The sequence below is a fragment of the Heptranchias perlo genome, unplaced genomic scaffold (genome assembly GCF_035084215.1).
Source record: "Heptranchias perlo isolate sHepPer1 unplaced genomic scaffold, sHepPer1.hap1 HAP1_SCAFFOLD_490, whole genome shotgun sequence".
In the NCBI taxonomy this organism is placed as follows: Eukaryota; Metazoa; Chordata; class Chondrichthyes; order Hexanchiformes; family Hexanchidae; genus Heptranchias; species Heptranchias perlo.
Genome location: NW_027139506.1, coordinates 30,172 through 172,275, shown reverse-complemented (window position 1 = coordinate 172,275; position 142,104 = coordinate 30,172). Strand labels below are relative to the sequence as shown.

General features: G+C 49.9%; 3 protein-coding genes and 1 long non-coding RNA gene across 6 annotated transcripts; 2 read left to right on the top strand and 2 right to left on the bottom strand.

The window, feature by feature from the left end:
* The first annotated feature begins 22,191 nt into the window (after positions 1 to 22,191).
* Positions 22,192 to 41,867, top strand: LOC137313925 (netrin-G1-like). 2 transcript variants are annotated; one of them, XM_067979647.1, is made up of 6 exons: positions 22,192 to 22,829; positions 25,832 to 26,004; positions 27,893 to 27,919; positions 38,042 to 38,209; positions 39,970 to 40,104; positions 41,447 to 41,867. In XM_067979647.1, the coding sequence occupies exons 1-6, from the start codon at positions 22,198 to 22,200 to the stop codon at positions 41,674 to 41,676; spliced, it is 1,365 nt and encodes a 454-aa protein (XP_067835748.1). In that variant the 5' UTR covers positions 22,192 to 22,197; the 3' UTR covers positions 41,677 to 41,867. The 2 variants fall into 2 exon arrangements, with proteins under 2 accessions (XP_067835748.1, XP_067835747.1); XM_067979646.1 differs by lacking the exon at positions 38,042 to 38,209 and having other exon boundaries at positions 22,198 to 22,829.
* A 5,514-nt stretch (positions 41,868 to 47,381) lies between these two features.
* Positions 47,382 to 77,379, top strand: LOC137313922 (E3 ubiquitin/ISG15 ligase TRIM25-like). Its single transcript, XM_067979643.1, has 6 exons — positions 47,382 to 48,012; positions 53,370 to 53,465; positions 54,158 to 54,388; positions 62,039 to 62,061; positions 63,017 to 63,225; positions 72,790 to 77,379. Exons 1-6 carry the CDS (start codon positions 47,452 to 47,454, stop codon positions 73,317 to 73,319), a joined length of 1,650 nt encoding a protein of 549 aa, XP_067835744.1. The 5' UTR covers positions 47,382 to 47,451; the 3' UTR covers positions 73,320 to 77,379.
* Positions 73,263 to 79,744, bottom strand: LOC137313923 (uncharacterized). Its single transcript, XR_010961132.1, has 2 exons — positions 79,334 to 79,744; positions 73,263 to 73,525 (listed from the first exon to the last, which is right to left on the bottom strand). It is a non-coding gene; the product is annotated as an uncharacterized lncRNA (long non-coding RNA).
* Positions 79,745 to 109,764: 30,020 nt separating this feature from the next.
* Positions 109,765 to 137,679, bottom strand: LOC137313924 (E3 ubiquitin/ISG15 ligase TRIM25-like). 2 transcript variants are annotated; one of them, XM_067979644.1, is made up of 6 exons: positions 137,048 to 137,679; positions 133,828 to 133,923; positions 132,908 to 133,138; positions 124,387 to 124,409; positions 123,223 to 123,431; positions 109,765 to 113,027 (listed from the first exon to the last, which is right to left on the bottom strand). In XM_067979644.1, the coding sequence occupies exons 1-6, from the start codon at positions 137,603 to 137,605 to the stop codon at positions 112,495 to 112,497; spliced, it is 1,650 nt and encodes a 549-aa protein (XP_067835745.1). In that variant the 5' UTR covers positions 137,606 to 137,679; the 3' UTR covers positions 109,765 to 112,494. The 2 variants fall into 2 exon arrangements, with proteins under 2 accessions (XP_067835745.1, XP_067835746.1); XM_067979645.1 differs by having other exon boundaries at positions 123,298 to 123,431.
* Positions 137,680 to 142,104: the final 4,425 nt, after the last annotated feature.

Genomic DNA, 142,104 nt, shown 5'->3' with positions numbered 1-142,104 from the left:
TTTCTTTCTTCACAGCCAATGAAGGACTTTTTTTGAAGTGTAGTCACTGTTGTAATGTAGGAAACGCAGCAGCCAATTTGCGCACAGCAAGATCCCACAAACAGCAATGTGATAAATGACCCGATAATCTGTTTTAATGATGTTGGTTGAGGATAAATATTAACTTCCTGCCGCCATATTGGGACCTTAGTTGGCCGGTTTACGCCTGAGAAACGGAGCCTTGTTGTTCGGCCGGTATCTCGTAGTTTGTATATTTTTTATTCTGTAACTGTGTTTTTTACTCGTGTCCTCGCTCCTTCTCTCCCAATCTGTTCCCTCTCCTGAACTTCTGTTCTCTGATTCTGTTCTCTGATTCAGTATTCAATGTGAGTGGGTGAGTGAGACGGAAAGACTGCAGGGTGAGAATGGATTCAGACTCTGGCTGTAGTGTTGGTGCAAAGACAGCAATTCCTGCACAGATGCTGCAGATTTTAAAATTCTCATCCTCGTGTTCAAATCCCTCCATGGCCTCTCCCCTCCCTATCTCTGTAACCTCGTCAACCCTACAACCCTCCGAGATCTCTGTAACCTCGTCAACCCTACAACCCTCCGAGATCTCTGTAACCTCGTCAACCCTACAACCCTCCGAGATCTCTGTAACCTCGTCAACCCTACAACCCTCCGAGATCCCTGTAACCTCCCCCAACCCTACAACCCTCCGAGATCTCTGTAACCTCCCCAACCCTACAACCCTCCGAGATCTCTGTAACCTCCCCCAACCCAACAACCCTCCGAGATCCCTGTAACCTCCCCCAACCCTACACCCCTCCCTATCTCTGTAACCTCCCCCAACCCTACAACCCTCCGAGATCTCTGCGCTCCTCCAATTCTGGCCTTTTGTCCATCCCCGATTTTCTTCACTCCCCCATTGGCGGCCGTGCCGTCAGCTGCCTGGGCCCTGAGCTCTGGAATTCCCTCCCTCGACCTCTCCGTCTCTCCACCTCTCTCTCCTCCTTTAAGATGCTCCTTAAAACTTACCTCTTTGACCAAGCTTTTGGTCGCCTGTCCTAATATCTCCTTCTATGACTCGGTGTCAATTTTTGTTTGATAATCGCTCCTGTGAAGGGCTTTGGGAAGTTTTACTCCATTAAAGGCGCTATATAAATGCAGGTTGTTGTTGTGGTGATATAATGTTTGGATCCAGTGGTGTCGAGGTTCTGTTACAGGACGAGGAATCAGAGAATGTAACTTCAAATCCCACCCGGACAGTTTGAGAATTTGAGTTCAGTTTTAAAAATCTGGAAATAAAAATCTGGTCTCAGTAAAAGTGACCATGAAACTGTCGGATTGTCGTAAAAACCCAACTGGTTCATTAATGTCCTTGAGGGAAGGAAACCTGCCGTCCTTACCCGGTCTGGGCCTATATGTGACTCCAGTCTGGGGGCCGAGAGGCCCTTTAATATCGGGGCCCAGGTTTTTAAATCTCTGCGTTTTTAAAAAATCTTTTCCTGTGAGCTGTAAAATCAGACTGAACAAAGAGCCAATGATGGACGTGTTTCTCTAAAGTGTGGGAGCTCAGGTTCGAGTTCAGATAATGGGCTATATTTATATAAAAGGCCGCGGTTTCACCCAGTCTGACTCACATTCTGGGCTCCACTTCCCGCAATATCACTAATTTTACCAAAGTCTCTCGACAGCAGAATGAAGGGGTTACGATCAATATTTCAGCATCTCCAGGACATGATGTTCAATGTCAGCTGACCAACTGAATCCATGGCCTTGTTACTGATTATATCGCTCACCTTCTCTCCCCGGAAAGTCTGTTAATAATTGATGTAAAGTTGCTTCTCCAGAGAACAAAACATGGTTGAGGTTTGATTGAAATACTGAGGGGACAGTGTGAGGAGAGGGGAGGGGAGTATTGGTGAGTGAAGCAAACACTGTCGGGGACATAGGAACAGCAGGAGGCCATTCAGCCCCTCGAGCCTGTTCCGCCATTCAGTTGGATCATGGCTGATCTGTATCTTAACCCCATTTACCCTCCTTTGCTCCGTATCCCTCGATACCCAACAAAAATCTATCGATCTCAGTCTTGAAAGCTCCAGTTGACCCCCAGCATCGACAGCCTTTTGGGGGAGAGAGTTCCAGATTTCCACTCCCCTTTGTGTGAAGAAATGCTTCCTGACATCACCCCTGAACGGCCGAGCTCTAATTTTAAGATTATTCCCCCTTGTTCTGGACTCTCCCACCAGAGGAAATAGTTTCTCTCTATCTACCCTATCGATTCCCTTTATCATTTTAAACACCTCGATCAGATCTCCCTCAATCTTCTAAACTCGAGGGAATACAAGCCTGGTTTATGCAACCTGTCCTCATAATTTGACCCATTAAACCCCGAGTGTGCACTGTCCAGTGTGCCCGTGTTTCAGTCCGAGCAGTCCGTGCCCGCATGCAGCAAGACCTGGACAACATACAGGCTTGGGCTGATAAGTGGCAAGTAACATTCGCGCCAGACAAGTGCCAGGCAATGACCATCTCCAACAAGAGAGAGACTAACCACCTCCCCTTGACATTCAACGGCATTACCATCACCGAATCCCCCACCATCTACATCCTGGGGGTCACCATTGACAACAGATAATCTTTCCAACTGCCAGGCGGCCTTCGAGACACACGACAACGCAAAATCGTCGAGCAGAAATTGATAGCCAAGTTCCGCACCCATGAGGACGGCCTCAACCGGGATCTTGGGTTCATGTCACGCTACACGTAACCCCACCAGCAGGAAAAAAAGTTATGTGTTTTTCTTACAACGGGTCATTCTCTGTCTTTCTCTTCCTTTTGGATGTTTCTCTCTCTCTGTCTGTCTTTTGTTCTGGCCGTTTGTATATTTGGTGGTCCTGTAGGTAACATCTCTCTGTCTGAACGCTTTGATTGCCTTGACAACGGGCAGTTGGAAAGATTATCTGTAATCACCAGGTATTGTTCTCTGACTATAAATGCGGTAACCTTCCATGGAATCCCACACTCACCTGACGAAGGAGAAAGCCTCCAACAGTTGGACTATAACCTGGTGTTGTAAGATTCCTTTCATCTTTAAACTGGGCCAGGTTTCCACTTTAAAGGAGTGATGATCCTTTGTTGCTGGGTTTATTACCCTGTGGGTCAGCATTGAGGAGTGGGGCTGTGGACAGAAGCAGGACTGACTGCCGTTTGCTTGTTAATACACGGCCCGTTCTCTGCCCGTTCACCCTTCGACCTCCCGCTGACCTCGTGCCCAGAGTCCACCTTCAGGTCGATTTGGTTCGCGGGTCGATAAACGTGTGTGAAAAGGAGACGGGATACTGTCTGGGCTCACCCTTTCCCTCCTGCATTTTCAGGGTTTCTTTCCACTCACAACAACAACAACCTGCATTTATATAGCGCCTTTAACGTAGTAAAACGTCCCAAGGTGCTTCACAGGACCGTAAATCAGACAAAAATTGACACCGAGCCAAAGAAGGAGATATTAGGAGAGGAGACCAAAATCTTGGTCAAAGAGGTAGGTTTTAAGGAGGGTCTTAAAGGAGGAGAGAGAGGCGGAGAGGTTTCGGGAGGGAATTCCAGAGCTCAGGGTCTAGACAGCTGAAGGCACGGCCGCCAATGGTGGGGTGAAGGAATTGGGAGATGGACAAGAGGCCAGAATTGGAGGAGTGCAGAGATCTCGGAGGGTTGTCGGGCTGGAGGAGGTTACAGAGATAGGGAGGGGTGTAGGGCTGGAGGTGGTTACAGAGATAGGGAGGGGTGTAGGGCTGGAGGGGGTTACAGAGATAGGGAGGGGCGTAGGGCTGGAGGAGGTTACAGAGATAGGGAGGGGCGTAGGGCTGGAGGGGGTGACAGAGATAGGGAGGGGTGTAGGGCTGGAGGGGGTTACAGAGATAGGGAGGGGCGTAGGGCTGGAGGGGGTTACAGAGATAGGGAGGGGCGTAGGGCTGGAGGAGGTTACAGAGATAGGGAGGGGCGTAGGGCTGGAGGAGGTTACAGAGATAGGGAGGGGTTTGGGGCTGGAGGGGGTTACAGAGATCGGGAGGGGGCGAGGCCATGGAGGGATTTAAACAAGAGGATGAGAATTTTAAAATCGAGACGTTCCTGGACCGGGAGTCGATGGAGGTCAGCGAGCCCTGGGGTGATGGGTGAACGGGACTTGGTGCGAGTTAGGATTCGTGCAGCAGAGTTTTGGATGAGCTGAAGTTCACGAGATGGGCAATGTTACGGAGGTGGAAGTCGGCGGTCTCGGTGATGGAGCCGATAAGATTGTTTATTTAGTTCTTCCCGACCAAAAGGCATCAGTTAATTCCCACCGATCTTGGTGTTGAAAATAGAATATTCCCCAGGCTCTGTAATCCCCAATTTGATTAATCTCTGGCACCAGATCAATGTCATCGTCTCCAATTCCACTTTAGAGCCAATTTGCTAATTGATTTGAGTGTTTCTTGTGCTACAAAGCAAAAGGTCACAGAGGAAGGAAATCGGGGATGGACAAGAGGCCAGAATTGGAGGAGCGCAGAGATCTCGGAGGGTCAAAGGGCTGGAGGAGGTTGCAGAGATAGGGAGGGGTGTAGGGCTGGAGGGGGTTACAGAGATAGGGAGGGGTGTAGGGCTGGAGAGGGTTACAGAGATAGGGAGGGGTATAGGGCTGGAGGGGGTTACAGAGATAGGGAGGGGGATAGGGCTGGAGGAGGTTACAGAGATAGGGAGGGGTGTAGGGCTGGAGGGGGTTACAGAGAAAGGGAGGGGTGTAGGGCTGGAGGAGGTGACAGAGATAGGGAGGGGTGTAGGGCTGGAGGAGGTTACAGAGATAGGGAGGGGTGTAGGGCTGGAGGGGGTTACAGAGATAGGGAGGGGTGTAGGGCTGGAGGGGGTTACAGAGATAGGGAGGGGTGTAGGGCTGGAGGGGGTTATAGAGATAGGGAGGGGTGTAGGGCTGGAGGAGGTTACAGAGATAGGGAGGGGTGTAGGGCTGGAGGAGGTTACAGAGATAGGGAGGGGTGTAGGGCTGGAGGAGGTTACAGAGATAGGGAGGGGTGTAGGGCTGGAGGAGGTTACAGAGATAGGGAGGGGTGTCGGGCTGGAGGGGGTTACAGAGATAGGGAGGGGTGTAGGGCTGGAGGGGGTTACAGAGATAGGGAGGGGTTTGGGGCTGGAGGAGGTTACAGAGATGGGGAGGGAAGAGGCCATGGGAGGGATTTGAACAAGAGGAAGAGAATTTTTAAATCAGAAATAAAATCACTGATGATTGAAATCCGAATGATTGAAGCTTTGCCACAAGTGCTGATCGATACTGAATCATTTATAGTATTGAAAAGGTCACTGGGTAAATACTGAGAGAGGAATTAAAAAGTGTCCGAGAGCAGGAAAACAGGACCATCGAAAACCAGCCCCAATTGGGGCCAAAATTCAGCCCCGGCAAAACGGGCCAAACACTCGCCTCCTGAGTTAAAATCTCCGTCTCCAATAGAATGGGACCGGGGATGAGGGACTTCAGGTGTGGAGAGACTGGAGAAGCTGGGATTGTTCTCCTCAGAGCAGAGAAGGATAAGGGGAGATTTAACAGAGGTGTTCAATATAATGAGGGATTTTCACAGAGTAGAGAGGGAGAAACTGTTTCCAGTGGTGGGAGGGTCGGTAACCAGAGGACACAGATTTAAGGGAATTGGCAAAAAAGCCAGGAGGGAGATGAGAATTTTTTTACACAGCAAGTTGTTCTGATCTGGAATGCGCTGCCTGAAAGGGCGGTGGAAGCAGATTCAATAATAACTTTCTAAGGAGAATTGGATAAATACTTGAAAAGGAAAAATTTGCAGGGCTGTGAAAGAAAGGAAGACAGAGAGACTTGTGTTTCTATCACACCTTTCAGGACCTCAGGATGTCCCAAAGCTTCACAGCAAATTAAATACTTTTTTGAAGTGTAGTCACTGTTGTAATGTAGGAAATGCGGCAGCCAATTTGCGCACAGCAAGATCCCACAAACAGCAATGAGATAAATGACCAGATAATCTGTTTTAGGTCTTGGTTGAGGATAAATATTGACCGGGGAGAACGTCTCTGCTTTTCTTCGAATAGTGAAATGGGATCTTTTACGTCCACCTGAGAGGGCAGGCAGGGCCTCGGTTTAATGTCTCATCCAAAAGACGGCACCTCCGACAGTGCAGCACTCCCTCAGTACTGCCCTGGGAATGTCGGCCTAGATTATGGAGCTCAAGTCTCTGGAGTAGGTCTTGAACCCACGACCTTCTGTCTCAGAGGTGAGAGTGCTGCCCACTGCGCCAGTATAACCCCGTGCTGTGACCCCCAATATTCTGATTGTTTGTTTAACAGCCTGGGAACATTGTGCTGATGGTTTCAGTGACCTGTCCACTCAGACCCCGAGATCTCTCTCCTGCTCCAACACCTCAAGTACATTCCCATTTAGCACACAATCCACATCAACCTTCCCTCTGCCCAATCTCATGACCTTACATTTCTCTGTATTAAACTGGATTTGCCATTTCTCCGCCCATTGATCGAACTTGTCAAGATCCTTTTGAATTTGTTCCCATTGATATTCATCATTTTCCACTGCTCCCAAGTTGGTATCGTCTGAAAATTTGGACACAATTCCTTCCTCTAAATCATTTATAAAAATTATAAACAGCGGCCCCGACACTGAACCTTGTGACACTCCCCTGGTAACTGTCGGCCAATCAGAGACCTGCCCATCCCCCACTACTCATTATCTTCCAATCATATCCCAATCCAGTTTAATCCATTCCCATCTGTCCCGTGGGCTTGGACCTTATGTTGTCGCCTATTATTTGGGACATTGTCAAATGTCTTCCTGAAATCTGGGGAGACAACATCCACCGTCTCCCCCGATCTACTCGGTCTGTCATCTCCTCAAAGAAATCCAATCAATAAGCCAAGCACCACCTCCCATTGTCTCGAATTAGCTCATGTCTCACAAGATGACCCTTATATTATCCCTCCCAATACTTTCAAACACTTTCCCAACACTGGAAGTAAAGCTTGTGGGTCTGTGATTTGATGGTTCATCCCTCGTCCCTTTCTGGGACTCACATTTGGGATTTTCTTTTTTTTAATTTATTCGTTCATGGGATGTGGGCGTCACTGGTGAGGCCAGCATTTATTGCCCATCCCTAATTGCCCTTGAGAAGGGGATGGTGAGCCGCCTTCTTGAACCGCTGCAGTCCGTGTGGTGAAGGTTCTCCCACAGTGCTGTTAAGAAGGGAGTTCCAGGATTTTGACCCAGCGACGATGAAGGAACGGCGATATATTTCCAAGTCGGGATGGTATGTGACTTGGAGGGGAACATGCAGGTGGTGTTGTTCCCATGTGCCTGCTGCTCTTGTCCTTCAAGGTGGTAGAGGTCGCGGATTTGGGAGGTGCTGTCGAAGAAGCCTTGGCGAGTTGCTGCAGTGCATCCTGTGGATGGTACACACTGCAGCCACAGTGCGCCGGTGGTGAAGGGAGTGAATGTTGAGGGTGGTGGATGGGGTGCCAATCAAGCGGGCTGCTTTGTCCTGGATGGTGTCGAGCTTCTTGAGTGTTGTTGGAGCTGCACTCATTCAGGCAAGTGGAGAGTATTCCATCACACTCCTGACTTGTGCCTTGTAGATGGTGGAAAGGCTTTGGGGAGGTCAGGAGGTGAGTCACTCGCTGCAGAATACCAAGCCTCTGACCTGCTCTTGTAGCCACAGTATTTACATGGCTGGTCCAGATAAGTTTCTGGTCAATGGTGACCCCCAGGATGTTGATGGTGGGGAATACTGCGATTGTAATGCCGTTGAATGTCAAGTGGAGGGTGGTTAGACTCTCTCTTGTTGGAGATGGTCATTGCCTGGCACTTGTCTGGCGCGAATGTTACTTGCCACTTATCAGCCCAAGCCTGGATGTTGTCCAGGTCTTGCTGCATGCGGGCTCGGACTGCTTCATTATCTGAGGGGTTGCGAATGGAACTGAACACTGTGCAATCAACAGCGAACATACCCATTTCTGACCTTATGATGGAGGGAAGGTCATTGATGAAGCAGCTGAAGATGGTTGGGCCTCGGACACTGCCCTGAGGAACTCCTGCAGCAATGCCCTGGGGCTGAGATGATTGGCCTCCAACAACCACTACCATCTTCCTTTGTGCTCGGGATGACTCCAGACACTGGAGAGTTTTCCCCCTGATTCCCATTGACTTCAATTTTACTCGGGCTCCTTGGTGCCACACTCGGTCAAATGCTGCCTTGATGTCAAGGGCAGTCACTCTCATCTCACCTCTGGAATTCAGCTCTTTTGTCCATATCTGATCCTCTGGGATTTGGTCCGAGTCTCGTCAACTCTGAAAAATATCCACAAGACTCTCAATCGTTTGTGTCGATTCCTTCAGACCCCTGGGATGAAACGTATCAGATCCAGGAGCCTCATCTCCCTTGAGCTTCAACAACCTCCCCAACATGTCCTCTCCACATTTCCCCATCTACATTCACCTTTAAACTGGACCCCAATTCTGACCTTTCTCCCCCCATTTCTTTTGTAAACATTGTTAAAAAACGAACGGTTAGAAGCTTCAGCAATTTCTCTATTTCCGGACGTGACCTCCCCATCGTCACAGTTTGTGACTGTGTGTAAATTTCAGGCTCCCGGTCAATGACTGACTTTATTGTGATTGGATTGTTTTGTGTCTGTAACCGTGCGGAGTCTGCTGTGTGACGGAGTCACGCCAGATGGGAGAAGAATGTGGTATTTCTGTTTGTCTGGGATTGGTTTGATGGCCGTCCATAGGAATTACTGGAGGGGAAAAGCCCGAGGTCGATCTCGTTCACCTTCTACCATCCTGGTAATCACATGATCCAATGGGAATGGAGTTATTGACCAATCACAGCAATTAATCTCTGTCAATGAGTCTCCAACAGACCCAGACATGAGGTGAGGAAAACCCCCAGTGGGGGAGAGCTTTGGGAACCATAGGTCCAAAGTCCCCTGTTCCTCCCGAGCCTGTTACACTCAGCACACGTCATGTCTCAAATTACTCAGATACTGGATCACAAAATATTATTTCTGAATGAAATCGATGTAATTTGTATTTGAGTGAATCAATACTAACTGTTCCCACCGTCTCCCTGGGGAACCTGTTCCATAGATTGACCACTCGCTCACTGAAATATTGTTCCCACAGATGAGTTTTGAATTGACCCCCTTCGAGCGCAGGCCATGTCCTCGGGTTCTACTGTTCTGGACAAGGTGAAACAGCTGGTCATGGTCGACATTATCCAGTCCCTTTAGAATCCGAAACACAGCAATCAGATCACCTCTCAACCTTCTCTTTCCCAGTGAGAATATTCCCAATTGACATAATCGCTCCTCATAATCCAATCCCTCCATCCCCTCAATCATTCTGGATCCTTTCAATAGCTGCAATATCCTTTTTGTACTGTGGTGACCAGAACTGCCACGGTGTTCTAACATCTGTACACAGTGTTCTAGCATCTGTACACGGTGTTCTAACATCTGTACATGGTTATTCGAAGATCTGTACACGGTATTCTGTGATCTGTACACTGTATTCTATGAACTGTGCACTGTATTCTATGAACTGTACACTTTATTCTATGAATTGTACACTTTATTCTACGTGCGGTCGCACCAATGATTTATAAAGTGACGGGATTACTTCACTATTTTGCTCCCTTTAAATTCACTCACTGTCCATGAGTTTGAAGGAGGATGTGGTTAACCAGGAATCCTTGTCTCAGCGAATTCTCTACCTGTGTTGTGAGGTTTGCTCGAACTGTCGACTTAAAGGGAGGAACATCACTACTTCTGGAGAAACACAATCTCTGTGATTTGCTCGGCTAAAAGTCTGACAGCCAATTATTTCTAAATCCGAGCACCAATTATGAAAATCCCAGCGAGTCTCGACAGCTGGAGAATGTTAACGGGAAGTGTCGGCTTCTCTTCTTTGAGCCGAGTCAAGTGATTCGGTTCCGTGTTCTCCAGAAATTTCTCCCAGAAAAGGGGTCCGGTGATGTGGTGATTTTGTTACAAACATGGAAATGACGGGCAGGAAAGGACCAGCTGGTCCATCAAGCCTGTTATTGGCCGAATAATCCAGAGATCGTGAGTTCAAATCCCACCATGGGCAGTTTGAGAATTTCAATTCATAGAATCGTAGAATCTTACAGCACAGAAGGAGGCCATTCGGCCCATCGTGCCTGTACCGGCTCTTTGAAAGACCTATCCAATTAGTCCCACTCCCCTGCTCTTTCCCCATAGTCCTGTAAATTTTTCCTCTCAAGTATTAATCCAATTCCCTTTTGAAAGTTATTATTGAATCTGCTTCCACCGCCCTTTCAGGCAGCACATTCCAGATCAGAACAACTCACTGCATAAAAAATTTCTCCACATCTCCCCTCTGGTTCTTTTGCCGATCACCTTAAATCTGTGTCCTCTGGTTACCGACCCTCCTGCCACTGGAAACAGTTTCTCCTTATTTACTCGATCAAAACCCTTCATGATTTTGAACACCTCTATTAAATCTCCCCTTAACCTTCTCTGCTCTGAGGAGAACAATCCCAGCTTCTCCAGTCTCTCCACATAACGGAAGTCCCTCATCCCTGGTCCCATTCTGGTAAATCTCCTCTGCACCCTCTCCAAGGCCTTGACATCCTTCTTAAAGTGTGGTGCCCAGAATTGGACACAATACTCCAGCTGAGGCCTGACCAGTGATTGATAGAAGTTTACCATAACTTCCTTGTTTTTGTCCTCACTGCCTCTGTTTATAAAGCCCAGAATCCCGTATATTTTTATTCAGTTTAAATAAATCTGGAAATAAAAATCTGGTCTCAGTAAAAGTGACCATGAAACTGTCAGATTGTCGTAAAAACCCAACCGGTTCACTAATGTCCTTTGGGGAAGGAAACCTGCCGTCCTTACCCGGTCTGGGCCTATATGTGACTCCAGTCCCACACCAACGTGGTTGTCCCTTAACCTCCCTCTGAAGTGGCCGAGCAAGACACTCAGTTTGTATCAAACCCGCTCCCAGTGGTTCAAGAAGAAGGCCCAGCACCACCTTCTCAGGGCGACTAGGGATGGGCAATAAATGCCGGCCTTGCCAGCGACGCCCACATCCCCAGAATGAATTTAATAAACGAACGATGTTTTAAGTCCACATCTTCCCAGGGAGCTCGATGGGATTCTAAGCGTCGAAATTTAATTACAGAGAATCTGAGCCGGTGGAAATGAATGTTTGTTCAAGTTAATAAAACCCAGAACTCTGCACCTGGTGTTTGTGTTTGAACATTTCAGTAATGAGCCGAGCACAGGGAGGTTTCAAGAGAACGGAAACCTGACTGGAGAAAGAATGAGAATCTCCAGCAAATATTAAACAAGCAGGAGGCCATTCAGCCCCTCAAATTACATAGGAACAGGACCAGGCCATTCAGCCCCTCGAGCTTGTTACATAGGAACAGGAGGAGGCCATTCAGCCCCTTGAGCCTGTTCCGCCATTCAATTAGATCACGTCTGATCTATATCCAACCCCATTTACCCGCCTTTGCTCCGTATCCCTCGATACCCTCACCCAACAAAAATCTATCGATCTCAGTCTTGAAAGCTCCAATTGACCCCCAGCATCCACAGCCTTTTGGGGGAGAGAGTTCCAGATTTCCACTCCCCTTTGTGTGAAGAAATGCTACCTGACATCACCCCTGAACGGCCGAGCTCGAATTTTAAGATTATTCCCCCTTGTTCTGGACTCTCCCACCAGAGGAAATAGGTTCTCTCTATCGACCCTATCAAACCCTTTTTTATCATTTTAATCACCTCGATTAGATCATCCCTCAACCTTCCAAACTCGAGGGAAACAAAACAAGTTTTGCAACCTGTCCTCATAATTTAACCCTTTTAGCCCCGGTATCATTAACAGCAATGTGATAATGAGCAGATAATCTGTTTCAGTGATGTTGGTTGAGGGATTAATATTCACCACAACACCGGGGTGAACTCCCCTGCTCTACTTCAAATAGTGGCCGTGGGATCTTTTACACCCAATTGAGAGGGCAGACGGGGCCTCGGTTTAATGTCTCATCTGAAGGACGGCACCTCCGACAGTGCAGCACTCCCTCAGTACTGACCCTCCGACAGTGCAGCACTCCCTCAGTACTGACCCTCCAACTGTGCAGCACTCCCTCAGTACTGACCCTCCGACAGTGCAGCACTCCCTCAGTACTGACCCTCCGACAGTGCAGCACTCCCTCAGTACTGACCCTCCGACAGTGCAGCACTCCCTCAGTACTGACCCTCCGACAGTGCAGCACTCCCTCAGTACTGACCCTCCGACAGTGTACCCATGACCTTGCCTGTCTGTCTCTATCTGTGTTTATAATTAAATATGAATGTGGGCAATACAGAGAACGGGAAACAGAGAATAACAGGAGATGGCCCCGAGACTCCTCATCATTCAAACTGGTCGATAGAAAAATCTATCCCCTGATGACAGGGTCACAAGGTCAGTCAGTCATTACCTCAACATCTGGAAACAGCCTCTGAAAACACCGTCCGGTGAGAATCAGGTCTGTGTGCAGCTGCTGACGGACTCACTCCATAAATATCTTGTAATGTTTTCATGTACACAGAGTGTTTTTATAATTCATTCTGGGGATGTGGGCGTCGCTGGCAAGGCCGGCATTTATTGCCCATCCCTAGTTGCCCCTTGAGAAGGTGGTGATGGGCCTTCTTCTTGAACCACTGCAGTCCGTGTGGTGAAGGTTCTCCCACAGTGCTGTTCGGTCGGGAGTTCCAGGATTTGGACCCAGTGACGATGAAGGAACGGCCGATATATGTCCAAGTCGGGATGGTGTGTGACTCGGAGGGGAACTTGGAGGTGACGGTGTTCCCATGCACCTGCTGCCCTTGTCCTTCTCGGTGGTGGAGGTGGTGGGTTTGGGAGGTGCTGTCGAAGAAGCCTTGGTGAGTTACTGCAGTGCATCCTGTGGATGGGACACACTGCAGGCACGGTGCGCACAGGGGGAGGGAGTGGGTGTTTAAGGTGGGGGAGAGAGTGGGTGTTTAAGGTGGGGGAGGGAGTGGGTGTTTAAGGTGGGGGAGGGAGTGGGTGTTTAAGGTGGGGGAGGGAGTGGGTGTTTAAGGTGGAGGAGGGAGCGGGTGTTTAAGGTGGGGGAGGGAGCGGGTGTTTAAGGCGGGGGAGGGAGTGGGTGTTTAAGGTGGGGGAGGGAGCGGGTGTTTAAGGTGGGGGAGGGAGCGGGTGTTTAAGGCGGGGGAAGGAGTGGGTGTTTAAGGTGGGGGAGGGAGTGGGTGTTTAAGGTGGGGGAGGGAGCGGGTGTTTAAGGTGGGGGAGGGAGCGGGTGTTTAAGGTGGGGGAGGGAGCGGGTGTTTAAGGCGGTGGAGGGAGCCGGTGTTTAAGGCGGGGGAGGGAGCGGGTGTTTAAGGCGGGGGAGGGAGCGGGTGTTTAAGGCGGGGGAGGGAGCGGGTGTTTAAGGCGGGGGAGGGAGCGGGTGTTTAAGGTGGGGGAGGGAGCGGGTGTTTAAGGTGGGGGAGGGAGCGGGTGTTTAAGGTGGGGGAGGGAGCGGGTGTTTAAGGTGGGGGAGGGAGTGGGTGTTTAAGGTGGGGGAGGGAGTGGGTGTTTAAGGTGGGGGAGGGAGTGGGTGTTTAAGGTGGGGGAGGGAGTGGGTGTTTAAGGTGGGGGAGGGAGCCGGTGTTTAAGGCGGGGGAGGGAGAGGGTGTTTAAGGTGGGGGAGGGAGTGGGTGTTTAAGGCGGGGGAGGGAGCGGGTGTTTAAGGCGGGGGAGGGAGCGGGTGTTTAAGGTGGAGGAGGGAGCGGGTGTTTAAGGCGGGGGAGGGAGCGGGTGTTTAAGGTGGGGGAGGGAGCGGGTGTTTAAGGCGGGGGAGGGAGTGGGTGTTTAAGGCGGGGGAGGGAGTGGGTGTTTAAGGCGGGGGAGGGAGTGGGTGTTTAAGGTGGGGGAGGGAGTGGGTGTTTAAGGTGGGGGAGGGAGTGGGTGTTTAAGGTGGGGGATGGGCTGCCGATCGAACGGACTGCTTTATCCTGGATGGTGTTCAGGTTCTTGATTGTTGCAGCTTCACATCCACTTCCTGTCGTGTACAGATGCATCGAGCCACATAAGGAGATATTAGGACAGGTGAAGAGGTGGGTTTTATGGAGCATCTTAAAGGAGGAGAGAGAGGTGGAGAGGTTTAGGGAGGGAATTGCAGAGTTTAGGGCCTCGGCATCTGAAGGCACGGCCGCCAATGGTGGGGTGATGAATATCGGGGATGAATAAGAGGCCAGAATTGGAGGAATGTGGTGGACCAGTGATCCCGAGGCCTGGACCGGTGATCCCGAGGCCTGGACCGGTGATCCCGAGGCCTGGACCGGTGATCCCGAGGCCTGGACCGGTGATCCCGAGGCCTGGACCGGTGATCCCGAGGGTCACTGGAGGAGGGGAGAGAGAGGGTACCCATTGGAGGAGGGGAGAGGGAGGGAGGGTACCCATTGGAGGACGGGAGAGAGAGGGAGGGTACCCATTGGAGGAGGGGAGAGAGAGGGAGGGTACCCATTGAGGGGGAGGGGAGAGAGAGAGAGGGTACCCATTGGAGGACGGGAGAGAGAGGGAGGGTACCCATTGGAGGATGGGAGAGAGAGGGAGGGTACCCATTGAGGGGGAGGGGAGAGAGAGAGAGGGTACCCATTGGAGGAGGGGAAAGAGAGGGTACCCATTGGAGGAGGGGGAGAGAGGGAGGGTACCCATTGGTGGAGGGGAGAGAGAGAGAGGGTACCCGTTGGAGGAGGGGAGAGAGGGAAGGTACCCATTGGAGGAGGGGGAGAGAGGGAGGGTACCCATTGGTGGAGGGGAGAGAGAGAGAGGGTACCCATTGGTGGAGGGGAGAGAGAGAGAGGGTACCCATTGGTGGAGGGGAGAGAGAGAGAGGGTACCCATTGGAGGAGGGGAAAGAGAGAGAGGGTACCCATTGGAGGAGGGGAGTGGGAGGGTACCCATTGGAGGAGGGGAGAGGGAGGGTACCCATTGGAGGAGGGGAGAGAGGGAGGGTACCCATTGGAGGAGGGGAGAGAGGGAGAGGGTACCCATTGGAGGAGGGGAGAGAGAGAGAGGGTACCCATTGGAGGAGGGGAGAGAGGGAGGGTACTCATTGGAGGAGGGGGAGAGAGGGAGGGTACCCATTGGAGGAGGGGAGAGAGGGAGGGTACTCATTGGAGGAGGGGGAGAGAGGGAGGGTACCCATTGGAGGAGGGGAGAGAGAGGGAGGGTACCCATTGGTGGAGGGGAGAGAGGGAGGGTACCCATTGGAGGAGGGGAGAGAGGGAGGGTACCCATTGGAGGAGGGGAGAGAGGGAGGGTACCCATTGGAGGAGGGGGAGAGAGGGAGGGTACCCATTGGAGGAGGGGAGAGAGGGAGGGTACCCATTGGAGGAGGGGAGAGAGAGAGGGTACCCATTGGAGGAGGGGAGAGAGAGGGAAGGTACCCATTGGAGGAGGGGAGAAAGAGGGAGGGTACCCATTGGAGGAGGGGAGAGAGGGAGGGTACCCATTGGAGGAGGGGAGAGAGAGAGGGTACCCATTGGAGGAGGGGGAGAGAGGGAGGGTACCCATTGGAGGAGGGAGAGGGAGGGTACCCATTGGAGGAGGGGAGAGAGGGAGGGTACCCATTGGAGGAGGGGAGAGAGAGGGAGGGTACCCATTGGAGGAGGGGAGAGAGAGGGAGGGTACCCATTGAGGGGGAGGGGACAGAGAGTATTCCTGATATTGGGATCTGAAGGAACGATTTATCGCTGATAGTTTGACAGAAGCATGAGATTGAGATCAGGCAAAGAAGATAAAAAAAACCCTCGAAATTATCCTTTAATTCACTTCCTGAACTGTATTTATCAGAAACAATCGATCCCCTAAAATAGTCAAATTGATGAAAAAGTGAGACATCCCCATAATTAATAGCAGGATTTCCATTTGCTGTTGGGGGTTTTGTAAATGAGTCGGTGTAAAAGTCTCCAGGTTTGGAGTCTGATTTATTGTCTCTTTAACCCTCAGACAGTATAAAAGGATGGGGGTGAATTTCTGACCCGTTTTATCCTCTCGCTGCCTCTGTCCTGTCGAGATTACTGGAGAATATTTCAGCTCCTCTCTGGGACACTAAACGCTGCTCATTTTATTCTCTGTCCGATCATTAACCTCCAAACTGAGCAACTCTGCTCTAAAATTAACTGTAACAAAGGAGCTGATTACTTGGCGATGGGGAGTGACCGCAATCTGTGGGATTGTACTTTATGGAGCCACTAACTCCTGTACTTAATAATACCCTAATTAACATAATTAACCAGGGGACTGAACCGTGCAGATAGCGAGAGGTTTAGTTAGTGAGAATGACAGGCTGTTACTCACACAACACATTGTAAATCCAAGATAGAAACACTTAAAGCCCTGAAATAAATGTCAAGTGGTGAGTGGATTTGGAGAAGTAACAATGATTCATAAGATGCTCCGTTTACACTCCAGTGTGGCAGGAACAGTTCCTGTAATATATGATCCGTGTATTGAAATATCTTCCCTTCCCACGTTGATGCAGCTGCACAGAGCAGGAGCCTGTTGTTTCTCTCCCTCCCTGGGCTGTGTGGTGATCTTTAATTACTGTTTCAACAACAACTACTTGCATTTATATAGCGCCTTTAACGTAGTAAAACGTCCCAAGGTGCTTCACAGGAGCGTAATCGGACAAAACTTAACACCGAGTCACACAAGGAGATATTAGGACAGGTGACCAAAAGCTTGGTCAAAGAGGCAGGTTTTAAGGAGCGTCTTAAAGGAGGAGAGAGAGGGTGAGAGGCGGAGAGGTTTAGGGAGGGAATTCCAGAGCTTCGGGCTCAGGCAGCTGAAGGCACGGCCGCCAATGGTGGGGTGATGAAAATCGGGGATGCACAAGAGGCCAGAATTGGAGGAGTGCAGAGATCTCGGAGGGTTGTAGGACTGGAGGAGGTTACAGAGATAGGGAGGGGCGAGGCCATGGAGGGATTTGAACACAAGGATGATAATTTTAAAATCGAGGCATTGCTGGACTGGGAGCCAATGTAGGTCAGCGAGCACAGGGGTGATGGGTGAACGGGCGAGTTAGGATACGGGAGGCAGAGTTTTGGATGAGCTGAAGTTTACGGAGGGTGGACGGTGGGAGGCCGGGCAGGAGAGTATTGGAATAGTCGAGCCTGGAGGTGAGAAAGGCATGGATGGTGCAGTGGAACAGTAAACAAGAAACCTGGTCCAGAAATGTGAGAATCAGAGAGAGCTCGAGCGAGTGGTGGAGAGAGACAGTCGCTCAGTCTCTCTCTTCACTCCCGCTGTGGTTTCACACTGAACTCCCACCACTGATTGCCCCTCGAGTTTCCTCACCGTTTACACACTGTCATTCCATAGAATGGTGAGTTGTAGCACTGGGACAAGGGGCTGTTAATTATGTACCGAGGACACGGCAATTCAGGAGCACTTAACATCTGGACAGTGTGATTATTCATTCATACTTTTGACAGCTTTAGGATTCTGTTACTAATGGACGCTCGTTTCATTCTAAATAGAGACATTAAAATAATCTCTTCCAATATCCAGCTTTAGTCAGTGCCTTTAGAAAGATGCTGTGAGAATTGTACATTCATTAATAAGAACATAAGAACATAAGAAATAGGAGCAGGAGTAGGCCATTCGGCCCCTCGAGCCTGCCCCGCCATTCAACAAGATCATGGCTGATCTTCTACCTCAATGCCATTTTCCTGCACCATCCCCATATCCCTTGATGCCTTTAATATCTAGAAATCTATCGATCTCTGTTTTGAATGTACTCAATGATTGAAGCCTCTTTGCATCCTCCTCACAACTCACATTCCCACCTAGTTTTGTGTCATCAGCAAACTTGGAAATGTTGCATTTGGTCCCCCGCGTCCGAATCATTGGTAGAGATTGTGAATAGCTGGGGCCCAAGCACCGATCCCTGTGGTACCCCACTAGTCACAGTCTGCCAACCTGAAAAAGACCCGTTTATTCCTACTCTCTGTTTTCTGTCTGTTAACCAATTCTCAATCAATGCCAATAAATTACCCTCAATTCCATGTGCTCTAACTTTGTTCACGAACCTCCTGTGTGGGACCTTATCGAAAGCCTTCTGAAAATCCAAATACACCACATCCACTGGTTCCCCCTTATCTATTCTACTAGTTACATCCTCAAAGAACTCCAATAGGTTTGTCAAACATTATTTCCCTTTTGGCCTTTCATAAATCCATGTTGACTCTGCCAAATCCTATTATTATTTTCTCAGTGTCCTGTTATCACATCCTTTATAATAGATTCTAGTATTTTCCCTACGACTGTTGTCAGGCTAACAGGTCTGTAATTCCCTGTTTTCTCTCTCCCTCCTTTCTCAAATAGTGGGGTTACATTTGCCACCCTCCAATCTGCAGGAACCATTCCAGAATCTATCGAATTTTGGAAGATGACAACCAATGCATCCACTATCTCTGTCGCCACCTCTTTCAAAACCCTGGGATGTAGATCATCAGGTCCTTGGGATTTATCGACTTTCAGTCCCATTAATTTCTCTAATACTATTTTTTTACTAATACTAATTTCTTTCAGTTCCTCATTCTCACCAGACCCTTGGATCTCTAGTATTTCTGGGAGGTTTTTTGTGTCTTCTTCCATGAAGAGACACAAAGTATTTGTTTAATTTCTCTGCCATTTCCTTTTTCCCCGTTATAAATTCTCCCCTCTCTGTGTGTAGGGGACCCACATTTGCCTTCACCAGTCTTTTCCTTTCCACATACCTATAGAAGCTTTTACAGTCCGTTTGTATGTTTCTCGCTAGTTTACTCTCATATTCTATTTTCCCTCTTTATGAATTTCTTGGTCCTCCTTTGCTGAATTCTGAAATGCTCATAATCCTCAGGCTTACTGCTTTTTCTGGTGTCTTTCTCTGCCTCTTCCTTTGATTTAATACTATCTTTCATTTCTCTTGTTAATCTCTATTATCCAGCTTTAGTCAGTGCCTTTAGAAAGATGCTGTGAGAATTGTAGATTCATTAATCTCGATTCTCTCTGTATACGGCCCCCTCTCCATCTTTCTCACACATTAGTTTTATTGATTGCTGCAACAGCCACTTTCTGAAGATTGCGGTCTAACAGGCGAGCTGTGTGATCATTTGGAAAAGGATGTTGGTCTGATTCTGTGTTGCCGATGTTGGGGAGAGTATCAGTGTGTCCCATCCACAGGATGCACTGCAGCAACTCGCCAAGGCTTCTTCGACAGCACCTCCCAAACCCACCACCTCCACCACCGAGAAGGACAAGGGCAGCAGGTGCATGGGAACACCGTCACCTCCAAGTTCCCCTCCGAGTCACACACCATCCCGACTTACAATCAGAGAATCGTAGAACCTTACAGCACAGAAGGAGGCCATTCGGCCCATCATGCCTGTGCCTGCTCTTTGAAAGAGCTATCCAATTAGTCCCACTCCCCCGCTCTTTCCCCATAGTTCTGCAGATTTTTCCTTTTCAAGTATTTATCCAATTCCCTTTTGAAAGTTATTATTGAATCTGCTTCCACCGCCCTTTCAGGCAGCGCATTCCAGATCAGAACAACTCGCTGCGAAAAAAATTCTCCACATCTCTCCTCTGGTTTTTTGGCCAATTACCTTAAATCTGTGTCCTCTGGTTACCGACCCTCCTGCCACTGGAAACAGTTTCTCCTTATTTACTCCATCAAAACTCTTCATAATTTTGAACACCTCTATTAAATCTCCCCTCAACCTTCTCTACTCTGAGGAGAACAACCCCAGCTTCTCCAGTCTCTCCACATAACTGAAGTCCCTCATCCCTGGTCCCATTCTGGTAAATCTCCTCTGCACCCTCTCCGAGGCCTCGTCTGTCCTTCACCCGACTGTCGGAATCATCAGAGAATCTGGGAACATTGTGATGGGAGAATACGACCCACATAAAAGCTGATGTGTGACCTCTGATTGTCTGCGGGCCGTCGACTCATTCCCGAAACGCACCTTGTGTGAAATATGTGGAGCTGCCGCTGTCTCTGTCGCTGCTTCACTGCGGAAGGACCCTGACCTGAAGTGAGCCCGAGGGAGCCCTGCCATCTCCTACTGCTTCCTCGCAAACCAGCCGCAGATAAAGCATCATTAGGACCACAGGCTGGGCTGTGGTCTGAGACCCAGAGCCCAGGATTATGGCCTGATCGGAAATAAGGGATTGTTTTAACAACGGACTGTAAAAAGACAACTGCCCCTCGATCATTCCGCCCGGAAAACTCTCCTCCTTTCTCTCTCTCTCTCCTTTTGGGCAATAAATACCGGCCTCGCCAGCGACACCCACATCCCGAGAATTAATAAACACAAATGATTCTTTCAGAACAACATTCCTGAGAAATTGGCCGATGATAAATTCTGTGATTCAGATATTCCTAATTCTGATACAACAAACTACACAGTGACGGGGAATCACTCCCAGTGACGGGGAATCACTCCCGGTGACGGGGAATCACCCCCGGTGACGGGGATTCACTCCCGGTGACGGGGAATCACTCCCGGTGACGGGGAATCACTCCCGGTGACGGGGAATCACCCCCAGTGACGGGGAATCACTCCCCGTGACAGGGAATCACTCCCCGTGACAGGGAATCACCCCCAGAGACGGGGAATCACCCCCAGTGACGGGGAATCACTCCCAGTGACGGGGAATCACCCCCAGAGACGGGGAATCACCCCCAGTGACGGGGAATCACTCCCAGTGACGGGGAATCACCCCCAGTGACGGGGAATCACTCCCAGTGACGGGGAATCACCCCCAGTGACGGGGAATCACCCCCAGTGACGGGGAATCACCCCCAGAGACGGGGAATCACCCCCAGTGACGGGGAATCACTCCCAGTGACGGGGAATCACCCCCAGTGACGGGGAATCACTCCCAGTGACGGGGAATCACCCCCAGTGACGGGGAATCACTCCCAGTGACGGGGAATCACTCCCAGTGACGGGGAATCACCCCCAGTGACGGGGAATCACTCCCAGTGACGGGGAATCACTCCCAGTGACGGGGAATCACCCCCAGTGACAGGAAATCAATCCCAGTGACGGGGAATCACTCCCAGTGACGGGGAATCACTCCCAGTGACGGGGAATCACCCCCGGTGACAGGAAATCAATCCCAGTGACGGGGAATCACCCCCGGTGACGGGGAATCACTCCCGGTGACAGGAAATCACTCCCAGTGACGGGGAATCACTCCCAGTGACGGGGAATCACTCCCAGTGACGGGGAATCTCCCCCGGTGACAGGGAATCACCCCCGGTGACGGGGAATCACCCCCGGTGACGGGGAATCTCCCCCGGTGACGGGGAGTCTCCCCCAGTGACGGGGAATCTCCCCCAGTGACGGGGAATCTCCCCCAGTGAGGATAAGGTGGGATCTTACAGTTGTGTTTCCAATTCCTGTGTAGTTTTACAATTCAGGTCTCTAAATATTTTAGTGGTGTGAAGCTATTTTTAGTTAGACAGAGCGAGAATCATTCCTCGACACTACAGCGATATAATTAACCAGCTGTCTAACCGTCCAGCACAGAGTGCAGTGAGATGGAGCGCGTACAGTTTAATCAAAACTTATCCCTGAGAAAATTAGAGTGGATCGATATTCCTGGATTTCAAGACAGTGTCGAGGGAGCTTTACTCTGTATCTAATCCGTGCTGCACCTGCCCAGGGAGTGTTTGATGTGGGACAGTGTAGAGGGAGCTTTACTCTGTATCTAACCCGTGCTGTACCTGCCCTGGGAGTGTTTGATGGGACAGTGTAGAGGGAGCTTTACTCTGTATCTAACCCGTGCTTTACCTGCCCTGGGAGTGTTTGATGGGACAGTGTAGAGGGAGCTTTACTCTGTATCTAACCCGTGCTGTACCTGCCCTGGGAGTGTTTGATGGGACAGTGTAGAGGGAGCTTTACTCTGTATCTAACCCGTGCTGTACCTGCCCTGGGAGTGTTTGATGTGGGACAGTGTAGAGGGAGCTTTACTCTGTCTCTAACCCGTGCTGTACCTGCCCTGGGAGTGTTTGATGGGACAGTGTAGATGGGGCCTAACTCTGTATCAAACCCGTGTTGCTCTGTGCCCATTTCCAGGAGAACCCCTACATGTGCAACAACGAGTGTGACGCTCGCACGCCCGAGCTCGCACACCCCCCCGAGCTGATGCTGGATCACGAGGGCCGGATCCCAAACACCTTTTGGCAAAGCGTCTCCTGGAGGAGTTTCCCCGAGCCCCTCCTGGTCAATATCACCCTGTCCTGGGGCAAGACCATCGAGCTGACCGAGGATATCGTCATCACCTTCGAGTCGGGCCGGCCGGAGCAGATGGTCCTGGAGAAATCTCTGGACCACGGCCGGACGTGGCAGCCCTACCAGTTCTACGCTGCCGACTGCCTCAACTCCTTCGGGATGGAGCGGAGAACGGTCCGGGATCTGAGCCCAGCCTCGGTGCTGGACATCATCTGCACGGAGGAGGACTCCAGGGGCTACGTGTGGAAGGTGGACAAGACGGTCCGCTTCGAGATCAGCGAGCGGTTCGCCCTGTTCGGGGGGCCCCTTCTCCGCAACATGGCCTCGCTCTACGGCCAGCTGGACACCACCAAGGACCTGAGGGACTTCTTCACCCTGACCGACCTGCGGGTCAGGCTGCTCCGGCCGGCCACCGGGGCCACCAGCGTCGACCAGCTCAACCTCTCCAAATACTTCTACGCCATCTCCAACGTGGAGATTCACGGACGGTGAGAGCTCCTCGTCACCTCTGCTCAGGGTCACTGATCCCACACTTCACATCCAGGGGGCGCTGTATCAGGGCAAACATCTGGGGGACGGCCTATCAGGGCAAACATCTGGGGGACGGTCTATCAGGGCCAACATCTGGAGGGAACTCTATCAACAACAACAACTTGCAATTATATAGCCCCTTTAACAGAGTAAAACGTCCCAAGGTGCTTCACAGGAGCGATTATCAAACAAAAATTTGATACCGAGCCACAAAAGGAGATATTGGGACAGGAGACTAAAAGCTTGTTCGAAGAGGTAGGTTTTAAGGAGCGTCTCAAAGGAGGAGAGAGAGGGGGAGAGGGGGAGAGGTTTAGGGAGGGAATTCCAGAGCTTAGCTCCCAGGCAGCTGAAGGCACGGCCGCCAATCGTGGAGCGATTAAATTTGGGGATGTGCAAGAGGCCAGAATTGGAGAGATCTCGGAGGGTTGTAGGGCTGGAGGAGGTTACAGAGATAGGGAGGGGCGAGGCCATGGAGGGATTTGAAAACAAGGATGAGAATTTTAAAATCGAGGCGTTGCCAATGTAGGTCAGTGAGCACGGGGGTGATGGGAGAACGGGACTTGGTGTGAGTTAGGATACGGGCAGCAGAGTTAGCCTCAGACTGTGGCCGGGGAGAGGGATGGAGTCGGTGTCTGGGGAACGGAGTTTGAGGTGGGGACTGAAGACAATGGCTTCGGTCTTCCCAATATTTGATTGGAGGAAATTTGTGCTCCTCCAGTACTGGCTGTTGGAAAAGCAGCGTGACAAATCAGAGAGAGTGGAGGGGTCGAGAGAGGTGGGGGTGAGGTAGAGCTGGGTGTCGTCAGTGTACATGTGGAACCTGACGTTGTGTTTTCAGATGATGTCACCGGGGGGCAGCCTGTAGATGAGAAATTCTACACTCAGCATCTGGGAGACTCACTCGAGCTTTTAGTCCAGGAGAATCTTCAGACACTAATTCGAGAACAGGAACAGGAAAATGTTTACGCTGAGGTTAATTTGCCTCCAAGGAACTGTCTGGGTTTCTGCTTAGTTCAGCAAAAAGTGCCGAGAACAGCAAATGTGCTGAATGTGTGAGGACCAATCTGCAGATTTTGAAGCTTCACCTTCCCAGTGAGTTAAACGGCGGCCCGATGCTGTTAGCACAGAATCCCCGAGACCAGCGATCTCACACTTTACAACACAGAAACCCTCACAACACACTGGGCCTTTCCACATCGTATTTACTAAAGGGAAATCTTCATCACACTCACTGTTAATGTCAGCGATGCGATTGTGTCCTTTAGAACATTAAAAAATATATTTCACAAGGAGGTGATCCCAGACCGACCTTCCCCAGAAACTGTAAACTCCCATCACAGCAACTAAACCCTCTTCAATGTGATAATGACCAAAGAATCTGTTTTATGATGTTGGTTGGTGGATAAACATTGGTCAGGACACCGGGGAGAACTCCCCCGCTCTTCTTTGAAATAATGGCTGTGGGATCTTTTACGGCCACCTGAGAGGGCAGACAGGGCCTCGGTTTAAAGTCTCATTCAAAAGACACCAACACCAATAGTGCAGCACTCCCTCAGTACTGACCCTCCGACAGTGCAGCACTCCCTCAGTACTGACCCTCCGACAGTGCAGCACTCCCTCAGTACTGACCCTCCGACAGTGCAGCACTCCCTCAGTACTGACCCTCCGACAGTGCAGCACTCCCTCAGTACTGACCCTCCGACAGTGCAGCACTCCCTCAGTACTGACCCTCCGACAGTGCAGCACTCCCTCAGTACTGACCCTCTGACAGTGTAGCACTCCCTCAGTACTGACCCTCCGACAGTGCAGCACTCCCTCAGTACTGACCATCCGACAGTGCAGCACTCCCTCAGTACTGACCCTCCGACAGTGCGGCACTCCCTCAATACTGACCCTCCGACAGTGCGGCACTCCCTCAGTACTGACCCTCCGACAGTGCAGCACATCCTCAGTACTGCCCCTCCGACAGTGCAGCTCTCCCTCAGTACTGACCCTCCGACAGTGCAGCACTCCCTCAGTACTGACCCTCCGACAGTGCAGCACTCCCTCAGTACTGACCCTCCGACAGTGCAGCACTCCCTCAGTACTGACCCTCCGACAGTGCAGCACTCCCTCAGTACTGACCCTCCGACAGTGCAGCACTCCCTCAGTACTGACCCTCCGACAGTGCAGCACTCCCTCAGTACTGACCCTCCGACAGTGCAGCACTCCCTCAGTACTGACCCTCCGACAGTGCAGCACTCCCTCAGTACTGACACCGGGGAGTGCCGGCCTGGATTATTTGCTCAAGTCTCTGGAGCGGGGCTTGAACTTATGACCTTCTGTCTCAGAGGCGAGATCTCAATATCTCATTGCTGTTTGTGGGATCTTGCTGTGCGTAAATTGGCTGCTGTGTTCCCCACATTACAACAGTGACTACATTTCAAATTTACTTCATTGGCTGTAAAGCACTTTGGGACGTCCTGAGGTGGTGAAAGGCGCTGTGGAAATGGGAGTTCTTTCTCTTTTTAGGGTTGACCCATGTTCCTGGTCTCTGCTGCTCCAGTCAGTGGGAATTGCCCATGAGTGGGAATTGCCCATGAGTGGGAATTGCCCCGTGCTGGGAATTGATATGCTGGGAATTGTCCTGTGCTGGGAATCGCCCCGTGCTGGGAATCGCTCTGTACTGGGCTTGTCGTCCTGTGCAGTTCGGGCCTGAGATCTTGTCACTGGGTCCAGTTTGGGGAAAGGGGAGACTGTGTGAGGGGATCACAGGCTGCCCATGTTCTGCAGGAAGGGGTTTGCATCAGTTTAAAATTCTGCAATGACCTTTAACTGGGATCCAGGACCTTCCTGTGATGGAGACACCAGGAACCTAAGCTGGTAAAGGGAGAGCTGAGCCCCGGAGCAGAGAGTCCGGTGTGTAACGGAGCTGCTCGGGGTCATTTTAAACCAGCTTGTCCCCTTGTTTTTTTGCCAGGTGTAAGTGCAATCTTCACGCCAACAACTGTGTCCTGGAGAAGGGGAAGCTGAGTTGCGAGTGTGAGCACAACACGACGGGGCCGGACTGCGGGAGATGCAAGAAAGGCTTTCAAGGCCGGCCGTGGAGAGCCGGCTCGTACCTCCCGATCCCCAAAGGGACGGCCAATATCTGTGAGTAACGAGGGCTTCTCCGGCCCTGCCTGATACCGGCGGCACCTTGGGTTTCGGTTCAGATTTCATTCTAATTCCAACTCCCGGCAATGCACCGATTCCAAAATAGAAGCAAATGGATGTTTGTGAATGAATTAATGTGTAAACAGAGACTCAGAGCGGGAGATTGGACAGAGACAGAGAACAGGAATAAGGACTGACTCCAGGGGGAGGGGACCACGAGGGGGAGGGGAAGGGGGTCAGGAGGGGGGAGAAGGGTTCAGGAGGGGGGAGAAGGGGGTCAGGAGGGGGGAGAAGGGGTTCAGGAGGGGGGAGAAGGGGTTCAGGAGGGGGGAGAAGGGGGTCAGGAGGGGGGAGAAGGGGGTCAGGAGGGGGGGAGAAGGGGTTCAGGAGGGGGAGAAGGGGTTCCGGAGGGGGGAGAAGGGGTTCAAGAGGGGGGAGAAGAGGTTCCGGAGGGGGGAGAAGGGGTTCAAGAGGGGGGAGAAGAGGTTCCGGAGGGGGGAGAAGGGGTTCCGGAGGGGGGAGAAGGGGTTCAGGAGTGGGGAGAAGAGGGTTCAGGAGGGGGGAGAAGGGGGTCAGGAGGGGGGAGAAGGGGTTCAGGAGGGGGAGAAGGGGTTCAAGAGGGGGGAGAAGGGGTTCCGGAGGGGGGAGAAGAGGTTCCGGAGGGGGGAGAAGGGGTTCCGGAGGGGGGAGAAGGGGTTCAGGAGGAGGGAGAAGCGGTTCAGGAGGGGGGAGAAGGGGTTCAGGAGTGGGGAGAAGGGGGTTCAGGAGTGGGCAGAAGGGGTTCAGGAGGGGGGAGAAGGGGTTCCGGAGGGGGGAGAAGGGGTTCAGGAGGGGGGAGAAGGGGTTCAGGAGGGGGAGAAGCGGTTCCGGAGGGGGGAGAAGGGGTTCAGGAGGGGGAGAAGGGGTTCAGGAGGGGGGAGAAGCGGTTCCGGAGGGGGGAGAAGGGGTTCAGGAGGGGGGAGAAGGGGTTCAGGAGGGGGGAGACGAGGTTCCGGAGGGGGGAGAAGGGGTTCAGGAGGGGGGGAGAAGGGGTTCAGGAGGGGGAGAAGGGGTTCCGGAGGGGGGAGAAGGGGTTCCGGAGGGGGGTGATGGTCGATCCCCGGGGTGTGAATTTCCCCGTGGCCCCTTTTTCTGTCGATTCCCTGATTCCAGGAGCCGGTTGAACGGAGGCGGCGATGGCGGCCCTGCCTTCCCACAATGCAGCGCGGCGGAGAAAAGGCCCCATCGAGAGCCCGGGCCCTGCTGCACTCTGGGAGATTGAGTCCCCTGACCCCGTGACCCCGGGGGCCGGATGTTGGCCACTGGTTGTCACTGTCCGGATGGGGAGGGGCGGAGCTGTCTGACCCTCCTCAGGCGAAGCCTCCATTCCCTCAAGGTGGGGCTCACTCTGGAATTACCACCTCCTGTATTATCCCCAACCCTCAACCCCTCCCCCTCCCCAACCCCTCCCTCTCCCCCTCCCCAACCCCTCCCCCTCCCCAACCCCTCCCTCCTCCCCCCAACCCTTCTCCTTGCCCTCCTCCATCACTCTCCCTCCATTCCGCTCCCCCTCCACTCCCCCAATGCTTCTCCCCCTCCCCAAATGCTCCCCTCCCCCTCCCCTTTCCCCATCCCCCTCCCCCGTCCAAACCACCTCCTCTCCCCCTCCTCCCTGCTCTCCCCCCTCCACTCCACTCCCCCCCATCTCGCCCCGTCCTCCCTCCTCTCCCTCCCCCTCCCCCTCCTCACCCCCCTCCCCCTCCCTTCACTCTGAAGAAATCTCCTTTCACTGTCATGTGTTTACGTTGCGTTCTCACACATTGTTCCACTAAAATACTTTATAATCCGTGTTCGACACAAACACCTGAACTCAGGCCCTGATTTTTGTTTCCGTTTCCCTCTCCAGGCCTCCCGAACACCGTCACCAGTGACCGTAAGTAGGACCTACGCTCTCTGACCTGTGACCTGCTGACCCAGAGCCCATTTCTGTATCTGGAGCGAACCTTCCCCTCGACCCCCCCCTCGTGTCTCACTGACCGTGGAACAGGTGTAGGTGTGAACAGGGAGTGAGTGTGGAACAGGTGTCGGTGTGAACAGGGACTGAGTGTGGAACAGGTGTAGGTGTGAACAGGGACTGAGTGTGGAACAGGTGTAGGTGAACAGGGACTGAGTGTGGAACAGGTGTAGGTGTGAACAGGGACTGAGTGTGGAACAGGTGTGGGTGTGAACAGGGACTGAGTGTGGAACAGGTGCAGGTGTGAACAGGGAGTGAGTGTGGAACAGGTGTAGGGTGAACAGGGACTGAGTGTGGAACAGGTGTGGGTGTGAACAGGGACTGAGTGTGGAACAGGTGTAGGTGTGAACAGGGAGTGAGTGTGGAACAGGTGCAGGTGTGAACAGGGACTGAGTGTATTTGTGGAAAGCTGTCTGGTTCCTGATACCGAGATCAATCGGGACCTGTTGTAATCCCGTTCTCCCAGATACAGAAATGGGAACTGGACGAGTGTCTCTCGGCCTCAATCTCTTCACCTTCGTTTCCCGTATTTTGCATGAACTCGTTCCCGTTTATTTAACCCTTCGCATGCTGTCCATCTCATTCCAAACCATCGGCTACATTGAGCACCCAAATCAGCACCCATACTGACCGGGAGCAGAGTGTCCATAACTCCCCGTACTGACCGGGAGCAGAGTGTCCATAACTCCCCGTACTGACCGGGAGCAGAGTGTCCATAACTCCCCGTACTGACCGGGAGCAGAGTGTCCATAACTCCCCGTACTGACCGGGAGCAGAGTGTCCATAACTCCCCGTACTGACCGGGAGCAGAGTGTCCATAACTCCCCGTACTGACCGGGAGCAGAGTGTCCATAACTCCCCGTACTGACCGGGAGCAGAGTGTCCATAACTCCCCGTACTGACCGGGGACAGAGTGTCCATAACTCCCCGTACTGACCGGGAGCAGAGTGTCCATAACTCCCCGTACTGACCGGGGACAGAGTGTCCATAACTCCCCGTACTGACCGGGGACAGAGTGTCCATAACTCCCCGTACTGACCGGGAGCAGAGTGTCCATAACTCTCCGTACTGACCGGGAGCAGAGTGTCCATAACTCCCCGTACTGACCGGGAGCAGAGTGTCCATAACTCCCCGTACTGACCGGGAGCAGAGTGTCCATAACTCTCCGTACTGACCGGGAGCAGAGTGTCCATAACTCCCCGTACTGACCGGGAGCAGAGTGTCCATAACTCCCCGTACTGACCGGGAGCAGAGTGTCCATAACTCCCCGTACTGACCGGGACAGAGTGTCCATAACTCCCCGTACTGACCGGGACAGAGTGTCCATAACTCCCCGTACTGACCGGGAGCAGAGTGTCCATAACTCCCCGTACTGACCGGGAGCAGAGTGTCCATAACTCCCCGTACTGACCGGGAGCAGAGTGTCCATAACTCCCCGTACTGACCGGGACAGAGTGTCCATAACTCCCCGTACTGACCGGGACAGAGTGTCCATAACTCCCCGTACTGACCGGGTCAGAGTGTCCATAACTACTGATACTGACCGGGAGCAGAGTGTCCATAACTCCCCGTACTGACCGGGACAGAGTGTCCATAACTCCCCGTACTGACCGGGAGCAGAGTGTCCATAACTCCCCGTACTGACCGGGAGCAGAGTGTCCATAACTCCCCGTACTGACCGGGAGCAGAGTGTGCATAACTCCCCGTACTGACCGGGAGCAGAGTGTCCATAACTCCCCGTACTGACCGGGAGAGAGTGTCCATAACTCCCCGTACTGACCGGGAGCAGAGTGTCCATAACTCCCCGTACTGACCGGGAGCAGAGTGTCCATAACTCCCCGTACTGACCGGGTCAGAGTGTCCATAACTACTGATACTGACCGGGAGCAGTGTGTCCATAACTCCCCGTACTGACCGGGACAGAATGTCCATAACTCCCCGAAATGACGGGGACAGAGTGTCCATAACTCCCCGTACTGACCGGGAGCAGAGTGTCCATAACTCCCCGTACTGACCGGGAGCAGAGTGTCCATAACTCCCCGTACTGACCGGGTCAGAGTGTCCATAACTACTGATACTGACCGGGAGCAGTGTGTCCATAACTCCCCGTACTGACCGGGACAGAATGTCCATAACTCCCCGAAATGACGGGGACAGAGTGTCCATAACTCCCCGTACTGACCGGGAGCAGAGTGTCCATAACTCCCCGTACTGACCGGGAGCAGAGTGTCCATAACTCCCCGTACTGACCGGGAGCAGAGTGTCCATAACTCCCCGTACTGACCGGGAGCAGAGTGTCCATAACTCCCCGTACTGACCGGGAGCAGAGTGTCCATAACTCCCCGTACTGACCGGGAGAGAGTGTCCATAACTCCCCGTACTGACCGGGAGCAGAGTGTCCATAACTCCCCGTACTGACCGGGAGCAGAGTGTCCATAACTCCCCGTACTGACCGGGAGCAGAGTGTCCATAACTCCCCGTACTGACCGGGACAGAGTGTCCATAACTCCCCGTACTGACCGGGACAGAGTGTCCATAACTCCCCGTACTGACCGGGACAGAGTGTCCATAACTCCCCGTACTGACCGGGACAGAGTGTCCATAACTCCCCGTACTGACCGGGACAGAGTGTCCATAACTCCCCGTACTGACCGGGACAGAGTGTCCATAACTCCCCGTACTGACCGGGACAGAGTGTCCATAACTCCCCGTACTGACCGGGACAGAGTGTCCATAACTCCCCGTACTGACCGGGACAGAGTGTCCATAACTCCCCGTACTGACCGGGACAGAGTGTCCATAACTCCCCGTACTGACCGGGACAGAGTGTCCATAACTCCCCGTACTGACCGGGACAGAGTGTCCATAACTCCCCGTACTGACCGGGACAGAGTGTCCATAACTCCCCGTACTGACCGGGACAGAGTGTCCGTATCACAGTCCGATACTGGACAGGAACATGTGCGATGCTGGGACTGGGACTGGGACTGGGACACCCTGGAGTTCTATGAAACGTTACACTTTGGACCCGAACCTGCCCCTTTCCTGCCCAGGTACAGCCAGAACCAACATGAAAAAACAGACCATCAAAACCTTCATCACTGGCACAAACTTAACGAAAGATAAACTCGTTCTAATGTCTTCAATGATTATCTATTTTGTCCTTAATGACTGAAGGTGGTTGTTACTGGATTCAGTCTCGCTGAATAATAACAGGGAGACTCAGTCAGATACTGGATTGCACAGTTTGTCTTTCAAACACTCAACCTACTCGAATTACTGAAATCCCATAATAACAGCCTGTCACCGGCCTCCCCCCATTAAATCATCGGCTCCACAGACCAGATTCCAGCTAATTATCGTTCGCTCGGCTTCGAGCTCCAACCCGGGCAGTGATTCGACCCGGAGAAGCGATTGATTGAACCGACATTGGCTCCCGGTCCAGCAACGCCTCGCAATTAAAATTCTCATCCTCACCTTCAAATCCCTCCCTGGCCTCGCCCCTCCCTATCTCTGTAACCTCCTCCAGCCCCTCGCCCCTCCCTATCTCTGTAACCCCCTCCAGCCCCACACCCCTCCCTATCTCTGTAACCCCCTCCAGCCCCTCGCCCCTCCCAATCTCTGTAACCTCCTCCAGCCCGACACCCCTCCCTATCTCTGTAACCTCCTCCAGCCCCTCGCCCCTCCCTATCTCTGTAACCCCCTCCAGCCCCTCCCCATCTCTGTAACCCCCTCCAGCCCCTCACCCCTCCCAATCTCTGTAACCTCCTCCAGCCCTACACCCCTCCCGCTCTCTGTAACCTCCCCCAGCCCTACACACCACCCTATCTCTGTAACCTCCTCCAGCCCCTCACCCCGCCCTATCTCTGTAACCTCCTCCAGCCCCTCGCCCCTCCCTATCTCTGTAACCTCCTCCAGCCCTACACCCCTCCCTATCTCTGTTACCCCCTCCAGCCCTACACCCCTCCCTATCTCTGTAACCTCCTCCAGCCCCTCACCCCTCCCTATCTCTGTAACCTCCTCCAGCCCTACACCCCTCCCTATCTCTGTTACCCCCTCCAGCCCTACACCCCTCCCTATCTCTGTAACCTCCTCCAGCCCCTCACCCCTCCCTATCTCTGTAACTTCCTGCAGCCCCTCACCCCTCCCTATCTCTGTAACTTCCTCCAGTCCTACACCCCTCCCTATCTCTGTAACCCCCTCCAGCCCGACACCCCTCCCTATCTCTGTAACCTCCTCCAGCCCTACACCCCTCCTGATCTCTGTAACTTCCTCCAGTCCTACACCCCTCCCTATCTCTGTAACTTCCTCCAGTCCTACACCCCTCCCTATCTCTGTAACCTCCTCCAGCCCTACACCCCCCCCTATCTCTGTAACTTCCTCCAGTCCTACACCCTTCCCTATCTCTGTAACCCCCTCCAGCCCGACACCCCTCCCTATCTCTGTAACCTCCTCCAGCCCGACACCCCTCCCTATCTCTGTAACCTCCTCCAGCCCTACACCCCTCCCTATCTCTGTAACCTCCTCCAGCTCTGCACCCCTCCGAGATCTCTGCGCTCCTCCAATTCTGGCCTCTTGTCCATCCCCGATTTCCTTTGCTCCGCCATTGGCGGCCGTGCCTTCAGCTGCCGAGGCCCTGAGCTCTGGAATTCCCTCCATAAACCTCTCCACCTCTTCCCCCTCTCTCTCCTCCTTTAAAATGTTCATCAAAACCCACCTCTTTGATGAAACTTTTGGTCACCTGTCCGAATATCTCGTGATGTGGCTCGGTGTTAAATTCTGTTTGATAATCGCTCCTGTGAAGGGCCTGGGGACGTTTTACTACGTTAAAGGCGCTATATAAATGCAGGTTGTTGTTATTATCTGTGGGCGAGGGTCAGAAACTGTGACCGTTTGTTCAGATTGAATAGAATCATAGAATCATAGGATCATAGAAGTTACAACATGGAAACAGGCCCTTCGGCCCAACATGTCCATGTCGCCCAGTTTATACCACTAAGCTAGTCCCAGTTGCCTGCACTTGGCCCATATCCCTCTATACCCATCTTACCCATGTAACTGTCCAAATGCTTTTTAAATGACAAAATTGTACCCGCCTCTACTGCTGCCTCTGGCTGCTCGTTCCAGACACTCACCACCCTTTGAGTGAAAAAATTGCCCCTCTGGACCCTTTTGTATCTCTCCCCTCTCACCTTAAATCTATGCCCCCTCGTTATAGACTCCCCTACCTTTGGGAAAAGATTTTGACTATCGACCTTATCTATGCCCCTCATTATTTTATAGACTTCTATAAGATCACCCCTTAACCTCCTACTCTCCAGGGAAAAAAGTCCCAGTCCATCTAACCTCTCCCTATAAGTCAAACCATCAAGTCCCGGTAGCATCCTAGTAAATCTTTTCTGCACTCTTTCTAGTTTAATAATATCCTTTCTGTAATTGAGTGACCAGAACTGTACACAGTATTCCAAGTGTGGCCTTACCAATGTCCTGTACAACTTCAACAAGACATCCCAACTCCTGTATTCAATGTTCTGACCAATGAAACCAAGCATGCCGAATGCCTTCTTCACCACCCTATCCACCTGTGACTCCACTTTCAAGGAGCTATGAACCTGTACTCCTAGATCTCTTTGTTCTATAACTCTCCCCAACGCCCTACCATTAACGGAGTAGGTCCTGGCCCGATTCGATCTACCAAAATGCATCACCTCACATTTATCTAAATTAAGCTCCATCTGCCATTCATCGGCCCACTGGCCCAATTTATTAAGGTCCTGTTGCAATCCTAGATAACCTTCTTCACTGTCCACAATGCCAATAATCTTGGTGTCATTTGCAAACTTACTAAACATGCCTCCTAAATTCTCATCCAAATCATTAATATAAATAACAAATAACAGCGGACCCAGCACCGATCCCTGAGGTACACCGCTGGACACAGGCCTCCAGTTTGAAAAACAACCCTCTACAACCACCCTCTGTCTTCTGTCGTCAAGCCAATTTGGTATCCAATTGGCTACCTCACCTTGGATCCCATGAGATATAACCTTATGTAAAAAATATATTTTTAACTGAGCAACTTGACCCCTGCAAGAAGGAATTTGTTTTTATTGAAGTTTGTGAGACTCAGTTCGGAGACACAGTCAGTCGTGGGGATGGGAGCAGGAAGTTACAAAGGGACATGGACAGACTGAGTGAGTGGGCAAAACTGAGGCAGATGGAGTTCAATGTGGACAAGATATATTGGCCCTGGAGGGGGTGCAGCGCAGATTCACCAGAATGATACCGGGGCTAAAAGGGTTAAATTAAGAGGACAGGTTACATAAACCAGGCTTGTATTCCCTCGAGTTTAGAAGATTGAGGGGTGATCAGATCAAGGTGTTTAAAATGATTCAACGATTTGATAGGGCAGATAAAGAGAAACTATTTCCTCTGGTGGGAGAGTCCAGAACAAGGGGGAATAATCTTAAAATTAGAGCTCGGCCGTTCAGGGGTGATGTCAGGAAGCATTTCTTCACACAAAGGGGAGTGGAAATCTGGAACTCTCTCCCCCAAAAGGCTGTGGATGCTGGGAGTCAATTGGAGCTTTCAAGTCTGAGATCGATAGATTTTTGTTGGGTGAGGGTATTGAGGGATATGGAGCAAAGGAGGGTGAATGGAGTTGAGGTACAGATCAGCCATGATCTTATATGAACAGCAGAACAGGCTCGAGGGGTTGAAAGGCCTCCTCCTGTTCCTGTGTAACAGGCTCGAGGGGCTGAATGGCCTCCTCCTGTTCCTGTGCAACAGGCTCGAGGGGCTGAATGGCCTCCTCCTGTTCCTGTGTAATAGACTGGAGGGGCTAAATGGCCTCCTCCTGTTCCTGTGTAACAGGCTCAAGGGGCTGAATGGCCTCCTCTGTTCCTGTGTAACAGGCTCGAGGGGCTGAATGGCCTCCTCCTGTTCCTGTGTAACAGGCTCGAGGGGCTGAATGGCCTCCTCCTGTTCCTGTGTAACAGGCTCGAGGGGCTGAATGGCCTCCTCCTGTTCCTGTGCAACAGGCTCGAGGGACTGAATGGCCTCCTCTGTTCCTGTGTAACAGGCTCAAGGGGCTGAATGGCCTCCTCCTGTTCCTGTGTAACAGGCTCGAGGGGCTGAATGGCCTCCTCCTGTTCCAATATCCTGTGGATAGTGAGGTTTCACTGCTGACATCATCTTTAAAAAAAATCTATCAGCTGAAAAGTAACTTCTGGCAGGAAATCATTACAAACATCTGTCTGACCCCAGCAGATTGAAATCATTGCAAACATCTGTCTGACCCCAGCAGATTGAAATCATTACAAACATCTGTCTGACCCCAGCAGATTAAAATCATTACAAACATCTGTCTGACCCCAGCAGATTGAAATCATTACAAACATCTGTCTGACCCCAGCAGATTGAAATCATTACAACATCTGTCTGACCCCAGCAGATTGAAATCTGTGACGATTTTCAGAAATATTTGTTGGGTTTTGATGGAAGTGTCTGGTTGCTTGTCTCTCGGACCCACTCACTGTCCCGTGCAGTCTCGAGTCGATATGTTTGTGCGCACAGTACAGATGTTCTGTTCAGACCGCGCGTTGTTCTCCATCTGGGATTAATCTTTGCTGATTTCTCCTGACGCAGCTCATCCAAAGCAAGGTCAGACACGGCCAAGTATCTCATCACTCGGGGTCACTAACACAAAGCAAGGTCAGACACGGCCAAGTATCTCATCACTGGAGGTCACTAACACAAAGCAAGGTCAGACACGGCCAAGTATCTCATCACTAGAGGTCACTGACACAAAGCAAGGTCAGACACGGCCAAGTATCTCATCACTGGAGGTCACTAACACAAAGCAAGGTCAGACACGGCCAAGTATCTCATCACTCGGGGTCACTAACACAAAGCAAGGTCAGACACGGCCAAGTATCTCATCACTGGAGGTCACTAACACAAAGCAAGGTCAGACACGGCCAAGTATCTCATCACTGGGGGTCACGAACACGAAGTAAGGTCAGACACGGCCAAGTATCTCATCACTGGAGGTCACGAACACAAAGCAAGGTCAGACACGGCCAAGTATCTCATCACTCGAGGTTACCAACACAAAGTAAGGGAGGAGCTCTCAAACAATGCTACTGGCTTACAGCAGAAAGATGAAGAAAGAAAGACTTGCATTTATATAGCGCCTTTCACAATCTCAAGACATCCCAATGTACTTTACAGCCAAAGAAGTACTTTTGAAGTGTGGTCACTGTTGTAATGTAGGAAACGCGGCAGAAAATTTGCGCACAGCAAGATCCCACAAACAGCAATAAATAAAGAGCAGATAATTTATTTTTAGTGACGTTGAGTTGAGGGATAAATATTGGCCAGGACAACGGGGAGAACTACCTTGCTCTTCGAAATACTGCCATGAGATCTTTTACGTCCACCTGAGAGGGTGGACAGGGCCTCGGTTTAATGTTTCATTCGAAAGACTGGACTTCCGACAATGCAGCACTCCCTCATTACTGCCCCTCCGACAGCGCAGCACTCCCTCATTACTGCCCCTCCGACAGTGCAGCACTCCCTCATTACTGCCCCTCCGACAGTACAGCACTCCCTCATTACTGCCCCTCCGACAGTACAGCACTCCCTCATTACTGCCCCTCCGACAGTGCAGCACTCCCTCATGACTGCCCCTCCGACAGGACAGCACTCCCTCATTACTGCCCCTCCGACAATACAGCACTCCCTCATTACTGCCCCTCCGACAGTACAAAACTCCTTCATTACTGCCCCTCCGACAGTACAGCACTCCCTCAGTGCAGCGCTCCCTCATTACTGCCCCTCCGACAGTGCAGCACTCCCTCATTACTGCCCCTCCGACAGTGCAGCACTCCCTCATTACTGCCCCTCCGACAGTACAACACTCCTTCATTACTGCCCCTCCGACAGTACAGCACTCCCTCAGTGCAGCGCTCCCTCATTACTGCCCCTCCGACAATGCAGCACTCCCTCATTACTGCCCCTCCGACAGTGCAGCACTCCCTCATTACTGCCCCTCCGACAGTGCAGCACTCCCTCATTACTGCCCCTCCGACAGTGCAGCACTCCCTCATTACTGCACCTCCGACAATACAGCACTCCCTCATTACTGCCCCTCCGACAATACAGCACTCCCTCATTACTGCCCCTCCGACAGTGCAGCACTCCCTCATTACTGCCCCTCCGACAGTACAGCACTCCCTCATTACTGCCCCTCCGACAGTACAGCACTCCCTCATTACTGCCCCTCCAACAGTACAGCACTCCCTCATTACTGCCCCTCCGACAGTACAGCACTCCCTCATTACTGCCCCTCCGACAGTACAGCACTCCCTCATTACTGCCCCTCCGACAGTGCAGCACTCCCTCAGCACTGACCCTCCGACAGTACAGCACTCCCTCATTACTGCCCCTCCGACAGTACAGCACTCCCTCATTACTGCCCCTCCGACAGTGCAGCACTCCCTCAGTACTGACCCTCCGACAGTACAGCACTCCCTCATTACTGCCCCTCCAATAGTACAGCACTCCCTCATTACTGCCCCTCCGACAGTACAGCACTCCCTCATTACTGCCCCTCCGACAGTACAGCACTCCCTCATTACTGCCCCTCCGACAGTACAGCACTCCCTCATTACTGACCCTCCGACAGTACAGCACTCCGAGTGTTGGCCTGGATTTTGGGCTGAAGTCTCTGGAGTGGGGCTTGACCCAATGACCTTCTGACTCCGCGGTGAGAGTGCCGCCCACTGAGCCACACCACCGGACTCTATAAACCCTGGAACGTTCCCATCCATCGCCATCTGCCTGATTCCATGTGACCGTATCGAGCCAGGAGTCTGATGTTCTCCCCTCACTGCTAAAAGTCTCAGTGTCTCCCCTCCCTCCCATTCCAGACATTTCCTCTCCGCCTCTCATTCCTGCAGCATGTGACCCGCTAGCAGTTTGCGACCCGTCTACGTCCTGTCTCCGTCCCGTCTACACTTTCTGTCTTTTCCTTGCAAGACTGTGAATGTTTCGGCCACTCGAACCGGTGCAGTTACATCGAGCTGCTCACCACCACCATTTGCGTGAGCTGTAAGCACAACACGAGAGGCCGACACTGCCAGTTGTGCCGACTGGGCTATCACCGAAACCCGTCAGCAGAGCTGGACCATCACAACGTTTGCCTCGGTCAGTTCCTGTTACAATCTCCGCTCTCGCCTCCTTCCTTCACCCTTCAGATTTCAGCCCAAAACAAGATAAAGAAACAAAAAGGAACCTGCGATAGGGCTGAGCAAAAGGAATCAGCTCCCCTTTCCCCAGAGATCAGACCCGGTCCGACCTTTCCCCAGAGATCAGACCCGGTCCGACCTTTCCCCAGAGATCAGACCCGGTCCGACCTTTCCCCAGAGATCAGACCCGGTCCGACCTTTCCCCAGAGATCAGACCCGGTCCGACCTTTCCCCAGAGATCAGACCCGGTCCGACCTTTCCCCAGAGATCAGACCCGGTCCGACCTTTCCCCGGAGATCAGACCCGGTCCGACCTTTCCCCGGAGATCAGACCCGGTCCGACCTTTCCCCAGAGATCAGACCCGGTCCGACCTTTCCCCAGAGATCAGACCCGGTCCGACCTTTCCCCGGGGATCAGACCCGGTCCGACCTTTCCCCGGAGATCAGACCCGGTCCGACCTTTCCCCGGAGATCAGACCCGGTCCGACCTTTCCCCAGAGATCAGACCCGGTCCGACCTTTCCCCAGAGATCAGACCCGGTCCGACCTTTCCCCGGGGATCAGACCCGGTCCGACCTTTCCCCGGAGATCAGACCCGGTCCGACCTTTCCCTAGCGATGCGGCCTGGCCCTGAGGTAAATTGAAAGCCCTGTGTTGTGACGATATAATCATTGCTTCCCTGTCTCCATTGTTTTTCTGGAATTTGTATGTTGTTTGTTCTCTCGGCAAACGAACATCCTTCATCGTAGCAGCATCACTCGCCTCTGCTCAATGTTACCCTCCCCCATTGTCCAACATCAATGTTCTCTCTCCATTTCCTCATCTCCTTCCCATTCTCCACACATAGAATTACAGAGAATGTTACAGCACAGAAACAGGCCATTCGGCCCAACTGGTCTGTGCCGGTGTTTATGCTCCACACGTGGCTCCTCCCACCTTACTTCATCTCATCCTATCAGCATATCCTTCTATTCCTTTCTCCCTCATGTGTTTATCCAGCTTCCCCTTAAATGCAACTATGCTATTTGCCTCAACTACAGTGAGTTCCACATTCTCACCACTCTCTGGATCGAGAAGTTTCTCCTGAATTCCTTATTGGATTTATTAATGACAGTCTTATATTTACAGCCTCTCGTTTTGGTCTCCCCCACAAGTGGAAACATCTTCTCTCCGTCTATCTTATCAAACCCTGTCTTAATTTTGAAGACCTCTATCAGGTCACCCCTCAGTCTTCTCTTTTCTTGAGAAAAGAGCCCCAGCCTGTTCCATCTTTCCTGATATTTATAACCTCTCAGTTCTGGTATCACCCTGATGAATTTTTGCACCCTCTCCAGTGTCTCTCTATCCTTTTTATAATATGGAGACCAGAACTGTGCACAGTTCTCCAAGTGTGGTCTAACCAAGGTTCTGTACAAGTTTAACATAACCTCTCTGATTGTGAATTCTCTCCCTCTAATAATGAACCCCGGAGCTTGGTTTGCTTTTTATGGTCTTGTTAACCTGCGTTAATTGTGTGCAGTCGCCCCAAGGAGTGGAACACGGGCCGTGTCCAATCAGTGTGTGGACGATTGACGCTGTTTGTAAACTGTTGGAGACTTGTTTCCCCCCAGAGTCGGCTCGTCCCCTGTCCTGGGCCCGAGTCATTTGTGTCCCTGAGGTTGTGTCGATGGGTTTTATTGGGAACAGCCATGTGCAGTGTGTGTGTTGTCTTGTTTCTGCAGACTGTCAGTGTCACCCCTATGGCTCACTCCATGATCGCTGTAATGAGACGGGATATTGTGACTGTAAGGAGGGGACAGCAGGGCCCAAGTGTGACAAGTGCCTGCCCGGATATTACTGGCACAGGGGCTGCCGAGGTAAGTAACCGTTCCAGCACCAGACCCTCCCTCACTCCGCCTGGCTCCTGTGTGTCAGGGTCAGCAGTGGATCCGATAGCAGAGATACCAGGGGGGGAAAGACAAAGGCTTTTAGACAAGGAACCCTCCTGGGTTCCCCCATCACCCTGAGAAACAATTAGTGGCACAGCTCCTCGCAAAGGGAGGGACTGGAGTTCAGTGAGGAGCATTTCATAGAATCAGACAGCACACAAGGAGGCCATTCAGCCCATCGAGGCAGTGCTGGCTCTTTGAAAGAGCGATCCTATTAGTCTCACTCCCCCTGCTCTTTCCCCATAGCCCTGCAAATTTTTCCCCTTCAAGTATTTATTCAATTATCTTTTGAAAGTTATTATTGAATCTGCTTCCAGATCAGAACAACTCACTGTGTAAAAACATTCACCTCATCTCCCCTCTGGTTATTTTGCCAATTACCTTAAATCTGTGTCCTCTGGTTATTGACCCTCCTGCCAGTGGAAACAGTTTCTCCTTATTTACTCTATTAAAACCCCTCATAATTTTTAACCCCTCTATTAAATCTCCCCTTAACCTTCTCTGTTCTGAGGAGAACAATCCCAGCTTCTCCAGTCTCTCCACATAACTGAAGTCCCTCATCCCTGGTACCATTCTGGTAAATCTCCTCTGCACCCTCTCCAAGGCCTTGACATCTTTCCTAAAGTGCGGTGCCCAGAATTGGACACAATAATTTGACACAGAATTTAACCCTCAGTCTCTCCTTCAGTATTTAACCATCAATTTAGTCCTGTTCACCCATCACCCCTGTGATCTCTGGCCTACATTGGCTCCCGGTCCAGCAACACCTCAATTTTAAGATTCACATCCTCACATTGAAATCCCTCCGTTGCCTCGCCCCTCCCTATCTCTGTAACCTCCTTCAGCCCGACACCCCTCCGAGATCTCTGCGCTCCCCCAATTCTGGCCTCTTGCACATCCCCCATTTCCTTCGCCCCACCATTGGCGGCCGTGCCTTCAGCTGTCTGGACCCGAAACTCTGGAATTCCCCTCAAACCTCTCCGCCTCTCCCCCTCTCTCTCCTCCTTTAAGACCCTCCTTAAAATCTACCTCTTTGACCAAGCTTTTGGTCTCCTATCCTAATATCTCCTTATGTGGTTCAGTGTTAATTTTTGTCTGATTTACGCTCCTGTGAAGCACCTTGGGCCGTTTTACTACGTTAAAGGCGCTATATAAATGCAAGTAGTTGTTGTTGTAAAAGTGAAACACTGGGAGCGGCGACAGTTCAAACAATCTCTGAGGTCAGGAGATTTTCAGTGACCTGACGTTTCTTTTCTCTGACCTCTTGCAGCCGGCGTGTGCGATAACTTGCTGACGCGGTGTCAGAACGGAGGAGTGTGCGAGGACAATGGGAGGTGTCGCTGTCCCGCTCCCTACACCGGGCTCCTGTGTGAGAAAGGCCAGTGTGGGAAGGAAGCAGGAGGGTGTGTCTCCCAATCCCCCCGGGACCCCACCTTACACCGGGTGCTGCTGTCACTCACTGCGCTGCTCACCACCGCTAACGGACGCCCGGCGCTCTGACCCGCTTCCAGCGCCACGGACGCTCACGGGAAGGTGCAAAGAGCGGAGGAGAATCCAGCGTTTACTGCGTCCCCGTTAAACACGGTCCCCGCCCTCCGGCCCGGGAAAGGCAAACTGTAACCCAGGCCTGAGCCCACCCACCCACCCACCGAGCCCGACTGTATCTCCGAGCCCTGAAGGAATGGGCAGTCAGTGGGGACTGTACTTTCAGACCCCCCGCCGGAGGGAGGGAGGGAGGGAGGGAGGCAGCTGCTAATATTCATTCTCCAATCGCCAGCCTGGCCTCGGATGGCCAGCTTTGGGAAAGAAGAAAGAAAGAAAGACTTGCATTTATATAGCGCCTTTCACCACCTCAGGACGTCCCAAAGAGCTTTACAGACAATGAAGTACTTTTGAAGTGTCGTCACTGTTGGAATGTAGGAAACACGGCAGAAAATTTGTGGAGCTCAGAGGAGGCCGTTCCCCGCTCTGGTGCAGCCCTCGCTCGCTCGCCTCTCACTCACTCCCTCCCTCGTCGGTCCCTCCCTCGCCCCTCACTCATTCCACTCACACTCACTCCCTCGCACTCTCATTCACTCCTCACTGCCTCACTCTTTCCCTCCCTCACTCTTTCCCTCCCTCACTCCTTCCCTCCCTCTCCCTCCCTCACTCACTCACTGCGAGGGATTGCTGTCGGTACATCGTGACCTGAGGAAATCTGTGGGCCGGCTTCGAGCGGCCTACAACCTGGGCTTTAGTGACCGTTGTGTGTAATCCTGGAGCGCATCAGAGCGATGGGGGAATAATCCTGAGCAGTGAGTGGAGAGTGTTAGTGCGTTTATCGATTCTTTTGTATTAAGATGAAGTTATTTTCTTGCAATCCCATAATGTTCCATGTAGTTTTTGTATGAATCGCGGTTTGTGTTGATGAATATATCTCTCACTGTGTAATTCCCAGCGACAGGGGGAATAAGACGGTTTTATTTTATTTGTATGATTTTCCTGTGCACAGATTTCTCTGTAACTGCAACGTGCTGACATCAAAGAATCTGAGTTTACAGCTCTGGAAAGTGTCATAAGATCCAGGAAAGGATTTGATGCTTTACTCTGGACAACAATAAAAGCTGCTGCAGAAAGTGTCCTGGTCTCCTGATCTGGGTCCTGACTGTGTGTCTGGGGGAAGGGGTTCAGGGGGAGGGGGAGGGGGGAGGGAGAGGGGGAGAGCTGTGTCTGTTTCGGCCGGAGACAGTGGCCAGGGAGGGGGGGAGGGGGTGGAATCAGCAGCGAGGGAACAGAGTTTGTGGCGGGGATCGAAGACGATGGCCGAAATTTTAACTCCGAGCCCGGAAGTCGGCGGGGCCGAATTCCCTGAGTCCGGGTTTCCTGGACGTCCTTAGGATTTTGATGCCAGGACGTCTTTTAGGTTTTTTTTGACAGTTTTGCGCCCGAGAGGCCGTCCGGATTGACAGGCTGGTCTCAGTCGGACGGGAGAAGAGCAAGGAAGATGATGTGAGCAGGTAAGTGTTAGACAGGGAGCGCGGGGGTTGGGGCAGGGGAGCGATGTGGGGTCATCGGGGTGGGGGGGAGGGTTGGCTGTCATCGAAGGTCATCGGGGTTCCGGAGTCATCTGGGTGTTCGGGTGTCATCGTTGGGGGGGGGGTTCATGGGGGGTCGGAGATCGTATGGGGGTCACAGATCATGGTGGGGGTCGGAGATCGTGGGGGCGGTCGGAGATTGTGGGGGGGGCGTCGGAGATCGTGGGGGGGGGTCGGAGATTGTAGGGGCAGGTTGGTGATTGTGTGTCGGAGGGTCGGAGATCGTGGGGTGGAGGGGTTGCCCCAGGGAAGCTTTTTGGGCCTGGGGGAAGCACTCCTGCTTCTCCGGGCCCACAAGCCGTGCAATAAAGGCACTCACCTGCTGTTTGGGGCCTTCTCACCTCCTCTCACGAGGCGTGAAGAAGAAGGCCCGGGAATCCAGACAAAGCAGCACTCCCTCCGCACTGCCCTGGAGTGGCAGCTTGGATCATGAGCTCAAACTCCCGAGCCCCAGCAAGTCGCACAACTCTCCAGTCACAGAATAGAACATAAGAACATAAGAAATAGGAGCAGGAGTAGGCCAATCGGCCCCTCGAGCCTGCTCCGCCATTCAATAAGATCATGGCTGATCTGATCCTAACCTCAAATCTAAATTCATATCCAATTTCCTGCCCGCTCCCCGTAACCCCTAATTCCCTTTACTTCCAGGAAACTGTCGATTTCTGTTTTAAATTTATTTAATGATGTAGCTTCCACAGCTTCCTGGGGCAGCAAATTCCACAGACCTACGACCCTCTGAGTGAAGAAGTTTCTCCTCATCTCAGTTTTGAAAGAGCAGCCCCTTATTCTAAGATTATGCCCCCTAGTTCTAGTTTCACCCATCCTTGGGAACATCCTTACCACATCCACCCGATCAAGCCCCTTCACAATCTTATATGTTTCAATAAGATCGCCTCTCATTCTTCTGAACTCCAATGAGTAGAGTCCCAATTTACTCAACCTCTCCTCATATGTCCGCCCCCTCATCCCCGGGATTAACCAAGTGAAGCTTCTTTGTACTGCCTCGAGAGCAAGTATGTCTTTTCTTAAGTATGGCCTTCTTGATCACCTGCTGCACCTGCATACTAACTCTTTGGAAACCAACTGAGCTCTGCACCGGTCAGGCAGCATCTGAGGGCCAATGTTTTGGGTGGGATCCTGAGTCAGTTGTGCTGTTTATTGCCAGCAATTTGTTTTATTCAAAGTCCAGATGCCATTTTGTCAAAATGTCTTTAATCTAAAAACGGAGAAACAGTGTACACACGCTGACACTAAAGGAATTGAAGGTGAAATATTAGTGAGCATTCCTGGTTCCTTTCAGAGACCGAGCAATCAGTTATTGAAGCCCCCCTGCCCATGGTTTAGTGGGTGAAGTGTAACTGGTCTGATGTGTTGACCGTGGGCTCCACATGGTCTTAGTCTCATTAAACTGGGGGAGGAAAAAGAATCAGTCAGGGTTAAATTTATATTTATCAGTGACTTGGATGAAGGAATAGAGACCCGTGTATCTCAGTTTGCTGACGACACTAAGTTAGGTGACACAGTAAATGGTGTAGATGGGAGCAGAAAGTTGCAAAGGGACATTGGTCGATTCAGTGAGTGGGCAAAACTGGGGCAGATGGAGTTCAATGTGGGGAAGTGTGAGGTCATTCACTTTGGACCTGAGAAAGATCGATCAGAGTATTTTCTAAATGGTGTGGAGCCGAGAGATTTAGGGGTCCAAGTACAGAAATCACGAAACGCCAGTGGACAGGTACAAAAAATAATTAAAAAGATGAATGGGATGTTGGCCTTTATCTCGGGGGCTGGAATTCAAAGGGGAGGAAGTGATGTTCCAGCTGTACAGAGCTCTGGTCAGACCCCATCTGGAGACTGGGTTCAGTTCTGGGCACCGCACCTCAGGAAGGATATATTGGCCCTGGAGAGGGTGCAGCACAGATTCACCAGAATGATACCAGGGCTGAAAGGGTTAAATTATGAGGACAGGTTGAACAGACCAGGCTTGGATTCCCATGAGCAGAGAAGATTAAGTGGTGTTTAAAACGTTTAAAAGATTTGATAGGGGAGATAGAGAGAAACTATTTCCTCTGGTGGGAGAGTCCAGAACAAGGGGGAATAATCTTAAAATTAGAGCTCGGCCGTTCAGGGGTGATGTCGGGAAGCATTTCTTCACACAAAGGGGAGTGGAAATCTGGAACTCTCTCCCCCAAAAAGCTGTTGAGGCTGGGGGTCAAGTGAAAATTTCAAAACTGAGATCGATAGATTTTTGTTTGGTAAGGATGTTAAGGGTTACGGAACCAAGACGGGTGGATGGAGTTAAGATACAGATCAGCCATGATCTCATCGAATGGCCTCCTCCTGTTCCTAAATTCGTATGACCAGAACTGGACACAATACTCGAGTGGGACTGACCAGAACTGGACACAGTACTCGAGGTGGGTCTGACCAGAACTGGACACAGTACTCGAGGTGGGTCTGACCAGAACTGGACACAGTACTCGAGGTGAGTCTGACCAGAACTGGACACAGTGCTCGGGGTGGGTCTGACCAGAACTGGACACAGTGCTCGGGGTGGGTCTGACCAGAACTGGACACAGTGCTCGGGGTGGGTCTGACCAGAACTGGACACAGTGCTCGGGGTGGGTCTGACCAGAACTGGACACAGTGCTCGGGGTGGGTGTGACCAGAACTGGACACAGTGCTCGGGGTGGGTCTGACCAGAACTGGACACAGTACTCGAGTGGGTCTGACCAGAGCCCTGTACAGTTTGACCATGACTTCCTCTGACTGTATTCTCCTGTTTTTGATTTGTTGTCCAACATTCTTTTGTCTTTGTTGGTTTGCAGCTCTGTGTTGGTCGGACATGTTTCGTGTCGAGTTTACTGAGACTTGTAGCCTCTGCTGCTTTGCTTTTTCTCATCTCTCTTTCCCCACTGATGAACCTTTTAACTTTCTCTATATATTTTTCTATTCCTCCCAGAGAGCTCCTTCCCTTTCCTCTCTGCAGGATTTGTAAAGGTTATTGTTCCTCTTTATAGGAACATAGGAACAGGAGTAGGCCATTCAGCTCCTCTTGCCTGCTCCGCCATTTGATGAGATCATGGCTGATCTGTGATCTAACTCCATATACCTGCCTTTGGCCCACATCCCTTAATACCTTTGGTTGCCAAAAAGCAGATTTAAATTTAGCAATTGAGCTCGTATCAATTGCCGTTTGCGGAAGAGTGTTCCAAACTTCTACCACCCTTTGTGTGCAGAAATGTTTTCTAATCTCGCTCCTGAAAGGTCTGGCTCTAATTTTTAGACTGTGCCCCCGACTCCTAAAATCCCCAACCAGCGGAAATAGTTTCTCTCTTTCCACTCTATCTGTTCCCCTTAATATCTTATAAACTTCGATCAGATCACCCCTTAACCTTCGAAACTCGAGAGAATACAACCCCAATTTGTGTAATCTCTCCTCGTAACTTGACCCTTGAAGTCCGGGTATCATTCTAGTAAACCTACGCTGCACTCCCTCCAAGGCCAATATGTCCTTCCGAAGGTGCGGTGCCCAGAACTGCTCACAGTACTCCAGGTGCGGTCTAACCAGGGTTTTGTATAGCTGCAGCATAACTTCTGCCCCCTTGTACTCTGGTCCTCGAGATATAAAGGCCAGCATTCCATTTGCTGCCTTGATTATTTTCTGCACCTGTTCATGACACTTCAATGATCTTTATACCTGTACCCCTCAGTCCCTTTGGACATCCACTGTTTTTAACTTTTTACCATTTAGAAAGTACCCTGTTCTATCCTTTTTTGATCCGAAGTGGATGACCTCACATTTGTCCACATTGAATTCCATTTGCCACAGTTTTGCCCATTCACCTAATCTATCAATATCGCTTTGAAATTCTATGTTTTATTATATCAGTTTATTATATCAGTTTTAAATCATTTGTGAAACCATTTAGGGTCTGGTCTGAGCTGATTAGTTTTCGGTTTGTGTTTACTGAGCCCAGCTTGCTGTATTCTGGCTCCAGATTGTAAAACTGCAATCTTGTTCTTCTGATTTTTGTTTCTGAACTGCTGCTGCAGGCCTGAAAGGGTTAATCTTCAACCAAAGTGAGTCATGAAACCACTTCCTGCACTGAGAGTTTGCAAGAATTTCACTTCCTGCTCTGGTTCCTCGCTCTCTCTTTCTCTCTCTCTGTGCTGTGTGAAAACTTTTTCAGGTGTTGTAGGAATGGAGCCCGGAGCTTTCGAGGATGAATTAACCTGTGCTGTGTGTCTCCAGGTGTACCAGGACCCGGTGATATTACCCTGTCTGCACAGTTTCTGTTTGAAATGTATTGAGGGAGTTTGGGCCCAGACAGCAGGCCCAGAAGGGTTTGAGTGCCCTCAGTGTCGCCGGAAATTCAACCCCAGGCCCAGTCTGGAGAGAAACTTCACGCTGTGTAATATCGTGGAGAAATACAATCGCTCACAGCCTCCTGCTGATTCAGGCCGTGTCATGTGTGAGTATTGTGAAGAAAATCCAACCCCGGCTGTGAAGACGTGTCTGAAATGTGAAACTTCCTTTTGCTCCCTTCATTTAAATCCACATTTACGGAAAGAGGCCTTGAAAGATCACACCCTAATCGAGCCTACGGCTGACCTTACAGAGAGACAGTGCCTTGACCATAAGAAGGTCTTTGAATTCTACTGTAAAGATGATGCAGAGAGTGTATGTGTTTCCTGTATAATAACAGGGAAACATAAATCCCACACACTGCTGAGCCTCGAACAGGCACAAGCTGCAATTAAGGTGAGTGACACAATTCCTGATATTAAATACAGTGAGGGAGAGTTTTCCTGTTAATGATGAATGTTAATTAGAACTGATTGCAGACGGTGCTGATTTAGCCCAGAGTTTTCATGCTGCCCTGGGTCTGTGCTAGTGAGTATAGGAACAGGAGAATGGACCAGATGAATGCATGGCTACAGGGATGGTGTAGGAGGGAGGGATTTGGATTCCTGGGACAATGGGACCAGTTCTGGGGAAGGTGGGACCTGTACAAGCGGGACGAGTTACACCCGAGCAGGATTGGGACCGATGTCCTCGTGGGGGTGTTTGCTCGTGCTGTTGGGGAAGGTTTAAACCAGAATGGCAGGGGGATGGGAACCTGAGCAGGGAGACAGAGGTGGGGGAAACAAGCATGGAAACAAAAGACAGAAATGGACGAAGCAATTGTGGAAGGCAGAGAAAACAAGGGCGAAAAACAAATAGGGCCATAGTGCAAAATAAAACTAAGATGACTAGCAATCTTAAAAAGACAAGTCTAAAGGCATTGTGTCTAAATGTGCGGAGCATTCGCAATAAGGTAGATGAATTAACAGCGCAGATAGATATTAACGGTTCTGATATAGTTGCAATTACGGAGACATGGCTGCAGGGTGACCAAGGATGGGAACTGAACATCCAGGGGTATTCAATATTTAGGAAGGACAGGCAAAAAGGGAAAGGAGGTTGGGTAGCGTTGTTAGTAAAGGAGGAAATTAATGCAATCGTGAGGAAGGATATTGGCTTAGAAAATCACAATGTGGAATCTGTATGGGTGGAGCTAAGAAACACCAAGGGGCAGAAAACGTTGGTGGGGGTTGTCTATAGGCCCCCAAACAATAGTGGAGAAGGCATTAAACAGGAAATTAGAGATGCATGCAAGAAGGGTACAACTATAATCATGGGTGACTTGAATTTACATATAGATTGGTCAAACAAAATGAGCAATAATACTGTGGGGGAGGAATTCCTGGAGTGTGCACGTGATGGTTTTGTAGACCAATACATTGAGGAACCAACTAGAGAACAGGTGATCTTAGACTGGATATTGTGCAATGAGAAAGGATTAATTAACAATCTTGTTGTGCGGGGTCCCTTAGGGAAGAGCGACCATAACATGATAGAATTCCTCATTAAGATGGAGACTGAAGTAGTTGAATCCAAAATTAGGGTCCTGAATCTAAATAAAGGAAATTACGAAAGTATGAGGTATAAGTTGGTTCTGACAGATTGGGGAACTTTACTAAAAGGGATGTCGGTGGACAGACAATGGCGAATATTTAAAGAACATGTGCAGGAATTACAACAATTATTCATTCCTGTCTGGTGCAAAAATAAAACAGGAAAGGTGGCTCAACCATGGCTTACAAAAGAAATTAGGGATAGTATTGGATCCAAAGAGGAGGCATATAAAATTGCCAGAAAAAGCGGCAAGCCTAAGGATTGGTAACAGTTCAGAATTCAGCAAAGGAGGACAAAGAGATTGATTAAGAGGGGAAAAATCGAGTATGAGAGTAAACTAGCAGGAAACATAAAAACTGACTGTAAAAGCTTCTATAAATATGTCAAGAGAAAAAGATTGGTGAAGACAAATGTAGGTCCCGTACAGTCAGAAATGGGGGAAATTATAATGGGGAACAAAGAAATGGCAGAACAATTAAACACATACTTTGGTTCTGTCTTCACAAAGGAGGACACAAATAACCTCCCAGAAATGTTAGGGAACCAAGGATCGAGTGAGGGAGGAACTGAAAGAAACCAGTATTAGTAAAAAAAATAGTGCTCGGGAAATTAATGGGGCTAAAGGCTGACAAATCGCCAGGGCCTGATAATCTACATCCCAGGAAGTGGCCCTTGAAATAGTGGATGCATTGGTGATCATCTTCCAAAATTCTATAGATTCTGGAACAGTTCCTACAGATTGAAGGGTGGCAAATGTAACCCCACTATTTAAAAAAGGAGGCAGACAAAAAACAGGGAACTACGGACCAGTTAGCCTAACATCAGTAGTGGGGAAAATACTAGTCTATTATAAAATATGTGATAACAGAACACTTGGAGGGCATTAACAGGATTGGACAAAGTCAGCATGGGTTTATGAAAGGGAAATCATGCTTAACAAATCTACTGGAGTTTTTTGAGGATGTAACGAGTAGAATAGATAGGGGAGAACCAGTGGATGTGGTGTACTTGGATTTTCAGAAAGCTTTTGATAAGGTCCCACACAAGAGGTTAGTGTGCAAAATTAAAGCAGATGGGATTGGGGGGAATGTACTGGCATGGATTGAGAATTGGTTGATGGACAGGAAACAGAGAGTAGGAATAAACGGGTCTTTTTCCGGGTGGCAGGCAGTGACTAGTGGGTACCGCAGGGATCAGTGCTTGGGCCCCAGCTATTCACAATATATATCAATGATTTGGATGAGGGAACTAAATGTAACATTTCCAAGTTTGCAGACGACACAAAGCTGGGGTGGAATGTGAGCTGTGAGGAGGATGCAAAGAGGCTCCAATGTGATTTAGACAAGTTGGGTGAGTGGGCAAGAACATGGCAGATGCAATATAGTGTGGATAAATGTGAGGTTATCCACTTTGGTTGTAAAAACTGAATGGTGATAGATTGGGAAAAGGGGAGGTGCAACGAGACCTGGGTGTCCTTGTACCCCAGACGCTGAAAGCGAGCATTCAGGTGCAGCAAGCAGTTAGGAAGGCGAATGGTATGTTGGCCTTCATTGAAACAGGATTTGAGTACAGGAGTGGGATGTCTTACTGCAGTTATACAGGGCCTTCGTGAGACCACATCTGGAGTATTGTGTGCAGTTTTGGTCTCCTTATCTGAGGAAGGATGTCCTTGCCATGGAGGGAGTGCAACGAAGGTTTACCAGACTGATTCCTGGGATGGCAGGGAGAGCCAGCATTGATTTGTGAAAGGCAGGTCATGCCTGACAAATCTGATTGAATTTTTTGAAGAGGTGACTAAAGTAGTGGTCAGGGGAATGTCAATGGATGTTATTTATATGGACTTCCAGAAGGCATTTGATAAGGTCCCACATAAGAGACTGTTAGCTAAGATAGAAGCCCATGGAATCGAGGGAAAAGTACGGACTTGGTTAGGAAATTGGTTGAGCGAAAGGCAACAAGAGAGTAGGGATAATGGGTAAGTATTCACATTGGCAGGATGTGATTAGTGGAGTCCCGCAGGGATCTGCCTCGGGGCCTCAATTATTCACAATATTTATTAACGACTTAGATGAAGGCATAGAAAGTCTCATATCTAAGTTTGCAGATGACACAAAGATTGGTGGCATTGTAAGCAGTGTAGATGAAAACATAAAATTACAAAGGGATATTGATAGATTAGGTGAATGGGCAAAACTGTGGCAAATGGAATTCAATGTAGACAAATGTGAGGTCATCCACTTTGGATCAAAAAAGAATAGAACAGGGTACTTTCTAAATGGTAAAAAGTTAAAAACAGTGGATGTCCAAAGGGACTTAGGGGTTCAGTTACATAGATCATTGAAGTGTCATGAACAGGTGCAGAAAATAATCAATAAGGCTAATGGAATGCTGGCCTTTATATCAAGAGGACTGGAGTACAAGGGGGCAGAGGTTATGCTGCAACAAAAGAAAACCCTGGTTAGACCACATCTGGAGTACTGTGAGCAGTTCTGGGCACCGCACCTTCGGAAGGACATATTGGCCTTGGAGGGAGTGCAGCGTAGGTTTACTAGAATGATACCTGGACTTCAAGGGTTAAGTTACGAGGAGAGATTACACAAATTGGGGTTGTATTCTCTAGAGTTTCGAAGGTCAAGGAGTGATCTGATCAAAGTTTGAGATATTAAGGGGAATGGATAAGGTGGATAGAGAGAAACTATTTCCGCTGGTTGGGGATTCAAGGAGTAGGGGGCACAGTCTAAAAATTAGAGCCAGACCTTTCAGGAGTGAGATTAGAAAACATTTCTACACACAAAGGGTGGTAGAAGTTTGGAACTCTCTTCCGCAAACGGCAATTGATACCAGCTCAATTGCTAAACTTAAATCTGAGATAGATAGCTTTTTGGCAACCAAAGGTATTAAGGGATATGGGCCAAAGGCAGGTATATGGAGTTAGATCACAGATCAGCCATGATCTTATCAAATGGCGGAGCAGGCACGAGGGGCTGAATGGCCTACTCCTCTTCCTATGTTCCTATGACTGACCTATGAGGAGAGATGGGGTCGACTAGGCCTATATTCGCTCGAGTTTAGAAGAATGAGAGGCAATCTGATCGAAACATCTAAAATTCTAACAGGACTAGGCAGACCAGATACAGGGAGGATGTTCCTGATGGTTGGGGAGTCCAGAACCAGGGGTCGCAGTCTCAGGATACGGGGTATGCCATTTAGAACCGAGATGAGGAGAAATTTCTTCACTCAGAGAGTGGTGAACCTGTGGAATTTTCTACCACAGAAGGCAGTGGAGGCCAAGTCATTAGATGTATTGAAGAAGGAGATAGATATATTTCTTAATGCTAAAGGGATCAAGGGATATGGGGAAAAAGCGGGAACAGGGTACTGAGTTAGACGATCAGCCATGATCATTTTGAATGGCTGAATGGCCGACTCTTGCTCCTATTTTCTATGTTTCTATGTTTACTGCTAGTTATTTTTTGTCAGTCAGATTTGCTCCCTCCCCTTTCTCTTACAGTCTGTCTGAGAGAACAGGGTGGGCACTGGGAGGGGTGTGAGAGTGACCCAGGGTGACTGCCCCTCACCCACACTCAGCCCCTCCTGGTGAGGGCATTGTGGAGCTCAGTAATTCACAGTGTGGGCACCTGTGAGAACTGGCACTCCATGGCATAGGGCTGTAGAGCAGAGCATGTTGGAGCCCTGTGTAACACTGGGGTATTCTGCCATCTGACCATCAGGGAGAGGACCATCACCGGTGGGGGGAGTGAGGGACACCCACGGGGGGTGACTCAGGGGCTGGGGGGAGAAACTGTTTCTCACAACAAGAGGGAATTGGTGTTTGAGAAATGCTGGTGTGACTGAGTCTGTCTCCCTTTCCCCTCGGCTGATTCCTGGAAATGGAGGAACTGAGTCCGTGTGAAAATGCAGCACACGGTGTGTCAGTGTGAAAAGAAGCCGGTGTGTGTGGTCACTCAGTTTATACAGGGCAGGGAGCGCCTCTTTACTGAGAGCCACAGAAGGGAATATTTCTGCTCAGGGCCCAGACACTGAGAATCCCCCAAACCACTTTCTATCCACACCCAGTGGGGTCACTCCTGGAACGGAATCATTTCCCCTTTAAATTCCAGTTTGAATCCCTTTTGAAAACTTTCCAATTGCCTTTACAGGAAGAATTGGAGAGAGAAATCGAGAGGCTTCGGGGAGTCCAGCAGAATTGTTCCAGCAAACAGCGAGACTTGGAGAGATCAGAAGCTGAAATGAAGGTAGGGAAAAGTGGGACTGGATTTACTCTGGAATCTGCAACTAATTCAGGAAAAACTCTGGGAAATTCCTCCCCAGCTCCCTTTTAAAGGGTGGGAGTGACTCCAAACCCCCCACATGTTCAGGGAGTCTGTTCCAGAGATCAAGGACTCTGGCGTCTAACCTAACTCTGTGCCTATGGATTTTATACACAGACCCTCTGGTCCTACCATCCCGATCCATCTCAATACCTCACCCAACCAGTGAGTCAATAATCCCTCCATCATTTTAAAAACCTCAATCCTGTCCCTCTCGGCCTGCCTTTCTCTAAATGACCCTCCCTCTTGGAGACGATCCTCAGAATTAAATCCATCAGACTACGTGTCATTCTGGCCACCGTCCTCTCCAGAGTCTTGATCTCCTTCACCAGGTGTGGGCACCAAAACTGGACCCATCACTCCAGGTGTGGATGGACCAGGTGGCAGTGCCATACACAGTCTAAATACAGTGCTCTTTCTTTTAAACTCAAGGCTCAAGGCAACACTCGTTAAACTCTGCTTTCTCTCCCAGTAGACACCCCCCACTGCTTGTCTATCTTTAACGGGTGATCGAGTAGTGATCGAAACAAACTGTCCCGTCCCTGGAAAGTGCCGTGTGCTCAGGGTAAGAGCTGTGTGGAAGGGCCGTTTGTAATGAGAGTTGGTTTGGGTTTCAGACACGAATCAATGAGCTGAAAGGAAAGCTATCGAAGAGCTACTCTGACTGGAGGAGACAGCTGGAAGAAGATGAAGAATACGCACTGAAACTGATCGATGAGGAGGGGCTCCGAGCTCTCTCACAGATTAGAAGCTGTTCTGAAGCATTAAACAAGAGGATGGAACAGATGACATTAATAGATGGAGAATACCAGAGTCTGGAACAGAGGGACCCTCTCTCCTTTATTCAGGTACATCTTCAATATAAACAGGGTCATGTCTGGGGAATGGGGCGTTTCTGTGAGGCTGGTGAGAGGGCTGAATTGTTTGAAGATTGTTGGTGGGGCCCAGCAATGGTGCTGCCCCCTCAGCCCTGCCCGAGGAGTGTTGGTGCTGCCCCCTCAGCCCTGCCCCGGGAGTGTTGGTGCTGCCCCCTCAGCCCTGCCCCAGGAGTGTTGGTGCTGCCCCCTCAGCCCTGCCCCAGGAGTGTTGGTGCTGCCCCCTCAGCCCTGCCCCAGGAGTGTTGGTGCTGCCCCCTCAGCCCTGCCCCAGGAGTGTTGGTGCTGCCCCCTCAGCCCTGCCCCAGGAGTGTTGGTGCTGCCCCCTCAGCCCTGCCCCAGGAGTGTTGGTGCTGCCCCCTCAGCCCTGCCCCAGGAGTGTTGGTGCTGCCCCCTCAGCCCTGCCCCAGGAGTGTTGGTGCTGCCCCCTCAGCCCTGCCCCAGGAGTGTTGGTGCTGCCCCCTCAGCCCTGCCCCAGGAGTGTTGGTGCTGCCCCCTCAGCCCTGCCCCAGGAGTGTTGGTGCTGCCCCCTCAGCCCTGCCCCAGGAGTGTTGGTGCTGCCCCAGGATGGAGTGCAGTGAAATGTTGGATTATTCCCCATTCCTGTGACTGGCCCCACCTACTGTTATACACTGAACTCTTTACTCTCAATCCCAAATTCACGGTTTGGTTTCATTGGGTTTTGATTTGTTTGTTGTTTTAACAATTGAATAGTGATAATGGGGCAGTTCAATTATCCGAATATCGACTGGGGGAAAAACAGAGTAAAGGGCAAAGAGGGGGAGGAATTCCTCAAATGTGTTCAGGAGAACTTTCTTCAATATGTTTCCAGTCCAATGAGGAAGGAAGCAGTGCTGGATCTAGTTCTGGGGAATGAAGTGGGGCAAGTGGAGCACATTTCAGTGAGGGAGCGTTTGGGAAACAGTGATCACAATATCATTAGGTTTAGAAAGTAATGGAAGAGGACAAGAAACAATCAAACGTGAAAATACACAACTGGAGGAGGGCTAATTTCTGTGAGTTGAAAAGGGATCTGGCCCAGGTGGGTTGGAAACAAAGGTTGGCAGGTAAAACAGTAAATGAGCAATGGGAGGCCTTCAAAGAGGAGATAGTTCGGCTACAGACTAGAGACATTTCTGTGAGGGGGAAAGGAAGGGCATCCAGAGCTAGAGCTCCTTGGATGATTGAAGAAATAGAGATTAAAATGAAACATAAAAAGGAGGCTTATGATAAATGTCAGGTTCATAATAGACAGCAATCACAGTAGAGAATCAAACAGAATACAGAGAGTGCAGAGGAGAACTGAAAAAGGAAATGAAAGGGGCAAAGATAATGTATGAGAAAAGATTAGCGGGTAACATAAAGTCTTTTAGAGACTTACAAAGTGTAAAAGGGTGGTTAAAGGAAAGGTGGGGCCGATGAAGGACCATAAAACTCCACAGGAAAAGTGATCCAACCGTGGCTTTCTAGAGAAGTTAAGGATGGTATTAGATTAGAAGAAGAGGCTTACAATGTTACCAAAAAGAGCAGTAAGCCCGAGGATTTGGAGGGTTTTAGAAATCAACAAGGGATGACCAAGAAATTGATGCAGAGGGAGAAAATTGAATATGAAAGTAAACTAGCAAGAAATATAAAAACAGATTGTAAGAGCTTCTACAGGTGTGTAACAAGGAAGAGATTAGTTAAAGTAAACATGGGTCACTTAGAGGCAGAGACAGGAGAAATTATAATGGGGATTAAGGAAATGGCAGAGACGTTAAATTAATATTTTGTATCTGTCCTCACAGTTGAAGAGACAAAAACATACCAGAAATAGTGGGGAACCAAGGGTCTAATGAGAGTGAGGAACTTAAAGTAATTATGATTAGTAAAGAAAAAGTACTGGAGAAATTAATGGGACTAAAAGCTGATGAATCCCCTGGACCTGATGGCCTACATCGTAGGGTTTTGAAAGAGGTGACTGCAGAGATAGTGGATGCATTGGTTTTGATCTTCCAGAATTCCCTAGATTCTGGAACGGTACCTGTTGATTGGAAGGTGGCAAATGTAACCCCGTATTCAAGATAGAAGAGAGAGAGAAAACAGGGACCTATAGGCCAGTTAGCCTGACATCAGTGGTAGAGAAAATCCTAGAATCTATTATTAAGGACGTAGTAACAGGGCACTTAGAAAATCGTAATATGATTAGGCAGAGTCAGCACGGTTTTTGAAAGGGAACTTGTGTTTGACAAATCTATTAGAGCTTTTAATGGGTGTAACTAGCAGGGTAGATATGGGGGAACTGGTAGATGTAGTATATTTGGATTTTCAAAAGGCATTTGATAAGGTGCCACAGAAGATTAGGGCTCATGTGATTGGGGGTAATATATTAGCATGGATTGAGGATTGCTTGACGGACAGAAAACAGAGAGTAGGAATAAACGGGTCATTTTCGGGCTGACAGGTTATAACTAGTGGGGTGCCACTAGGATCAGTGCTTGGGCCTCAGCTGTTTACAATCTATATCAATGATTAGATTAGTGGACCGAGTGTAATGTATACAAGTTTGCTGACAATACAAAGATCGGTGGGAAAGTAAGCTGTGAGGAGGATGCAAAGAGGCTGCAAATGGATATAGACAGGTTAAGTGAATGGGCGAGACGGTGGCAGGTGGAGTATAATGTGGGGAAATGTGAAATTATCCACTTTGGCAGGAAGAATAGGAAAGCAGAATATTTTTTAAAAGGTGAGAGACTAATTATGTACAGTTTTGGTCTCCGTACCAAAGGAAGGTTACAGTTGTTCAACAAAGGTTCACCAGATTGATTCCTGGGGTCAGAGGGTTGTCTTATGAGGAGCGATTGAGTAGAATGAGTTTATAGTCAGTGGATTTTAGAAGAATGAGAGATGATCTCATTGAAACATATAAGATTCTGAGAGGCTCGACAGGGTAGATGCTGAGAGTCTAGAACTAGAGGGCATAGTCTCAAGATAAGGAGAAATTAGCCTATTTAGGACCAAGATGAGGTAAAATTTCTTCACTAAGTGTTGTGAATCTTTGGAATTCTCTACCCCTGAGGGCTGTGGATGCTCAGTCATTGAACATATTCAAGGATGAGATGGATAGATTTTTGGACTCTCGGGGAATCAAGGGATATGGGGATCGGGCGGGAAAGTGGAGTTGAGGTCGAAGATCAGCCATGATCTTATTGAATGGCGGAGCAGGTTCGAGGGGCCGAATGGCCTACTCCTGTTCCTGTTTCTTATGTTCTTAAAAAGGAAATCTTCTTGTGGAGGCAGAGGGAATGACTGAGGTACTAAATGAATACTTTGCATTGGTCTTCAGTAAAGAAGAGGATGCTGCCAATCTTCCAGTAAAGGACGAGGGGGTAGAGAAACTGGAGAGGATTAAAATAGATAAAGAGGAAGTACTAAAAGGGTTGGCAGCGCTCAAAGTAGAAAAGTCACCCGGTCCGGGTGGGATGCATCCGAGTTTGCTGAGGGAAGTAAGGGTGGAAATAGTGGAGGCTCTGGCCACAATATTTCAATCCTCCTTGGATATGGGAATGTTGCCAGAGGACTGGAGGATTGCAAATGTTACACCTCTGTTCAAAAAAGGGGAGAGGGATAAACCCGGCAACTACAGGCCAATCAGCCTAACGTCGATGGTGGTGAAATTTCAAGAGACAATAATCTGAGACAAAATTAATTGTCACTTGGAAGAAAATGGGATAATAAACAACAGACAACACAGATTTATTAAAGGCAAATCGTGTCGGACTAACTTGATTGAATTCTTCGATGAAAACTTGTGAGCAAAATTGAAGCCCATGGGATTAAAGGGACAGTGGCAGCGTGGACACGAAATATGCTCAGAGACAGAAAGCAGAGAGTAGTGGTGAACGGTTGTTTTTCAGACTGGAGGGAAGTTTACAGTGGTGTTCCCCAGGGGTCAGTATTAGGACCATTGCTCTTTTTGATATATATTAATGACCTGGACTTGGGTGCAGAGGGTATAATTTCAAAGTTTGCAGATGACACGAAACTCGGAAATGTAGTAAACGATGTGAAGGATAGTAACAGACTTCAGGAGGACAGAGACAGACTGGTGAAATGGGCAGAAACATGGCAGATGCAATTTAATGCAAAGAAGTGTGAAGTGATGTATTTTGGTGGGAAGAATGAGGTGAGGCAAAATAAACTAAATGGTACAATTTTAAAGAGGGTGCAGGAACAGAGAGACCGGGGGGTGTACGTACACAAATCTTTCAAGGTGACAGGACAAGGTGAGAAGGCTGTTTAAAAAAAGTACCCAGGATCCTTGGCTTTATAAACAGTGGCATAGATTACAAAAGCAAAGAAGTTATTCTAAACCTTTATAAATCACTGGTCAGGCCCCAGCTGGAGTATTGTGTCCAATTCTGGGCACCGCACTTTAGGAAGGATGTCAAGGCCTTTGAGAGGGTGCAGAGGAGATTTACTGGAATGGGACCAGGGATGAGGGACTTCAGTTATGTGGAGAGACTGAAGAAACTGGGATTGTTCTCCTTCGAGCAGAGAAGGTTAACAGGAGATTTAACAGAGGTGTTCAAAATCATGAAGGGTTTTGATAGAGTAAATAGGGAGAAACTGTTTCCAGTGGCAGAAGGTTGGCCTTTACTTCTAGGGGGATGGAGTATCAAAGCAGGGGAGTCATGCTACAACTGTACAGGGTGCTGGTGAGACCACACCTGGAGTACTGCGTACAGTTCTGGTGCCCTTATTTAAGGAAAGACATATTTGCATTGGAGGCAGTTCAGAGAAGGTTCACTAGTTTGATTCCAGGTATGGAAGGTTTGTCCTATGAGGAAAGATTGAACAGGTTGGGTCTGTACTCATTGGAGTTTCGAAGAATGAGAGGAGATCTTATTGAAACACACAAGATTCTGAGGAGACTCGATAAGGTAGATGCTGAGAGGATGTTACCCCTCATGGGGGAATCTAAAACTAGGGGGCTTGGTCTCAGAATAAGGGGTCGCCCGTTTAAGACGGAAATGAGGAGGAATTTCTTCTCCCAGAGGGTCGTGAATCTTTGGAATTCTTTACCCCAAAAAGCTGTGGAGGCTGAGTCATTGAATACATTCAAGGCTGAGTTGGACAAATTTTGATCAGCAAGGGAGTCAAAGGATATGGGGAAAGGGCGGGAAAGTGGAGTTGAGGTAAAAATCAGATCAGCCATGATCTCATTAAATGGCGGAGCAGGTTCAAGGGGCCGAATGGCCGACTCCTGCTCCTATCTCTTATGGTCTTATAAAGTTCTGTATTTAAGATGATCGGAAAAGAATCAGGTGAGAAGAGGAGAATTCTTTTTACACAGCGAGTTGTTATGATCTGGAATGTGCTGCCTGAAAGGGCGGTGGAAGCAGATTCAATAATAACTTTCAAAAGGGAATTGGATAAATACTTGGGGTAAAATTTACAGGGCTATGGGGAAAGAGCGGGGGAGTCAGGCTAATTTGATAGCTCTACCAAAGAGCCAGCACAGACACGATGGGCTGAATGGCCTCTTTCTGTGCTATATCATACTATGATTCTATTATTTAAAAATAATGAGAGATCTGATGAAGGTTGTGCAGTTGATGTTGTGTATATGGACTTTCAGAAGACATATGATAAATCATAGAATCATCGATTCGTAGAAAGGTTACAGCACGGAAGGAGGCCATTCAGCCCATCGAGCCCACGCCGGCTCGATGCAAGAGCAATCCAGCGAGTAACACTCCCCCACCCTTTCCCTGTAGCCCTGCAATATTTTCCTTTCAAGTAGTTATCCAGTTCCCTTTTGAAGGCCATGATTGAATCTGCCTCCACCACCCCCTCGGGCAGTGCATTCCAGATCAGAACCACTCGATGTGTAAAAAAGTTTTTCCTCATGTCACCTTTGGTTCTTTTGCCAATCACCTTAAATCTATGTCCTCTGGTTCTTGACCCTTCCGCCAATGGGAACAGTTTCTCTCTATTTACTCTGTCTGGACCCTTCATGATTTTGAATACCTCTATCAAATCTCCTCGCAACCATCTCTGTTCCAAGGGGAACAACCCCAGCTTCTCCAGTCTATCCACGTAACTAAAGCCCCTCATCCCTGGAATCATTCTAGTAAATCTCTTCTGCACCCTCTCTAAGGCCTTCACATCTTTCCTAAAGAGTGGTGCCCAGAACTGGACACAATACTCCAGTGTTTTAGAAAGGGTCATCATGACTTCCATACTTTTGTGCTCTGTGCCTCTATTTGTAAAGCCCAGGATCCCGTATGCTTTTTCAAACCACTTTCTCAACCTGCCCTGCCACCTTCAATGATTTGTGCACATAAACCCCCAGATCTCTCTTCCTGTAACCCTTTAGAGTTGTGCCCTCTAGTTTATATTGCCTCTCCTCGTTCTTCCTACCAAAATGCATCACTTCGCATTTTTCTGCAGCCCACATAAAAGACTTATTAGCAAAATTAATGCCCATGGGATTAAAGGGACAGTGGCAGCGTGGATACAAAATTGGCTCAGGGACAGAAAGCAGAGAGTAGTGGTGAACGGTTGTTTTTCAGATTGGAAGGAAGTTTACAGTGGTGTTCCCCAGGGGTCAGTATTAGGACCACTGCTCTTTTTGATATATATTAATGACCTGGACTTGGGTATATGGAACATAATTTCAATGTTTGTGGCTGACACAAAGCTTGGAAATGTAGTAAACAGTGAGGAGGATAGTAACAGACTTCAGGAGGACATGGACAGACTGGTGAAATGGGCGGACACATGGCAGATGCAATTTAACACAGAGAAGTGTGAAGTGATGCATTTTGGAAGGAAAAATGAGGAGAGGCAATATAAACTAAATGGTCCAATTTTAAAGGGGGTGCAGGAACAGAGAGATCTGGGGAATCATCAACAGAAATCTTTGAAGGTGATCAGGACAATTTGATCAAGCTGTTAAAAAAAAGAATACGAGATCCTGGGCTTTATAAACAGGCTTGGAGTACAAAAGCAAGGAAGTTATTCTAAACCTTTATAAATCACATGGTTAGGTCCCAGCTGGAGTATTGTGTCGAATTCTGCGCACCGCACTTTAGGAAGGATGTGAAGGCCTTATAGAGGGTGCAGAGGAGATTTACTGGAATGGGACCAGGGATGAGGGACTTTAGTTATGTGGAGAGACTGGAGAAACTGGGATTGTTCTCCTTAGAGCAGAGAAGGTTAAGGGGAGATTTAATAGAGGTGTTCAAATCATGAAGGGTTTCGATACAGTAAATAAGGAGAAACTGTTACCACTGGCAGGAGGGTCGGTAACCAGAGGACACAGATTTAAGGTAATTGGTAGAAGCACCAGAGGCAGCATGAGGAGAATTGTATTTACAGAATGAGTTGTTCTGATCTGGAATGCGCTGCCTGAAAGGGCGGTGGAAGCAGATTCAATAATAACTTTCAAAAGGGAATTGGATAAATACTTGAAGGGGAAAAATTTGCAGGCCTATGGGGAAAGAGCAGGGGGAGTGGGACTAATTGGATAGCTCTTTCAAAGAGCCGGCACAGGCACAATGGGCCGAATGGCCTCCTCCTGTGCAGTATGATTCTATGATTCTATTGACTGATTTGATCTCCTCTCTTTATTCACAGAACTCGAAGCAGCTCCTTTCCAGGTAAGTTCCTCTCAGTCATACAGTACCTGCTGCTGATAGGGAACCTTCACCTGTATCTGGGAGAAGAGTGAAAGTAGAATCACCGCTTGGAAACCTCCCCAGATCAGGGGCTTTCAAATGGGGTGAATATTGAGTGATGTTTAACTGTGGTTTGAGGGGTTCTTGGCTCAGGCAGCCTGTGGGAAATGGGAGTGAGATGGGCTGTTCCATCGGTGTGTCGAGCTTCTCAGGAACCTGTTAGACAGGAATTGAGAGTGAGAGAAACCTGCAGTGACCTGTATCTAACCGAGGCTTCCTAAAGGCTCCATGTGTGTCAGTGACAGCTTTATTCCATTGGGTCAGTAAGTGCTGTGTGATTGGCTTGTTCTATCAACCAGCCCATGGAGAAATGAGGAGAGGGGCAGGCCCCAGTGTCAGAGTGACAGTAAAATGTCTTGTGATTGGCTCATTCTATCCACTAACAGAGAAATGAGTGTGTGCTGAAATGTCCCAGTAATGTCAGTGTGACTGGACACTCTGTGAGGGAATCCCACCGATCCCAGGTCCCTGGGAGGCTGTTCCTTCTCCTCTCCTCACTTCACATGATCGTAGTGAGTGTGTTCCTGCAGAGAGGGGGGAGCACAGACTGGAGACCCTCGGGATAATAATAATAATTAATAATAGAAAGATAAGGGCTCCAGTACAGAGAAACTGGACTGAACACAGACGGCTTTGAAAATCACAAACTGAGCTGAAGTGACAGCAAACCAGGATCCCACTGCTCGTGTGGAGATCAGTGTGAATGCAGGGAGACTGCAAATCCCGGGATTCTGCCTTTCTCAGGATGGGTTGCTGCGGGGTGTCAGTACGAGCATTAGAAGGGGTGCAGGTTGTTGCACTGATCACTCGTTCCCCTTTGGGTTTCTGATCTGAAATGTCCCCACTGATAAAAACATTCTCTCCTCTTTCATTACAGAGTGACTGAGACTCAGAGAGTCACAGACCCAGATGTTCCAGCGCTCACCCTGAACCTGTCCAATATATCTGAACTTATCCAGAAGAGGCTGAATGGATCGGAAAAGTACCACTCAGACATATTGGGAATGATAAGGAAAAACGTGCAGCTTTTCTCCAATTCTGGGCACCACACTTTAGGAGAGATGTCAAGGTTAAGAATTTCAAGAGGTGAGGAGGCACTTAGATTAAAGCCCTCAGGTTAGAGATGATTGCTGTTGGCTGGGCTTGTCTGAGACATGAAGAAACTGTTATTGAATCATTAAAATAAGATTTCCAAAGGGATTACGATCAATATACTGATTGGACTGAAAGAGGAGGAAGGCGGTGTGCACTGAGGACATCTGAATGGAGAAGTGGGGAAGTTATGTTAAACTTGTATCAAACCTTGGTTAGACCACACTTGGAGCACTGTGCACAGTTCTGGTCTCCATATACCTTGGTTAGACCTCACTTGGAGCACTGTGCACAGTTCTGGTCTCCATATACCTTGGTTAGACCTCACTTGGAGCACTGTGCACAGTTCCGGTCTTCATATATCTTGGTTGGACCTCACTTGGAGCACTGTGCACAGTTCTGGTCTCCATATACCTTGGTTAGACCACACTTGGAGCACTGTGCACAGTTCCGGTCTCCACATCACAGGAAGGATGTAATTGCACTGGAGAGAGTACAGAGGAGATTTACAAGGATGTTGCCAGGACTGGAGAATTTTCGCTCAAGGGAAAGATTGGACAGGCTGGGGTTGTTCTCTTTGGAACAGAGGAGGCTGAGGTGTACAAAATTATGAGAAGGCTTGATAGAGTGGATAGGAAGGACCTGTTTCCCTGAGCAGAGAGGTCAATAACCAGGGGACATAGATTAAACTGATTGGTAGAAGGATTAGACAGGAGCTGAGGAAAACAATTTCACCCAATGGCGATGGGGGTCTGGAACTCACTGCCTGAGAGGGTGGTAGAGGCAGAAACCCTCAACTCATTTTAAAAAGTACCAGGATGTGCACCTGAAGTGTCGTAACTACAAGTCTACGGGCCAAGTGCTGGAAAGTGGGATTACGCTGGGTGGCTCATTTTCGGTCGGCGTGGACACGATGGGCCGAATAGCCTCCTTCTGTGCCGTAACTTTTCTATGATTCTATACTGTGCACTGTTCTGGTCTCCATGTACCTTGGATAGACCACACTTGGAGTACGGTGCACAGTTCTGGTCTCCATATTAGAAAAAGGATCCAGAGGCACTGAATAATGTGCAAAAAAGATTCACAAGGATGATACCAGAACTGCGAGATTATACCCATCAGGAAAGGTTGAATAGGCTGGGGCTCTTTTCTCTCGAAAAGAGAAGGCTGAGGGGTGACCTGATAGAGGTCTTTCAGATTATGAAAGGGTTTGATAGGGTAGACGTAAGGAAGATGTTTACACTTGTGGGGAGACCAAAACTAGGGGTCATAAATATAAGATAGTCACTAATAAATCCAATAGGGAACTCAGGAGAATCTTCTTCACTGAGAAAGTGGTGAGAATGTGGAACTCGCTCCCACATGGAATAGTTGAGGTGAAGACACAGATACATTTAAGGGGAAGCTCGATAAACACATGAGGGGGAAAGGAATAGAAGGATACACTGAAAGGGTTAAATCAAGTCGGAGGGAAGAGGCTCGTGTGGAGCATAACACCAGCATGGACCAGTTGGGCCGAATGGCCTGTTTCTGTGCTGTACATTCTATGTAATGCTATTGATGTCGAGGCCTTGGAGAGGGTGCAGAGGAGATGTCCTGGAATGGTACAGGGATGAGGGACCTCAGTTATGTGGAGAGATGAGAGAAACTGGGATTGTTCTCTTTACATCGAGTTACATCAAGTCTACAGCACAGAAACAGGCCATTCGGCCCAACTGGTCCATGCCGGAGTTTATGCTCCACACGGGCCTCCCCTCTCCCTACTTCATCTCACCCAATCAGGATACCCTTCTATTCCTTTCTCCATCATGTGTTTATCGAGCTTTCCCTTCAATACATCTGTGCTATTTGCCTGAACTGCTCCTTGTGGTGGTGAGTTCCACATTCTCACCACTCTCTGGGGAAAGAGGTTTCTCCTGAATTCCCTATTGGATTTATTAGCGACTATTTTGTACTTATGACCTCTAGTTTTGGACTCCCCCACAAGTGGAAACATTTTCTCTACGTCTACCCTATCAAACCCTTTCATTATCTTAAAAACCTCGATCAGGTCGCCCCTCAGCCTTCTCTTTTCTAGAGTAAAGAATCCCAGCCTGTTCAGCCTTTCCTGATAAGTTTATCCTCTCAGTTCTGATATCATCCTTGTGAATCTTTTTTTGCACCCTCTCCAATGCCTCTATATACTATTTATAATATGGAGACCAGAACTGTTCACAATACTCCAAGTGTGGTCTAACCAAGATTCTATATAAGTTTAACATAACTTCTTTGCTTTTCAATTCTACCCATCTAGAAATGAACCCCAGTGCTTGATTTGCCTTTTTATGGCCTGATTAACCTGTGTCGCTGCTTTTAGTGATTTGTGTGTCTGTACCCCCAGATCCCTTTGCTCCTCTACCCCATTTAGACTCTTATTGAACAAGCAGTTTGTGGCCTCTTTATTCTTCCTACCAAAATGCACCACCTCACACTTATCTATATTGCAATTAATTTGCCAATTACAGCCGACTCTGTAAGTTTATTAATGTCCTCTTGTATTTTGTCACATTCTTCCTTTGTACTAACCACACCCCCCAATTTGGTGTCGTCCGCAAATTTTGAAATTGTGCTTCCGATTCCCGAATACAAATCATTAATGTAAATTGTGAACAACAGTGGTCCCAGCACCGATCCCTGTGGAACACCACTTCCCACCTTTTGCCAGTCTGAGTAACTACCCTTAATCCCTACTCTCTGTTTTCTGTTTTGTTGCCAACTTGCTCTCCATTATCTGCTCATTTATCCTGAGTGCAGAGAAGGTTAAGGGCAGATTTAATAGCGGAGTTCAAAATTTTGAGTGATTTTCATAGAGTAGAGAGGGAGAAACTGTTTCCAATGGCAGGAGGGTCGGTAACCAGAGGACACAGATTTAAGGTAAACAGCAAAAGAACCAGAGGGGAGATTTGGAGAATTTCTTTCACAGCGAGTTGTTCTGATCTGGAATGCGCTGCCTGAAAGGGCGGTGGAAGCAGATTCAATAATAACTTTCAAAAGGGAATCAGATAAATACTTGAAAAGGAAAAATTTGCAGGGCTATGTGGAAAGGGCGGGGAAGTGGGTCAAAGAGCCGGCACAGGCACGATGGGCTGAATGGCCTCCTTCTGTGCTGTAAGATTCTATGATTCTATAGGGGACTGCCAGTATAGAATCATCGAAAGGTTACAGCACGGAAGGAGGCCATTCGGCCCATCGAGTTCACGCCGGCTCTATGCAAAAGCAATCCAGCTGGTCCCGTTCCCCTGCCCTTTCCCTGTATCACTGCAGATTTTTTCCTTTCAAGTAGTTATCCAGTTCCCTTTTGAAGGCCATGATTGAATCTGCCTCCACCACCCCCTCGGGCCGTGCATTCCAGATCCTAACCACTCGCTGTGTAAAAAAGTTTTTCCTCATATCACCTTTGGTTCTTTTGCCAATCACCTTAAATCTATGTCCTCTCATTCTTGACCCTTCCGCCAATGGGAACAGTTTCTCTCTATTTACTCTGTCTCGACCCTTCATGATTTTGAATACCTCTATCAAATCTCCTCGCAACCATCTCTGTTCCAAGGAGAACAACCCCAGCTTCTCTGGCCTATCCACGTAACTAAAGTCCCTCATCCCTGTTCCTGTACCCCTTTTAGAGTTGTGCCCTCTAGTTTATATTGCCTCTCCTCATTCTTCCTACTAAAATGTATCACTTTGCATTTTTCTGCGTTAAATTTCATGCCACGTGTCCGCCCAGGCCACCTGCCTGTCTATACCTCTTGAAGTCTATCACTATCCTCCTCATTGTTTACTACCCTTCCAAGTTTTGTGTCATCTGCAAATTTTGAAATTGTCCCCTCTACACCCAAGTCATGAATATATATCAAGGAAAGTAGCTCTAAGCACTGGCACCTAATAGACCACATCATGGTCCGAGCGAGGAACCGCAAAGATGTCCGCATCACCCGCGCCATGCCTGGAGCCGACGACTGCTGGACTGACCACCGACTGATCCACTCTACCATCTCCATCAACCTGGCCCCAAACCGGCAGCGGCAGAAAAAACTCTGCCGCAGGAGACTTAATGTCGCTGGACTCAAAGACCCTGAGAAGAAAGACCAACTCAGCCGTCGCCTTACAACCAATCTGGCGACGACCAATGATCCAGAGTCGCAGAGTGCCCACAGCGTCTGGTCCGCCCTAAAAGCCACCATAGTCAGCACCTGCGAGGAGACGCTCGGTCTCTCGACCAGGAAACACCAAGACTGGTTTGACGAGAATGATCAGGAGATCCAGGATCTCTTAGACCGTAAATGAATTGGCAGCTCCACCAAAACTCGAGTGAGAGGAAACAAGCCTCCAGGCAACTGAAGGCCGAGGTGCAACAAAGAACCCGTGACCTAAAGAACAGATGGTGGGTGGAAAGAGCGCAGGAGACTCAGCAACTCGCTGACAACCACGACGTGCGCGGCTTCTTCAGCGCAATTAAAGCCATCCACGGTCCGAGTACCCAGGGACCTACCCCACTGAGAGCCAAACATGGAGAGGCGCTCATCAAAGACAGAGAGGCAGTCAACGCCCGCTGGAGAGAGCACGTCGAGGACCTCCTCAACCAAGACCCAGTCCTCGACACAAGTACCCTCGACACCGTCCCGCAACACGCGACCCGCCACCATCTCAGCACAACCCCAGCCCGCCGTGATGTCAAAAAAGCCATTCGACAGCTGAAAAACAACAATGTCCCCGGTGCTGATGGAATCCCCGCTGAAGTACGAAAACACGGTGGAGAGGCACTCTTGACACGAATACACGACCTTATCACCCTTGTCTGGAAGGAAGAGAGCATGCTGGGAGATCTCAGAGACGCCGTAATTGTGACCATCTTCAAGAAAGGAGATAGGTCCGACTGCGGAAATTACAGAGGGATTTCCCTACTGTCCACCACGGGAAAGGTCATCGCGAGAATCCTCCTCAACCGCCTCCTTCCAGTGGCCGAAGAGCTCCTCCCTGAGTCTCAATGCGGCTTCCGCCCGTCAAGAGGCACAATGGACATGATCTTTAGCGCGCGACAAATCCAGGAAAAGTGCAGGGAGCAGCATCAACCTCTGTACATGGCCTTCTTCGATCTCGCAAAGGCCTTCGACTCTGTCAACCGTGAGGAATTGTGGAGCATCCTCCTCAAATTCGGCTGCCCGCAGAAATTCGTCACCATTCTCCACCTGCTCCACGATGACATGCGAGCCGTGATCCTCACCAACGGATCCACCACAGACCCAATACGAGTGCAAACTGGGGTCAAGCAGGGCTGTGTCATCGCACCAACGCTCTTCTCCATCTTCCTCACTGCAACACTCCACCCCATCACCATGAAGCTCCCCGCCGGAGTGGAGCTAACCTACAGGACAAGCGGGAAACTGTTCAACCTTCGACACCTCCAGGCCAGAACCAAGACCACCCCAACTTCTGTCATCGAGCTGCAGTACGCAGACGATGCCAGCGTGTGCGCACACTCAGAGGCCGAGCTACAAACCATCGTCGATGCATTCACCGAGGTGTATGAGAGAATGGGACTCGGGCTAAACATCCCGAAAACAACGGTCCTCTCCCAGCCCGCTCCTGCCACACAACACTGCCCCCCGACCATCAAGATCCACGGTGAGCCTCTGGACAGTGTGGATCATTTCCCATACCTCGGGAGCCTCCTCTCGGTGCGAGCAGACATCGATGATAAAATTCAACATCGACTCCAATGCGCCAGTGACACCTGAGGAACAGAGTGTTCGAAGACCGAGACCTCAAATCCAGCACCAAACTCATGGTCTACAGAGCAGCCGTGGTCCCCGCCCTCCTGTACACATCAGAAACATGGACAATGTACAGCAGACACCTCAAATCACTGGAGAGATATCACCAACGTTGCCTCTGCAAAATCCTGCAAATCCACTGGCGGGATAGACGCACCAACGTGAGCGTTCTCTCCTAGGCTAATATCCCCAGTATCGAGGCACTGGTCACGCTCAACCAGCTGCGATGGGCGGGGCCACATTGTCCGCATGCCCGACACAAGATTCCCTAAACAAGTGCTCTACTCCGAGCTCCGCAATGGCAGGCGATCACTAGGAGGGCAGAGGAAACGCGAGACGGACACTCTCAAAGCCTCCCTAAAAAAATACAACATCCCCACTGACACGTGGGAATCGCTTGCCCTAAAACACCCAAACTTGAGAAGAAGCATCCACAAAGGTGCCAATTACCTCGAGCGTCACCGAGTGGAGCACGCGGAGGCCAAGCGTAAGCAGCAAAAAGAGCGCACAGAATCCAGAGCGTCTCACCCACCCACCTTATCAAACACTACCTGCCCCACCTGTGGCAGAGTCTGCGGCTCCAGGATTGGACTATTCAGCCACCGCAGAACCCACCCTCCCGGAGTGGAAGCAAGTCATCCTCGACCCTGAGGGACTGCCAAAGAAGAAGATTTATCAAGAAAAGTAGTGGTCCCAGCACCAACCCCTGGGGAACACCACTGTACACCAACCTCCAGTCCGAAAAACAACCGTTCACCACTACTCTCTGTTTCCTGTCACTCAGCCAATTCTGTATCCATGTTTTCACTGCCCCCTTTATTCCATGGGCCGCAATCTTTATGATAAGCCTACCGTGCGGCACTTTATCAAATGCCTTTTGGAAGTCCATATACATCACATCAACTGTATTACCCTCATCTACCCTCTCTGTTACCTCATCAAAAAGCTCTATCAGGTCAGTTAAACACGATTTGCCTTTGACAATTCCGTGCTGGCTTTCCCTATTCAATCCACACTTGACCAAGTGACTGTTAATTCTGTCCCGGATTATCGGTTCTAAAAGTTTCCCCACCACTGAGATTAAACTGACTGGCCAATAGTTGCTGGGTTTATCCTTACACCCTCTTTTGAACAAGGGTGGAACATTTGTGATTCTCCAGTCCTCTGGCACCACCCCCCGTATCTACGGATGTTTGGAAAGTTATGGCCAGTTAGCAGGTCGGGTTAGTTGTGTTCAGACAGCTGGGAACATCCCCGAACTTTAATCTCAGGTCCCTGTGTGTGTGGATCAGGAGCCTGAGATTAATCCTCAGTCGTCAGTGACACCTGCTTTAAACATTCCTCACTGGAATGGGCCAAAGCTTCACCCACCATGGGTCAGGTAGGGGCGGGGTTACACACTGTCAATCAGAGTGTCTCTTAAAGGGACACTGTCCCTCACAGGGCTGTCAGTATCTGTGCTCCGGGGAGGGGGTTGAATCAGTTCAACAGGGGCAGTCCCTGTCCTAGGGATAGTCATCGAGCAGTCGACAGGGATCAGGGGGAGTGGGAATATTCCAAGGTGTGTTTATATCACAGGGGATCACACTGTTCATAATTTCTGTTTAACCTTTTTTTTCTCGGTGATGTTTCTTCAGTCAGGGTTTAGTGCGAGGGATTCGAGGGTCGAGTTCCTGCACCTGTTCCCTCCTCGCAGCTCGGAACTGGTCCGAGTCTGAGACCCAGGGCCAGAGGGAGTGTTGGTGAATTCAGAGTGAACAGGGAGCAACAGTTTCATGTACAGAAGGAACATCAGATTCATCTCAATTCACCACTGAATTCTCACTGCTGTGTGGAAACTAATGGAGACTTTAATGAGAGCTGTGAGCAGGATGGAACAGTAACAGGAGGGAGAGATCCCAGGGCACACTCCTGTATTCAGGATGGAACAGTACATAGGAACATAGGAACAGGAGTAGGCCATTCAGCCCCTCGTGCCTGCTCCGCCATTTGATAAGATCATGGCTGGTCTGTGATCTAACTCCATATACCTGCCTTTGGCCCATATCCCTTAATACCTTTGGTTGCCAAAAAGCTATCTATCTCAGATTTAAATTTAGCAATTGAGCTAGTATCAATTGCCGTTTGCGGAAGAGAGTTCCAAACTTCAACCACCCTTTGTGTGCAGAGATGTTTTCTAATCTCGCTCCTGAAAAGTCTGGCTCTAATTTTTAGACTGTGCCCCCAACTCCTGGAATCCCCAACCAGCGGAAACAGTTTCTCTCTATCCACCCTATCTGTTCCCCTTAATATCTTATAAACTTCGATCAGATCACCTCTTAACCTTCGAAACTCCAGAGAATACAACCCCAATTTGTGTAATCTCTCCTCGTAACTTAAACCTTGCAGTCTGGGTATCATTCTAGTAAACCCACGCTGCACTCCCTCCAAGGCCAATATGTCCTTCCGAAGGTGCGGTGCCCAGAACTGCTCACAGTACTCCAGGTGCGGTCAAACCAGGGTTTTGTATAGCTGCAGCATAACTTCTGCCCCCTTGTACTCTCGTCCTCTAGATATAAAGGCCAGCATTCCATTAGCCTTCTTAATTATTTTCTGCACCTGTTCAGGACACTTCAATGATCTATGTCCCTGAACCCCGAAGTCCCTTTGGACATCCACTGTTTTTAACTTTTTACCATTTAGAAAGTACCCTGTTCTATCCTTTTTTGATCCAAAGTGGATGACCTCACATTTGTCTACATTGAATTCCATTTGCAACAGTTTTGCCCATTCACCTGATCTATCAATATCGCTTTGTAATTTTATGTTTTCATCTACACTAGTAACAGGAGGGAGAGAGCCCAGGGCACACTCCTGTATTCAGGATGGGACAGTAACAGGAGGGAGAGAGCCCAGGGCACACTCCTGCATTGAGGATGGAACAGTAACAGGAGGGAGAGAGCCCAGGGCACACTCCTGTATTCAGGATGGAACAGGAACAGGAGGGAGAGAGCCCAGGGCACACTCCTGTATTCAGGATGGGACAGTAACAGGAGGGAGAGAGCCCAGGGCACACTCCTGTATTGAGGATGGAACAGTAACAGGAGGGAGAGAGCCCAGGGCACACTCCTGTATTCAGGATGGGACAGTCACAGGAGGGAGAGAGCCCAGGGCACACTCCTGTATTGAGGATGGAACAGTCACAGGAGGGAGAGAGCCCAGGGCACACTCCTGTATTCAGGATGGGACAGTCACAGGAGGGAGAGAGTCCAGGCCACACTCCTGTATTCAGGATGGGACAGTAACGGGAGGGAGAGAGCCTGGGGCACACTCCTGTATTTAGGATGGAACAGTAACAGGAGGGAGAGAGCCCAGGACACACTCCTGTGAGCTGTGTATTCCCAGTACAGCCAGTGCTGAGATTGTGGGGCTGTAACTGTGAGTCTGTGGGATGTGTTGTGTGCTGGTGAATCCCCTCCATTGTGTCTGGGAGAACGTGTGCACAGTGCCAGGGGCTTGTGTGATTAAACTGACTGCTACTGTGTGTCTCCACTGCAGTGTTTGCACTGAGTGTACAGCACTGGGACCCACACACTGCTATTTAACAGGGATTCTGATCAAAGGCCATTTATTTAACAGGGGATGAACACAGTCTAAGAGGTGATATGGGGCTGACGGTGTCTGGGAAATACTGACACTCCCACCCTGCAGCTGTCAATCATTGATGGGAGTGGAATAACCCTGTCTGACCAATCTCTTCTCTCCTCTCTAGGGCAAAGGTCAGCGATGAGCCTGGATCCAAAGACAGCAAACTGGAACTTGGTTCTGTCGGATGATCTGAGATCAGTAACACAGACTAAACAGAAACAGCCCTACCCACCTCACCCAGAGAGGTTTAAAGACGATCCCCAAGTCCTCTGCTCCCAGAGTTTCTCCTCAGGATCCCATTCCTGGGATGTGGAGACTGATGGGAATCTCTGCAGAATAGGGATTGTGTGTGGGAGCGCAGAGAGAGAGGGGGGAGAGTCTGGTCTCGGGAACAGCAATAAATCCTGGTGTTTATGTTATGGTTTGTTTGGTGTTTCTCTCAGAACCGGTCACAATTCCCACTTCACTCGCCTCCCACTGATCCCGTCTAAGAGCCGGATCCGAGTTCAGTTGGACTACGAGGCCGGGACTGTGTCATTTCACCGGGTCACTGACTCACTGACACATTTACACACATTTCAAACCACATTCACTGAACCCGTGTTTCCGGCATTTTATTGTTGGAAAAAAACATCCCTAAAACTGTTAAATTAATCCTGATAGTTCAGACTCAGTGATGTCACTTCCTCTTCAGGACGGCTGTCACTTCCAGGTCTGCCCCTCCAATGATGTCATTTCCAGGAGTGCCCCTCTGATGATGTCACTTCCAGGACTGCCCTTCTGATGATGTCACTTCCAGGACTGCCCTTTCAAGGATCCGGGGTCTTTGTGATTTTCTTTGTTCGGGTCGGTCACTAAAGCTAAAAATAGCTGCTTTTGGTGAGTTTGCTTGTAATTCGTAGCGTTCCAATTAATTGTCTCCTTCAGTTGTAGAATTTTACCACTTTAGTTGCAGAATTGTCGTGGTATTAATTACAGTAGTGAATCAGAATAACGGCAGGCACGACTGCACTAATCACAGCAGTGAATTATAGTAGTGACAGGGCACGACTGCATTAATCACAGTAGTGAATCGTAGTGATAGGGCACAACTGCATTAATCACAGTAGTGAATGGTAGTGACAGGGCACGACTGCATTAATCTCAGTAGTGAATAGTAGTGACAGGGCACGACTATTAATCTCAGTAGTGAATGCCAGTGACAGGGCACGGTCCCTTTAAAGTGCTGCTGTGAAAATCTGAGGCTGGGGTATGAAATTGTTCTTTGACGGTCTCCCAAACAGTGATGGTGAATCGACAGCCCGAGTTACACTGACTTCAGTGGGAAAGAAAATGGTGTGGGTGTAAAATGGGCTGTCCATTCACTATCGCCCGTGTTGCACTAACACCAGAGACTAATTTCACCCCCGGGGTCTCCTGGGCATCGCTGAGAGCTTCTGGGACTGCCCAGGGGGGTAACACATCTGTCCGAAACTAAGCAAATGTATTGATTCATTGGACCAGACTGGGAACTTTTAATTTATGTTTTATGGGGTGGTGATTTTTAGTTTATTGGACAGTCAGGTTCCTCCAGGGCTCACAACCAACATGAAATGGGAATATTATGGGATGTTTAACTTAATTAGACACGAGGAGGTGACTGAGTGTGTGAGATTTCAACAGGAAAATTGCCCCACCAATTGGGGCCTACAATCAGCGTCCCAGGTGGTCATGGGTGATAATGGGACATTTTGTGATAACCAAAACCAAAGGGTCAGGAAAACGATGTGTGAGTGACCGGTGAGAAACAAAGATCACCTGGGAACAACCCCCAAAGGGCATCAATCAGGAATCAATACACAATCCAGTGAAAGTCAGGAAAGGGGAGTTAACAATCGTTAATTGATAGCTTTCTCTTGGAGATGGTTGTGTCCTTGCTTATACTGAACAGTGAGAAGAATATTTTATAACCTGGGCTCTACCCGAGAGATCGGGACCATGCAGGGGGAGATAAGCAAAGACCTCCAGACACCCCCCGATCTGTTGATCAGATGGCCTGAAAGCACAGGAATGGCTTGTATTTGATGTCACGTTCGGTGTGATTTTGGGAAACAGCTGTGTGTGTAAATGTGATATTTTGCACGTGAGGCAACCAGTCTGTGGAATGCATGATGGAGATGCCCTGAAGGACGGGTCTCAGACATGCTCAGTCACGTTGACAACACCACTACATGAAATGGTTAATGTGCTCAGGAGAGTGAGGACAGATACTGGATCACTACTGATTTACACTTGGTAATCAAGGTACTGACACATGCTCCATAGAGAAACCGACTAGTTAATGAAACAATCAGGATAGTGTTAAACACACTGGTACCTATCAGAGGGACTGAAATTAAAGTAAAGACGGACATAGAATTTGGATTTCCAAAATTCAGGGTTGGGTTCCTTTTGAGTTAACAATGAAATTGGGAAACTGAGGGCCGGGGAGAAATAATACTGAGCCAGAATTATCCACAAGATGGATAATGGTAAAAAGGAGAGCTGGAGGATCTTTTAAGTCCAAGATTACTTGATAATATGGTAGTATTTGGGGGGAGCCAAGTTTCTGTAGTTTTCTGTACAATGTATTATGATTTTCTTTTTCTGTATCATGGTGTGTAATATTAACCAAATGAAACTTAGATTAGAAGAGCAAACGGCTGGAGATCGGTCTGTGATGCTCACAGGATGAGGACCTTAGATAAGGCCCCAGGATCCCACAAAGGAGGGGGGGGGGAGGGTGTTGAAGATTAAGACTGAGAAGTAATGAGGGAAACCACTTTCTTCGATTACTTCTGTAGTTTAAAACCCCTAATATTGATAGACTGACAGAGCATTCAAAACAACGTCATGCTGACATTGAAAAGGGGACCTCTACCCCTGGGGATCATAAGAACATAAGAAATAGGAGCAGGAGGAGGCCAATCGGCCCCTCGAGCCTGCTCCGCCATTCAATAAAATCATGGCTGATCTGATCCCAACCTCAAATCTAAATTCATGTCCAATCTCCTGCCCGCTCCCCGTAACCCCTAATTCCCTTTACTTCTAGGAAACTGTCTATTTCTGTTTTAAATTTATTTAATGATGTAGCTTCCTGGGGCAGCAAATTCCACAGACCTACTACCCTCTGAGTGAAGAAGTTTCTCATCTCAGTTTTGAAAGAGCAGCCCCTTATTCTAAGATTATGCCCCCTAGTTCTAGTTTCACCCATCCTTGGGAACATCCTTACCGCATCCACCCGATCAAGCCCCTTCACATTCTTATATGTTTCAATAAGATCGCCTCTCATTCTTCTGAACTCCAATGAGTAGAGTCCCAATCTACTCAACCTCTCCTCATATGTCCGCCCCCTCATCCCCGCGATTAACTGAGTGAAGCTTCTTTGTACTGCCTCGAGAGCAAGTATGTCTTTTCTTAAGTATGGACACCAAAACTGTATGCAGTATTCCAGATGCGGTCTCACCAATACCTTATATAACTGCAGCAATACCTCCCTGTTTTTATATTCTATCCCCCTAGCAATAAAAGACAACATTCCGTTGGCCTTATTGATCACCTGCTGCACCTGCATACTAACTTTTTGATTTTCTTGCACTGGGACCCCCAGATCCCTTTGTACTGCAGTACTTTCCAGTTTCTCGCCATTGAGATAATAACTTGCTGTCTGATTTTTCCTGCCAAAGTGCATAACCTCACATTTTCCAATATTGTATTGCATCTGCCAAATCTCCACCCACTCACCCAGCCTGTCTATATCCCCCTGCAGGTTTTTTACGTCCTCCTCACTCTCTACTTTCCCTCCCATCTTTGTATCATCTGCAAACTTTGATATGTTACACTTGGTCCCCTCCTCCAAATCATTAATATAGATTGTAAAGTGTTGGGGACCCAGCACCGACCCCTGCGGAACACCACTGGCTACTGGTTGCCAGTCCGAGAATGAACCATTTATCCCAACTCTCTGCTTCCTGTTAGATAACCAATCCTCCACCCATGCCAGAATATTACCCCAATCCAGTGATTCTTTATCTTGAGCAATAATCTTTTATGTGGCACCTTGTCGAATGCCTTCTGGAAGTCTAAATACACTACGTCCACTGGTTCCCCTTTATCCACCCTGTACGTTATGTCCTCAAAGAACTCAAGCAAATTTGTCAGACATGACTTCCCCTTCATAAAGCCATGCTGACTTTGTCCAATTAAATTATGTTTATCCAAATGTTCAGCTCCTGTCTCCTTAATAATAGACTCCAAAATTTTACCCACCACAGATGTTAGGCTAACTGGTCTATAATTTCCAGCCATCTGCCTACTACCCTTTTTAAATAAGGGTGTTACATTAGCAGTTTTCCAATCTGCTGGGACCTTTGTCGAGTCCAGGGAATTTTGGAAAATTATTACCAAAGCATCCACAATCCCCACTGCCACTTCCCTCAAGACCCGAGGATGTAAGCCATCAGGTCCAGGGGATTTATCCGCCTTGAGTCCCATTAATTTACTGAGTACCAATTCCTTCGTGAACGGAGGGAGGTCGTCTATAATGTGGGACAGCATCCTTGGGTGAAAATCATGTCTCTGCTTTTTGTTATTATACAGCTTGTTATGATTTAACACTTTTCTTTCTCATTTGTCATATTTGAAAGAACTTTTGTGTAAATGTCACGGTGATTAAACTTCTTGTAACAATGTTTAACCTTATCTGTGGTGAGTGCAATTCAGATTCAATGAATGGGTTAAAGTGAGTTATTCGATCTCACACTCACTTGAGGGGCGACTAAAGGATTTTGGACTTTCAATACCAGTTATTAATTACCTGCTAAAGGAGCTGAGTTTAGTTAAAAGTATTAATTCAATAAAGGAACGGTTAAACTGACTGTTCAAGGCGGCATGATGGGAAGGTTGACCACATTGGAAAAGTCTTATTCAGCAGATTGTCTCGAAGGTTAAAGGTAAGACAGATGCAAGGCCTTGAAAGTCTGTGAGAAGCTGTTGTAAACATCAGATGCTGTCATATCAACTTGTTCAAAGCATGGGAAAGAGAGAGAGGGAAAAGTAACAACAGTACGTTTTTTCCAGCAAAAGTGGGGGGAGGGGAGAGGAGAGTGGGGGGAGGGGAGAAGGAGGGGATGCGGGGAGGGGAACGTGGGGCCTGGTTCCCACACCCAAGTCCAAATTCAAAAGAGGGGATTGTGAAGTTAGACCCGGGGGTCGATTCTCACTCCCCTCCCGGTCTGAGAATGGGGGTCAGTCGCCTCTCCCGCCCCGGTAACCCCGGCGATGGAGCCGGTGCCATTTTGAAAGGGGCCTCCTGCCGGGTGTCCAAATCACCGCCTGTTTCAGGCAATCAGCCCCTGTTAATATGGAAATTGGGGTAAATAGGCCGCCGATCGCCATTTTAGGCCGGAGCCTGCGCTGTGCTCACTCCGACCAGCTCCACGGGCGATGGAATCGAAGAGGCCCGGAAAAGGGAAGTGGCCAATTAGGTTTGTGTGTCATGGAGGAGCAGGAGGGACCCACAGAAATAATCTGGGCTGCTGCCTCCCTGGGACCCTCACCCTCCACGACCGAACCGCCACCATTGGAAGAGGAGGAGGGGAGTTCTCCCCGGTGTCCTGGGACCAATATTTATCCCTCAACTAACATCACGATAAAACAGATTATCTGATCATTTATCACATTCCTGTTTGTGGGATCTTGCTGTGCGCAAATTGGCTGCTGCGTTTCCTACATTAAAACAGTGAGTACACTCCAAAAGTGCTTCATTGGTTGTAAATGACTTTGGGACATCCTGAGGTTGTGAAAGGCGCTATATAAATGCAAGTTCTTTCTTTCTTTAATGACTGGGCCCAGAGCTGGGGGGGGTTTCAGATCTGATTCTCACTCAGAGTTAAATGATTGTGTTTATTTCCCTGGTGAAGGACAAAAAATGCCGTCAGATTTCAGATTCCGCTCTGCCCCCGAGTCTCGGCCTCAGCTCATGTTTCCCGCTGCGTTTCTCAATTCTCCCAGTTTTTATTTTGAGAGATCGGGCCGTCCAGGATCGAATGACCTCGAGCTCTGCTCATTTATCCTCACCCTGTTTACACATTTTAACGCTGTAAATCCTGTTAAATTAGCAGAGCTGGGAGTTGCGGGATTGGGATGAATTCAGACGGTGTGATTCCAGCCCCAGTCCTTCGATATCCCGGGTATTAATCTCACTCCAGTTATCATCATTCACTCTGTGTTAAAACATTTTCTTTTTGCTGTTTCTATTTGTTTTAATCCCCTTCCCTCTCCCTCCCAGCTGCTCCTTGTTGGTCTGAGGTTCCACAGCTCTGGTCACCCCCTCACCTCCCCCAGTACCTCACCCCCAAGGGGCCAGTGTTCATGTGATGGTGAATGTCAGCTGGATATTTGACCTTGGGGGGAATCCTGTCTCCAACCAGTGGTTGAAGATGTCCCATAAACAGCGATGTGATAATGACCGGATAATCTGTTTTATGATGTTGGTTGAGGGATAAATATTGTCCAGGACACCGGGGAGAACTCCCCCTGCTCTTCTCCCAATAGTGTCCGTGGGATCATTGCTGTTTGTGGGATCTTGCTGTGCATCAATGAGCTGCCTCATTCCCTCCATTCCAACAGTGACTACACTTCAAACCCACCTCATTGTGTGTAAAGCGCTTTGGGCCGTCCTGAGGCGGTGAAGAGTCAGTTCCTCAGTGTCTCTCCAATGGAGCCGTTACTCAGTGAGATCGCAGGCTGCTCTTGTTCCTCTTTGAGTTAAATTGTATTTGGGTCTATTTGATTGAGAGAGAGAGAGGGCCCAGACCGAGTGCTCACTGCTCCCCAAACCTTCCTTCCCAAAGGCTGCGATCAGGTGTTGAGTCACTGGGAGCCGGGCGGCGAGGATTTCAATGTCTGACCTGGACATCCAGCAGCTCTCAGACTGCGATTAATCGGCTGATGCAGAAACCCCGGGTCCCGGGGAATTCACTCGGTGACTCCGCCATTTTCCTCCTTCAGATTCTCCGACTCTCATTTCCCGCTCAATCCGCCCCTCGCGCTCAACACACGCACAGTGCGCAGGCGCCGGGCCCGAGTCCGTGTGGGGGGGGGGACAGAGTCCGTGTGGGAATGGGGGGGGGGGACAGAGTCCGTGTGGGAATGGGGGGGGGGGGACAGAGTCCGTGTGGGAATGGGGGGGGGGACAGAGTCCGTGTGGGAATGGGGGGGGGGGGGGGACAGAGTCCGTGTGGGAATGGGGGGGGGGGACAGAGTCTGTGTGGGAATGGGGGGGGGGGGACAGAGTCCGTGTGGGAATGGGGGGGGGGGGGACAGAGTCCGTGTGGGAATGGGGGGGGGGGGGGACAGAGTCCGTGTGGGAATGGGGGGGGGGACAGAGTCCGTGTGGGAATGGGGGGGGGGGACAGAGTCCGTGTGGGAATGGGGGGGGACAGAGTCCGTGTGGGAATGGGGGGGGACAGAGTCCGTGTGGGAATGGGGGGGGGGGGACAGAGTCCGTGTGGGAATGGGGGGGGGGGACAGAGTCCGTGTGGGAATGGGGGGGGGGACAGAGTCCGTGTGGGAATGGGGGGGGGGGACAGAGTCCGTGTGGGAATGGGGGGGGGGGGGGACAGAGTCCGTGTGGGAATGGGGGGGGGGGGGGACAGAGTCCGTGTGGGAATGGGGGGGGGGGGGACAGAGTCCGTGTGGGAATGGGGGGGGGGGGGGGACAGAGTCCGTGTGGGAATGGGGGGGGGGACAGAGTCCGTGTGGGAATGGGGGGGGGGGACAGAGTCCGTGTGGGAATGGGGGGGGGGACAGAGTCCGTGTGGGAATGGGGGGGGGGGGACAGAGTCCGTGTGGGAATGGGGGGGGGGGACAGAGTCCGTGTGGGAATGGGGGGGGGGACAGAGTCCGTGTGGGAATGGGGGGGGGGGGGACAGAGTCCGTGTGGGAATGGGGGGGGGGGGACAGAGTCCGTGTGGGAATGGGGGGGGGGGACAGAGTCCGTGTGGGAATGGGGGGGGGGGGGACAGAGTCCGTGTGGGAATGGGGGGGGGGGGGGACAGAGTCCGTGTGGGAATGGGGGGGGGGGACAGAGTCCGTGTGGGAATGGGGGGGGGGGGACAGAGTCCGTGTGGGAATGGGGGGGGGGAACAGAGTCCGTGTGGGAATGGGGGGGGACAGAGTCCGTGTGGGAATGGGGGGGGGGGGACAGAGTCCGTGTGGGAATGGGGGGGGGACAGAGTCCGTGTGGGAATGGGGGGGGGGGACAGAGTCCGTGTGGGAATGGGGGGGGGGGACAGAGTCCGTGTGGGAATGGGGGGGGGGACAGAGTCCGTGTGGGAATGGGGGGGGGGAACAGAGTCCCTGTGGGAATGGGGGGGGGGACAGAGTCCGTGTGGGAATGGGGGGGGGGGACAGAGTCCGTGTGGGAATGGGGGGGGGGGGACAGAGTCCGTGTGGGAATGGGGGGGGGGGACAGAGTCCGTGTGGGAATGGGGGGGTGGACAGAGTCCGTGTGGGAATGGGGGGGGGGACAGAGGCCGTGTGGGAATGGGGGGGGGGGACAGAGTCCGTGCGGGAATGGGGGGGGGGGGACAGAGTCCGTGTGGGAATGGGGGGGGGGGGACAGAGTCCGTGTGGGAATGGGGGGGGACAGAGTCCGTGTGGGAATGGGGGGGGGGACAGAGTCCGTGTGGGAATGGGGGGGGACAGAGTCCGTGTGGGAATGGGGGGGGGGGGACAGAGTCCGTGTGGAAATGGGGCGGGACAGAGTCCGTGTGGGAATGGGGGGGGGGAACAGAGTCCGTGTGGGAATGGGGGGGGGGACAGAGTCCGTGTGGGAATGGGGGGGGACAGAGTCCGTGTGGGAATGGGGGGGGGGGACAGAGTCCGTGTGGGAATGGGGGGGGGGGGGGGGGGACAGAGTCCGTGTGGGAATGGGGAGGGGGGGGGGGACAGAGTCCGTGGGGGCCTGAGCTCGGGGTGAAATGTGAGCCTGGGATTTCAGAAGACATTCGACAAGGTTCCACATGAGAGACTGTTCACAAACATGGAATTGGAGGCAACCTCTTGACATGGGAGGGAATTGGTTCGGAGGCAGGAGACAGAGGGCGTTAAATATCCAAGATGGCGTCATGGATGTGCACGCACGTTTCCTGCGTGACGTGCGCCAGACGCCATCTTGGTATCGGTGTTTGCGCAGGCGCAGATAACGAACGCTGGAATCATGTAAAGTCGGGAGAAAATGGCTTCAATCAGTGTGAAACGCTGATTTAAAGTGATGGACACCATTTTGGGACCTAACGCTGAACTCAACGCACAGTCTTCACCCCGACCATCTGAACGTGTCTTCGGTGCCTGGAGGACCCCCCACCGACGCTATTTAAAGGGACCATGCAGGATTTACAGGTTAGTGGCTGGATTATTGCCTCTGGCTGCTGAGACATTTGTAACTGTTTTTGGAGGTCTCCCAGACTTCAATACTCGGACGCGGGGACATAGCCCAACATTTAGAGCCATGACGTGCAGGAGTGAAGTTAGGAAATGCTTCGACACGCAAGGGTGCGAGATGTTTGGAACACTCTTCTGCAGATAGCAGTTGATGCTCGCTCAATTGTGAATGTTGAATCTGAGATTGATCGATTTCTGTGAACCAAGGGTATTAAGGGAAATGGGGCTAAGACGGGTACATGGAGTTCAGTCACAGGTCCACCATGATCTCATTGAATGGTGGAACAGGCTCGAGGGGCTAAATGCCACGGCCACTTGCTGCCTCTTGATATGCGCCACCTTCTCCTGCAAGACAGCGGGACGTGTGTCTGGGTGATGTGCCTGTCATGGTTGAATAGCTGCCAGTGGGTGTGGCCTGTGAGTTGTGGGTGGGCGGCTTGAAACAGTGGTAATGTGTAAGGGTGAGAGGAAGCATCTGATTGGAAGAGTTGAGTATTGATGGGAAGAGTTTATTGGTGTGTGGGTGATGGGGGTGTCGTGTGTGGAGCAGTTGGTCGGAGACACCACTTGACAGTTGACCTCACTCACCTTGACCACTCATGTCAAAGCATTGAACTTCTTCCTGCACTGCATCCATGTTCATGATGCTGTGCGCCTGGCATTGACTTCGTCCCCCGCTGCCTCCCACTGCCTTTTGGTTATATGTCTGGAGGGCCTCTTGCCCCCCCGCAGTTATAGGATGTCCCTCCTTCCATCCACCTCTTGCACCCAAGGTCTCTGGCGCATCAGCAGAGAACCTTGGTGCACGCACTCTCACAGGCCTGGTACCAACTCAGATCGGCAGATTGGAGGATGTGCGATTTGGTTGTGCACAACCTTTATTCAATGTTTTAACATAACTCATCAGTGTGTAAACATAAGGATGGGATCTGCATCTGTGTTTTGTGTGTGCGATGTCTGGTCTCCGTTCAGACTCTGTGCAGACAGTAGACTGTTATTTTCAGCCAATAACAGGTACCAGCTACCTTTAAGAGATTTCTAAGAAACATCCTCCCTTTAAGAGATTGAGCTCCCTCTGGTGATGGAAAGTGCGAATTGCATTGATTCCACCCACAAGGCCTGGGATGGACGCTGATTGCAGGAGAGTCCTCGGGTGGGCTGAAACTTGTGTCCTGCACAGGGGTCATTGGGCTCGGGGTAACAGCACATCACACGACCTACGCCCAAAAACGGCCCCTATCCAATTTTTCTCCCCTCACGATTTTGAAAACCTCAATTAAATCTCCACTTAACTTTCTCTACTCTGAGGAGAACCATCCTAGTTCTCCAGTCTCTGCACGTAACTTCCTCAGTACTGCCCCTCCGACAGTGCAGCGCTCCCTCAGTCCTGACCCTCCGACAGTGCAGTGCTCCCTCAGTACTGACCCTCCGATACTGCAGCACTCCCTCAGGACTGACCCTCTGACGGTGCAGCACTCCCTCAGTACTGACCCTCCGACAGTGCAGCACTCCCTCAGTACTGACCCTCTGACGGTGCAGCACTCCCTCAGTACTGACCCTCCGACAGTGCAGCACTCCCTCAGTACTGACCCTCCGACAGTGCAGCACTCCCTCAGTACTGACCCTCCGACAGTGCAGCACTCCCTCAGTACTGACCCTCCGACAGTGCAGCACTCCCTCAGTACTGACCCTCCGACAGTGCAGCACTCCCTCAGTACTGACCCTCCGACAGTGCAGCACTCCCTCAGTACTGACCCTCCGACAGTGCAGCACTCCCTCAGTACTGACCCTCCGACAGTGCAGCGCTCCCTCAGTACTGACCCTCCGACAGTGCAGCACTCCCTCAGTACTGACCCTCCGACAGTGCAGCACTCCCTCAGTACTGACCCTCCGACAGTGCGGCACTCCCTCAGTACTGACCCTCCGACAGTGCAGCGCTCCCTCAGTACTGACCCTCCGACAGTGCAGCGCTCCCTCAGTACTGACCCTCCGACAGTGCAGCACTCCCTCAGTACTGCACTGTGTGTGTCGGCCTGGATTATGAGCTCATTGATGTCAATGCAGAGTCACCGATTCCATCCCTCTCCCTGACCACTGTCTGAGGCTGAACCAGACCGTTCGCAACCTTGGAGTTCTATTTGACCCTGAGATGATCTTCTGACACCATATCCACTCCATCACTAAGACCGCCAACTTCCACCTCTGTAACATCGCCCGTCTCCACCCCTGCTTCAGCTCATCTGCTGCTGAAACCCTCATCCATGCATTTGTTACCTCCAGACTTGACTATTCCAATGCTCTCCTGGCCGGCCTCCCATTTCCACCCTCCATAAACTTCAGCTCCTCCAAAACTCTGCTGCCCGTATCCGAACTCACACCAAGTCCTGTTCACCCATCACCCCTGCACTCGCTGACCGACATTGGCTCCCAGACAAGCAACACCTGAAATTTAAAATTCTCATCCTTGTGTTCAAATCCCTCCCTGGCCTCGCCCCTCCCTATCTCTGTAACCTCCTCCAGCCCTACAACCCTCCGAGATCTCTGCACTCCTCCAATTCCAGCCTCTTGCGCATCCCCGATTTTAATCGCTCCACCATTGGCGGCCGTGCCTTCAGCTGCCTCGGCCCGAAGCTCTGGAATTCCCCCCCGAAACCTCTCCCCTCTCCCCTTCTCTCTCCTCCTTTAAGACCCTCCTTAAAACCCACCTCTTTGACCAAGCTTTTGATCACCGGGCCTAATATCTCCTTATGTGACTCCGTGTCAATTTCTTTTTGATAATCGCTCCTGTGAATCTCCTTGGTCGTTTTACGATGTTAACGGTGTGATATAAATGGAGGATGTTGTTTTTGGACTGCGGTGAGTTATTGCAGGAGGCCATTAATGCTCATCCTGTTCTGATCGATTTACGGGCACATCACATCTTTACTGGATCTGTGTTGTTACCAGGGCAATCGTCCAGATTGAGATAAAGCAATAAACATCACGATAAGATATTTATTCCTCTGGCCCCAGACATCACAACACTTCAATATTAAATTAAATGACCAGATTTCTGTAGCCGGCTGCTCTCTGTGTAGGTCGAGGGCATCAGATCATAACAGATAAACTGTTGGAATGGAGAGAACGGCTTGAGTGCAGTGTGATTGAAGGTTTCCCCATCTCTGTAACCCCCTCCAGCCCTACACCCCTCCCTCTCTCTGTAACCCCCTCCAGCCCGACACTCCTCCCCATCTCTGTAACCCCCTCCAGCCCCACACCCCTCCCTAGCTCTGTAACCTCCTCCAGCCCTACACCCCTCACTATCTCTGTAACCCCCTCCAGCCCTACACCCCTCCCTATCTCTGTAACCTCCCCCAGCCCTACACCCCTCCCCATGTCTGTAACCCCCTCCAGCCCGACACCCCTCCCTCGCTCTGCAACCTCCTCCAGCCCTACACCCCTCTGAGATCTCTGCGCTCCTCCAATTCTGGCCTCTTGTGCATCCCCAGTTTTCATCACCCCACCATTGGCGGCCGTGCCTTCAGCTGCCTGGGCCCTCAGCTCCTGAAATCCCTCCCTGAACCTTTCTGCCTCTCCACCTCTCTCTCCTCCCTTAAGATGCTTCTTAAAAACCACCTCTTTGTCCAAGCTTTTGGTCACCTGTCCTAATGTCTCCATCTTTGTTTCAGTGTCAAATGTTTTGTCTGATTTACACTCCTGTGAATTTCCTTGGGACGTTTTACTCCGTTAAAGGCGCTATATAAATGCAGTTTGTTGTGTGTGGAATTACAGGGCCCAGCATGAATCCTGAGATCTCTGGGCCCTACATTGTCCCCTCAGTGTGTTGTATCTCTACACGGCCCGAGCTGGGACTGTTTCCTTGTTCTGGGGCCTCTGTCCCGCAGGGCTATAAACGGCAGAGTAACTGAGAGGGACGGAGTGATCGCAGTGGGGGAAGGGACTTCTCAATCACACAACACAGGGGAATGACCTTCCTTTTAACACCGTCAGACCTCTTTAAAATGGACCCGTGCTGGAGGGAGTCTCAGGGAATTGGTCTGATTCTTCCTTTAAGTGGAAGGAGTTTTAATTTGTGTCACTGGTTGACTTGATGCAGGACTGGAATGAGCTGCCTGGATATTCACAGAGTGAGCAACGTTATATTGGGAACTCGCTGGGCAAGGCAGCGATTGGAGCAATAACTCTGTGTTGTGGGACATTCAGATCATTATCAGCTGTGAATAGAAGAGTGAGGAGCCCCCGAGGGAGGGGAAAACCTGCCCCCAGGAGAGTGGGACCATCAATCGGGGGCTGTGTGTAATTCAGGGCACTGGCTCGGTCTCACTTTCTAATCTCACTCACAGGGAAACACCTGGGTTTCCTCCGTCCTCTGATTAATGCTTTGGGCCTGAGACACTCTCCTGTTTATTGGACTATCGATATCAGTAGAATTGTGTTTGCCTTTTAATGAGGGTCTAATCTCGCTGCTCCCTCTTGGTTCCAGAAAGTCCTCTGCGTGTTGGGAGCGATGCGATTCCTCCCTCTTCTGCTCCAAACAGGAGAGAAATAACAATCCCATTAAACGCTGATATTCCCATCTCTCAGGGACAGAAACACCGGCAGAGATGTCGGTCCCGATGGGCTCAGTTTCTGCTCCAGGTTCTGTTCCGTTTGTCAGTCGGTGAGAACTCGTTCACCAACAGTGAGCCGCTTGATATCAATCAGCGCGTCTGATTGACCGGTTATTGGTCCCAATTGTGTCATTAGTATCCCGGCCGGCCCTGGGTTTAATCACATTGATTGATCACCAGAAATATCAGGCAGAAGGAGAGTGCCAGAAGGAGGCAGTAATAAGGGGTTAAATGTGTGTGGAGTTTCCTGTTGTCTCAGATGTTCCTGTTCACACACTGAGCTGTGTTTGAGGATCTGAGATATCAGCGGGGGCTGCACGAAATCCGATGGTTTGTGGGACCCGGGTTCACACAATTAGAAATTAATTACTCCGATCAACAGATCGCAATTAGACAAATGTGGCCGAGAGACAGAACTGAGCATCAAAGGGAGAGAGTGGAGCCCACGGATTATGGGATGTCCGGGAGTTCAGGTTTTAATTCGCTGCCAGAGGGAGGAATCTTTTTGAAGGAACAAACTTACAGAAAATGTGAACATGTTCCCTGTTGTTGAGTTTAACCAGAAACTTTAAACAGATTATTGAGGGTCAGCGGGGCCCAGATTAAAACAATCTCAGAATATTTAAATGTCTCGGAGCTGTGATATTTCAGCTGGTGAACACGGGACGGTTTAATTTAAATGGAAGGACGGAGACAACGGGAGCAACAGATCGGTTCGTGGCCAGAAACGGGAGGGAACGGATTTATCGCCCGATCTCTCTGCAGCCGGATCCACACAGCTGCTGCTCTGGGCGTTAGTTCCACTGCAGCAACTGGCCCAGGATCCTTCACCAGGACCCCCCAAACCCCCACCCCCTTCACCAGGACCCCCCAAACCCGCTCCCCCTTCACCAGGACCCCCCAAACCCGCTCCCCCTTCACCAGGACCCCCCAAACCCCCACCCCCTTCACCAGGACCCCCCAAACCCCCACCCCCTTCACCAGGACCCCCCAAACCCGCCCCCCCTTCACCAGGACCCCCCAAACCCGCCCCCCCTTCACCAGGACCCCCCAAACCCGCTCCCCCCTTCACCAGGACCCCCCAAACCCGCTCCCCCCTTCACCAGGACCCCCCAAACCCCCGCTCCCCCTTCACCAGGACCCCCCAAACCCCCGACCCCCTTCACCAGGACCCCCCAAACCCCCGCCCCCCTTCACCAGGACCCCCCAAACCCCCGCCCCCCTTCACCAGGACCCCCCAAACCCGCTCCCCCTTCACCAGGACCCCCCAAACCCCCACCCCCTTCACCAGGACCCCCCAAACCCACCCCCCCTTCACCAGGACCCCCCAAACCCGCTCCCCCTTCACCAGGACCCCCCAAACCCGCTCCCCCTTCACCAGGACCCCCCAAACCCGCTCCCCCTTCACCAGGACCCCCCAAACCCGCTCCCCCTTCACCAGGACCCCCCAAACCCGCTCCCCCTTCACCAGGACCCCCCAAACCCGCTCCCCCTTCACCAGGACCCCCCAAACCCGCTCCCCCCTTCACCAGGACCCCCCAAACCCCCGCTCCCCCTTCACCAGGACCCCCCAAACCCACCCCCCCTTCACCAGGACCCCCCAAACCCGCTCCCCCCCTTCACCAGGACCCCCCAAACCCGCTCCCCCTTCACCAGGACCCCCCAAACCCGCTCCCCCTTCACCAGGACCCCCCAAACCCGCTCCCCCTTCACCAGGACCCCCCAAACCCGCTCCCCCTTCACCAGGACCCCCCAATCCCACCCCCCCTTCACCAGGACCCACCAAACCCGCTCCCCCTTCACCAGGACTTCCCAAACCCCCCAAACCCGCTCCCCCTTCACCAGGACCCCCCAAACCCGCTCCCCCTTCACCAGGACTTCCCAAACCCCCCAAACCTGCTCCCCCTTCACTAGGACCCCCCAAACCCGCTCCCCCTTCACCAGGACTTCCCAAACCCCCCAAACCTGCTCCCCCTTCACCAGGACCCCCCAAACCCGCTCCCCCTTCACCAGGACTTCCCAAACCCGCTCCCCCTTCACCAGGACCTCCCAAACCCGCTCCCCCTCCTCAAACACCCCCACCAAACCCGCTCCCCCACCCCCTTCACCAGGACCTCCCAAACCCCCCAACACCCCCTTTCACCAGGACCCCCCAAACCCGCTCCCCCTTCAACAGGACCTCCCAAACCCGCTCCCCCTTCACCAGGACCCCCCAAACCCGCTCCCCCCCCTTTCAACAGGACCTCCAAAATCCGCTTCCCCTCTTCACCAGGACCGCCCAAACCCGCTCCCCCTTCAACAGGACCTCCCAAACCTGCTCCCCACCTTCACCAGGACCTCCCACCCCACTCCCTCCCCTTCACCAGGACCTCCCAAACCCGCTCCCCCAACCCCTTTACCGGGACCGCCCAAACCCGCTCCCCACCTTCAACAGGACCTCCCAAACCCGCTCCCCCACCTCAAACACCTCCTCCCTCCCCCACCTTAAACGCCCCCTCCCACCACCCACCTCAAACACCCCCACCCTTCCCCCCACCTTAAACACCCCTTCCCTTCCCCCCCCCCCACCTTAAACACCCCCTCCCTTCCCCCCCCCACCTAAAATCCCCCTCCCCCAACTTAAACACCACCTCCACCAGCTCCAAGAACAAGGGCAGCAGGTGCTTGGGAACACTGTCACCTCCAAATTCCCCTCTGACTCACACACCATCCCGACTTGGGCATAAAGCGGCCATGCCCTTAGTATTGACCCTCCAACAGTGTGGTGCTCCCTCCATACTGATCTTCCGACAGTGCGGCGCTCCCTCAGTACTGACCCTCCGACAGTGCAGCACTCCCTCAGTACTGACCCTCCGACAGTGCAGCACTCCCTCAGTACTGACCCTCCGACAGTGTGGCGCTCCCTTAGGACTGACCCTCCGACAGTGCAGCACTCCCTCAGTACTGACCCTCCGACAGTGCAGCGCTCCCTCACTACTGACCCTCCGACAGTACAGCACTCTCTCAGTACTGCACTGGGAGTGTCAGCCTAGATTGTGAGTTCAAGTCTCTGGAGTTGGACTTGAACCCACAACCTTCTGACTCAGAGATGAGAGTGCTACCCACTGAGCAACACTGACGCTAAGCTGTTGGTATAAATTGTTTGTTCCCTGATCCGCCCTCCAGGGTGATGGATCTGGAGATGTGTGCAGCGCTCGCTGATTGACAGCTGTCCTGATCTTAACCTGATGTTCTCAGTCTGCACAGACCCACAGCAGCATTTCAATCTCAACTTCAGACACTTCTCACACATAGTTTCCGCGCAATGCCGTCTGTCCCAAGAGCATTTTGAAGAAGATGAAACGGTTAGTGATGTGCTGGGGTTTTAATGACTCGAGTCGGGTCTGGCTCATTTCATCTAACAGCTCCTAATGCACAAAAAGAAACCGTCTCCAAGACAAACAGCAGTGAGACTGCAGATATTTCACACTACAGACTGTCACACTATAAATTGTCACGCCGCAGACTGTCACAACAGAGACTGTCACACTGCGCAGACTGTCACACTGCGCAGACTGTCACGCGGCAGACTGTCACGCCGTAGACTGTCACGCGGCAGACTGTCACAACAGAGACTGTCACACTGCACAGACTGTCACGCCGCAGACTGTCACAACAGAGACTGTCACGCCGCAGACTGTCACACTGCACAGACTGTCACGCCGCAGACTGTCACACTACAGACTGCCACACGACATTAAGTAAGTGGTAACAGGGCACTTAGAAAATCATAATATGATTATGCAGAGTCAAAATGGTTTTATGAAAAGGAAATCACGTTTGACAAATTTATTTGAGTTTTTTGAGCATGTAACTAGCAGGGTAGATAAAGGGGAACCAATGAATGTAGTATATTTGGATTTTCAAAAGGCTTTCGATAAGGTGCCACATAAAAGGTTGTTACACATGATAAGGACTCATGGAGTTAGGGGTAACGTATTAGCACGGTGAGAGGATTGGTTAACGGACAGAAAACAGAGAGTAGGGATAAACGGGTCATTCTCAGGTTGGCAGGCTGTAACTAGTGGGGTACCGCAAGGATCAGTGCTTGGGCCTCAGCTATTTACAATCTATATCAATGACTTAGATGAAGGGACCGAGTGTAATGTATCCAAGTTTGCTGATGATACAAAGCTAGGTGGGAAAGTAAGCTGTGAGGAGGACACAAAGATTCTGCAAATAGACAGGTTAAGTGAGTGGGCAAGAAGGTGGCAGATGGAGTATAATGTGGGGAAATGTGAGGTTATTCACTTAGGTGCAAAGAATAGAAAAACAGAATATTTTTTAAATGGTGAGAAACTATTAAATGTTGGTGTTCAGAGAGACTTGGGTGTCTTCATACAAGAAACACAAAAAGTTAACATCCACGTACAGCAAGCAATTAGGAAAGCAAATGGCATGTTGGCCTTTATTGCAAGGGGGTTGGAGTACAAGAGTAAGGAAGTCTTATTACAATTATACAGGGCTTTGGTGAGACCTCACCTGGAGTACTGCGTACAGTTTTGGTCTCTTTATCTAAGGAAGGATATACTTGCCTTGGAGGCGGTGCAATGAAGGTTCACTAGATTGATTCCTGGGATGAGAGGATTGTCCTATGAGGAGAGGTTGAGTAGAATGGGCCTATTCTCTCTGGAGTTTAGAAGAATGAGAGATGATCTCATTGAAATATATAAGATTATGAGGGGGCTTGTCAGGGTAGATGCTGAGGGATTGTTTCCCCTGGCTGGAGAGTCTAGAACGAGGGAGCATAGTCTCAGGATAAGGGGTCGGCCATTTAAGATTGAGATGAGGAGGAATTTCTTCAAACAGAGGGTTGTGAATCTTTGGAATTCTCTACCCCAGAGGGCTGTGGATGCTGAGTCATTGAACATATTCAAGGATGAGATGGATAGATTTTTGGACTCTCGGGGAATCAAGGGATATGGGGATCGGGTGGGAAAGTGGAGTTGAGGTCGAAGATCAGCCTTGATCTGATTGAATGGTGGAGCAGGCTCGAGGGGCTGTCTGGCCCACTCCTGCTCCTATTTCTTATGTCCTTATGTTCTTACAGACTGTCATACTACAGTCCTTCACACTACAGAGATCACAGTACAAACATCACCCTACAGACTGTCACAGTGCAGACTGTTAAAGGACAGACTGTCACACCATATACCGTTGCATTATAGACTGTCACATAATAAAATGTCACATTACAGACTGTCACATTACAGACTGTCACACTGCACATTGTGAAACTATAGATTGTCACACTACAGACTGTCACCCTACAGACAAACAGCAGTGAGTCTGCAGATATTTCCCTTTATGGTCTTTAGGATCATGGGGCAAAATTCAGTGGAATACAATTAAACTTTAATGTCACATCGGATTCCGTTCCCATCTTTGTTCTCGGTGTCCTCTCCCTGTCTGTCCCCACCGCCTCCCCTGAACTCTCCCACCCCTCTGTCCAGACTCAGCTGTAATCACCTCCCCTCCCCCTGAACCCCTCCCCTTCTTTCCAGACTCCACTGTAATCCCCACCCCCTCCCCTGAACTCACCCACCCCCTCTGTCCAGACTCGGCTGTAATCATCTCCCCTCCCCCTGAACCCCTCCCCTTCTTTCCAGACTCCACTGTAATCCCCACCCCCTCCCCTGAACTCTCCCACCCCCTCTGTCCAGACTCGGCTCTAATCATCTCCCCTCCCACTGAACCGCTCCCCCTGAACCCCTCACCCTCTGTCCAGCCTCGCCTGTAATCCCCTCCCTCTGAACCCCTCCCCTGAACCCCTCCCCCTGAATCCCTCCCCGCTGTGTCTACATTTGACTGTAATCGTTTTTTCATTTTCTAAATAAAATAATCTGTGTATTTATAATAATCCACAGATACATTGGGAGAGAGAATTGAGGCAAACTTCCATCTTCTTACAAACACAAATAATCTCATCGAAACATTTGCTCCATTATTGACCCTTATTATCCTGGACCAGCCTTGTCCTGTATTATATTAATATTGGGGGTGAGATTGGGGTTGGGGTCATTGCCCCTTATTATCCTGGACCAGCCTTGTCCTGTATTATATTAATATTGGGGGTGAGATTGGGGTTGGGGTTATTGCCCCTTATTATCCTGGACCAGCCTTGTCCTGTATTATATTAATATTGGGGGTGAGATTGGGGTTGGGGTTATTGCCCCTTATTATCCTGGACCAGCCTTGTCCTGTATTATATTAATATTGGGGGTGAGATTGGGGTTGGGGTCATTGCCCCTTATTATCCTGGACCAGCCTTGTCCTGTATTATAACTTTACTCGCAGTGACCCTGGATACTGAACCCACGATTAGAATCTGATTTCTTTCCACATTTAACGAGAGGTGGAATCCTGAACTCTGCTCCCTGCAGTTCCACAAATCAATGTGGCCATTTTCCAATGACGGGGAGATTGGTCGGAAGGAGTTCCCGAGCTGTAAAACCCAAGGAGTAAAGTGAGAAAGTGTGGGAGCCGCTTTGATCTGAGGTTTCTATCAGGGAAAGGGGGCTGGTTTGGAATGCTGGAGCTCTCTGATCTCAGGCCCATCATTAGATTCGTGAGGGGGAGAAATCTTTCATTCAAAAATACCAGGAGAAATTAAACAGAAAACACATTCCGGCCTCTGAGACCAAACAGGGGACAGAAGGAGCAAAGATTGGGGCCATCGAGACCCAACTTATTACTGAGATTTAATATTTGGGGAAAGAGGATCAGGTTTTTATAATCCTGTGATATCGGAAAGGATTAGATATTGGAGGGGGGATTAGATCAGTAATTTTGATAAGGAATAAAATTAATTGTGAAGAAGTGATGGATATTTATTGGGGGTGAAGAGGATTTAATTATTTTTGGAGGATTAATTTTCTGGGCCTATGTCCCTTGTGTTGATGATCCACAGACAGTTTTAGATATCGTTTCCTGCCCAGCTCATTGCCCTTTTACACTGCAGTTATGCTGTGATGCTGATTAAATTTACCTTCTGTCGATGTAATGTAAAACTAGTGTGATTCTAATATTACAATCGAGCTGTACGATGTCTTTAACAGACAGGGGACGTTTGGAAACAATCTTTCACAGAATTTTCCCATAACATTCAGTGATTTTAAATCCAATCTTCTGACGTCATGAAGAAATATCAGATGAGAGATTAATATTTTGGAAAGCTTGTTTCTAAACATTGCCCGAGGATTAAACATATATCTGTGTAAAAGGGAAGGGCTTTTGATCGAGGTAACCTTGCCTCTTCACAAAGTGGAGTCAGTGCTGATTGTAAATCTTCCAAAACTCTCCTCTGATTTTGTGCTCAAGTCTCTGGAGTGGGACTTGAACCCATGACCTTCTGACCCAGAGGTGAGAGAACGACCCACTGAACCACTCTGACACCTCAGGGGACTTCCCCTCTGAATTGTCCTCTAATGTTGAGTGTGAATCTGTCACTGGCCATTCTCAGAGGGGTCAGGACCTTCACTGGTCAAAGGTTTCCCGTCCTCTTCTCTGAGCCTCTGACAGCGAGACTCCAGGATAAAAAGGTACTTTGTCTCTCAGGCCCCAAGTCCTGGGTTCATAGAATCATAGAGCGGGTCCAGGACTGGTGTGTGTAGTCTGAGCTCCCTCTTCATTAAACCTCCCCCAGTGTGTCCCCGGGGACAGAGATACTGAATCATAGAGTGGGTCCAGGACTGGGGCTGAGGACACAGAGTGAGGGGCCCAGGACCCTGGCCTTTTATAACACTCGACATGGAACGATATAATGGCTGAATTTAAAGTAAGGAGATGGTCCACATTCGATACAAACAGTTCCCAAAGCTGGGCTGTGTCTCCCGAGAGTGACTGTGAGATTCCCACTCATCATCTCCTCAATTAAAAGGCACATTGTTTTCATTAAATGGATAGTTTCTAGAAAATGGATTTTGATCCTCGAGGGATTCCTGGATTTTAATTTGTTTTTGTCACTTGCAGGAGATCAAGAGAACAGGGAGTGACCCTGTTAGTGTCGGGGAGGGCAGATTCTGGTCTGACAGTGTGAGTGTGAACAGGGAGTGACCCTGTTAGTGTCGGGGAGGGCAGATTCTGGTCTGACAGTGTGAGTGTGAACAGGGAGTGACCCTGTTAGTGTCGGGGAGGGCAGATTCTGGTGACAGTGTGAGTGTGAACAGGGAGTGACCCTGTTAGTGTCGGGGAGGGCAGATTCTGGTCTGACAGTGTGAGTGTGAACAGGGAGTGACCCTGTTAGTGTCGGGGAGGGCAGATTCTGGTCTGACAGTGAGTGTGTGAACAGGGAGTGACCCTGTTAGTGTCGGGGAGAGCAGATTCTGGTCTGACAGTGTGAGTGTGAACAGGGAGTGACCCTGTTAGTGTCGGGGAGGGCAGATTCTGGTCTGACAGTGTGAGTGTGAACAGGGAGTGACCCTGTTAGTGTCGGGGAGGGCAGATTCTGGTCTGACAGTGTGAGTGTGAACAGGGAGTGACCCTGTTAGTGTCGGGGAGGGCAGATTCTGGTGACAGTGTGAGTGTGAACAGGGAGTGACCCTGTTAGTGTCGGGGAGGGCAGATTCTGGTCTGACAGTGTGAGTGTGAACAGGGAGTGACCCTGTTAGTGTCGGGGAGGGCAGATTCTGGTCTGACAGTGAGTGTGTGAACAGGGAGTGACCCTGTTAGTGTCGGGGAGAGCAGATTCTGGTCTGACAGTGTGAGTGTGAACAGGGAGTGACCCTGTTAGTGTCGGGGAGGGCAGATTCTGGTCTGACAGTGTGAGTGTGAACAGGGAGTGACCCTGTTAGTGTCGGGGAGGGCAGATTCTGGTCTGACAGTGTGAGTGTGAACAGGGAGTGACCCTGTTAGTGTCGGGGAGGGCAGATTCTGGTCTGACAGTGTGAGTGTGAACAGGGAGTGACCCTGTTAGTGTCGGGGAGGGCAGATTCTGGTCTGACGGTGTCAGTGGGAACAGGAACACCGGGAATAACTATTCTGAAATACACTTTCCTCATTGCTGCAACCTTTGAATCCCATCGTTACAGAAACCATTCTCCCCTCGACACACCAACCTCCCGACAGTTACTGTAATTCCTGGCCCAGAATTAGTGTCAATTCATCAATAAAGAATATTCGAGCTGGGTTTGTTTACATTACAGTTATTGGATTAAAAGACGGCAGGAATTCACAGAGTAACACTGGGAGGGGCAGTAGTTAGGGGAGGAGTGACAGTAGTTAGGGGAGGAGTGACAGTAGTTAGGGGAGGAGTGGCAGTAGTTAGGGGAGGAGTGGCAGTAGTTAGGGGAGGAGTGGTTAGGGGAGGAGTGGCGGTGGTTCGGGGAGGAGTGGCGGTGGTTCGGGGAGGAGTGGCGGTGGTTGGGGGAGGAGTGGCGGTGGTTGGGGGAGGAGTGGCGGTGGTTGGGGGAGGAGTGGCGGTGGTTGGGGGAGGAGTGGCGGTGGTTGGGGGAGGAGTGGCGGTGGTTGGGGGAGGAGTGGCGGTGGTTGGGGGAGGAGTGGCGGTGGTTAGGGGAGGAGTGGCGGTGGTTAGGGGAGGAGTGGCGGTGGTTAGGGGAGGAGTGGCGGTCGTTAGGGGAGGAGTGGCGGTGGTTCGGGGAGGAGTGTCGGTGGTTGGGGGAGGAGTGGCGGTGGTTGGGGGAGGAGTGGCGGTGGTTGGGGGAGGAGTGGCGGTGGTTGGGGGAGGAGTGGCGGTGGTTGGGGGAGGAGTGGCGGTGGTTGGGGGAGGAGTGGCGGTGGTTAGGGGAGGAGTGGCGGTGGTTGGGGGAGGAGTGGCGGTGGTTGGGGGAGGAGTGGCGGTGGTTCGGGGAGGAGTGGCGGTGGTTCGGGGAGGAGTGGCGGTGGTTCGGGGAGGAGTGGCGGTGGTTCGGGGAGGAGTGGCGGTGGTTGGGGGAGGAGTGGCGGTGGTTGGGGGAGGAGTGGCGGTGGTTGGGGGAGGAGTGGCGGTGGTTGGGGGAGGAGTGGCGGTGGTTCTGGGAGGAGTGGCGGTGGTTCGGGGAGGAGTGGCGGTGGTTCGGGGAGGAGTGGCGGTGGTTCGGGGAGGAGTGGCGGTGGTTGGGGGAGGAGTGGCGGTGGTTGGGGGAGGAGTGGCGGTGGTTTGGGGAGGAGTGGCGGTGGTTAGGGGAGGAGTGGCGGTGGTTAGGGGAGGAGTGGCGGTGGTTAGGGGAGGAGTGGCGGTGGTTCGGGGAGGAGTGGCGGTGGTTGGGGGAGGAGTGGCGGTGGTTGGGGGAGGAGTGGCGGTGGTTGGGGGAGGAGTGGCGGTGGTTGGGGGAGGAGTGGGGGTGGTTCGGGGAGGAGTGGCGGTGGTTGGGGGAGGAGTGGCGGTGGTTGGGGGAGGAGTGGCGGTGGTTGGGGGAGGAGTGGCGGTGGTTGGGGGAGGAGTGGCGGTGGTTAGGGGAGGAGTGGCGGTGGTTAGGGGAGGAGTGGCTGTGGTTAGGGGAGGAGTGGCGGTGGTTAGGGGAGGAGTGGCGGTGGTTCGGGGAGGAGTGGCGGTGGTTCGGGGAGGAGTGGCGGTGGTTCGGGGAGGAGTGGCGGTGGTTGGGGTAGGAGTGGCGGTGGTTAGGGGAGGAGTGGCGGTGGTTGGGGGAGGAGTGGCGGTGGTTGGGGGAGGAGTGGCGGTGGTTAGGGGAGGAGTGGCGGTGGTTAGGGGAGGAGTGGCGGTCGTTAGGGGAGGAGTGGCGGTGGTTCGGGGAGGAGTGGCGGTGGTTGGGGGAGGAGTGGCGGTCGTTAGGGGAGGAGTGGCGGTCGTTAGGGGAGGAGTGGCGGTGGTTCGGGGAGGAGTGGTGGTGGTTGGGGGAGGAGTGGCGGTCGTTAGGGGAGGAGTGGCGGTCGTTAGGGGAGGAGTGGCGGTCGTTGGGGGAGGAGTGGCGGTGGTTGGGGGAGGAGTGGCGGTGGTTGGGGGAGGAGTGGCGGTGGTTCGGGGAGGAGTGGCAGTGGTTCGGGGAGGAGTGGCAGTGGTTCGGGGAGGAGTGGCAGTGGTTCGGGGAGGAGTGGCAGTGGTTCGGGGAGGAGTGGCGGTGGTTCGGGGAGGAGTGGCGGTGGTTGGGGGAGGAGTGGCGGTGGTTCGGGGAGGAGTGGCAGTGGTTCGGGGAGGAGTGGCAGTGGTTCGGGGAGGAGTGGCAGTGGTTCGGGGAGGAGTGGCAGTGGTTCGGGGAGGAGTGGCAGTGGTTCGGGGAGGAGTGGCAGTGGTTCGGGGAGGAGTGGCAGTGGTTCGGGGAGGAGTGGCAGTGGTTCGGGGAGGAGTGGCAGTGGTTCGGGGAGGAGTGGCAGTGTTTGGGGAGGAGTGGCAGTGGTTCGGGGAGGAGTGGCAGTATTCGGGGAGGAGTGGCGGTGGTTCGGGGAGGAGTGGCAGTGGTTCGGGAAGGAGTGGCAGTAGTTTGGGGATGAGTGGCAGTGTTCGGGGAGGAGTGGCGGTGGTTAGGGGAGGAGTGGCAGTAGTAACAGCGGTTCTAATGTAATGAGTGCAGCTAAAATCAACTAATAAGGACAGGTTTTAATTGTGAATGAAGAGCTGTGAATATAATTTCCCTCCATTAATAATTCAGCAGCTGGATACGATCGATGCCAATCACTCGCGCTCATTACTGGAGATTATTTGATGAGATTTTAATTGATTGGAATTGAAGTCCTAATTCTCATATTAATCAGATTATTTTATCCTGACTCCACCAGACAACTGATCCAATGAATCTCCCCTCTGCTCACTACAAAAAGTGCGATTAACATTTGTACGTTATTCGAACTCTTACAGAGGACATGGTTTAAGATTTCTAGCAGATCTCCCATGGCATCACTCGATACGTTGCTTTATAAACTCAGGAGTGTTGTACCAAGTGTTACAAATTTCATATCCACCTTCGGCATTCCCCAGGGTTCTGGGTTCAAGGTTTATGGGTTCAGGGTTCAGGGCTTCACCAGATTTGGTCATTCCCATTGGTGGTCCCTATTTCTTGTGTTCAGGAGTGTGCCCATAGTATTATTAAGGACAGAATCATAGAATGATAGAATCATCCATCGGAGAAGGAGGCCATTCAGCCCATCCTTTCTGTGCTGGCTGTTTGAAAGAGCTATCCAATTAGTCCCACTCCCCTGCTCTTTCCCCATAACACTGCAAATTTTTCCTTTTCAAGTATTTATCCAATTCCCTTTTGAAAGTTATTATTGAATCTGATTCCACCGCCCTTTCAGGCAGCACATTCCAGATCATAACAACTCGCTGCGTAAAAAAAATTCTCCTCATTTCCCCCCCGAACCTTTTGCCAATTACCTTAAATCTGTGCCCTCTGGTTACCGACCCTCCTGCCACTGGAAACAGTTTCTCCTTATTTACTCTATCAAAACCCTTCATGATTTTGAACACCTCTATCAAATCTCCCTTTAACCTTCTCTGCTCTAAGGAGAACAATCCCAGCTTCTCCAGTCTCTCCCCATAACTGAAGTCCCTCATCCCTGGTCCCATTCTGGTAAATCTCCTCTGCATTGTGTTTGAATCACATTCTCCCCTCACCCTCAGTGAGAACCGTAATAATCAGCCCGGGTTTAACATTGGTGGTTGTGGTCAGTGAGTCTGGAGATCTGGAACTGGTTCCCGGACTTTGACTGATTTTACCCCACAAGATTCTACTGGAATATGAAGAATAATGTTGGGAACAGGAGAAATTACAAAGTGATGAACCTGCGGCCGGTATTAACTCGAGTGTGTGATTTATATTCACATATTTCAGCAGGAAATCCGAAACTCCCTCAGGTCGGAGTTGATTCTCTTGGGCTTTGCCTCCTCCGCAGTTTTAACCCTTCGATGACAGCGGAATTTCCAGAAAATTCCAGAGATAAATCCAAGCTGCTGTCGGTGCCTGATTTTATTCTGAAGATTTTCTGAACATAGAAATATTACAAAACGGACAGACAGGAGAAGACCCTCTGGTCCATCCAGCCTGTCCCATATAGTCACGGTGCCCAATGCTTCACAATACAGACACTCCCCACCCACCCGGAATCCATGGGATCTCCTGGGAGAGGCGAGAAAACAGATAAAAACCCAGGACAATTAGGGGAAAAATCTGGGAAATTCATCTCCGACCCCCCCCTAGGTGATTGAAACTAGTCCAGGAGGTCACTCTGACCCTGATTAATGTCACCAGGTACCGACCTTTTGTACCAGGAGATCTCCGCCCCAGACAGAAACAGGTCCAGCTCTCGCTCGAAGGAATTCAGTGAATCGGTGTCCACCGCACGAGCCGGCAGCCTGTTCCAGAGGCCCACGATTCCCCGGGGAAAGAACCACCTCCTGACATCTAACCTCCACCTGGCCTCACATAACCTGTAGGCCTGACCCCTGGTCACCCCTGACCCATCACACTCAGCTAGAACCACAGTACGGGCAGCACATTTGGCCTCAGTGCCCTTGGGGAGGGGGAGGGACAGTGATTGTTTTATAGAAAGTGTTTTTCACGGTGCAGAGGATTTGATCCACAAATTAACTCCCAACCGTGACCTTATTGGACCCTGAACACGAGGCAGCTCCTGGGCTTATTGGGTCTTCCAGCACCGCCCTGAATCTATAACTGAAGCATCTGTTTATTCACAAACTCATCGCCTCCCCTCATTTCTCACTGATTGCTCCATTTTATTTGGAGCTGATTGATGTCAATAATAAAACCAATCAGGGAATGAGCTTGTGGTGAGAGGGCGAATCTCATCAGTTGTACTTTGAAGATCAGGAGATAAGAACAGAAGAAATAGGAGCAGGAGTAGGCCATTCGGCCCCTCGAGCCTGCTCCGCCATTCAATCAGATTGTGGCTGATCTTCCACCTCAACTCCACTTTCCCACCCAATCCCCATCTCCCTTGATTCCCCGAGAGTCCAAATATCCATCGATCTCAGTCTTGAATATACTCAACGACTCAGCATCCACAGCCCTCTGGGTGAGAGAATTCCAAAGATTCACAACCCTCTGAGTGAAGAAATTCCTCCTCATCTCAGTCTTAAATGGCTGACCCCTCTATCCTGAGGCTGTGCCCCCTAGTTCGAGACTCTCCAGCCAGGGGAAACAGCCTCTGAGCATCTACCCTGTCAATCCCCCTCAGAATCTTATATGTTTCAATGAGATCACCTCTCATTCTCCTAAACCCCAGAGAGTTTGGGCCCATTCTACCCAATGGTGACAATTAGTGAAGTGGAGGCTGAGAACAGAGTCTGGTCTCAATGGACTGGTGTCTGAATGATGCTCGATAACAAGCTCAGTCTCCAATCAATGAATCCCCACTTCAAACCAACAAAGAGAGAAAAGAAACACTTTGGGACATCCTGAGGTTGTGAAACGAGCAATAAAAATGCAAGTTGTTCCTTTGTTGAAAGGGATGTCCTTGTTTGAGTCGAAGGCCCTTCCCCTGTCCCTGTCCCCTGATGTTCCAGCAGCTGTGACAGAGGTCTGGGAGTGAGTTACATGCCCACCCTCCCATCCAGTGAATGGTGGGCAGTGAGAGGGAGTGAAAGGGAAGATGAAATGGTTGTAACAATGAAGGAGGAAGAAGGGAGAAGTTTACAAAGAAACATCGACAATGATAAACAGGTGACTGGAAACTTAACACACAGAAACACAAATACTTTCCTACAGACCCTCCCTGACCCATGGGCTCAGGGATAAGATTTATATTTTAACTGACTGCAGTCAGAATAAAGAAACACATCTTTGAATTATTGATCTTTACGACCTATTTATTTCAATATGATTTAACCCTCACTGGACATCTTGTCACCAGAGGCAGTAAATATTTCACTTGTGACGTCTGTTGATGTGATTGTTTACGCACAGCAAGATCCCACAATAGCAATGAGATAATGACCAGAAAATCTGTTTTATTGACGTTGGTTGTGGGATAAATATTGGCGAGGACACCGGGGAGAACTCTCCTGCTCTTCTTTGAATAGTTTACATCCACCTGAGAGGACAGACAGGGTTTCAGTTTAACATCTCTTCCTGAAGGCAGCACCTCCAACAGTGCAGCGCTCCCTCAGTACTGACCCTCCGACAGTGCAGCGCTCCCTCAGTACTGACCCTCCGACAGTGCAGCGCTCCCTCAGTACTGACCCTCCGACAGTGCAGCGCTCCCTCAGTACTGACCCTCCGACAGTGCAGCGCTCCCTCAGTACTGACCCTCCGACAGTGCAGCGCTCCCTCAGTACTGACCCTCCGACAGTGCAGCGCTCCCTCAGTACTGACCCTCCGACAGTGCAGCGCTCCCTCAGTACTGACCCTCCGACAGTGCAGCGCTCCCTCAGTACTGACCCTCCGACAGTGCAGCGCTCCCTCAGTACTGCCCCTCCGACAGTGCAGCGCTCCCTCAGCACTGACCCTCCGACAGTGCAGCGCTCCCTCAGCACTGACCCTCCGACAGTGCAGCGCTCCCTCAGCACTGACCCTCCGACAGTGCAGCGCTCCCTCAGTACTGACCCTCCGACAGTGCAGCGCTCCCTCAGCACTGATCCTCCGACAGTGCAGCGCTCCCTCAGCACTGATCCTCCGACAGTGCAGCGCTCCCTCAGTACTGACCCTCCGACAGTGCAGCGCTCCCTCAGTACTGACCCTCCGACAGTGCAGCACTCCCTCAGTACTGACCCTCCGACAGTGCAGCGCTCCCTCAGCACTGCACTGGGAACGAGTGTGACACAGAAGGAGTGTGACACAGGAGTGTGAGATCGAGTAACTGCACATTTACTCCCCGATGTCGGGATCTCTCGGGGAGACTCTCTGATCCGGGAGATTCCCTTTCGGGAGCGACGCTCACTGGGAAACGGATCCCAGGATGTCACAGGTGCTTTTTGATCCCAGAATCACCCCTGGTCCTGACCAAGGGACGTGTAAAATTACTGAACATACAACGGCCGCCGGTCAATAAACTCCCGCAGCCCCTCAGAGTGAAGAGAAAGAAATCAAAGCCGAGAATACTGGAAACTCTCAGCAGGTCAGGCAGCGTCTGTGGGGAGAGAAACAGATTGTTCTGATGAAAGGTCATCGACCTGAAACATTCACTCTGTTTCTCTCCCCACAGATGCTGCCTGACCTGCTGAGTGTTTCCAGCATTCTCGGGTTTGAGTTCTGATTTGCAGCGTCCGCAGTATTTTGCTTTAGTTTGAGTGAAGAGAAGGGTGGTGTCATCTTTTCCCTGATTGGAGATCTGTCCCCAGTGAGCTGCCATTTAAGGAGAAAGTGCTCGGTGAGTGAAATGACAGGAAGATATTGCCAACGGGCTCTGACCTCAGTGATAGGGAAAGGCTTCAGTTTGAAATATGAAAAGCTCACTTCACGAGAGGCCTTTAAACCAGTGAATGGAGATCGAGCTTTGAGTCCAAGTCGTCAACATCGAAACTGTTAAAGATCAACGGAGAAAGTTGGTGTTTGATGTCATAACGAGGGATTAATACCAAAAACAAGCTCTTAATTCTGTAGTTAATCTCCGTAATATTCACTCCATCCTTCCCTTGTACAAAGGGTCCAGGTTATTAATTGTTATTGGCCCTAATATCACCGCCATCAATCAGCTGGGGTCAAAGTGTAAAGTTGTGTGAAGTGTTTCTGAATAATGTGAGCTGTGATGGGGAGATGGATTCCTCTCACATTCAGCACCAACACAATAATCACACCAAGTAACTCGCCAAGGCTTCTTCAACAACACCTCCCAAACCCACCACCTCCACCACCGAGAAGGACAAGGGCAGCAGGTGCATGGGAACACCGTCACCTCCAAGTTCCCCTCCGAGTCACACACCATCCCGACTTGGACATATATCGGCCGTTCCTTCATCGTCACTGGGTCCAAATCCTGGAACTCCCGACCGAACAGCACTGTGGGAGAACCTTCACCACACGGACTGCAGCGGTTCAAGAAGAAGGCCCATCACCACCTTCTCAAGGGGCAACTCGGGATGGGCAATAAATGCCGGCCTTTCCAGCAATGACCACATCCCAAAGAATTGATGATAAAAATATTTTGTCAGAGTTTCCCCCGGTCACAGGAGAAACGAGCGATGGGTTTCGAGTGGGAGTGAGATTCCTCTGTGTGTTGTAGGATCCTGAAGCAATGTCCAGATTCCAATGGGCCCCGGGGTTACTGGATGGAGAGAGGCTGAACCCTGATCCTCAGAGGGAGCAGTGGGGGGAGACCCCAAACCTCCAATAGACGACCAGTCCCACTCCTCTCTGTGGGGCCCACAGAAACCTTTCCCCCTCCCCCGCTCACTCAGTGCCTTAAATATTCAACCAGCCCCAGTTCAGGCAAAGGACATCACAAAACCTGCAGGGTCACCCTGGGTTCAGACTGTAACTCATCCCAGGTTTTATTAATATCACGTGTCAGAGGAATCCAATAATACAGAAATCATAAGAGAAACTTTACTGTTTGAATCACTTTCCAGCTGAAATATAATGTGCAGTAAAAATATATTTGATGAAAGTTCTGAGAGTGAAGGAAAGGCAACTCCCAGTGTAAGGCCAGTGATTCTCTCCCCGTATTACACACCTTGTAACCCTGTCTGCAGATCGAGCACTTTCCCAGTAACAGGACTCACAGTTCAATGGCTCCATTAACCAGGGAAGGTTCCACATCCAGAAACAATCAGTAGAGTTCAGGTACCCGATGATATGAAGCTTATAGAGCAGAGTGGGAGAGAAGGGAGACAGCAGACACACTGTCCACCTCAGCCCCTTCACATCAACTCATTCCCACAGGTTCCTCACTCAGGCCCAGAGCTCAGCTCCATCCGAGGGGACAGAAATATTCAGAGTTACAAAACTTTCACCCAAACCGTGTCTGACTGACAGTTTCTGTCCCTGAGGGAGGAAACATTCCTCGGCCCACAGAATCTAACAGACAGTTGATCTTCACATGGCCTCGCCCCTCCCTATCTCTGTAATCTCCTAAATGTCTCTCAGACGCCCTGACTGACTGTTCAGGGAGCTGGTGAGAAGGTCCTTGTGAGGGTTTGATGGAAACACAAAGTGCTGTGAAAGAGCTGGACTGGAAATGACATTTCGACACTTCCTCACTCACAGCCAGAGCCTTGTTTACAAACTGCACTCGATGTCACATCAGTTCAGGCAAATCAGCTCCCCGCAGACTCCCATTCTGGTTTAACACACAAGGTACAGAGATTACCTGCCCAGGGTCTGAGGCTAAACACCATCTCCAAAGGCCACCCATTCTCTGACCTTCCGAAGGTCACTCTCTGGGACTTATCTCTAATGTTCCTGAGCTCACTCTCACAGCCGAGCTCTGACTCCCCCTTTGTGAATTCCATCAGCCCATTGAGAGAAACATTGATTCCCAAACTCGTCTGTGACCATCTTTGAGCCGCAGAGATTACAGGAAGAAACCTTTGATCTTCCCGGGAACGCTGGAGAATGGTGGAGAGGTTTGGGCCCTTCGTGTGATATGGAGTGTCGGCCTGGATTATGGGCTCGAGTCTCTGGAGTGGGACTTGAACCCACGACCTTCTGACTCCGAGGCGAGTCACGATTCTGGCCGTGACAGAGCACTGACCTGAGGTTTGGAAATGTCTGTATGGGGAGTTTTCTGACTGTTCTCCATCAGTCACTGGTCCAGGGACCCTTTACAATTCGACCAATCCCCAGCAGGACTCGGTGAATGTGATGGAGTTTGTTGCAGGTGCCAACCATGACAAGCCTCTCATCTCCATTCAGATAAAGCCCAACAGGAGATTATTTGTACAGCATGATTCGGTTGAATTACAATGAAATCGAAGATGGAATTAAATCAGCCCTCGTCAGTTCCCCCGAGCTCAGGGGACGGGCTGTTGAATCTGTCTCAGGGAGAATTTGTGCTGGGAAATCCTGATTTAACTTTCAATCACTAGTGGACCTCCTGTGAGGGGTTTAATGGTCAGTTGGTTGAACCTTGGCTTTATAAACAGAGGCAGAGAGTACAAGAGCAAGGAAGTTATGCTAAATCTTTATAAATCACTGGTTAGGCCTCAGCTGGAGGATTGTGTCCAATTCTGGGCACCGCACTTTAGGAATGATCTCAAGGCCTTGGAGAGGGTGCAGAGGAGATTTACTAGAATGGGACCAGGGATGAGGGACTTCAGTTATGGGGAGAGACTGGAGAAGCTGGGGTTGTTCTCCTCAGAGCAGAGAAGGTTAAGGGGAGATTTAACAGAGGTGTTCAAATCATGAAGTGTTTTGATAGAGTAAATAAGGAGAAAAACTGTTTCCGTTTTGATAGAGTAAATAAGGAGAAACTGTTTCCGTTTTGATAGAGTAAATAAGGAGAAACTGTTTCCAGTGGCAGGAGGGTCGATAACCAGAGGACACAGATTTAAGGTAATTGGCAAAAGAACCAGAGGGGAGATGAGGAGAATGTTTTTACGCAGCGAGTTGTTCTGATCTGGAATGTGCTGCCTGAAAGGGCGGGGGAAGCAGATTCAATAGAAAATCTCAAAAGGGAATTGAATAAATACTTGAAGGGGAAAAATTTACAGAGTTATGGGAAAGAGCAGGGGGAGTGGGACTAATTGGATAGCTCTTTCAAAGAGCCGGCACAGGCACGATGGACCGAATGGCCTCTGAATCAGAAGGTCGTGGGATCAATCTCCACTCGAGAGACGTGAGCTCATAATCCAGACTGAAACTTCAATGCAGTACTGAGGGAGCGCGGCACTGTCGGAGGGTCAGTACTGAGGGAGTGCTGCACTGTCGGAGGGTCAGTACTGAGGGAGCGCCGCACTGTCGGAGGGGCAGTACTGAGGGAGTGTGGCACTGTCGGTGGGACAGTGCTGAGGGAGTGTTGCACTCTTGGAGGGGCAGTACTGAGGGAGCGCCGCACTGTCGGAGGGGCAGTACTGAGGGAGTGTTGCACTCTTGGAGGGGCAGTACTGAGGGAGTGCTGCACTATCGGAGGGGCAGTACTGAGGGAGTGCTGCACTATCGGAGGGGCAGTACTGAGGGAGTGCTGCACTATCGGAGGGGCAGTACTGAGGGAGTGCTGCACTATCGGAGGGGCAGTACTGAGGGAGTGCTGCACTATCGGAGGGGCAGTACTGAGGGAGTGCTGCACTATCGGAGGGGCAGTACTGAGGAAGTGTCGTTTTTCGAATGAGACTTGCCACTTATCAGCACAAGCCTGGATGTTGTCCAGGTCTTGCTGCATGCGGGCACAGACTGCTTCATTATCTGAGGGGTTGCAAATGGAACTGAGCACTGTGCAATCATCAGCGAACATCCCCATTTCTGACCTTATGGAGGGAAGGTCATTGATGAAGCAGCTGAAGATGGTTGGGCCTAGGACACTGCCCTGAGGAACTCATGCAGCAATGCCCTGGGGCTGAGATGATTGGCCTCCAACAACCACGACCATCTTCCTTTGTGCTAGGTATGACTCCAGCCACTGGAGAGTTTTCCCCCTGATTCCCATTGACTTCAATTTTACTCGGGCTCCTTGATGCCACACTCGGTCAAATGCTGCCTTGATGTCAAGGGCAGTCACTCTCACCTCACCTCTGGAATTCAGCTCTTTTATCCATGTTTGGACCAAGGCTGTAATGAGGTCTGGAGCCGAGTGGTCCTGGCGGAACCCAAACTGAGCATCGGTGAGCAGGTTATTGGTGAGTAAGTGCCGCTTGATAGCACTGTCGATGACACCTTCCATCACTTTGCTGATGATTGAGAGTAGACTGATGGGGCGGTAATTGGCCGGATTGGATTTGTCCTGCTTTTTGTGGACAGGACATACCTGGGCAATTTTCCACATTGTCGGGTAGATGCCAGTGTTGTAGCTGTACTGGAACAGCTTGGCTCGAGGCGCAGCTCGTTCTGGAGCACAAGTCTTCAGCACTACAGCTGGGATGTTGTCGGGGCCCATCGCCTTTGCTGTATCCAGTGCACTCAGCTGTTTCTTGATATCACGTGGAGTGAATCGAATTGGCTGAAGACTAGATTCTGTGATGGTGGGGATATCGGGAGGAGGCGGAGATGAATCATCCACTCGGCACTTCTGGCTGAAGATGGTTGCAAATGCTTCAGCCTGACTCATCAAACACTCCCAGGGCAGGTACAGCACGGGTTAGATACAGAGTAAATCTCCCGTACCGTTAACTCTGGAGTTCCCCATGGATCTGTGCTTGGTCTCCTCCTATTTCTCATTTACATGCTACCTCTCGGTGACATCATCCGAAAACACAGTGTCGGGTTCCACATGTACACTGACGACACCCAGCTCGACCTCACCCCCACCTCTCTCGACCCCTCCACTCTCTCTGATTTGTCACGCTGCTTGTCCGACATCCAGTACTGGAGGAGCAGAAATTCCCTCCAACTAAATATTGGGAAGACCGAAGCCATTGTCTTCAGTCCCCGCCACAAACTCCGTTCCCGAGCCACCGACTCCATCCCTCTCCCTGACCACTGTCTGATGCTGACTGTTTGCAACCTTAGCGTCCTATTGGACCCTGAGCTGAGCTTCCGACCCCATATTCTCAACATCACCAAGACCGCCTACTTCCACCTCAACATTACCCGTCTCCACCCCTGCCTCAACTCATCTGCTGCTGAAACCCTCATCCATGCATTTGTGACCTCCAGACTTGACTATTCCAATGCTCTCCTGGCCGGCCTCCCATTTCCACCCTCCTTAAACTTCAGCCCATCCAAGACTCTGCTGCCCGTATCCTAACTTGCACCAAGTCCCATTCACCCATCACCCCTGTGCTCACTGACCTACATTGGTTCCCGGTCCAGCAACACCTTAAATTCAAAATTCTCATCGTTGTATTCAAATCCCTCCCTGGCCTCGCCCCTCCCTATCTCTGTAACCTCTTCCAGCCCTACAATCCTCCGGGATCTCTGCGCTCCTTCAATTCTGGCCTGTTGTGCATCCCCGATTTTAATCGCTCCACCATTGGCGGCCGTGCCTTCAGCTGCCTCGGCCCTAAGCTCTGGAATTCCCTCCCTGAACCTCTCCCCCTCTCTCTCCTCCTTTAAGACTCTCCTTAAAACCGACCTCTTTGACCAAGCTTTTGGTCACCTGACCTAATGTCTTTTTCTTTGCCTTGGTGTCAGTTTTGGTTTGATTGCTCCTGTGAAGCACATTGTGATGTTTTACTACGTTAAAGGTGCTTTATAAATACAAGTTTCTGTTGTTCTTGTAACACTGCAGCTAATGGGACAAGGCCCATCTCACGGGAATCTCATTGCAGCTGAAATTTCCTCCTCTGATTTATGTGTCAGTGACAAAGAATGAAAATATATTAAAACAACTCGTAAAAGGTGGAGGGAAGCAGGACATTTATTGTGAGATGTATTGTGGTGAATTCTTTGATGAATCTCTCCTCACTTGGAATATTTTCGATCGGTTAATTTGAACTTCACAATCTTCTCTTTTCAATTTGGACCTGGGTGTCGAGGGCACAATTTCAAAATTTGCAGATGATACAAAACTTGGCCGACGAGGAGTGTGGGAACCAGGCCTCACGTCCCCCTCCCCGCATCCCCTCCCCCCTCCCCCTCTCTTCCTCCCTCCCCGACCCCCAATCTCCTCCCCTTCTTCCCTCTTCTCCCCCACTCCCTCCTCACTTCTCCCCACTCTTGCTGGCAAAACTCACTGTTGTTACTTTTCCCTCTCTCTCTTTCCCATGGTTTGAACAAGTTGATATGACAGCATCTGATGTTTACAACAGCTTCTCACAGACTTTCAAGGCCTTGCATCTGTCTTACCTTTAACCTTCGAGACAATCTGCTGAATGAAACTTTTCCAATTTGGCCAACCTTCCCAGCATGCTGCCTTGAACAGTCAGTTTAACCGTTCCTTTGTTGAAATAATATTTTTAACCAAACTCAGCTCCTTTAGCAGGTAATTAATAACTGGTGTTGAAAGTCCAAAATCCTTCAGTCGCCCCTCAATTGAGTGTGAGATCGAACAACTCACTTTAACCCATTCATTGAATCTGAATTGCACTCACCACAGATAAGTTTAAACATTGTTACAAGAAGTTTAATCAGCGTCACATTTACAAAAAAGTTCTTTCAAATACGACAAATGAGAAAGAAAAGTGTTACAATCATAACAAGCTGTATAATAACAAAAAGCAGAGACATGATTTTCACCCAAGGATGCTGTCCCACATTATAGACGACCTCCCTCCATTCATGATCCCCAGGGGTAGAGGTCCCCTTTTCAATTTCAGCATTACGTTGTTTCGAATGCACTGTCAATCTATCAATATTAGGGGTTTTAAACTACAGAAGTAATCTAAGAAAGTGATTTCCCTCATTACTTCTCAGTCTTAATCTTCTACAATCTCCCCCCACCCTCCTTTGTGTGATCCTGGGGCCTTATCTAAGGTCCTCATCCTGTGAGCATCACAGACCGATCTCCAGCCATTTGCTCTTCTAATCTAAGTTTCATTTGGTTAATATTACACATCATGATACAGTCAAAGAAAATCATAATGCATTGCACAGAAAACTACAGAAACTAGGCTCCCCCCAAATACTACCATATCATCATGAAATCTTGGACTTCAAAGATCCTCCAGCTCTCCTTTTTACCATTATCCATCTTGTGGATAATTCTGGCTCAGTATTATTTCTCCCCGGCCCTCAGTTGTCCCAATTTCATTGTTAACTCGAAGGAATCCAACCCTGAATTTTGGAAATCCAAATTCTATGTCCGTCTTTACTTTAATTTCAATCCCTCTGATCGGGACCAGTGTGTTTAACACTATCCTGATTGTTTCATTCACTAGTCGGTTTCTCTATGGAGCATGTGTCAGTGCCTTGATTACCAAGTGTAAATCAGTAGTGATCCAGTATCTGTCCTCACTCTCCTGAGCACATTAACCATTTCATGTAGTGGTGTTGTCAACGTGACTGAGCATGTCTGAGACCCGTCCTTCAGGGCATCTCCATCATGCGTTCCACAGACTGGTTGCCTCACGTGCAAAATATCACATTTACACACACAGCTGTTTCCCAAAATCACACCGAACGTGACATCAAATACAAGCCATTCCTGTGCTTTCAGGCTATCTGATCAACAGATCGGGGGGTGTCTGGAGGTCTTTGCTTATCTCCCCCTGCGTGGTCCCGATCTCTCGGGTAGAGCCCAGGTTATAAAATATTCTTCTCACTGTTCAGTATAAGCAAGGACACAACCATCTCCAAGAGAAAGCTATCAATTAACGATTGTTAACTCCCCTTTCCTGACTTTCACTGGATTGTGTATTGATTCCTGATTGATGCCTTTTGGGGGTTGTTCCCAGGTGATCTTTGTTTCTCACCGGTCACTCACACATCGTTTTCCTGACCCTTTGGTTTTTGGTTATCACAAAATGTCCCATTATCACCCATGACCACCTGGGACGCTGATTGTAGACTCCAATTGGTGGGGCAATTTTCCTGTTTGTGTCTCACACACTCAGTCACCTCAGTAACATCCCATAATACTCCCATTTCATGTTGGTTGTGAGCCCTGGAGGAACCTTACTGTCCAATAAACTAAAAATCACCACCCCATAAAACACAGATTAAAAGTTCCCAGTCTGGTCCAATGAATCAATACATTTGCTTAGTTGCAGACAGATGTGTTACCCCCCCTGGGCAGTCCCAGAAGCTCTCAGCGATGCCCAGGAGACCCCGGGGGTGAAATTAGTCTCTGGTGTTAGTGCAACACGGGCGATAGTGAATGGACAGCCCATTTTACACCCGCACCATTTTCTTTCCCACTGAAGTCAGTGTAACTCGGGCTGTCCATTCACCATCACTGTTTGGAGCGACCGTCAAAGAACAATTTCAAACCCCAGACTCAGATTTTCACAGCAGCACTTTAAAGGGACCGTGCCCTGTCACTACCATTCACTACTGAGATTAACACAGTCGTGCCCTGTCACTACCATTCACTACTGACATTAATACAGTCGTGCCCTGTCACTACCATTCACTACTGAGATTCATACGATCGTGCCCTGTCACTACCATTCACTACTGAGATTAATACAGTCGTGCCCTGTCACTACCATTCACTACTGAGATTCATACGATCGTGCCCTGTCACTACCATTCACAACTGTGATTCATACAGTCGTGCCCTGTCATGACCATTCACTACTGTGATTAATACAGTCGTGCCCTGTCACTACCATTCACTACTGAGATTAATACAGTCATGCCCTGTCACTACCATTCACTATTGTGATTAATACAGTCGTGCCTGCCACTATTCTGATTCACTACTGTGATTAATACCACGACAATTCTGCAACTAAAGTGGTAAAATTCTACAACTGAAGGAGACAATTAATTGGAACGCTACGAATTACAAGCAAACTCACCAAAAGCAGCTATTTTTAGCTTTAGTGACCGACCCTCACAAAGAAAATCACAAAGACCCCGGATCCTGACAAAGAGGGGCAGTGCTGGAAGTGACATAATTAGAGGGGGCGGAGCCAGGAGTGACATCATCAGAGGGACAGAGCGGGGAGTGACATCATCAGAGGGGCACTCCTGGAAGTGACATCATCAGAGACACGCTCCCGGAAGTGACATCATCAGAGGGGCAGACCTGGAAGTGACATCATCATATGGAGCAGACCTGGAACTGACATCATCAGAAGAGCAGTCCTGGAAGTGACATCATCAGAAGGGCAGACCTGGAAGTGACATCAGTCCCGAACAGGAAGTGATGTCACCGAGTCTCCGCTATCAGGATTAATTTAACAGTTTTAGGGATGTTTTTTCCCAACAATAAAATGCCGGAAACACGGGTTCAGTGAATGTGGTTTGAAATGTGTGTAAATGTGTCAGTGAGTCAGTGACCCGGTGAAATGACACAGTCCCGGCCTCGTAGTCCAACTGAACTCGGATCCGGCTCTTAGACGGGATCAGTGGGAGGTCAGTGAACCGGGAATTGTGACCGGCACTGAGATAATCACCAAACAAAACAGAATAACATAAACACCAGGATTTACTGCTGATCCCGAGACCAGACTCTCCCCCCTCTCTCTCTGCGCTCCCACACACAATCCCTATTCTCCAGTCTTCCCCATCAGTCTCCACATCCCAGGAATGGGATCCTGAGGAGAAACTCTGGGAGCAGAGGACTTGGGGCCAGTCTTTAAACCTCTCTGGGTGAGGTGGGTAGGGCTGTTTCTGTCCAGTCCGTGTTACTGATCTCAGATCATCCGACATAACCAAGTTCCAGTTTGCTGTCTTTGGATCCAGGCTCATCGCTGACCTTTGCCCTGGAGAGGAGAGAAGAGATTGGTCAGACAGGGTTATTCCACTCCCATCAATGATTGACAGCTGCAGGGTGGGAGTGTCAGTATTTCCCAGACACTGTCAGCCCCATATTACCTCTGAGACTGTGTTCATCCCCTGTTAAATAAATGGCCTTTGATCAGAATCCCTGTTAAATAGCAGTGTGTGGGTCCCAGTGCTGCACACTCAGTGCAAACACTGCAGTGGAGACACACAGTAGCAGTCAGTTTAATCACACAAGCCCCTGGCACTGTGCACACGTTCTCCCAGACACAATGGAGGGGATTCACCGGCACACAACACATCCCACAGACTCACAGTTACAGCCCCACAATCTCAGCACTGGCTGTACTGGGAATACACAGCTCACAGGAGTGTGCCCTGGGCTCTCTCCCTCCTGTTACTGTTCCATCCTGAATACAGCAGTGTGACCTGGGCTCTCTCCCTCCTGTTAGTGTTCCATCCTGAATACAGGAGTGTGCCCTGGGCTCTCTCCCTCCTGTTACTGTTCCATCATGAATACAGGAGTGTGTCCTGGGCTCTCTCCCTCCTGTTACTGTTCCATCCTGAATACAGGAATGTGCCCTGGGCTCTCTCCCTCCTGTTACTGTTCCATCCTGAATACAGGAGTGTGCCCTGGGCTCACTCCCACCTGTTACTGTTCCATCCTGAATACAGGAGTGTGCCCTGGGCTCTCTCCCTCCTGTTACTGTTCCATCCTGAATACAGGAGTGTGCCCTGGGCTCTCTCCCACCTGTTACTGTTCCATCCTGAATACAGGAGTGTGCCCTGGGCTCTCTCCCTCCTGTTACTGTTCCATCCTGAATACAGGAGTGTGCCCTGGGCTCTCTCCCTCCTGTTACTGTCCCATCCTGAATACAGGAGTGTGCCCTGGGCTCTCTCCCTCCTGTTACTGTTCCATCCTGAATACAGGAGTGTGCCCTGGGCTCTCTCCCTCCTGTTACTGTTCCATCCTGAATACAGGAGTGTGCCCTGGGCTCTCTCCCTCCTGTTACTGTTCCATCCTGAATACAGGAGTGTGCCCTGGGCCATCTCCCTCCTGTTACTGTCCCATCCTGAATACAGGAGTGTGCCCTGAGCTCTCTCCCTCCTGTTACTGTTCCATCCTGAATACAGGAGTGTGCCCTGGGCTCTCTCCCTCCTGTTACTGTCCCATCCTGAATACAGGAGTGTGCCCTGGGCTCTCTCCCTCCTGTTACTGTTCCATCCTGAATACAGGAGTGTGCCCTGGGCTCTCTCCCTCCTGTTACTGTCCCATCCTGAATACAGGAGTGTGCCCTGGGCTCTCTCCCTCCTGTTACTGTCCCATCCTGAATACAGGAGTGTGCCCTGGACTCTTTCCCTCCTGTTACTGACCCATCCTGAATACAGGAGTGTGTCCTGGGCCCTCTCCCTCCTGTTACTGTTCCATCCTGAATACAGGAGTGTGCCCTGGACTCTTTCCCTCCTGTTACTGACCCATCCTGAATACAGGAGTGTGCCCTGGGCTCTCTCCCTCCTGTTACTGTCCCATCCTGAATACAGGAGTGTGCCCTGGGCTCTCTCCCTCCTGTTACTGTTCCATCCTGAATACAGGAGTGTGCCCTGGGCTCTCTCCCTCCTGTTACTGTCCCATCCTGAATACAGGAGTGTGTCCTGGGCCCTCTCCCTCCTGTTACTGTTCCATCCTGAATACAGGAGTGTGCCCTGGGCTCTCTCCCTCCTGTTACTGTTCCATCCTGAATACAGGAGTGTGCCCTGGGCTCTCTCCCTCCTGTTACTGTTCCATCCTGAATACAGGAGTGTGTCCTGGGCTCTCCCCCTCCTGTTACTGTTCCATCCTGAATACAGGAGTGTGCCCTGGGCTCTCTCCCTCCTGTTACAGTCCCATCCTGAATACAGGAGTGTGCCCTGGGCTCTCTCCCTCCTGTTACTGTTCCATCCTGAATACAGGAGTGTGCCCTGGGCTCTCCCCCTCCTGTTACTGTTCCATCCTGCTCACAGCTCTGATTAAAGTCTCCATTAATTTCCACACAGCAGTGAGGATTCTGTTGTCAATTGAGATGAATCTGATGTCCCTTCTGTACATTAAACTGTTGCTCCCTGTTCACTCTGAATTCACCAACACTCCCTCTAGCCCTGGGTCTGAGACTTGGACCAATTCCGAGCTGCGAGGAGGGAACAGGTGCAGGAACTCGACCCTCGAATCCCTCGCACTGAACCCTGACTGAAGAAACGTCACCGAGAAAGAAAGGGTTAACTAGGAACAGAAAGGGTTAAATAGAAACATAAAGGGTTAAATAGAAATTATGAACATTGTGATCCCCTGTGATATAAACACACCTTGGAATATTCCCGCTCTCCCCCTGATCCCTGTCGACTGCTCGATGACGATCCCTGGGACAGGGGCTGCCCCTGTTGAGCTGATTCTGCCCCCTCCCCGGAGCACAGATTCTGACAGCCCTGTGAGGGACAGTGTCCCTTTAAGAGACACTCTGATTGACAGTGTGTAACCCCGCCCCTACCTGACCCATGGCGGGTGAAGCTTTGGCCCATTCCAGTGAGGAATGTTTAAAGCAGGTGTCACTGGCGACTGAGGATTAATCTCAGGCTCCTGATCCACACACACAGGGACCTGAGATTAAAGTTCGGGGATATTCCCAGCTGTCTGAACACAACTAACCCGACCTGCTAACTGGCCATAACTTTCCAAACATCCGTAGATACGGGGGGCGGTGCCAGAGGACTGGAGAAATACAAATGTTCCACCCTTGTTCAAAAGAGGGTGTGAGGATAAACCCAGCAACTATAGGCCAGTGAGTTTAACCTCAGTGGTGGGGAAACTTTTAGAACCGATAATCCGGGACAGAATTAACAGTCACTTGGTCAAGTGTGGATTGAATAGGGAAAGCCAGCACGGATTTGTCAAAGGCAAATCGTGTTTAACTGACCTGATGGAGCTATTTGATGAGGTAACAGAGAGGGTAGATGAGGGTAATACAGTTGATGTGATGTATATGGACTTCCAAAAGGCGTTTGATAAAGTGCCGCACGGTAGGTTTATCATCAAGATTGCGGCCCATGGAATAAAGGGGGCAGTGGAAACATGGATACAGAATTGGCTAAGTGACAGGAAACAGAGAGTAGTGGTGAACGGTTGTTTTTCGGACTGGAGGGAGGTGTGCAGTGGTGTTCCCCAGGGGTTGGTGCTGGGACCACTGCTTTTCTTGATATATCTTCTTCTTTGGCAGTCCCTCAGGGTCGAGGATGACTTGCTTCCACTCCGGGAGGGTGGGTTCTGCGGTGGCTGAATAGTCCAATCCTGGAGCCGCAGACTCTGCCACAGGTGGGGCAGGTAGTGTTTGATAAGGTGGGTGGGTGAGACGCTCTGGATTCTGTGCGCTCTTTTTGCTGCTTACGCTTGGTCTCCGCGTGCTCCACTCGGTGACGCTCGAGGTAATTGGCGCCTTCGTGGATGATGCTTCTCCAGTTTGGGCGATTTAGGGCAAGCGATTCCCACGTGTCGGTGGGGATGTTGCATTTTTTTAGGGAGGCTTTGAGAGTGTCCGTCTCGCGTTTCCTCTGCCCTCCTAGTGATCGCCTGCCATTGCAGAGCTCGGAGTAGAGCACTTGTTTCGGGAATCTTGTGTCGGGCATGCAGACAATGTGGCCCGCCCATCGCAGCTGGTTGAGCGTGACCAGTGCCTCGATACTGGGGATATTAGCCTGGGAGAGAACGCTCACGTTGGTGCGTCTATCCCGCCAGTGGATTTGCAGGATTTTGCAGAGGCAACGTTGGTGATATCTCTCCAGTGATTTGAGGTGTCTGCTGTACATTGTCCATGTTTCTGATGTGTACAGGAGGGCGGGGACCATGGCTGCTCTGTAGACCATGAGCTTGGTGCTGGATTTGAGGTCTCGGTCTTCAAACACTCTGTTCCTCAGGTGTCACTGGCGCATTGGAGTCGATGTTGAATTTCATCATCGATGTCTGCTCGCACCGAGAGGAGGCTCCCGAGGTATGGGAAATGATCCACGCTGTCCAGAGGCTCACCGTGGATCTTGATGGTCGGGGGGCAGTGTTGTGTGGCAGGAGCGGGCTGGGAGAGGACCTTTGTTTTCGGGATGTTTAGCCTGAGGCCCATTCTCTCATACACCTCGGTGAATGCGTCGACGATGGTTTGTAGCTCGGCCTCTGAGTGTGCGCACACGCTGGCATCGTCTGCGTACTGCAGCTCGATGACAGAAGTTGGGGTGGTCTTGGTTCTGGCCTGGAGGTGTCGAAGGTTGAACAGTTTCCCGCTTGTCCTGTAGGTTAGCTCCACTCCGGCGGGGAGCTTCATGGTGATGGGGTGGAGTGTTGCAACGAGGAAGATGGAGAAGAGCGTTGGTGCGATGACGCAGCCCTGCTTGACCCCAGTTTGCACTCGTATTGGGTCTGTGGTGGATCCGTTGGTGAGGATCACGGCTCGCATGTCATCGTGGAGCAGGTGGAGAATGGTGACGAATTTCTGGGGGCAGCCGAATTTGAGGAGGATGCTCCACAATTCCTCACGGTTGACAGAGTCGAAGGCCTTTGCGAGATCGAAGAAGGCCATGTACAGAGGTTGATGCTGCTCCCTGCACTTTTCCTGGATTTGTCCCGTGCTAAAGATCATGTCCATTGTGCCTCTTGACGGGCGGAAGCCGCATTGAGACTCAGGGAGGAGCTCTTCGGCCACTGGAAGGAGGCGGTTGAGGAGGATTCTCGCGATGACCTTTCCCGTGGTGGACATTAGGGAAATCCCTCTGTAATTTCCGCAGTCGGACCTCTCTCCTTTCTTGAAGATGGTCACAATTACGGCGTCTCTGAGATCTCCCAGCATGCTCTCTTCCTTCCAGACAAGGGTGATAAGGTCGTGTATTCGTGTCAAGAGTGCCTCTCCGCCATGTTTTCGTACTTCAGCGGGGATTCCATCAGCACCGGGGGCCTTGTTGTTTTTCAGTTGTCGAATGGCTTTTTTGACCTCACGGCGGGCTGGGGTTGAGCTGAGATGGTGGCGGGCTGGGGTTGTGCTGAGATGGCGGCGGGCTGGGGTTGTGCTGAGATGGCGGCGGGCTGGGGTTGTGCTGAGATGGCGGCGGGCTGGGGTTGTGCTGAGATGGCGGCGGGCTGGGGTTGTGCTGAGATGGCGGCGGGCTGGGGTTGTGCTGAGATGGCGGCGGGCTGGGGTTGTGCTGAGATGGCGGCGGGCTGGGGTTGTGCTGAGATGGCGGCGGGCTGGGGTTGTGCTGAGATGGTGGCGGGCTGGGGTTGTGCTGAGATGGTGGCGGGCTGGGGTTGTGCTGAGATGGTGACGGGCTGGGGTTGTGCTGAGATGGCGGCGGGCTGGGGTTGTGCTGAGATGGTGGTGGGCTGGGGTTGTGCTGAGATGGTGGCGGGCTGGGGTTGTGCTGAGATGGCGGCGGGCTGGGGTTGTGCTGAGATGGTGGCGGGCTGGGGTTGTGCTGAGATGGCGGCGGGCTGGGGTTGTGCTGAGATGGTGGCGGGCTGGGGTTGTGCTGAGATGGTGGCGGGCTGGTGTTGTGCTGAGATGGTGGCGGGCTGGGGTTGTGCTGAGATGGTGGCGGGCTGGGGTTGTGCTGAGATGGCGGCGGGCTGGGGTTGTGCTGAGATGGTGGTGGGCTGGGGTTGTGCTGAGATGGCGGCGGGCTGGGGTTGTGCTGAGATGGTGGTGGGCTGGGGTTGTGCTGAGATGGCGGCGGGCTGGGGTTGTGCTGAGATGGTGGCGGGCTGGGGTTGTGCTGAGATGGTGGCGGGCTGGGGTTGAGCTGAGATGGTGGCGGGTCGCGTGTTGCGGGACGGTGTCGAGGGTACTTGTGTCGAGGACTGGGTCTTGGTTGAGGAGGTCCTCGAAGTGCTCTCTCCAGCGGGCGTTGACTGCCTCTCTGTCTTTGATGAGCGCCTCTCCATGTTTGGCTCTCAGTGGGGTAGGTCCCTGGGTACTCGGACCGTGGATGGCTTTAATTGCGCTGAAGAAGCCGCGCACGTCGTGGTTGTCGGCGAGTTGCTGAGTCTCCTGCGCTCTTTCCACCCACCATCTGTTCTTTAGGTCACAGGTTCTTTGTTGCACCTCGGCCTTCAGTTGCCTGGAGGCTTGTTTCCTCTCACTCGAGTTTTGGTGGAGCTGCCAATTCAGGAACGCCTTGCGTTTACGGTCTAGGAGATCCTGGATCTCCTGATCATTCTCGTCGAACCAGTCTTGGTGTTTCCTGGTCGAGAGACCGAGTGTCTCCTCGCAGGTGCTGACTATGGTGGCTTTTAGGGCGGACCAGACGCTGTGGGCACTCTGGGACTCTGGATCATTGGTCGTTGCCAGATTGGTTGTAAGGCGACGGCTGAGTTGGTCTTTCTTCTCAGGGTCTTTGAGTCCAGCGACATTAAGTCTCCTGCGGCAGAGTTTTTTCTGCCGCTGCCGGTTTGGGGCTCGGTTGATGGAGATGGTCGAGTGGATTAGTCGGTGGTCAGTCCAGCAGTCGGCGGCTCCAGGTGATGCGGACATCTTTGCGGTCCCTCGCTCGGACGATGATGTGGTCTATTAGGTGCCAGTGCTTGGAGATACTTTCCTTGATATATATTCATGACTTGGGTGTCGAGGGGACAATTTCAAAATTTGCAGTTGACACAAAACTTGGAAGGGTAGTAAACAGTGAGGAGGATAGTGATAGACTTCAAGAGGTATAGACAGGCAGGTGGCCTGGGCGGACACGTGGCATGAAGTTTAACGCAGAAAAATGCAAAGTGATACATTTTAGTAGGAAGAATGAGGAGAGGCAATATAAACTAGAGGGCACAACTCTAAAAGGGGTACAGGAACAGAGAGATCCTGGGCTTTATACATAGAGGCATAGTGTACAAAGGCAAGGAAGTCATGATGAACCTTTATAAAACACTGGTTCGGCCACAACTGGAGTATTGTGTCCAGTTCTGGGAACCGCACTTAAAAAAGATGTGAAGGCCTTACAGAGGGTGCAGAAAAGATTTACTAGAATGATTCCAGGGATGAGGGACTTTAGTTACGTGGATAGACTGGAGAAGCTGGGGTTGTTCTCCTTGGAACAGAGATGGTTGCGAGGAGATTTGATAGAGGTATTCAAAATCATGAAGGGTCCAGACAGAGTAGATAGAGGGAAACTGTTCCCATTGGCAGAAGGGTCAAGAATGAGAGGACATAGATTTAAGGTGATTGGCAAAAGAACCAATGGTGACATGAGGAAAAACTTTTTTACACAGCGAGTGGTTAGGATCTGGAATGCACTGCCCGAGGGGGTGGTGGAGGCAGATTCAATCATGGTCTTCAAAAGGGAACTGGATAACTACTTGAAAGGAAAAAATCTGCAGTGATACAGGGAAAGGGCGGGGGAACGGGACTAGCAGGATTGCTTTTGCAGAGAGCAGGCGTGAACTCGATGGGCCGAATGGCCTCCTTCCGTGCTGTAACCTTTCTATGATTCTATACTGGCAGTCCCCTATAGAATCCTAGAATCTTACAGCACAGAAGGAGGCCATTCGGCCCATCGTGCCTGTGCCGGCTCTTTGAAAGAGCTATCCAATTAGTCCCACTTCCCCGCTCTTTCCCCATAGCCCTGCAAATTTTTCCTTTTCAAGTATTTATCCAATTCCCTTTTGAAAGTTATTATTGAATCTGCTTCCACCGCCCTTTCAGGCAGCGCATTCCAGATCAGAACAACTTGCTGTAAAAAAAATTCTCCAAATCTCCCCTCTGGTTCTTTTGCTGATTACCTTAAATCTGTGTCCTCTGGTTACAGACCCTCCTGCCACTGGAAACAGTTTCTCCCTCTCTACTCTATAAAAATCACTCAAAATTTTGAACTCCTCTATTAAATCTGCCCTTAACCTTCTCTGCACTCAGGATAAATGAGCAGGTAATGGAGAGCAAGTTGGCAACAAAACAGAAAAGAGAGTAGGGATTAAGTGTAGTTACTCAGACTGGCAAAAGGTGGGAAGTGGTGTTCCCCAGGGATCGGTGCTGGGACCACTGTTGTTCACAATTTACATTCATGATTTGTATTCGGGAATTGGAAGTACAATTTCAAAATTTGCAGACGACAGCACATTGGGGGGTGTGGTTAATACAAAGGAAGAATGTGTCAAAATACAAGAGGACATTAATAAACTTACAGAGTCGGCTGTAATTGGCAAATGAATTGTAATATAGATAAGTGTGAGGTGGTGCATTTTGGTAGGAAGAATAAAGAGGCCACAAACTGCTTGTTCAATAAGAGTCCAAATGGGGTAGAGGAGCAAAGGGATCTGGGGGTACAGACACACAAATCACTAAAAGCAGCGACACAGGTTAATAAGGCCATAAAAAGGCAAATCATCACTGGGGTTCATTTCTGGAGGGATAGAATTGAAAAGTGAAGAAGTTATGTTGAACTTGTATAGAATCTTGGTTAGACCACACTTGGAGTATTGTGAACAGTTCTGGTCTCCATATTATAAATAGTGTATAGAGGCATTGGAGAGGGTGCAAAAAAAGATTCACAAGGATGATATCAGAACTGAGAGGATAAACTTATCAGGAAAGGCTGAACAGGCTGGGACTCTTTACTCTAGAAAAGAGAAGGCTGAGGGGTGACCTGATCGAGGTTTTTAAGATAATGAAAGGGTTTGATAGGGTAGAAGTAGAGAAACATAGAAAATAGGAGCAGGAGTAGGCCATTCGGCCCTTCGAGCCTTCGAGAGAAAATGTTTCCACTTGTGGGGGAGTCCAAAACTCGAGGTCATCAATGGGAAATAGTCACTAATAAATCCAATAGGGAATTCAGGAGAAACTTCTTAACCCAGAGAGTGGTGAGAATGTGGAACTCACCACCACAAGGAGCAGTTCAGGCAAATAGCACAGATGTATTGAAGGGAAAGCTCGATACGCAAATGATGGAGAAAGGAATAGAAGGGTATCCTGATAGGGTGAGATGAAGTAGGGAGAGGGGAGGCCCGTGTGGAGCATAAACTCCGGCATGGACCAGTTGGGCCGAATGGCCTGTTTCTGTGCTGTAGACTTGATGTGACTCGATGTAAAGAGAACAATCCCAGTTTCTCTAATCTCTCCACATAACTGAGGTCCCTCATCCCTGTACCATTCCAGGACATCTCCTCTGCACCCTCTCCAAGGCCTCGACATCAATAGAATTACATAGAATGTACAGCAGAGAAACAGGCCATTCGGCCCATCTGGTCCATGCTGGTGTTAATGCTCCACATGAGCCTCTTCCCTCCGACTTGATTTAACCCTTTCAGTGTATCATTCTATTCCTTTCCCCCTCATGTCTTTATCCAGCTTCCCCTTAAATGTATCTGTGTGTTCGCCTCAACTACTCCATGTGGGAGCGAGTTCCACATTCTCACCACTCTCTCAGTAAAGAAGATTCTCCTGAGTTCCCGATTGGATTTATTAGTGACTATCTTATATTTATGACCCTAGTTTTGGTCTCCCCACAAGTGTAAACATCTTCCTTACGTCTACCCCATCAAACCCTTTCATAATCTTAAAGACCTCTATCAGGTCACCCCTCAGCCTTCTCTTTTTGAGAGAAAAGAGCCCCAGTCTGTTCAACCTTTCCTGATATTTATAACCTCTCAGTTCTGTCATCATCGTTGTGAATCTTTTTTGCACGTTATCCAGTGCCTCTAGATTCTTTTTATAATATTGAGACCAGAACTGTGCACCGTACTCCAAGTGAGGTCTAACCAAGGTATACGGAGACCAGAACTGTGCACAGTGCTCCAAGTGTGGTCTAACCAAGGTATATGGAGACCAGAACTGTGCACAGTGCTCCAAGTGTGGTCTAACCAAGGTATATGGAGACCAGAACTGTGCACAGTGCTCCAAGTGTGGTCTAACCAAGGTATATGGAGACCAGAACTGTGCACAGTGCTCCAAGTGTGGTCTAACCAAGGTTTGATACAAGTTTAACATAACTTCCCCGCTTCTCCATTCAGATGTCCTCAGTACACACCGCCTTCCTCCTCTTTCAGTCCAATCAGTATATTGATCGTAATCCACTTGGAAATCTTATTTTAATGATTTAATAACAGTTTCTTCATGTCTCAGACAAGCCCAGCTAACGGCAATCATCTCTAACCTGAGGGCTTTAATCTAAGTGTCTCCTCACCTCCTGAAATTCTTAACCTTGACATCTCTCCTAAAGTGTGGTGCCCAGAATTGGAGAAAAGCTGCACGTTCTCACTTATCATTCCCAATATGTCTGAGTGGTACTTTTCCGATCCATTCAGCCTCTTCTGGACAAGTTGAGATATTTTGGACAGGTTCAGGGTGAGCGCTGGAACATCTGGGTCTGTGACTCTCTGAGTCTCAGTCACTCTGTAATGAAAGAGGAGAGAATGTTTTTATCAGTGGGGACATTTCAGATCAGAAACCCAAAGGGGAACGAGTGATCAGTGCGACAACCTGCACCCCTTCTAATGCTCGTACTGACACCCCGCAGCAACCCATCCTGAGAATGGCAGAATCCCGGGATTTGCAGTCTCCCTGCATTCACACTGATCTCCACACGAGCAGTGGGATCCTGGTTTGCTGTCACTTCAGCTCAGTTTGTGATTTTCAAAGCCGTCTGTGTTCAGTCCAGTTTCTCTGTACTGGAGCCCTTATCTTTCCATTATTAATAATTATTATTATCCCGAGGGTCTCCAGTCTGTGCTCCCCCCTCTCTGCAGGAACACACTCACTACGATCATGTGAAGTGAGGAGAGGAGAAGGAACAGCCTCCCAGGGACCTGGGATCGGTGGGATTCCCTCACAGAGTGTCCAGTCACACTGACATTACTGGGACATTTCAGCACACACTCATTTCTCTGTTAGTGGATAGAATGAGCCAATCACAAGACATTTTACTGTCACTCTGACACTGGGACCTGCCCCTCTCCTCATTTCTCCATGGGCTGGTTGATAGAACAAGCCAATCACACAGCACTTCCTGACCCAATGGAATAAAGCTGTCACTGACACACATGGAGCCTTTAGGAAGCCTCGGTTAGATACAGGTCACTGCAGGTTTCTCTCACTCTCAATTCCTGTCTAACAGGTTCCTGAGAAGCTCGACACACCGATGGAACAACCCATCTCACTCCCATTTCCCACAGGCTGCCTGAGCCAAGAACCCCTCAAACCACAGTTAAACATCACTCAATATTCGCCCCATTTGAAAGCCCCTGATCTGGGGAGGTTTCCAAGCGGTGATTCTACTTTCACTCTTCTCCCAGATACAGGTGAAGGTTCCCTATCAGCAGCAGGTACTGTATGACTGAGAGGAACTTACCTGGAAAGGAGCTGCTTCGAGTTCTGTGAATAAAGAGAGGAGATCAAATCAGTCAATAGAATCAAAGAATCATACTGCACAGGAGGAGGCCATTCGGCCCATCGTGCCTGTGCTGGCTCTTTGAAAGAGCTATCCAATTAGTCCACTCCCCCTGTTCTTTCCCCATAGTCCTGCAAATTTTTCCCCTTCAATTCCCTTTTGAAAGTTATTATTGAATCTGCTTCCACCGCCCTTTCAGGCAGCGCATTCCAGATCAGAACAACTCACTGCATAAAAAAATTCTCCTCATCTCCCCTCTGGTTCTTCTACCAATTACCTTAAATCTGTGTCCTCTGGTTACTGGCCTCCCTGCCAGTGGAAACAGTTTCTCCTTATTTCCTCTATCAAAACCCTTCATGATTTGAACACCTCGATTAAATCTCCCCTTAACCTTCTCTGCCCTGAGGAGAACAATCCCAGCTTCTCCAGTCTCTCCACATAACTGAAGTCCCTCATCCCTGGTCCCATTCTAGTAAATCTCCTCTACACCTTCTCTTAGGCCTTCACATCCTTCCTAAAGTGTGGTGCCCAGAATTGGACACAATACTCCAGCTGGGACCTAACCAGTGATTTATAAAGGTTTAGAATAACTTCCTTGCTTTTGTACTCCAAGCTTGTTTATAAAGCCCAGGATCCCGTATTCTTTTTTAACAGCTTGATCAAATTGTCCTAATCACCTTCAAAGATTTCTGTCGATGACCCTCCAGGTCTCTCTGTTCCTGCACCCCCTTTAAAATTGTACCATTTAGTTTATTTTGCCTCTCCTCATTTTTCCTTCCAAAATGCATCACTTAAATTGCATCTGCCATGTGTCCGCCCATTTCACCAGTCTGTCCATGTCCTCCTGAAGTCTGTTCCTATCCTCCTCACTGTTTACTACATTTCCAAGCTTTGTGTCAGCCGCAAACATTGAAATTATGTTCCATATACCCAAGTCCAGGTCATTAATATATATCAAAAAGAGCAGTGGTCCTAATACTGACCCCTGGGGAACACCACTGTAAACTTCCTTCCAATCTGAAAAACTACTCTCTGCTTTCTGTCCCTTAGCCAATTTTATAGCCACGCTGCCCCTGTCCCTTTATTCCCATGGGCATTAATTTTGCTAACAAGTCTATTGTGTGGGATGCAGAAAAATACTAAATGATATATTTCGGTAGGAAGAATGAGGAGAGGCAATATAAACTAGAGGGCACAACTCTAAAAGGGGTACAGGAACAGAGAGATCTGGGGGTTTATGTGCACAAATCGTTGAAGGTGGCAGGGCAGGTTGAGAAAGTGATTAAAAAAGCATACGGGATCCTGGGCTTTATAAATAGAGGCACAGAGTACAAAAGTATGGAAGTCATGATGACCCTTTATGAAACACTAGATCGACCACAACTGGAGTATTGTGTCCAGTTCTGGGCACCACACTTTAGGAAAGATGTGAAGGCCTTAGAGAGGGTGCAGAAGAGATTTACTAGAATGATTCCAGGGATGAAGGAGTTTAGTTACGTGGATAGACTGGAGAAGCTGGGGTTGTTCTCCTTGGAAGAGACGGTTGCGAGGAGATTTGATAGAGATATTCAAAATCATGAAGGGTTCAGGCAGAGTAGATAGAGAGAAACTGTTCCCATTGGCAGAAGGGTCAAGAACCAGAGGACATAGATTTAAGGTGTTTGGCAAAAGAACCAAAGGTGACATGAGGAATAACTTTTTTACACAGGGAGTGGTTAGGATCTGGAATGCACTGCCCGAGGGGGTGGTGGAGGCAGATTCAATCATGGCCTTCAAAAGGGCACTGGATAAGTACTTGAAAGGAAAAATTTGCAGGGCTGCAGGGAAAGGGTGGGGGAGTGGGACTAGCTGGATTGCTCTTGCATAGAGCCGGCACGGACTCGATGGGCTGAATGGCCTCCTTCCGTGCTGTAACCTTTCTATGAATCGATGATTCTATGATTTATCATATGTCTTCTGAAAGTCCATATACACAACATCAACTGCACAACCCTCATCAGATCTCTCAATTATTTTTAAGTCATAGAATCATAGTATGATTCAGGACAGAAGGAGGCCATTCAGCCCATCGTGTCTGTGCCGGCTCTTGGGTAGAGCTATCAAATTAGCCTGATTCCCCCGCTCTTTCCCCATCGCCCTGTAAATTTTACCCCTCCAAGTATTTATCCAATTCCGTTTTGAAAGTTATTATTGAATCTGCTTCCACCGCCCTTTCAGGCAGCGCATTCCAGATCAGAACAACTCGCTGTGTAAAAAGAATTCTCCTCTTCTCACCTGATTCTTTTGCTGATCATCTTAAATCTGTGTCCAATGTTTACAGAACTTTATAAGCCCATAAGAGATAGGAGCAGGAGTCGGCCATTCGGCCCCTTGAACCTGCTCTGCCATTTAATGAGATCATGGCTGATCTGATTTTTACCTCAACTCCACTTTCCCGCCCTTTCCCCATATCCTTTGACTCCCTTGCTGATCAAAATTTGTCCAACTCAGCCTTGAATGTATTCAATGACTCAGCCTCCACAGCTTTTTGGGGTAAAGAATTCCAAAGATTCACGACCCTCTGGGAGAAGAAATTCCTCCTCATTTCCATCTTAAACGGGTGACCCCTTATTCTGAGACCATACCCCCTCGTTTTAGATTCCCCCACGAGGGGTAACATCCCCTCAGCATCTACCCTATCGAGTCCCCTCAGAATCTTGTATGTTTCAATAAGATCTCCTCTCATTCTTCTAAACTCCAATGAGTATAGACCCAACCTGTTCAATCTTTCCTCATAAGACAACCCTTCCATACCCGGAATCAACCGAGTGAACCTTCTCTGAACTGCCTCCAATGCAAGTATGTCCTTCCTTAAATAAGGGCACCAGAACTGTACGCAGTACTCCAGGTGTGGTCTCACCAGCACCCTGTACAGTTGTAGCATGATTCCCCTGCTTTTATACTCCATCCCCCTAGAAATAAAGGCCAACCTTCTGCCACTGGAAACAGTTTCTCCAGATTTACTCTATCAAAACCCTTCATGATTTTGAACACCTCAATTAAATCTCCCGTTAACCTTTTCTGCTCTAAGGAAAACAACCCCAGCTTCTCCAGTCTCTCCACATAACTGAAGCCCCTCATCCCTGGTCCCATTCCAGTAAATCTCCTCTGCACCCTCTCTAAGGCCTTCACATGCTTCCTAAAGTTCAGTGCCCAGAATTGGACACAATACTCCAGCTGGGGCCGAACCAGTCATTTATAAAGGTTTAGAATAACTTCCTTGCTTTTGTAATCTATGCCACTGTTTATAAAGCCAAGGATCCTGGGTACTTTTTAAACAGCCTTCTCACCTTGTCCTGTCACCTTCAAAGATTTGTGTACATACACCCCCAGGTCTCTCTGTTCCTGCACCCTCTTTAAAATTGTACCATTTAGTTTATTTTGCCTCTCCTCATTCTTCCCACCAAAATACATCACTTCACACTTCTTTGCATTAAATTGCATCTGCCATGTTTCTGCCCATTTCACCAGTCTGTCTCTGTCCTCCTGAAGTCTGTTACTATCCTTCACATCGTTTACTACATTTCCGAGTTTTGTGACATCTGCAAACTTTGAAATTATGCCCTGTATACCCAAGTCGAGGTCATTAATATATATTAAAAAGAGCAATGGTCCGAATACTGACCCCTGGGGGAACACCACGATAAACTTCCCTCCAGTCTGAAAAACAACCGTTCACCACTACTCTCTGCTTTCTGTCTCTGAGCATATTTCGTGTCCACGCTGCCACTGTCCCTTTAATCCCATGGGCTTCAATTTTGCTAACAAGTTTTCATCGAAGAATTCAATCAAGTTAGTCCGACACGATTTGCCTTTAATAAATCTGTGTTGTCTGTCGTTTATTATCCCATTTTCTTCCAAGTGACAATTAATTTTGTCTCAGATTATTGTCTCTCGAAATTTCCCCACCATCGACGTTAGGCTGACTGGCCTGTAGTTGCCGGGTTTATCCCTCTCCCCTTTTTTGAACAGAGGTGTAACATTTGCAATCCTCCAGTCCTCTGGCAACATTCCCATATCCAAGGAGGATTGAAATATTGTGGACAGACTCTCCACTATTTCCACCCTTACTTCCCTCAGCAAACTAGGATGCATCCCACCCGGACCGGGTGACTTTTCTACTTTGAGCGCTGTCAACCCTTTTAGTACTTCCTCTTTATCTATTTTAATCCATTCGGCCCCTCGAGCCTGCTCCACCATTCAATCAGATCATGGCTGATCTTCAACCTCAACTTCACTTCCCGCACAATCCCCATAATCCCTTCATTCCATTAGTTTCCAAAAATCTGTCAATCTCAGTCTTGAATATACTCAATGACTGAGCATCCACAGCACTCAGGGGTAGAGAATTCCAAAGATTCACAATCCTCTAAGTGAAGACATTTCACCTCATCTTGGTCCTAAATGGGCTAATTATCTCGAGACTATGCCCTCTAGTTCTAGACTTCCAGCCAGAGGAAACAACCTCTCAGCACCTACCCTGTCGAGCCCTCTCAGAATCTTATATGTTTCAATGAGATCACCTCTCATTCTTTTGATGAGGGGGCGGACATATGAGGAGAGGTTGAGTAGATTGGGACTCCACTCATTGGAGTTCAGAAGAATGAGAGGCGATCTTATTGAGACATATAAGATTGTGAAGGGGCTTGATTGGGTGGATGCGGTGAGGATGTTCCCAAGGATGGGTGAAACTAGAACGAGGGGGCATAATCTTAGAATAAGGGGCTGCTCTTTCAAAACTGAGATGAGGAGAAACTTCTTCACTCAGAGGGTAGTAGGTCTGTGGAATTTGCTGCCCCAGGAAGCTGTGGAAGCTACATCATTAAATAAATTTAAAACAGAAATAGACAGTTTCCAAGAAGTAAAGGGAATTAGGGGTTACGGGGAGCGGGCAGGAAATTGGACATGAATTTAGATTTGAGGTTAGGATCAGATCAGCCATGATCTGATTGAATGGCGGAGCAGGCTCGAGGGGCTGATTGGCCTACTCCTGCTCCTATTTCTTATGTTCTTATGTTCTAGACTCCAGAGAATATAAACTCATTCCACTCAATCTCTCCTCATAAGACATCCCTCTCACCCCAGGAATCAATCTAATGAACCTTCGTTGCACCCCCTCCAAGGCAAGTATATCCTTCCTTTGGTAAGGAGACCAAAACTGTACATAATGCTCCAGGTATGGTCTCACCAGAGCCCTGTATAATTGCAGCAAGACGTCCTTACTCTTATACTCTTATACTCCAACCCCCTTGCAATAAAAGCTAACATACCATTTGCCTTCCTAATTGCTTGCTGTACCTGCATGTTAACTTTCTGTGATTCTTGTACAAGGACACCCAAATCCCTCTGACTACCAACATTTTTAGTCTCTCACCTTTTAAAAAATATTCTGCTTTTCTATTCTTCCTGCCAAAGTGGATAATTTCACATTTCCCCACATTATACTCCACCTGCCACCGTCTCGCCCATTCACTTAACCTGTCTATATCCATTTGCAGCCTCTTTGCATCCTCCTCACAGCTTACTTTCCCACCTATCTTTATATTGTCAGCAAACTTGGATACATTACACTCGGTCCACTAATCTAATCATTGATATATATTGTAAACAGCTGAGGCCCAAGCACTGATCCTTGTGGCACCCCACTAGTAATAACCTGTCAACCCGAAAATGACCCGTTTATTCCTACTCTCTGTTTTCTGTCCGTTAACCAATCTTCAATCCATGCTAATATATTACCCCCAATCACATGAGCCCTAATCTTCTGTGGCACCTTACCAAATGCCTTTTGAAAATCCAAATATACTACATCCACCAGTTCCCCCTTATCTACCCTGCTAGTTACACCCATAAAAAGCTCCAATAGATTTGTCAAACACAATTTCCCTTTCATAAAACCGTGCTGACTCTGCCTGATCATATTACGATTTTCTAAGTGCCTGTTACTACGTCCTTAATAATAGATTCTAGGATTTTCTCTCCCACTGATGTCAGGCTAACTGGCCTATAGGTCCCTGTTTTCTCTCTCTCTTCTATCTTGAATACGGGTTTACATTTGCTACCTTCCAATCAACAGGTACTGTTCTAGAATCGAGGGAATTCTGGAAGATCAAAACCAATGCATCCACTATCTCTGCAGCCACCTCTTTTAAAACCCCACGATGTAGACCATCAGGTCCAGGGGATTTGTCAGCTTTTAGTCCCATTAATTTCTCCAGTACTTTTTCTTTACTAATCGTCATTACTTTATGTTCCTCACTCTCATTTGCCCCTTGGTTCCCCACTATTTCCGGTATGTTTTTGTCTTTTCAACGGTGAGGACAGATACAAAATATTTGTTTAACATCTCTGCCATTTCCTTAATCCCCATTATAATTTCTCCTGTCTCTGCTTCTAAGTGACCCACGTTTACTTTAACTAATCTCTTCCTTGTTACATTCCTGTAGAAACTCTTACAATCTGTTTTTATATTTCTTGCTCGTTTACTCTCATTCAATTTTGTCTCTCTTTATCAATTTCGTGGTCATCCCTTGCTGATTTCTAAAACCCTCCAAATCCTCAGGCTGACTGCTCTTTTTGGTAACATTGTAAGCCTCTTCTTCTAATCTAATACCATCCTTAACTTCTCTAGATAGCCGCGGTTGGATCACTTTTCCTGTGGAGTTTTATGGTCCTTCATTGGCCCCACCTTTCCTTTAACTACCCTTTTACACTTTGTAAGTTTCTAAAAGACTTTATGTTACCCGCTAATCTTTTCTCATACATTATCTTTGCCCCTTTCATTTCCTTTTTTTCAGTTCTCCTCTGCACTCTCTGTATTCTGTTTGATTCTCTACTGTGATTACTGTCTATTATGAACCTGATGTGGAGATGCCGGTGATGGACTGGGGTTGACAATTGTAAACAATTTTACAACACCAAGTTATAGTCCAGCAATTTTATTTTAAATTCACAAGCTTTCGGACGCTTCCTCCTTCGTCAGGTGAACGATGTGATCCATTTTCACATCGTTCACCTGACAAAGGAGGAAGCCTCCGAAAGCTTGTGAATTTAAAATAAAATTGCTGGACTATAACTTGGTGTTGTAAAATTGTTTACTATTATGAACCTGACATTTATCATAAGCCTCCTTTTTCTGTTTCATTTTAATCTCTATTTCTTTAATCATCCAGGGAGCTCTAGCTCTGGATGCCCTTCCTTTCCCCCTCACAGGAATGTCTCTAGTCTGTACCCGAACTATCTCCTCTTTGAAGGCCTCCCATTGCTCATTTACTGTTTTACCTTCCAATCTTTGTTTCCAACCCACCTGGGCCAGATCCCTTTTCAACTCACAGAAATTAGCCCTCCTCCAGTTGAGTATTTTCACATTTGATTGTTTCTTGTCCTCTTCCATTACTTTCTAAACCTAATGATATTGTGATCACTGTTTCCCAAATGCTCCCCCACTGAAACATGCTCCACTTGCCCCACTTCATTCCCCACAACTAGATCCAGCGCTGCTTCCTTCCTCGTTGGGCTGGAAACATATTGAAGAAAGTTCTCCTGAACACATTTGAGGAATTCCTCCCCCTCTTTGCCCTTTACTCTGTTTTTTCCCCAGTCTATATTCGGATAATTGAACTCCCCCATGATCACTATTCGATTGTTTATACAACAAACAAATCAACACCCAATGAAACCAAACCGTGAATTTGGGATTGAGAGTAAAGAGTTCAATGTATAACAGTAGGTGGAGCCAGTCACAGGAATGGGGAATAATCCAACATTTTACTGCACTCCATCCTGGGGCAGCACCAACACTCCTGGGGCAGGGCTGAGGGGGCAGCACCAACACTCCTGGGGCAGGGCTGAGGGGGCAGCACCAACACTCCTGGGGCAGGGCTGAGGGGGCAGCACCAACACTCCTGGGGCAGGGCTGAGGGGGCAGCACCAACACTCCTGGGGCAGGGCTGAGGGGGCAACACCAACACTCCTGGGGCAGGGCTGAGGGGGCAGCACCAACACTCCTGGGGCAGGGCTGAGGGGGCAGCACCAACACTCCTGGGGCAGGGCTGAGGGGGCAGCACCAACACTCCTGGGGCAGGGCTGAGGGGGCAGCACCAACACCCCAGGGGCAGGGCTGAGGGGGCAGCACCAACACTCCTGGGGCAGGGCTGAGGGGGCAGCACCAACACTCCTGGGGCAGGGCTGAGGGGGCAACACCAACACTCCTGGGGCAGGGCTGAGGGGGCAGCGCCAACACTCCTGGGGCAGGGCTGAGGGGGCAGCACCAACACTCCTGGGGCAGGGCTGAGGGGGCAGCACCAACACTCCTGGGGCAGGGCTGAGGGGGCAGCACCATTGCTGGGCCCCACCAACAATCTTCAAACAATTCAGCCCTCTCACCAGCCTCACAGAAACGCCCCATTCCCCAGACATGGCCCTGTTTATATTGAAGATGTACCTGAATAAAGGAGAGAGGGTCCCTCTGTAGCAGACCATGGTATTCTCCATCTATTAATGTCATCTGTTCCATCCTCTTGTTTAATGCTTCAGAACAGCTTCTAATCTGTGAGAGAGCTCGGAGCCCCTCCTCATCGATCAGTTTCAGTGCGTATTCTTCATCTTCTTCCAGCTGTCTCCTCCAGTCAGAGTAGCTCTTCGATAGCTTTCCTTTCAGCTCATTGATTCGTGTCTGAAACCCAAACCAACTCTCATTACAAACGGCCCTTCCACACAGCTCTTACCCTGAGCACACGGCACTTTCCAGGGACGGGACAGTTTGTTTCGATCACTACTCGATCACCCGTTAAAGATAGACAAGCAGTGGGGGGTGTCTACTGGGAGAGAAAACAGAGTTTTACAAGTGTTGCCTTGAGCCTTGAGTTTAAAAGAAAGAGCACTGTATTTAGACTGTGTATGGCACTGCCACCTGGTCCATCCACACCTGGAGTGATGGGTCCAGTTTTGGTGCCCACACCTGGTGAAGGAAATCAAGACTCTGGAGAGGACGGTGGCCAGAATGACACGTAGTCTGATGGATTTAATTCTGAGGATCGGCTCCAAGAGGGAGGGTCATTTAGAGAAAGGCCGAGAGGGACAGGATTGAGATTTTTAAAATGATGGAGGGATTATTGGACTCACTGGTTGGGTGAGGTATTGAGATGCATCGGGATGGTAGGACCAGAGGGTCTGTGTATAAAATCCATAGGCACAGAGTTAGGTTAGACACCAGAGTCCGCGATCTCTGGAACAGACTCCCTGAACATGTGGGGGGTTTGGAGTCACTCCCACCCTTTAAAAGGGAGCTGGGGAGGAATTTCCCAGAGTTTGTCCTGAATTGGCTGCAGATTCCAGAGTAAATCCAGTCCCACTTTTCCCTACCTTCATTTCAGCTTCTGATCTCTCCAAGTCTCGCTGTTTGCTGGAACAATTCTGCTGGACTCCCCGAAGCCTCTCGATTTCTCTCTCCAATTCTTCCTGTAAAGGCAATTGGAAAGTTTTCAAAAGGGATTCAAACTGGGATTTAAAGGGGAAATGATTCCGTTCCAGGAGTGACCCCACTGGGTGTGGATAGAAAGTGGTTTGGGGGATTCTCAGTGTCTGGGCCCTGAGCAGAAATATTCCCTTCTGTGGCTCTCAGTAAAGAGGCGCTCCCCGCCCTGTATAAACTGAGTGACCACACACACCGGCTTCTTTTCACACTGACACACCGTGTGCTGCATTTTCACACGGACTCAGCTCCTCCATTTCCAGGAATCAGCCGAGGGGAAAGGGAGACAGACTCAGTCACACCAGCATTTCTCAAACACCAATTCCCTCTTGTTGTGAGAAACAGTTTCTCCCCCCAGCCCCTGAGTCACTCCCCGTGGGTGTCCCTCACTCCCCCCACCGGTGATGGTCCTCTCACTGATGGTCAGATGGCAGAATACCCCAGTGTTACACAGGGCTCCAACATGCTCTGCTCTACAGCCCTATGCCATGGAGTGCCAGTTCTCACAGGTGCCCACACTGTGAATTACTGAGCTCCACAATGCCCTCACGAGGAGGGGCTGAGTGTGGGTGAGGGGCAGTCACCCTGGGTCACTCTCACACCCCTCCCAGTGCCCACCCTGTTCTCTCAGACAGACCAAGAGAAAGGGGAGGGAGCATCTGACTGACAAAAAACAACCAGCAGTAAACCCAGACTCCGGGCAGCAAGAAAACACTGGGCTAAATCAGCACTGTCTGCAATCAGTTCAAATTAATGTTCGTCATTAACAGGAAAACCCTCCCTCAAAAGATTACAGAAAGACTTGCATTTATATCGTGCTTTTCACAACCTCAGAACATCCCAAAGCGCTTTACAGCCAATGAAGTATTTTTCAAATGTTGTCACTGTTGTAATGCAGAAACACGGCAGCCAATTTGCGCACAGCAAGATCCCACAAACAGCAATGTAATAATGACCAGATAATCTGTTTTTCGTAATGTTGGTTGAGGGATAAATATTGGCCAGGACACCAGAGATAACTCCATTGCTCTTCTTCAAGTATGTAAAAAGGAAGAGAGCTGCAAAAGTAAATGTTGGTCCCCTGGAGACTGAGACAGGAGAAATTATAATGGGGAATCAGGAAATGGCAGATGCATTAAACAAATATTTTGCATCTGTCTTCACAGTAGAAGACACAAAAAGCAGACCAGAAATAGTGGGGAACCAAGGGGCCAATGAGAGCGAGGAACTTAAAGTAATTATCAGTAGAGAAAAAGTACTTGAGAAACTGATGGGACTAAAGACTAAAAGTCGATAAATCCCCTGGACCTGATGGCCTCCATCCGCGGGTTCTAAAAGAGGTGGCTGCAGAGACAGTGGATGCATTGGTTATCATCTTCCAAAATTTCCTAGATTCTAGAACGGTCCCAGTGGATTGGAAGGTAACAAATGTGACCCCGCTATTCAAGAAAGGAGGGAGAGAGAAAACAGAAAACTACAGGCCAGTTAGCCTGACATCAGTCGTCGGGAAAATGCTGGAATCCATTATTAAGGAAGTGGTAACAGGGCACTTAGAAAATCATAATATGATTAGGCAGAGTCAACATGGTGTTATGAAAGGGAAATTGTGTTTGTCAAATTTATTCGTGTTCTTTGAGGATGTAACTAGCAGGGTAGATAAAGGGGAACCAGTGGATGTAGTAAATTTGGATTTTCAAAAGGCATTCAATAAGGTGCCACATAAAAGGTTGTTACACAAGATGGGGTTAGGGGTAAGATATTAGCATGGATCGAGGATTGGTTAACGGACAGAAAACAGAGAGTGGGGATAAACGAGTCATTTTCAGGTTGGCAGGCTGTAACTAGTGGGGTACCGCAAGGATCAGTGCTTGGGCCACAGCTATTTACAATCTATATTAATGACTTAGATGAAGGGACCGAGTGTAATGTATCCAAGTTTGCTGACGATACAACGCTAGGTGGGAAAGTAAGCGGCAAGGAGGACACAAAGAGTCTGCAAAGGGATATAGACAGATTAAGACAGTGGGCAAGAAGGTGGCAGATGGAGTATAATGTGGGGAAATGTAAGGTTATTCACTTTGGTAGAAAGAATAGAAAAACAGAATATTTTTTAAGTGGTGAGAAACTATTAAATGTTGGTGCCCAGAGAGACTTAGGTATCCTGGTACAAGAAACACAAAAAGTTAGCATGCAGGTACAGCAAGCAATTAGGAAGGCAAACAGCATTTTGGCCTTTATTGCAAGAGGGTTGGAGTACAAGAGTAAGGAAGTCTTACTACAATTGTACAGGGCTTTGGTGAGACCTCACCTGGAGTACTGCACACAGTTTTGGTTTCCTTATCTCAGGAAGGATATACTTGCCTTAGAGGCAGTGCAATGAAGGTTCACTAGATTAATTCCTGGTATGAGAGGATTGTCCTATGAGGAGAGGTTGAGTAGAATGGGCCTATACTGTCTGGAGTATAGAAGAACGAGAGGTGATCTCATTGTAACATGTATGATTCTGATGGGGCTTGACAGGGTAGGGGCTGAGAGGTTGCTTTCCCTGGCCATGGAGTCTAGAACTAGTCACAGGATAAGGGGTCGGCCATTTAAGACTGAGAAGAGGAGGAATTTCTTCACTCAGAGGGTTGTGAATCTTTGGAATGCTCTGTCCCAGAGGGCTGTGGATGCTGAGTCATTGAGTATATTCAGGGCTGAGATCGATGAATTTTTGGACTGTAGGCGAATCAAGGGATCTGGGGATCAGGCGGGAAAGTGGAGTTGAGGTTGAAGATCAGCCATGATCTGTTTAAATGGGGGAGCGGGCTCGAGGGGCAGAATGGCCCACTCCTGCTCCTGATTCTTATGTTCTTATGTTCAAAATAGTGCCCTGGGATCTTTTACCTCCACCTGAGAGGGCAGGTGGGGCCTCGGTTTAACATCTCATCTGAAAGATTTCACCTCCAACAATGCAGCACTCCCTCATTACTGCACTGGAGGGTCAGCCGAGATTTTGTGCTCAAGTCTCTGGAGTGGGATTTAAACCCATGTCTTCCTGCCTCAGAGGCGAGAGTGCTGCCCACTGAGCCATGGCTGACTGTATTTAATATCAGGAATTGTGTCACTCACCTTAATTGCAGCTTGTGCCTGATCGAGGCTCAGCAGTGTGTGGGATTTATGTTTCCCTGTTATACAGGAAACACACACACTCTCTGCATCATCTTTACAGTAGAATTCAAAGACCTTCTTATGGTCAAGGCAGTGTCTCTCTGTATGGTCAGCCGTAGGCTCGATTAGGGTGTGATCTTTCAAGGCCTCTTTCCGTAAATGTGGTTTTAAATGAAGGGAGCAAAAGGAAGTTTCACATTTCAGACACGTCTTCACAGCCGGGGTTGGATTTTCTTCACAGTACTCACACATGACACGGCCTGAATCAGCAGGAGGCTGTGAGCGATTGTATTTCTCCACGATATTACACAGCGTGAAGTTTCTCTCCAGACTGGGCCTGGGGTTGAATTTCCGGCGACACTGAGGGCACTCAAACCCTTCTGGGCCTGCTGTCTGGGCCCAAACTCCCTCAATACATTTCAAACAGAAACTGTGCACACAGGGTAATATCACCGGGTCCTGGTACACCTGGAGACACACAGCACAGGTTAATTCATCCTCGAAAGCTCCGGGCTCCATTCCTGCAGCACCTGAAAAAGTTTTCACACAGCACAGAGAGAGAGAGAGAGAGGAACCAGAGCAGGAAGTGAAATTCTCATAAACACTCGGTGCAAGGAGTGACAAAGTTCATTTCACTTTCATGACTCACTTTGGCTGAAAATTAACCCTTTCAGGCCTGCAGTAGCAGCTCAGAAACAAAAATCAGAAAAACAAGATTGCAATTTTACAATCTGGAGTCAGAATACAGCAAGCTGGACTCAGTAAACACAAACCGAAAACTAATCAGCTCAGACCAGACCCTAAACGGTTTAACAAATGATTTAAAACTGATATAAAGAGGAACAATAACCTTCACAAATCCCCCAGAGAGGAAAGGGAAGGAGCTCTCTGGGAGGAATAGAAAAATATACAGAAAAAGTTAAAAGGTTCATCGTGGGAAAGTAAGCTGTGAGGAGGACACAGGAATTCTGCAAAGGGATATTGACAGGTTAAGAGAGTGGGCGAGAAAGTGGCAGATGGAGTATAATGTGGGGAAATGTGAGGTTATTCACTTTTGTGGGAAGAACAGAAAAACAGAATATTGTTGAAATGGTGAGAAACTATTAAATGTTGGTGTTCAGAGAGATCTGGGTGTCCTCGTACAAGAAACACAAAAGTTAGCACACAGGTACAGCAGGCAATTAGGAAGGCAAATGGAATGTTGGCCTTTATTGCAAGAGGTTGGAGTACAAGAGTAAGGAAGTCTTATTACAATTATACAGGGCTTTGGTGAGACTTCACCTGGAGTACTGCGCACAGTTTTGGTCTCCTTATCTCAGGAAGGATATACTTGCCTTAGAGGCAGTGCAACGAAGATTCACTGGATTGATTCCTGGGATGAGAAGGTTGTCCTTTGAGGAGAGATTGAGTAGAATGGGCCTATACACTCTGGAGTTTAGAAGAATGAGAGGTGATCTCATTGAAACATATAAGATTCTGAGGGGGCTTGACAGGGTAGATGCTCAGAGGCTGTTTCCCCTGGCTGGAGAGTCTAGAACTAGGGGGCATAGTCTCAGGATAAGGGGTCGGCCATTTAAGACTGAGATGAGGAGGAATTTCTTCACTCAGAGGGTTGTGAATCTTTGGAATTCCCTACCCCAGAGGACTGTGGATGCTGAGTCGTTGAGTATATTCAGGGCTGAGATGGACAGATTTTTGGGTTCTAGGGAAATCAACAGATCTGGGGATTGGGCAGGAAAGTGGAGTTGAGGTTGAAGATTAGCCATGATCTTATTGAATTGCGGAGCAGGCTCGAGGGGCCCTGTGGCCTACTCCTGCTCCTATTTCTTATATTCTTATCAGTGGGGCAAAGACCGATGAAGAAAAGCAAAGCAGCAGAGGCTACAAGTCTGAGTAAACTCGACACGAAACATGTCCGACCAACATTGCTGCAGGAGTTCCTCAGGGCAGTGTCCTAGGCCCAACCATCTTCAGCTGCTTCATCAATGACCTTCCCTCCATCATAAGGTCAGAAATGGGGATGTTCGCTGATGACTGCACAGTGTTCAGTTCCATTCGCAACCCCTCAGATAATGAAGCAGTCCGAGCCCGCATGCAGCAAGACCTGGACAACATCCAGGCTTGGGCTGATAAGTGGCAAGTAACATTCGCGCCAGATAAGTGCCAGGCAATGACCATCTCCAACAAGAGAGAGTCTAACCACCTCCCCTTGACATTCAACGGCATTACCATCGCCGAATCCCCCACCATCAACATCCTGGGGGTCACCATTGACCAGAAACTTAACTGGACCAGCCATATAAATACTGTGGCTACGAGAGCAGGTCAGAGGCTGGGTATTCTGCGGCGAGTGACTCACCTCCTGACTCCCCAAAGCCTTTCCACCATCTACAAGGCACAAGTCAGGAGTGTGATGGAATACTCTCCACTTGCCTGGATGAGTGCAGCTCCAACAACACTCAAGAAGCTCGACACCATCCAAGATAAAGCAGCCCGCTTGATTGGCACCCCATCCACCACCCTAAACATTCACTCCCTTCACCACCGGCGCACTGTGGCTGCAGTGTGCACCATCCACAGGATGCACTGCAGCAACTCGCCAAGGCTTCTTCGACAGCACCTCCCAAACCCACGACCTCTACCACCTAGAAGGACAAGGGCAGCAGGCACATGGGAACAACACCACCTGCACGTTCCCCTCCAAGTCACACACCATCCCGACTTGGAAATATATCGCCGTTCCTTCATTGTCACTGGGTCAAAATCCTGGAACTCCCTTCCTAACAGCACTGTGGGAGAACCGTCACCACACGGACTGCAGCGGTTCAAGAAGGCGGCTCACCACCACCTTCTCGAGGGCAATTAGGGATGGGCAATAAATGCCAGCCTTGCCAGCAACGCCCACATCCCGTGAACGAATAAAAAAAAACAGAGCTGCAAACCAACAAAGACAAAAGAATGTTGGACAACAAATCCAAAACAGGAGAATACAGTCAGAGGAAGTCATGGTCAAACTGTACAGGGCTCTGGTCAGACCCACTCGAGTACTGTGTCCAGTTCTGGTCAGACCCACCCCGAGCACTGTGTCCAGTTCTGGTCAGACCCACCCCGAGCACTGTGTCCAGTTCTGGTCAGACCCACCCCGAGCACTGTGTCCAGTTCTGGTCAGACCCACCTCGAGTACTGTGTCCAGTTCTGGTCAGACCCACCCCGAGCACTGTGTCCAGTTCTGGTCAGACCCACCCAGAGTACTGTGTCCAGTTCTGGTCAGACCCACTCGAGCACTGTGTCCAGTTCTGGTCAGACCCACCCCGAGCACTGTGTCCAGTTCTGGTCAGACCCACCCCGAGCACTGTGTCCAGTTCTGGTCAGACCCACCCCGAGCACTGTGTCCAGTTCTGGTCAGACCCACCCCGAGCACTGTGTCCAGTTCTGGTCAGACCCACCTCGAGTACTGTGTCCAGTTCTGGTCAGACCCACCCCGAGCACTGTGTCCAGTTCTGGTCAGACCCACCCCGAGTACTGTGTCCAGTTCTGGTCAGACCCACTCGAGCACTGTGTCCAGTTCTGGTCAGACCCACCCCGAGCACTGTGTCCAGTTCTGGTCAGACCCACCCCGAGCACTGTGTTCAGTTCTGGTCAGACCCACCCCGAGTACTGTGTCCAATTCTGGTTATGGGAACATAGGAGCAGGAGGAGGCCATTCATCCCCTCCAGCCTGTTCCGCCATTCAATTAGATCATGGCTGATCTGTATCTTAACTCCACCTAACCCTTAATCCCCTCACCCAACAAAAATCTATCAATCTCAGTTTTCAAATTTTCAATTGACCCCCAGCCTCAACTGCTTTTTGGGGGAGAGAGTTCCAGATTTCCACTCCCCTTTGTGTGAAGAAATGTTTCCTGACATCACCCCTGAATGGCCGAGCTCTAATTTTAAGATTATTCCCCCTTGTTCTGGACTCTCCCACCAGAGGAAATAGTTTCTCTCTATCGACCCGATCAAATCCTTTAATCATTTTAAATATTCAATTAGATCTCCCCTTAATCTTCGAGACTCAGGGCATATGAGCCTAGTGTGTGCAGCCTGGCCTCGTAATTTAACCTTTCCAGCCCCGATATAAGAACATAAGAACTAGGAGCAGGAGTCGGCCATACGGCCCCTCGAGCCTGCTCCGCCATTCAATCAGATCATGGCTGATCTTTCACCTGAATTCCACTTTCCCGCCCGAATAAGAACATTCTGGTGAATCTGCACTGCACCCCCTCCAGGGCCAATATATCCTTCCTGAGGTGCGGTGCCCAGAACTGAACCCAGTCTCCAGATGTGGTCTGACCAGAGCTCTGTACAGCTGGAACATCACTTCCTCCCCTTTGTATTCCAGCCCCCGAGATAAAGGTGAACATTCCATTTGTCTTTTTAATTATTTTTTGTAATTGTCCACTGGCGTTTAGTGATTTCTGTACTTGGGCCCCTAAATCTCTCTGCTCCTCCACAGTTCCCGGCTTCTCACCATTTAGAAAATACTCTGATCGATCTTTCTTCGGTCCAAAGTGAATGACCTCACACTTCCCCACATTGAACTCCATCTGCCCCAGTTTTGCCCACTCACTGAATCGACCAATGTCCCTTTGCAACTTTCTCCTCCCATCTACACTATTTACTGTGTCACCTAACTTAGTGTCGTCAGCAAACTGAGATACACGGCTCTCTATTCCTTCATCCAAGTCATTGATAAATATAAATTTAACCCTGACTGATTCTTTATCCTGCCCCAGTTTAATGAGACCGAGACCATGTGGAGCCCACGGTCAACACATCAGACCAGTTACACTTTACCCACTAAACCATGGGCAGGGGGGCTTCAATAACTGATTGCTCGGTCTCTGAAAGGAACCAGGAATGCTCACTAATATTTCACCTTCAATTCCTTTAGTGTGAGCGTGTGTACACTGTTTCTCCGTTTTTAGATTAAAGACATTTCGACAAAATGGCATCTGTACTTTGAATAAAACAAA

Bases quoted from the DNA above. Each gene is read 5' to 3' on its own strand.
- LOC137313925 (XM_067979647.1), top strand. From the start codon at position 22,198: ATGTGCAACAACGAGTGTGACGCTCGCACGCCCGAGCTCGCACACCCC. The intron at 22,830-25,831 runs GTGAGAGCTCCT...TTTTTTTGCCAG, and splicing joins AACGTGGAGATTCACGGACG to GTGTAAGTGCAATCTTCACG. The intron at 38,210-39,969 runs GTCAGTTCCTGT...TTGTTTCTGCAG, and splicing joins CCATCACAACGTTTGCCTCG to ACTGTCAGTGTCACCCCTAT.
- LOC137313922 (XM_067979643.1), top strand. From the start codon at position 47,452: ATGGAGCCCGGAGCTTTCGAGGATGAATTAACCTGTGCTGTGTGTCTC. The intron at 53,466-54,157 runs GTAGGGAAAAGT...TTTGGGTTTCAG, and splicing joins GATCAGAAGCTGAAATGAAG to ACACGAATCAATGAGCTGAA. The intron at 62,062-63,016 runs GTAAGTTCCTCT...CTTTCATTACAG, and splicing joins TCGAAGCAGCTCCTTTCCAG to AGTGACTGAGACTCAGAGAG.
- LOC137313924 (XM_067979644.1), bottom strand. From the start codon at position 137,605: ATGGAGCCCGGAGCTTTCGAGGATGAATTAACCTGTGCTGTGTGTCTC. The intron at 124,410-132,907 runs GTACATCTTCAA...CTTTATTCACAG, and splicing joins ACCCTCTCTCCTTTATTCAG to AACTCGAAGCAGCTCCTTTC. The intron at 123,432-124,386 runs GTAAGTTCCTCT...CTTTCATTACAG, and splicing joins TCGAAGCAGCTCCTTTCCAG to AGTGACTGAGACTCAGAGAG.